The 113,375-nt window shown below is 41.8% G+C and overlaps 6 protein-coding genes and 1 long non-coding RNA gene across 20 annotated transcripts; 5 read left to right on the top strand and 2 right to left on the bottom strand.

The window, feature by feature from the left end:
- The first annotated feature begins 6,627 nt into the window (after positions 1-6,627).
- LOC115054386 (lathosterol oxidase) lies at positions 6,628-9,886 on the top strand. 5 transcript variants are annotated; one of them, XM_029519610.1, is made up of 6 exons: positions 6,648-6,968; positions 7,411-7,628; positions 8,274-8,406; positions 8,481-8,581; positions 9,013-9,479; positions 9,634-9,886. In XM_029519610.1, exons 2-5 carry the CDS (start codon positions 7,419-7,421, stop codon positions 9,475-9,477), a joined length of 909 nt encoding a protein of 302 aa, XP_029375470.1. In that variant the 5' UTR covers positions 6,648-6,968; positions 7,411-7,418; the 3' UTR covers positions 9,478-9,479; positions 9,634-9,886. The 5 variants fall into 5 exon arrangements, with proteins under 5 accessions (XP_029375469.1, XP_029375470.1, XP_029375466.1 ...); XM_029519607.1 differs by having other exon boundaries at positions 6,676-6,779; positions 6,858-6,968; positions 9,013-9,886; XM_029519609.1 differs by having other exon boundaries at positions 6,628-6,664; positions 9,013-9,886.
- Positions 9,887-10,217: 331 nt separating this feature from the next.
- Positions 10,218-12,950, bottom strand: plekhb1 (pleckstrin homology domain containing B1). The gene is made up of 6 exons (XM_029520082.1): positions 12,914-12,950; positions 12,018-12,170; positions 11,445-11,547; positions 11,324-11,363; positions 11,141-11,231; positions 10,218-10,351 (listed from the first exon to the last, which is right to left on the bottom strand). Exons 1-6 carry the CDS (start codon positions 12,948-12,950, stop codon positions 10,218-10,220), a joined length of 558 nt encoding a protein of 185 aa, XP_029375942.1.
- Positions 12,951-19,157: 6,207 nt separating this feature from the next.
- On the top strand, positions 19,158-29,569 carry LOC115054110 (tubulin-specific chaperone cofactor E-like protein). Its single transcript, XM_029519135.1, has 9 exons — positions 19,158-19,262; positions 20,222-20,293; positions 22,436-22,584; positions 22,669-22,808; positions 23,579-23,760; positions 24,015-24,271; positions 24,357-24,483; positions 24,608-24,724; positions 27,900-29,569. Exons 3-9 carry the CDS (start codon positions 22,446-22,448, stop codon positions 28,243-28,245), a joined length of 1,308 nt encoding a protein of 435 aa, XP_029374995.1. The 5' UTR covers positions 19,158-19,262; positions 20,222-20,293; positions 22,436-22,445; the 3' UTR covers positions 28,246-29,569.
- Positions 28,981-52,628, top strand: tecta (tectorin alpha). Of its 5 annotated transcripts, none has more exons than XM_029519132.1 (26): positions 28,981-29,114; positions 31,142-31,189; positions 34,488-34,630; positions 36,883-36,947; positions 37,050-37,189; positions 37,332-37,619; positions 38,369-38,506; positions 38,602-38,767; positions 38,871-39,283; positions 39,579-40,149; positions 40,242-40,852; positions 40,935-41,505; positions 42,141-42,769; positions 43,462-44,119; positions 44,912-45,111; positions 45,684-46,064; positions 47,286-47,572; positions 47,935-48,215; positions 48,355-48,465; positions 48,927-49,129; positions 49,501-49,664; positions 49,789-50,037; positions 50,798-50,960; positions 51,051-51,135; positions 51,285-51,404; positions 51,802-52,628. In XM_029519132.1, exons 4-26 carry the CDS (start codon positions 36,884-36,886, stop codon positions 51,903-51,905), a joined length of 6,597 nt encoding a protein of 2,198 aa, XP_029374992.1. In that variant the 5' UTR covers positions 28,981-29,114; positions 31,142-31,189; positions 34,488-34,630; position 36,883; the 3' UTR covers positions 51,906-52,628. The 5 variants fall into 5 exon arrangements, 4 of the variants coding, with proteins under 4 accessions (XP_029374992.1, XP_029374991.1, XP_029374993.1 ...); XM_029519131.1 differs by having other exon boundaries at positions 34,485-34,630; XM_029519133.1 differs by lacking the exons at positions 28,981-29,114; positions 31,142-31,189; positions 34,488-34,630 and having other exon boundaries at positions 36,830-36,947.
- Positions 52,629-58,306: 5,678 nt separating this feature from the next.
- On the bottom strand, positions 58,307-68,458 carry LOC115054671 (uncharacterized). Its single transcript, XR_003841616.1, has 4 exons — positions 68,421-68,458; positions 60,784-60,929; positions 59,159-59,686; positions 58,307-59,061 (listed from the first exon to the last, which is right to left on the bottom strand). It is a non-coding gene; the product is annotated as an uncharacterized LOC115054671 (long non-coding RNA).
- LOC115054670 (ubiquitin carboxyl-terminal hydrolase 2-like) lies at positions 58,958-66,666 on the top strand. Of its 3 annotated transcripts, none has more exons than XM_029519988.1 (12): positions 58,958-59,287; positions 62,826-62,873; positions 62,980-63,103; positions 63,713-63,824; positions 63,931-64,041; positions 64,216-64,280; positions 64,374-64,477; positions 64,591-64,671; positions 64,774-64,852; positions 65,375-65,482; positions 65,567-65,687; positions 65,974-66,666. In XM_029519988.1, exons 1-12 carry the CDS (start codon positions 59,135-59,137, stop codon positions 66,077-66,079), a joined length of 1,212 nt encoding a protein of 403 aa, XP_029375848.1. In that variant the 5' UTR covers positions 58,958-59,134; the 3' UTR covers positions 66,080-66,666. The 3 variants fall into 3 exon arrangements, with proteins under 3 accessions (XP_029375848.1, XP_029375849.1, XP_029375847.1); XM_029519989.1 differs by having other exon boundaries at positions 62,823-62,873; positions 64,594-64,671; XM_029519987.1 differs by having other exon boundaries at positions 62,823-62,873.
- An 8,673-nt stretch (positions 68,459-77,131) lies between the features above and the next one.
- Positions 77,132-112,674, top strand: LOC115054140 (smoothelin-like protein 2). 4 transcript variants are annotated; one of them, XM_029519183.1, is made up of 16 exons: positions 77,132-77,498; positions 83,222-83,308; positions 86,812-87,031; positions 93,617-93,712; positions 108,460-108,520; positions 108,595-108,741; positions 108,949-109,074; positions 109,372-109,524; positions 109,967-110,170; positions 110,314-110,463; positions 110,608-110,670; positions 110,770-110,827; positions 110,911-111,036; positions 111,138-111,252; positions 111,717-111,868; positions 112,050-112,674. In XM_029519183.1, exons 1-16 carry the CDS (start codon positions 77,377-77,379, stop codon positions 112,174-112,176), a joined length of 2,007 nt encoding a protein of 668 aa, XP_029375043.1. In that variant the 5' UTR covers positions 77,132-77,376; the 3' UTR covers positions 112,177-112,674. The 4 variants fall into 4 exon arrangements, with proteins under 4 accessions (XP_029375043.1, XP_029375047.1, XP_029375044.1 ...); XM_029519187.1 differs by lacking the exon at positions 108,949-109,074; XM_029519184.1 differs by lacking the exons at positions 77,132-77,498; positions 83,222-83,308; positions 86,812-87,031; positions 93,617-93,712 and adding exons at positions 104,541-104,677; positions 104,760-105,611.
- Positions 112,675-113,375: the final 701 nt, after the last annotated feature.

Here is a 113,375-nt window from a genome sequence, read left to right as displayed (position 1 = left end):
GGGCTGAGAGGATCCCTCGTTATGCACATACCAGCTATTTTCATCAACTCCGCTCTGTGTTTGTATAATTTCTCCCTAAAAGAGCTGAAGCTCAGGAGGTCAACTTTTAGCATTTCTTTCCCGCGGAGAAGTAACTTTATTTAATGTTTATTCTGTCAATCGAAGCTCAACGTAAATCCCTTGCTTGCCTTTATTTTGGATGCATTTAAATCAAATTCTTGAAGTGGAAGGAAAAAGAAAAAGGATAAGAGTGAGATGTTGATCACTGAGGTCGGGCGATGATGCCTGATGCGTGCAGAGAAGATCTGCTCAGATGGTTGTACAGTCTGGATTTGGGACACAGCTAATGAGTCCACGTCCTCATCAGCAGATGCTCTGAAGCACAGTGAGAGATCCTTTCAGCTAAAGTCTAATGGAAGCTCACCAGCCTCGCCTTTTTATGGCACTTGATCCGATTAAAACCTTCGTACTACAGACCTATCCTTTGAATAAAATCCACAGGACCTTGATCTTTGATGATACTCTGACTTTGTATCACCTGAAATGATGAGTAGAGGGCTAGGGGGTTTGTATGGAAACATTGTTCTCTCAGGTCCTTTTTAATTTCAAATTGTTTGCCCATCCAAAAAGCAATAAAAGGCCTCACAAAATGAAAGGACAAAAGGGTTTGGGGTTTGTTCTGTTTTTTTTTTTTTTCTTTAATTGAAAATAACAGCCAACATGTTTTGGCCATGGACTGGCCTTCAGCGTTTGGGATGCACTGAACAAAGGTGAACCAAACAGCTAAAGAGCTTGAGAGAACCAACTCCAGAAAAAATAAAATAAAATAAAATAAAAAATGTTCTTTTACCACTCTGTGAGGAAGAATTACATCAGACTGTATCTGTCATGATGAGCAGGATCTACAAACAGATAGCTTCAAAGCGATGGAGGTGCCACCTGTGTCATGAATGAACTTTAATCATCAGAGTGGAATGGGTGGAGCATGTTGTGCCCAGAAGGCAATTTGCATTTTAATATGGTTTAAGTTGTTTGATTTAACAGCGTGTGGATATTTTGACTGGCCGAATCTCATCACGGCAAATAATGGCTCACCGCCTGAGTTTGCTAACTGATGGTTGTCCTCAAAAAATCTTCAAACATCGCTGACGAGGGTGAGTAGCAAGAAACTGTAAAAAAAGTAAAATCAAAAATTGCAGGGGCCCATGAGAGACATTTTCTTAACAATTCCTTTTGTTGTGAAACTGTTCTTATTTCCTCGCATGACACTGAAATGCAGAAAATCACAAACCATTCAGAGTTTCTGAAAAGGGAGCGAGGCAGCGTCCATCTCAATCGTCAGTCACCTAGCAACAGTGATCGCACAACTTGAACTGCTTGAATACCAAGCATATTGTGTTCTTGACTTCTCATGTCGAAAGCATCACCCCCAAGTTTTCATTCGAAGGCAGCATTAGTCACGTTGAAAACACGTTTCATGAAGCGATACTGACAAAAAGAATATCCTCGGCATACTGCGTCGCTGCCTGTTGGAAAATTAACACTCCCACTCTTTTTATTAAAAGATGGGAAAAAAAAAAGAAGGAAAAAAATTGGGCTTGTTCATGGACATTTGCCTTTTAACACAAAGTTTTACATTTAGTCATTTTAGAAGTTTCAAGGAAAAAAAAAATTCTTGCCAGTAATTGAAAGATATTTTTCATCATTAAGTATCTTTCTGTGTGTGCGTAACTGCTGCTGATAGTCTGTTCAAAGAGAGCGGGGGCCTGGACTCCTAATGGGAGGCAGGAAAAGGCTCAGACACAGAACATGAAGTGAGTCCAAGTTTTGGTTGTGAAGTCAAGTCCTAAACTTTGTGTTTCAAGTCGTAATAAATTCATTATGGCTTCTGTAGTTAGTGTATTTAAAAAATGGACTTTGACTTGGTGGTTCAAAAGTGAGGCCAATGCTGAAGAGCGTTAAACCTGAATGAATGTAATGACCATCAGGAATAAGGAAAAATAAAGAAAAAAATGAACTTTATTTCAACTCTTCTTCAGTGCAACGTGATTTAATTTAAAAATTATTATTATTATTATTATTATATTTGCTTTAATATTTTTTTATTACAGAGTGTGGCTATGATGTGATTGACAGACTGAACTACACATTGTCTGACAATCAGGATAGAGTGAATCAGACCTAACCCTGACTCCGACTTCAATGGTAAATATTGTTTCTTAACTTAACTTAAATTACAAACTCATTTCTTCAAAAAGGCAAATCAGTGGGGGCGTTATGATGGACGTGTCAGTTTGTATAGCGTATTTAAAGGCTTTTATTTATTATTTTAATTTAACTTTAGAAAGTTTAACATCAAATCCAAGTGAAGCTGTCTGGAGGTTGCTCACTCAAAAGAAGCTAAAGCACCTCTGAGTATCGACTCACCATTCAGCAGATGGACAGTGAAGTGTGGACTCTGTGTAGAGGCGGAAACAACACATTTCTCTTTTTTGTTGTTCTGCTGAGTTCAAAGATTTATAGTCACTTGTATTTTTTTTTTTTTTTTTCTTCTTCCTCTCCCCACAAGCTCGAGATCACGTTGATGTTATCACACTCCTTCCGGCTGCACTCAGGTCTGTCCAGTCTGGCTGCAGGTACAATTTCATTCACAGTGGAGTCGGTACAAATGCTGTTAATGAGGTTAATAGCTCACCAATGACTGATGCAGATTTGTCGTTTTGCTGTTGTTGCTGGGTGTAGTTGCTGAGTCAGGGGAACTTCTATTCACAAAACTTGGATATAAGTGACCGGGTTAAATATTAGTAAGGCTTGGCCACATGACGGGCTGCATCTGTATTTTCACTCTGTGATCAAGCCATTTCCAGCCAGGTTTGTTAATGTAACCAAATCAAAGTTGTCGTATCTTATATGATATAAGGTAACCTGAACAGCACATGAGGCAGCATGAAAAGGGCCTTGAGTTTGTGCATTTATCACATAAATCCGTTCAGTGGTGGAGGAATATTATGTTTGCAGAATTCATACAACATAATCTGCATTTCAGAATTAATTCTCATTTCATGAAATTTTATGAGACTGTGTTATTTATGAGCAGATGCAGCCTCAGCCCCGAACAGACTAAACAGCAGCAGCTGTGGCCCGCACCATTCAAATCCAAAGAGGAGGTGAAGTGCTTTTTATGGCTGGTTGGCTGGTTTATATGCAAGTTACTCAGATCCGACCCATCTTTTGACAGGGAGGACCGAAATCCTGCCCAGTTTCATCAATGAATACAAGATTATGTATCATCCTGTTTACAAGCCTTCCAATTTTATCCACTGAAACCTGAACCATGTCTGTGTGTGTGTGTGTGTGTGTGTGTCGGCCTGGATCATATACTCAGTGGTGCTGCTGAGAAACTGTGGCTCTAATGCATCAGTATGAAATATGTGGATGTCAGTTAGCCTTTACTGTAGCAGCCAGGTGTGCACACCTAAAAAAAAAAAAGAAACAAAACTAATACATTTTGTGTGTTGTGTTCAGAAACATGCCATCAATTTTGGCCAGTTGTGATAACGTTGCTCATTCTTACTCACCTCCACCCAACGATAATCAAATCAAATATATTAGATAATCAAACGCATCACAGGTTTAAAAGTTGAGCAGTCGCTGCGGCAAGTTTCTTCAGTTTTTTGATTACATTTCCCAAAGTGTCACATCCGCCGTTGTTGCCAACCGAGGAAATGATGAGCAGCAGGTTATCTGAGGCTCAGCGTGAGGGTTGTCTCTATATAGATACCCTGATTGGTTCATGTGTGTCTGCAAACAGAGGTTGGTGTCTTCAGAGCCTGTGAGGCAGCTCCTACTCTGCGAGTCAAGTTTTCACAAGCAAATCTCTGCGGGAAGAAAAAAAAAAAAAAGGAAAAAAGTTTTCTTTTTTACTTTTACCTACAGGATATTTAACAAGTTTGATATTTAGTTTGTGGATGTAAACATATTCTTCGTGTCGTAGCTCAGGCTGGCAACACCGACTGTAAAATAAATGCATCCAGTCACATCGAGTTTCATCGCTGACTGTTTCGCTTCGTATACATAAGTCCTGTAATATGCATTAATGTGCTTTGTTTGGGAGCATTATAACTGTTCTGCATTAGTTTGACAGCTTACAAAAGATTTCTTTCATTTTACGGTTGTGTTTGCACAGATAACAATTTTATAGCAAAGTGCTTTCTGCGTTTACAATCACTGGATCCCTCTTTAACTTGACACATTAGGAAGCCAAATGTTAGACATATGCTTGAACAGAGTGAGTGGTATTTATGATGTGATTTACGATAAGGCGGCCTATCAGCTTTTGTATCAGTAAACACCAAGTGTAGCCATCTGCTGCCCCTCCCCACCCCCCCACAGCATCGGGAGCAGAGCAGTGGAGGAGAGTGTGATGCTAAAAGGGCAGCAGCTGTGCTGTACGTCATACCAATGGAGGGGAAGTGTACAGCCAGCTGAAACATCTCAAAGTACTGTAGACGTCAGGGTATCCGTGTGCCGTGGTCATCGAAACATCCTCAAAAGTTAGGAAGATGGTTCTGTCTTGATTTTTGTTTTTGACATGAAAGTTTTAAAGTTTTAGGCTCAGCAAAGAGACACGTTGGATACGCTGACCTCAGAAAGTTTTTTAAGACAAATCTTAACAAACCAAAAGAGCAGCCACCAAAACCATTGCCAAGACTTTTTTTTTTTTTTTCATTTTTTTATTATTTTTTAATTCCACCCCTTTTTCTTCTTCTTTGTTTTGTGGACCGTGTAAATTCTCCAAACTCGATGACATCAGTGTGGTGCAGCGCTAACTAACCTGGGTTTTTGTTTTACTGGTGCTGGCATTTCAGTTTTTAAATTAAACACGTTAGCGGTTAGCATATGCTACGTTACCTCGGTGTCCCGCATTCGACTCCGAACCAGGACCTGTGCAGCATGTTATCCCTCTCTGCCTGCTTCCTGTTGGCTTCTCTGCCGCTTACTGAACTCTCTAAAAAAAAAAAAAAAGATGCCCACAATGATTCAATTCTTCTCAATTGACCTTTTGGATACTCGAAAGAAATAAATAACGTTGACCGTATAAGGAAGAAAAACTGTTTGAACACTGCTGAATACTTACATCATTGTCTATTATGACTTTTTCTTATTCTAGTCTTTGTAATTCAACATAAGCAACATCAATTAAGTGATTTTCACCACCTGAATGTTGAACACAGAACTGCTCCAGCGCTTCAAGCTTCTGAAACGAGACCAAAATGGCTCCTGACAATTCCCAATCTCTTAATTAGGACTTCACTTTTGAAAGTGAACAGAAGACCATGATTTATTATTCCTATTATTATTATTGTTGTTAGTTCTGAGTGCTTCAAGATCATCGCTTTTTGTGGCAATTTAAGAGCTTTAGATGGAAAAGAAGATTCATTTCAAATGTTTGTCCGTCCCTGGTGGTAATGTCAACATCACAATGAAAAATGATCAGAAAGAAAATGGGCTACGGCTTCCATTCAAACATAACGAATAATAATAATAATAATAATAATACTCATAATAATAATAAAGACACAACTGAAGATAAACAGGAGCTATTATTTGAACGATACACAATTAACCTCCTGCAGAAAAGCCCGATCATTTTAAAGTCAGGTCATTTAGTGACTTATGAAATGCACTGCAGAGATCAGCTGGGAGAAAGGAGAGTGTATATGTCCTCTTAAAGACGAGGAAAAACCAATATACTCTCAGGATGAGGTAACTTGTGCCGAGTTACCTCATCAAATCAACCTTCAAACCACTTTTACTGCACGAAGGGCTGTAACTTCCCTGTGGCCCAATATAGGAACTTATCGTGTGTCTAATGCTGTATTTATGTCAGTCATATCCTGCGGTTTCACTCCTAATATACACATATATTCCCAAAGTGCTTATAGGCCAGCGTATTATGGCTGAGTCCTTTTCCTTGTTGTACCTCAAAGCAATGGTGACCCCCTCTGGCCGGAAGTCAGTTTTACAGCATAATACTTCCACTGCAGAGTTGGAAAATAAAATATTCACTTCGGATTACTGGCAAAAAGAAAAAGAAGAAAGTTGTTTATGTCCTATGAAGTTGCAACCTAAAGATGATCATAAGAGTTCTTAATTTCATTTAAAAGTTTTTTACATTGTTGATTTAGTTTTTAATGTGTAAGTAGAATATCCAGGCAAATGTTTGCAATAATAAATCATGATTCAGTTCAATTATATCACATTATTTATAATATGATTATTAAAAAAAAAAAAAAAAAACAATGTTTAAAGATGCCAAATTGAAAAGTGGTTAAAATTTAGATAGTATTTTAATAGTTTTTGGTAAAAGACAGTGCAGATGTTCAGTCTGTTATGGAGACCTCCATCATATTTTTAAGATCCAGATGTGGCAGGACCTTTAAGTGCAGTAACGCCGTTTCTGTAACGCCATGATCAGATCCGCCAATTGGCCAATCAGACATCACGACAGAGCTGCCGTGATGAGGCTCTGCGCGCTCATTGGACGCCGTTAGTTGTGACGCAACAGGCTGCTCGTCGCCGATTGGCTGCGGGCTCTACCTTTTAGTTTAGCGCACGTCCCCCTCTCAGCTGTCGCTCCGGAAAAAGCCGCAACATCCACAAGGTACAGACCTCTGTGAGGACAGAAACACAACTTTGTGTTGATTGTGATCGTGTCGTGTTGTGCTCTCCTGACTCGTGTTTGTCTTCGACGGCAATTTGACATTTTCGGGCTGAAGGTCGGTCGGGTAGTGACGTAAACGTTCCCCATGTCGGTTGTTTGTTTTTTGTTTTAATTCATGATTTTAACAGCACAGCAGCTGAGAAAGGACACACAAAACTGAGGCTGCACAAAACCTCCCAGTTACTGTGTAACACTGAGGAAGCTGTCACAGTTTTTGTTGCTTGAACTTTGGATCAAGAAGTAGGTCAGTGTGAGTGTGTCTGTTTAATCACACAGTGTTTATTGTCACTCCTCATTATTTCAGTGACTGAAGGTTTTTTATTTTTTCATCTTAATTTATAATGAATAAAGTGAGACACAGATCTATAAAGCTAATTCGGCTGACAGTCGTCATCTAAAAATAAAAAGTTACATGAATCATTTCTAACAAAGTATGGCAATCACAGCAGTCACTAACTAATATTGTGGAAAACAACTTTTAAATGTTGAAGACTAATGAAGATGTGTACTTGTTAGTCCCAATTTTAAAAGACCATTCAAGACTCAAAGTCGTCTTTTCTGACAGCACAGCTGATGACATGATTTATCTGCTTCAACTATTAATAATTAATCCATCCAATAGTTGTGTGTCTTACTGCGTTTTTAACTGTTTGTACATTTTGCAAATGCGGTTCTCCACTTTACAGGTTCCACCATGGATCTTGTGCTGAATGTTGCCGACTTTTACGTCCTCACCCCGTACGTGTACCCGGCGTCGTGGCCCGAGGATTGGGCGCTGCGACAGATCATCAGCCTGCTGGTGGTGACCAACCTCGGGGCCGCAGTCCTGTACCTGGGCTTGGGGGCCATCAGCTACTTCTTCATCTTCGACCACAAGCTGATGAAACACCCGCACTTCTTGGAGGTAAAAAACCCAGAGTCCCGTTAATATTCGTGTTGGCACCACTGCATGCTATCCATTTGTCATTTTATTGGAATACCTGGAATGCCCAGCGGGAGTCCTTCAACTGTATCTGTGAATTCTGGATTCGGTGGATTTCATAAATGGGAATAACTGCTCATAATATCATGCGGTCTTTCCCTGAAAGCATTTGGTATTTCGTGTTTTCTCCTCTGCACAAAAAGCAAAGGTGTGTGAAGATTTGGGAACGAGGGCTTACACAGAGAGTCGAATTAGGACATTGTCGGACTCTTCAAAAAGCACCTTGGCCGGAGCGTGCTGTGACTGCAAGTGACCTCATTCGGACTGAAAAAAGCTGCACAGAAATTAGCAATAAAAATGTTTTGTAGAAGAGATATTTTTCCGCCAGTGTCGCTCAGACAGGATTTGATTCCACAGCACAATGTCACAACAGGAAACGTTCACTACAGATAAATATAACCACTCAAATATCAGTTTGTAATTATCACAGTGGAGTGCAATGTCCACACAACTATCAAGATTAAGCTCATTATCTCATGAGGTTTTACTGTCTGGATACAAGGGGAGTTAATTTGAACTTTTTTAGAATGTTTCTTTCTGTTTGTTTTGTCGTTTCAAATCTGTCAGAATCAGGTTCAGAGAGAGATCAAATATGCGATGACTTCTCTTCCCTGGATCAGCATCCCCACGGTGGCTTTGTTTTTCGCCGAAGTCCGAGGATACAGCAAACTGTACGACAGCGTCAGTGACTCTCCGCTGGGTGAGTTCGAGGCCTGTTTCTGTAAACCTTCTTTGCCAAGTTCTCGTTGGTGACTGGGCGATGTTTCCCTTCAGGATGGCCCGGACTCCTCCTGAGCATGATCTCCTTCCTGTTTTTCACCGACATGTGTATCTACTGGATTCATCGCTTCCTGCATCATAAGCTCATTTATAAGGTGAGCAAAGCAGCCATTTTAGTTTTCACTCAATTGGCCTGGTTTGAGTTTTAACATATCTAGGTTTTCATTTCTGTCCAAATACATGTGAAATAAGATTAAGATATTGACCCCAGACGACTCTCCCCTCTCATTTAGTTTTGATGACATTGGCTTTATCTTCTCAGATGAAGCTGGAAAATAATTAATCCATTTACGAAAATCGACCATTTAAACAGCTAAGAATGAATTCTCATCAAGTGCAAGCTAATAAAATAACGTTGTATCTCCAATGAGCTGTTGTCTCTGGTTCACTAAGTTTAAATCTAAATTAGTGACTGTCATTTGGCCAGTGGAAATTGATAATCACCTTAAGCGCCATTTGGCATTTTGAAGTCAAGGATTAAAATAAAAAAATAAAAAATTTCTCTTTTCTCTCTCATTCTCAAAAGCTGTTTCACAAACCACACCACTTATGGAAGATCCCCACTCCCTTTGCCAGCCACGCCTTCCATCCAGTAGACGGCTTCATGCAGGGACTGCCATACCACATCTACCCCTTCCTCTTCCCGCTCCACAAGGTGCTGTACTTGGCCCTCTACGTTTTCGTCAACATCTGGACAATCTCCATCCACGATGGCGACTACCGCGTCCCCAGCGGCCTGACAAGCGTTATCAATGGCTCGGCCCACCACACCGACCATCACCTCTTCTTCGACTTCAATTACGGCCAGTACTTCACGCTGTGGGACCGCCTGGGGGGCTCCTACCGGCACCCGTCGGCTCTGATGGGGAAAGGTCCCCACGATCTGATCCGCAAGCTTCAAGCAGAGGGGAAGCTGGGAGATGACGAAGTGAAGGCTAAAACGGAAGTGAATGGACATGCTCACAGAGGAGTCACATGTAAAGAGGAGTAACGGTAGGGGAAGTAACAATAATTTGTGTGAGTGCACTTGCCAAACAAACCTTTGAGATATTGAGATCTTGGATAATGTGCCCGTAAGATGGCTGCATATAGACTGACGTCATTAGAGGCTAGCTTTGGGACACAACCTTTTCTGATTTACCAACAGGCGAAGACAGATTGAGAGCCAGCGATCTTGAATTAATGGAGGAGAAATGACACACACAAGTGTTTGGCACAAAAAACTTTTTACGGAGCAGTACGTCAATCTTGAGGAGCAGCAAAAGGACAGCGACTTTACGACAAACGATAGACTTTAATTTTAGCAGCTGTAACAAAAATCTCTTTCAAAATGGGTATGTATGGTTGTATGCAACACTTCACATCACGCTAATTATATTCTAATAAAACAATTTATTCTCTGCTAATGGCTTCACATTTTGTTAAGCCAGCAAAGTGTAAAATTCAGTCAGCAGATAAAAGATGGTGAAAACGTAAAACTGACTTCCTTGTTTTTCGAAAGGTTCACAAGTAGATTGAGTGAACTGTATCCTCTTCAGCAGCAGGTTCATAGGCAGCCACAAGAGGGAAAAAAAAACATCTGAACCACATAAAGAGCTGTTTGATACAGCAGCTATGATTCGAAAACAGATTATATAAAGGATGACATGAAAGCCTGTTGTTGTGCGGTTGTGCGTCCATGGGGACAGACGGGCAGCGTGCGACATTGTCGTGTCAGTGACGGAGATCACGTCAGCAGAAGAAGAAGGGCATCCACAGGAAGGATCGCATGGCTGCACCTGCTGCCATGCCTGCCAGTATTCCCAGTGCTAGATTTTCCGCCACTGCATCAAACGGGTCCCGCTGAACAACCACCTGGTGGACGCCTTGGAGGAGAGACATGGGAGAGGAGGAGGGGCAGGGGGGGGGCACACGTTTAATGTTTGTGTTTGAGCTGTTGGCTGAGTAGAGAGTTCTGGCACGACTAAAGATGTAAAAAAAAAAAGAAAGGCCGAGCTGATTGTCGGAGCAACGTTTCAGTTCATGGCCTTCCTCTGGGTTGTTGCCTGATCCTTGTTTTGAAAAGAATATGAGGGAGGAGCTCAGGGCTGTCGGTTTTTAATCACACGCAGCAGGAAACAGATGCTCACAGACTCAGGTGTGACAATCTTATTTACCCTGATGTGGCATATGAAACAAAGATGTATCTCTTTTTTTTTTAATCATAGTTTTTATGCACATTACTATTATCTTTGGTTGTATCATGACTTGGGGAGCAGCACTGTGGAGAAGTAAACATTGCAGTCGAAGTCACTCAGCTGAAGCAAACGTGTTGGCTGCCTATAAACCTGCAGTACATGCTGCCTAGGAAAGGTCCAGTTCATCCGTGGATTATATTCACAGTGTCTGGATCTCTGTTTCTTCACCTTGCCGTACTCTGATTAACTCTAAAACCTCGGAGGAAGACGGCTGTGGTTTTTAAGCTCATCAATAGTTAAAGACTTCTTCCACTGCTGGCAACAGCCTTACGCATGTAGACAGCGCTGTGATGGACTTTTTAACACGCCTCCTTAGTCCCTTCACTTGTTTGTATCTATACTAACAATTATGATAATGCAAAAGTCAACATCAACAAGATGGAATCAGGTCATGTCAAAGCCCTCAGTGTTTCATACCTGGTCCTGCTCCCGGGGTGATGTAGACTGTGTGGTATCTGTTGATGGGGACGGCCTGGTAGGAGTCATCATAGGGGTCATATGTGAACACCTACAGAACGAGAGGGCAGCGTTGTGTTAAGCAGTGGAAACGGGAAATGCCGTCATGTCTCAGCGCCCTCACAGAGATCACGGATCACTCACCGGGTTTCTCCTGGTCTCCAGCAGAGTCAGTTTCCAGGCTCTGCAAAAAGAAACACACAGAAGTGAGGAGCTGAACTGGAGGGGACGCACGTGTGAAGAAAGGCGAAGAGGGAGCACTCACATCGATTCGTCCTGATTGTTGGCACACAGGTTGACCGTCGCTCCGTCTCTGAGCTGAACCACGACCAGATTCTCCCTGGGGTTGCTCTCCGGTGGAGTCACATCTGCAGCCAAATCAAAGGAGCTGTCGTCATTCTCGCTTCAGTCAAGTCCCTTTGACCTGAACAGTAACCAGGACTGACAGCTTGGAGGTAAATGAGGAATTTTGCACAATATATAATTCTAAAAACAGAATGCTGGCTCAATAAAATAATAATAAAAGACTGTTTATGCATTCTGATCCGCAGGATAAAGACAGAATTTAAGATAAAAAAGCTCATGATCAAATTCAGAGCAAACAATACTGATTTGATGTTTATATGAATATTCTGAATATCATGAATTTTTAGCAGTGTATTTTTATGATAAGTGAGTTATTCAGGATACAATCAACTTTGCAATCATCACAATTAATTGAGAATTATAATCTCGACATGCTGTCATAGGATGATGGAATAGCATTTGCACTTTAATCATTTATTTACTTTATTTTTCCCACTACAACAGCTTCATATCCGCGAGCTGCAAGCCGTACCTCCGCACTCCAGGCCGGACCGCACATCTACACATGCAGTCTTGAGGCTGACGCGGTGCTCCAGCTCCCGCCGGGAATCGGTCTTGTAGAAGCAAAGGCTCCCGTCTATCCAAAGGTCACACCAGTTCAACTTCCAGCGTTTTAGGATGGCAGCTATGAAAGAGAGAGAAGGATTGACTGAGTAATTGTTGAGTTAGTAATGTAAGACCTTTACTAAACAAATCTTCGTATACTGGAAAAACATGTAAGTTAAACCAAGAAGCTTGATGTGTAACATGTTTATATTGTTAGGTTACATCTCATCGGTTCATTTTTTCCCCTTTTTGTGTGCATGTGCCGTGTTTTTCCTGCAGTTACATCCCCATTGCCTAATGTTGCTAAGCCACTCGAAGAAGACGCAGCCAGGGACAGTTAATGAGATTAGAAATGGCAAAGGTTAGTTTCACAACAGGTGCACTTTGTGGAAAATGCTCCAATACACCAGTTTGAAAAATACATTTCTGTCGTTTAAACACTCCCAGATTCAAAATAAAGCTAATCGTGATTTTCTTTTCCAGTAAACAGATCTGTTTTAGCCTCAGAATTATCAGAATATGCCGCTCTTTGATGGCCTGTTTTGGCACTGACTATAAAAACAGTGTCACCGGTTCAAATCCTGTCAGAGTTACGTCTTACTCCAACTTTCTTATATTTACAATGAAGCATATGAAGTTCAGAAACACTGTGAAATATCAGCTACTTCGTTCCCAGAGCTTGGGCTGTTGCCTGCTAATGCTTATTTTCTTTATAGAACATATTACAAAACAACCTCGAGGACAAGAAGGAGAATTAGTGACGAATAGTTTGAGTGAATAAGTTTCAGTGAAAACAAAATGAAAAATCCTGCATCCACTCACTCTGCCTCCACAGCCAGCCTGACCTCAGGAGTGCCATTTTTATCTGCTGCTGTTCTGATGATGATGATTATTATAATCCAGTAGAAGCAAAGAGAGGGATTTATGTTCTGCTGTTTACAAAAAAACGCCACAGCTTCTGGTTTTGGCCTCTTCTGCTACTGCTCACATTCCCTCTGTCCGGCAGACAGTGAGGGACTGGTAGATTATTCTGGGTCTGTCCAGGACAGAGGCTGACTCACAGGATCAGTCTGGATTACTGTAGGAGAGTGTTTGGCCACGCCCTCTTCTTCTCTCCTCTCGCCTGCTTTCTGGACAGATTTTTCTTTTTGTTTCTTCCTGATCCTCAAGCCAGGAGTTTGTTTATACGATCGAATTCTTTCAATTGATGCTCTTGAGCTGAACTCGTTTGAGTCTGGTCCCTTTCCCCATGTGTGCACATCTCTAGTATACTTAAACAAGTTAATCCCAGCTCTGAAATAACAACAGGAGGATTAGCCTCATTGTTACAGAATCCCTGGGTCAATTATGAGTGGATTCTCAGGATTTTTGTGATACATCGATGGCATCAGTTCCTTTTTTTTTTTTTAGCCTCATAGAAAACACTGAGTTACTTGATTATGTTTGTGATTCTCATTTGAGAAACCAGTGTTTTGTTATTCTTGTTGTCAAATGTATTTTTGTGACTCCTCCGCTATTTTGTTTATTTATTTTTTTTTATTACCATGAATCCAGCCAATTTGTAGGCAGTGGCACTTTTATTGGGAGACAAATGCACCAGCTTGGCCTCCCTGTTGTGTATCTGCGGAGGGGTCTTTCAGGAGAAATTGGTTTTGTTTTCAGGACTCACTCAGTTCACTCGCTCTTGTAGTTAAAAACACCTGAGCCAGTTCCTGGCAGCGCAGAGCCACCTCACCTCTTCATGTAATAGAAGCTGTTTGCATACCTGCCAACACTTGTGTTTTGAAATGCAGGAGGTGTTTGTTTTTTTTGTTTTTTTTTTTTTTCTGGGTGTAGAGATAATTTTTTTTCCAGGTTGGAAGTTTGAAGTAAATGAATAGATGATGCACATAATGAATACAACTACATTCCTAAAAGATTTTCATGACATTTCAATTTAAATGTATAACATGAATTAATATTAACTTTACTCATTAAGTAAACATTACAAAAACATAGAAGTTCATGGAACTCCAGTTGAATTGGAGTAAATTAAACTATAACGAACAAATTCCACAGTTTAATGAAATGTCTGCGTGTGCTCATGAATTTGAATCGAATTGTGTTTCCACGTCAGCCGAACAGATGGTTTGAAATGCAGGTCTCTGTGTGGAGCTTCTGTTTTATACACAATCTGGCAACTTGGGTAACATCAGACAAACATACAAATGTATGGATCCATGGAGGATGATAATTTAAAACGCAGGTGAAGGCCACATAAATTACAGGAGTTTCCTGGGAGAAAAAACAAAACGGGAGGTCGTTCGGAAGAAACCTTGAAATACACGAGAAACTCGAGGGGAAAAAACAGGAGCGTTGGCAGCTATGCATTTGTGATCTCCATCAATAATCTTCTCTCAGAGACTCTCAAACAGATTCGGAAAGCATTTAATTTAGCAGAAACTCACGGACCAGACCTGACAGCCTCACATTTAATACTTAAATACGTTCTGCTTTCCTCCATTCAGTTCTCTGCAGTGTGCTATTCATGATACATAAGCTCCTGCTGTTGGTGATCACATATGTGTTGGTATTCTATTTTTAAAAAAATATGCTTTACTTACATTTTTCTAAACGTAAAATGTATACTTATTTTTCTTATTCTTATTTATTTTCTTATTTTTAGCATCCAAGTTTATATGCAGTCTACGATTTCAACAGGTTCTTAATAATAGAACCTTAAAAAAAAAAAGAGGCACACCACACACGCTTTATTTATTTACCTCACTATTCTCTCTGAATCGTTTCTGGACATTAGTCCCTTGGTTGAGATGCTGGGCTGTGTTATTCGAGCTACTGGTGGAGCATAAGCTGCTGCATGGTGGGGCGCTGTTTTGGCACTTCAGACAGACACATCTGCGAGAACTTCTGACAATCTGAACAGAGCGCAAGAAAGGAACTTTCATCCATTAGAGAGTTTGTTGTCATAAGGATAAGATTTGTCTGTTAATAAGGTTAGATTGATTGCATTGTGTCAACAAGTTACCAGTCCAATAATACATTAATTGTAGCTTCCTCTTGATATCCACATATTTTCTTCAGAAAAAACTCCTGGAAATCCAATGTCTCTGGACTGTGTAATTGAATTCTGACACCTGACTAGCCAGGAAGAGTAAACAGAGTCTGGTGAACCATAAAATCGCTGGGATATCAAATATATCCCATTGATAATAATATATAGACACACTGAATAGATATGAAGGGCTGCTTCCTTCACTCAAACTAAGTGCGGGCGCATTGCGTACTCTGGGAAAGCTCACTGCCGATGAGAAGTTTGTTGCGGAGAAACCTTTGGGTGTCAAATGATGCACGTCCATCGAGTATCCCGTACAGCACGGCTCCCAGCTGCCACACTGTGGTGGGACCAGCCCTGTAGGGAGTGTGCATGTACCACTCTGGAGGGGCAAACGTGACGGTACCTGAAATATATAGACGGCATTATTTAGGTTTGCCAAGTGTTCAGTTCTAGAGATCGGTGAGATCACAGACGCTGAACATAGACGCTGAGAATAGGCAGCCACAGTTGATGTCAGTCAAACAAACACGTGGGACATCGAGTCCTGTTCGGACATTAATGTTTTCAAGTTTGATGTCCTGGTGGAAGACTTGCTGTGGCGTGAAGCTCGATGGCTGCTTCCACCAGTTGACGCATTATGATCTGACACAGAAAGACAAAAATAAAAGAAGGATACAGATTGGGAGGCATCAATCTGTAAAACTGGTCTTTGCATCCATCCAGTAGACTCCCAGCAGCTAACCTTGGCCTTGTGCTCCTGCAGTGAGCCTCCCTTTTCCTTCAGGTACTGTCTGAAGTCCACACAGGGCGTTGGTCTCTCCAGAACCAGGATCAGCTCCTGGTCCAAATCGTACCAGTCCAGCAGGTGTACGGCTGTCCACCTGTGGCTCTCACTATGAGGACCACCTCTACAGGGACGTAATTCACCCGCCCATTAATCCTCTGAAGTGGAAGTGGGAAACAAATGGTCAAGACTTTTCCTGCACAAGCTGATCAACAGAAATCAGATCATTTCCAAAGACAGTAACGAGTTGTAGTAGTTGTAGTAGTAGTAGTTTGCGCTTCACAAGTTCTTGGGGGATATGTTTGATCGCCACCTTCAAGACAGAAATACGAGCAACTTTTGTCGGAAAATCTGCACATTTTCCTGTGTGCGTGTGTGTGTTTGAAAGATTGTCCATATGTTTCTTACAAGTAACCCATCCGTCATCCAGAAGCCAGTGGACACTGAACCAAAGCCTCCTTCACCAAGTAGCTCCAGCTCCTCATATTTGGCTTCAAACTCAACTACATATGGACAATTTGGGATTATTCCATAATTTAATAATAAAATGTAACCCTACACCTTTCCCTGAAGTAAGCCTTTTGAGGTGGATGGTTTTTTTCATACCACAGCATTTGATGGATTAAGCCATTCATGGTCACTGAGCTGACTTGTCACTCACGCTGAACAAAAACTTTTCTTGGATTAGATTATCAACTCACTGATGCTCCCTCCTGATGCCGTGACATTGCATCCCCTGTTGTCCTGTGAGGGAGAAGGTGCAATCGTATTTGACCTTTGACCTTCTGCTGAGCTATGGCTGGTGACCCTGTGCCTCTCCGCAGGTCCTTCTTTTTCACAGCAGCGCTTCCTCTTCCTTGTCTTTCTTAAGGCCTTGTCCTTGGAGGCATTAATACTTTCTGCAGAGCTGTCAGCTATACAATTTTGGAAAAAGAACAAAAAAAAAAAAACTTGCTGAGTGTGCGATGTGCGGTTAGTAATGATGAAAAATTAAAATGGTCTGTCTGAGCAGAGGCCTTATTCACAGAAGGCACGTTGTAGTTGGTGTAAATCGTTTAAAACAAAATCAGTGGTGGCTGAAATCGATGTAGCTGTTTCAGTTTCAGATTCCTGATATCGAGCTCAGTACCTCACTGTCACACTGTTGTGACATGCTGGAACTTGCTGTCATAACGTTATTAATGCTTTACCTACCTGTCCCAACACTGGCTTGAAATATTAATAAAAAAAAATGGCACTGTATCAGAAATCTCAGATTTGTAGTCGATACCCAGAAAAATAGAAACCAAAAGCTAATCCTTAAGACAAAACTGTCATAAAGCCTCACTCAGTGAAATATTGTTGCTTCTGTTGGGACAGAAACTGATGAAACTCGTTGAACACTTTGAAGGTGTTGGATCTACGTGGTAACTTCCCCTCTCCCGTGAAATGTTTTCTCCAACTATCACAGCAGAGATTTGGACTACAGGTATTCATCTGGGATGACAGCAACATGTCGGATTTAGAGTTTGATTTGCTGATGATATGACTTATTTAGACTGTGTACGAGACAACGTGGTGTTCAGGGAAACTCTTCTATAAAATAAAAATGACTGACTCAGTCATATATTTTATCAACATATGATGCCCTTTGTTCGTCTCAGGAAGAAGTGTGCGGATCTGGACAGGCCCAGTAAATCTGTTTTGTCAGTATATCCACCTCGGTGTCTGGCAGAGGCCGGAGAACGACCGATGATCTTTGTTAGTGTGAGCCTCAGTGTGTCTGAGTGAGTTACAGTATTGTGTTCTGTCCAGAATGTGGTGACAACACAAACATGTTCAGAAGACTTGACGGGGTTCAAAACTAAACACCATCAAAATGTGTACAATTACTCGTAGTACATTTACCCAAATACTGACAACCCATCGTGAGAAATCTTTAAATTAATATTTGTATGCTTCTGCTGGACTGCACTGCAAAGTGAAAAAAAAAGAAATTACTTAATAAATACTTCTTACTTGGTTATATTTATATAGCAGTAGTTAGACTTAAAATTCAGACCACCACGAACCTAAAAAATGTGGATGTCGGTAGAATTTGCCAAGTCTGGAGTCAAGACGTGCTTCACATTTATTTTACATATAACATAAAACACAAAACACACACATGACTGCCATCTGGTGGCAGCACTGGGAAGACCCGTTTTCCTCCTTGGATAGAATTCCCCTCTTATTTCTGCTGCATTTCATTCACTGTTGGACATATGAAATAGCAAAGTTACAATTAGACCAATTCCACACAAACACGTCTTCCTGCGAGTCTTAAAACATCGTCTTCCCTTTTCACCAAAAAGTGAAACCATATATCTAATGATTTATATGGAATAACCTTAAAATTGAATGGCTTCACTTGTATATTAAATAGATGGTTGTCATTGCTAATATAAGATTAGTTGAAAACTTGCTTTTTTATTTTATTAAGTTTATGTTTTACATGCCAACAAATTGAAACATTTGCATTTTTTTTATTTCACAAATAAATAAATAAGATATAAAATAAGCAAAAGCCTTGCTTAGTTTAATGCACATATAAGGCTTTAGACTTATTTTTGCAAGGCTGCTACAGTTGAACATGGGCTGGTATGACAAATAGCTCATGGTAGCTAATATAATGCCAGCCTAAGATAGATATTGTTGCATAACTTACATTATTATCGCTATCATTATTCTGTCACTGTGACCTGGGACAATAAACGTCCAGTCCCATAATTTGGCTTCACAGCTCCAGCAGCCGTAGTTATAATAATAACACATTTTAATGAATGTGTCACCATTTGTTTCAAGCTAACACAATGAAGAAGCAGGCAACAGTAACAAAGCATCACTTTGTTCGTTTTTTATTATATCTTTTGTGTCACTTTTATAGATTTCTTTTTCTTTCTTCTATGCATCTTTTTATTGACGTGATTTCATTTATTCTGCAGGATGTTGCTGTTTTTATCGGCTTTCCTCCTGAAAAGCGACTTTGAGGACTGTTAAATTAATTATTATTATAACTTGCATTGTAAAAATAGTTCTGGCTTCATTTGGACATTACGTTTCTCCATTATTTATATCTTCATTTTCAACTAACTGACTCTGCATCTGCCATGATTATTAACTACTTTCTGTGTGATTAAAAAAAAAAGGGAAAAAAAAAATTAAAAACAAACCTGACTACACGTTTAAAAAACGTCACTTCCGGTGGAGTGGGCGTGTCTTAAACTGTCATCTTCAGCAGAATAAGAAAAAAACAAACAGAGGAAAAAAAAAATAAAAAAACAACAACACAACAAAAGCGGGTTCCGGTTGTGGTGAGTGCAAACTGTTTTACAAAATACAACAAAAATACAACGTTAGTGTTTGTCTGAGGTGAGACGGGACGATGATCCGGGTTTTTTTTTTAAGATCCTTTTCCCGACGTTTGAAGGTAAAAGTTCACCAACACCAAGCGGACATCTTTAACATGTTGCACACCTTTTTGTTTCATTTTGATTTTATTTATTCCTGAGAATTGGCGGTGACAATGCTGTTTAAATTTTTTTGGCAGGGACAAATAAAAATAGGCTGCGAGGCCTCGGTGATAAACAGACGTGCCGTCCTCCCGGAGGGTTCGACCAAATCCGCATTGAAAAATCGATTTATTTAAAGCATATCTTCTTTATTTGCCAAAAGCATGCAGCTGTACGGTGAAGATTTTGAGCTTTTCTGGATCCCCGTAGCCTCTACTTGAATTCGGCATCGTTATAATAATTCATACTATTTTTATTTTGTAAAAAACCGTCTCTTTTTCCTAGCTGTGTTTGGCGTTTGTCGGCCGGAGGATGTAAACAAACATTTTCCATTTTACCAATAAGAAAGAGAAATAAGATGATCGACGAATGGAAGCAACGCTGAAGAAGACACTAGTCAAATAATTGTTGTGCATGAAAAAAAATGCATTAATATGTATAGATATATAAGAGATATCAGTGGTGAAATTAAAAGTAAAGGTAACATTATATGGGCAGGTTTTGAAATAGATGTAAATTGTGTGACGTGTTTAGAAGAGCTTTTTGAAAGAGGTGCTGTTGGGCTGGACTGAAAGCTGCTACCATATTGTGAGTTGTTGTCTTCAACAGGAACACACCTGTCACTCCTTTTTCCTTCGTCAGCCTCTTTGCTTCCATTCATACACACAAGAAAAAGCTATTAAAAAAAAAAATGACACAAGCTTAAGTCAGTCTGAATTCAGATTAAATTCTGCCTCATCATCTGTATTTTCTCTCATCAGGGGAGGGGACACATGATGTGATGTGATGTGCTGCTGAAAAAGGCCCCTCCTTTGGTCTCTGTCACATCAGAGGTAAGTAACAGACGATCTGTGTAACGAGAAACTGTCTTTGACAGGAACATCAGAAAGAGTTTAACATGATCACATCCCATTTGTCTGAAACTGATAGCACTGATCAGGGCTGTGAGTCCAGAGCACCTGGGTGTCGTGTGTGTGTGTGAACAGGTAATCAGTGTCCTGATATATGTCTCGATATAAACCCCAAAATCATACGACCTCAAACATCATCAGCTCAAGCCGTCCTCCTGTATTCATACATTTATGTAACTTGCATTAAAGCAAGAAAAAAAGTTGGCGTTGGTACATAGATTTTTGTTGGGATATCTTTGTTTTTGTGTATTTACTGTATCTAATTAAGTGTTCAATCATTTTGGGTGTCACAAACTTTCCAGAGCACATATTTAAACCCCAAAATCCCAAATATATTATTGTCACAATGATACAGAATAGATAAGAACATAGATCAGAAGGAAAACTACAAATCCAGAAATCAATCGGTCGAATATTTTCAAGTTTGGTTGGAGGAGATTGGTTGATCACTAAAAGCTGGCATGATTAATTTTGTAATCATTTTGCTGACTGATTTTTTTCTGCACAACAGAAAATGAGTTTGAGCAAGAACGGGGGGCCCGGCCTCACCAACGTGAATTTGTGTCAGTTGTGCACCTGCTGTGTTCGGCGCTGCTTTGCCTCTCACGTTTCTGCCGCTGTGTCCCGTGGGGTGGGTGATACTGATGATGATGATGATGATGATGATTTGGGGGCGGGGGGCTATTTTTAGGCACTTTTATTTAACACATGGGCAGAAAAGAGCCAAAGCACCGAGGAAATCGTTGGAAGTGGATGACAGTAGTCTGGGCCTGCCATGGGCTTAAACAGTACACACACACTGAAGCCTGCATGTGAAATCACAGTCTGCTTTTCCTAATCAGTTGTTTTTACTCTGTCTCAGTTTTATATCTCTTCATTTGTTCAGCTGCAGAAGAGGCTCATTTCTCCTGCTGCCTTGGTTTCATTAGTGTAGAAATGTGCTCCTGCTGCTGCCTAAAATCGGTTTTAGTGGTAGTAGTTTATGGCACTCATCTGGATAAATGATTTTATTCTTCTGAATATGAAGTATTTTCCAGTTGAACCAGCGAACAGAGGGTTGGGGAAAGATAGCTTTACACTGGCTAATGGAGAAAGAGGGAGATAGGGAATAGGGAGAGCCAGCAAAGACAAGCATCAGATAGGATTGAAAGCACATCCAGAGATAGAGCTGCGTCTCTGCACCGTCTGATTTAATGTTTCATTTAAGTAACTGGCCTCCACAAACAGAATCTAAGTCTGTCGTTGTGACAGAGCAGTAAATCTTCGAACTGTATAAACAGACAGATTTAGTTTACTGAATGATTTCTGATTTATTGAAGGGTCAATCTGCTAATATAATTGTTCTCTGAAAAGCTTTATTCTTCTCTAACCCATGTGGCCAACGTTTTTCGGAGTTGAGTCTCCCGTGTTGTTTCTATTTCTCTTATATCTAATATATGAGTGAGCCACGCCACTGCGCTGGATAATTCTGTCCTTCTCCACCATACTGAGGTTTATTTTTGGCACAATCTCACGTGTCGCTGTAAATACACACTCGTGTATCCAATTCCCTGCTAAAAATAGTCCTCAAAAGATAAATTACTTCCTGCTAGAGCTATGCTTACTATTGTAGAGTCAAAGAATATATTCATTATATATTCCTGATGAGTATTCAAAGCTTTGTGTCTTGTCAGATATGCATGGAGAGAAAACCAATCACTTTTTAGTCTGATTATTGGATTTGTCAACAACGGCAGCAATATGCAGTCTATGACGTCGGGAACTTTATTATTTTGTTTTTTAAACGTGTCATTTGATAACGTTGAACATTGAACAGTCTTTTCCACCCAAGCCTTCTGACGGACTCAATTGTAGAGAAGTAACTGTGGACCAAAGAGATAAGTCAACCCAGAAGCAGTCAGCAGCAAAAAATGAACAGGAAACACAGTCAATTCTTAAAAAGTTATTCAAATTCCTTCACTAAAAACAGGAAATGAGGAAAAAGAGGACGGTTAAAAGGTGGATGTGTCGTTTCCAAAGTGAAAAAAACAGAGCAACTGTCTCAAAATTTTGTCTCTTGGTTAGGGCTTCAACCATGGAGTCATCCTCTGACGAAGAGGAGGTCCGCACCTTCGTCCAAGTCATCAGTGAGAAGTACAACCCGGAGAATTTCCCCTACGGCCAAGGTCTGGGAGTCGTGATTCTGCCCAGCCCTCCAGGATCCCCCGTCAAAGGTGAGAGACGTTGATATCCAAAAATGTCCGACATATCAAACAGGATAAACACTGATCTGACGTCAGGGTCTCTGTTCCCTGCAGACCGCCTCTTCATGCCCAGTGTGCTGGTTCTGAATTACTGTGGAATCAGTAAAGCTGGCGATAAGTCTGACATCGCAGCTTTCTGTGCCCACGTGGTGGAGCTGGACCTGTCCTACAATCGGCTGAATGACTGGGGAGAGGTGAGTCTTTCGCGCTTTCAGTGGAGACGTTATCATTTTAAAATATGTGTATTTCAAGACCACGTCAGAGATCCTGATTCCTTTTTCAGATCATTTTCTCATCAGCTGATGAGACGGTGTGTGTCTTGTGACTCTCCTTTGCAAGTGGGAGAGACGAGACAAGTAAGGCCACGTGATGTTTAATTGCCAACACGTGTCAGAGGAATAAACTGGTGCAGTGTCTGGTATCTGTAGCTGCTGCTGCTGCTGCAGTGCCTTTCAGTAGCAGGACTATCGCTCAGGCTGTTTTTGTGCTTCAAAGAAAATGGCCTTTAATAACATTAACGACGCTCTGACGCATCGAAGTGCCTCAGTAGACAACGCCAGTGAATCAGCACACACAATATCAGGGCCTGGGAAATTGATCACAGCCGGCAGTAATGTTACCCATTCCACGTGTGCTGCTTTATTCTTATAAAAGACTTTAATGATAATGTCTCCACAGTAGATATTCTGACTTTTTACCAATGGCGTTAATGATGGTTTTCTTCTCCCAGTATCCCAGTAAGCTGTGACAGCATGGCAGGTCCAGATAAACTGAAGCTGAAAACCAATTGGATTTGAAATTTTATTCATTTTACTGTTTATAAGCAATTTGACTCCTGTGATGTCAAATTGTGCTGATGTGAATAGAATCCGTTTTCTTTTTAATGGCCCCAGTGGTACAGTAACTAATTGTCTCTCTAAGGTTTCCTATCTGTTTTGTATTTTTTCTTAATGTGGGTTGCCAGATCTGCACCATTGTGTCCAGCATCCCCCACCTGGACTTCCTCAATCTGAGCATGAACCCTCTGAGCGGCGTGGAGCTGGAGCCCAGCATGGCTGAGATTTTCTCCAGGGTCCGACGACTCGTCCTCATTAACACGCACGTCAGCTGGGACACCGTGCACACGCTCACACGACATACGCCGGAGTGAGTGTCAAAACATCCCTTTGCTGATGAACTGGTCAATCCCACAAACACTGTGACAGCCCTGATGGCTTGCCAAGCGGAGGGTGTCCCATTAAGGCTAATCTTAAACACAGCGGCCCAAGTTGGCTGCATGCTTAAACACCCAAACTCATATTTCCCTGCAGTGCAAGTGCTTCACAGTATCTGAAAAAAGTTGGGTCATACTAACTGGACACTTCAAACCTTTGACCAACTGGCTGCCCTTCACCTTCCAGGCTGGAGGAGCTCTTCCTTTGCCTGAATGACTACAACGCTGTGACAGAATCCCAGACGCCCTGCCCGTCCCTGCGCCTGCTGCAGATCACGGACAACCAGCTTCAGCAGTGGGCCGAAGTGAGGAAGTTTGGGGTGATTTACCCGTGTCTGAGCACACTGGTCCTGGCCAATAACAGCGTGGACTCTGTGGGAGACTCTCAGGAAACGCTGCAGCGCCTCTTCCCCAACCTGCGCAGCATCAACCTCAACAACTCAGGTCTGGCACAGGTCCGATGTTCGGTGCATGGGGGTGAACAAATATTCACTGTAGCCTTAAAACTCTCTGATGTTCTGTTATATAGGGCTTAGTACATGGGACGACATTGAAAGGCTCAATTTCTTCCCTAAGCTGGAGGAAGTCAAAGCAATGGGGATTCCTTTACTGCAGCCTTACAGCACCCAGGAGAGACGCAGCCTTCTATTAGCACAGTGAGTCTAAAGTTACACACACGTTAACTTATCTCAGCAGAGCGTGTTAACTAATTTACAGTCTATTCATCATAAATTCGAATATAAGTATGCATAAAGTTTGGAACGCCGCTCCCGCCTGCAGGCTGCCATCTGCTGTGGTGCTGAATGGGAGCGTAGTGTCTCAGGGGGAGAGAGAGGATGCTGAGAGGTTCTTCATCAGGTACTACCAGGACCGCCCAGAACAGGAGCTTCCAGAGAGGTACTCACACTCAGTCACCTCAATTTGATATGTTTTTAACCAGGTTTAAAGGCTCAGCTGTTATGTTTTTTTCCAGTGTGTTCAGAGATTTTGGTTACACAACTTTCCCTCCAGCCCCACCTTCATTTTTCATTGACACACAAACCAATTTGGTTCATTTTTAAGCGTCGGCAGTTCTGCCCGTGTTCTACGAACGCAAAACTCAAATTTCTCAACTGGTAACTGATATTTTTGCCAATCTACAATTATTAATTAACCCGGGGTGTCGGCAGCAGAGAGGAAGTGACTGACAGGACAATGGAGGAGGATTTGGCATCAAGGTGAAAAGCAGAAGCACTTAATTGGTGATGTTAAGAATTTAAAGCCAATTCAAAAAAATGAGCCTGATAACATGAATGTCTGATGAAGGTGATGGCATCGAGAAGAAACACTTCAACAGACATTGAGTCAAATAATCCAGTGTAATCTGTGCTTGCATTGTTGTCTTCAGTTTATTACCCCTTGTATTTATCTAAATGTATTTATTTAGTTTATAAATAGTTTTTCTATGACTTGATTATTAAAAGTGAAATATTTATTAAATTGTCAGCATCACATGTCACAAGTTCCTCAAGTATACTTTACCAACCAACAGTCCAGAACCCGAAGATATTCAGTTTTCACTCTTTGATTTGGAGAAAGTGTTTGCCTGTTAAACAAAATAATCAAATGTTTTACCAGTAAATTAATCCATCAGTACTTCTACCACAAGTTTCAGTGTCTCAAATCCATGAAATATTACAAAAATCATCCAAATCTTTAGCACCAGGTGTCAACATTTGCTTCCACTTACCTGGCTTGGTCTATGTGAACACCTGTAAAGCTGTAATAATAGAAACAACCAGCCCTTTGTCTGTGTATGATTTGTTTTTTTTGGGGTGTGGAGGGGGGGCGCTGCACTTGTCAGGGGCCGATAGCCGTTCAGAAAATTGCCCACGATCTTCACCGACTGCATTCCACTTAACCTGTTGGGGAGGGATTTGTGAAGGAAGGTGTAGTCCCTGACTTGGGGAAACTAACCTTTGGGAGACAATGCCACCAGTCTCTCCCTGCTCAATGAGCCCTTTGTGTTGGGAATTCTCTGATTGGAAAGCTGATACATGAGGTTGCAGGTTGATCTTTTTTCATTCTGATTTTTTTTTTTTTTTTTGTTAATATATACACCAACTCTGACAGTATCAAACCTTGAGTTGAGAAATTGATTTGCTTTCTGAGGTCATGTGAGGCTTGAATATGGTGGAGACAACTCCTGTCAGAGATTCCCGGGTGTCATGTCATGTCATGTCACTGCAACGATCTGCAGGATTTCAGTTAATTTCCCCGCTCTCCATATTCAACCACATGTTGAAGGTCTTGGTTCGGAGCCAGTTTGTCAGGGTAGGTTCGAGGTTAGGGATCACCATGGCTGCTTGTGGGTGTTACAGGGGTGTCGGACACGCTCGGTCAGCACTGAACACACCGCTATCCGCTTTCCTTTTTCGGACTCGGGCTGCAGACCTGCTACCTCGAGAGATCAGAGCGCTGTGGGGAAGGTCACAGCTTCTCAGGTGAACACATCTGACTCTGGCTCACAACTGAAAAACCTATACCAGACTGATGGATGGCCGATACACCTCAACAGAGAGGATGAACAGAGAGTTGTGGAGAATCTGGGAAAAGGGTAGGAGGTTGTGGGACCGGGAAAGAGAAAAATAATGAACAATATGTGTTGGCTGAACAGGAAGGATTAGTTGCAAGGAAAGAGTGAAAGAGACGACTGGCTTGAAGAAATCTGAGTCAGTGTGTTTGGTGTAATAAGTAGAGAAGGACAGAAAAGGGACTGGGCCTGGAAATGGGGATTTTGGGGTTCAATCTACTTTTTAAGCAGGCCGTCTTTCATCTGGAGTCACTAGATGAGCTGGTAAAAGTCATTTAAGATCTTGGACTGAATAGTTTCGTAATTAGCTCCGAAATGTGTCAATTGTGTTGCCGCTTCATTGTCCATTATCGAAGAATGCTGGAAAAGGCAGCTGGAATGCTGGCTTGTTATCGCAGACAGCATTACTTGCCCCATTATACCCTGGTTACCACCTTAAATGAAGCCTTTTAACTAAATGGCCTTTCCTAGAATGGCACTTTGTGCACTGTGGCCCCAGAGGAGAATTCCCAGGGTGGACTGCAGATTTTGGCCGGAAACTCTGGCCAGGGGACTGGCTTTGTGGAGGAGTTTTGGGGAGGGAAGGGAAATTGCTTTGATTGGCCCAGCTGTTAGAGTAGCCCTGAAAGTGAAGGCCTTTTCCCCTGGATTTTATTTAATCGTTCCGAGGTCCTTATCTAAAAAAACTCGTTCCCTCGAGGTGCCTGAGAGCTTTCTCACGGCGAGGAAGAGGCAGAGGCGGCGGCTTTTTTTTTTTTTTTTTTTTCTCTTGAGCACACACAAGGTACATTTACATCCCACCTGTCCGTGTGCTTACTTTAATTTACTTGGAAAAAAGGACAACCTGAACAGAAATGTCAGAAATTTGAGGTGGGAAAGCTGAAGCTATCCAAAAAAAAGGTTTTTAGCTGAATTTAGCTGAAAGTTTCATCCACAACTGGTCGATGGTCTGTGTAACTGTCAGTGATATTACGATGAGGGCTACTGAGCCTGATGCTCATAAAAGGGGTCACTATCTCTGGACGTTTCACAGTTAACTGTTCAAATCAAAATCTGCACATTTGCATCATTTTTATGTGAAAATTTAAACAAAATTGCCCCCAAATTTTGGGACGTAACACTTATTCCCTGTGTATAAAAATGGCAGCTTGTGGTTTTATGGGTGGTTTCACTCACGATTAGTTTTTTGACATTGATCCATTGTTGATGTGTTGCCAGAAGTTGGTGGGAACAGGCTTTAGTGTGCCATATGCCTTTTGCCATTATGATGATACCAAATCTGGCAACCCCAATGTTAGCATAAGACTCCTGGAAGTCTCCGGGGCAGTGTGTGTCTGGGGTTTTATTTGCTATCAGGTTGTACCCCCAGATTATGAGCCAAATTAGCTGTTTCTAACCTTCTTCTTGTCGTCGTCCCTTCAAAGTTTAATGTAATTATTATCAAGAGGACAAAATAACAAAAGTCCTAAATGATCTGACATGAGCCCTGGACTTTCCCAGGTACCACACACTCGTGTCCAAGTACGGTCAGCTGGCCCCGCTCGCGGAAGTGGACCTGAGCCCCCGCTGCACCACGGTGGACGTTCGCTGGGGGGAGAGGGTGGTGGCCGTCAGCCTCCGCCTGGAGCAGACGGTGGGCGACCTGAAGAAGCACCTCAAAGCCCTCCTCCAGCTTCCCAACAACGGCGTCAGGCTGTTCTACATCAACCGGGAGATGTGCTCGGTCTTGGGACCGGAGGAGTTGAAGTGCGGATGCCGGGCCCTCCACTCCTACAGCATCAGAGATGGGGATGAGATTCTGGTAGTGCCCAAAGTCAAAGGCCGCTGCAGCTCCTCACATCTATGAGTCCGTCCTCTAAAGACTAGGACTTAAAGGCTTTTTGATAAGGACGCTTACTGGATACCGAGCTTTGACCTAACTCTTTAAGATCAAAAAGAAGGGTTATATTTTCAGCCTTGAATGTAAAGATCTTTTCTGTCCACCGTATTGAACAAATTTATATGATAGTACACAATAGTGTATTTGCACACAGATGATCCATGTTCACAGAGTTAGTTACTTTGTAACTTGATTGCAATTTACATCTTTTTATGCTTTAAGTGGCTTGAGCTGCGAAAATAATTCATACATCTCATTGATGAAAAATGTTATGCAAATCCGAATGGGGCGGAAGGCATTTTCTGAAAGAAAAGACAGCTGCCATAATTATAATTGAACGCACAAATTGCACATTGGTTTCTAAAGCTAAACCCTGAGTATAATTGGTGTCTGATTGGGATTGAAGGGAATTGTTTATGGCTGTGGTTGAAAGAGGATTCCTGTCTAATCTTCCCCTTAAAAGCGAACACGGTCGGTAAACAACAAAGCTAATCTCAGTTCACTAAATGCCAAGATATCACAGGACCTTTCAACTTGCAGATGCTGGTATTGCCAAGAATTAGTGAATAGGGAAGAGTTTACATTAGCATTTTTACATTTTCATGATCATGACTGACTTTAAGAAGCTCTAATTTTCTAACTTTTGCTCCAGCAGAATCGATTTTCTAATGAGAATCGCTGTGTTCTTCCTGAGCAGTCGACTTCTCATGACTTTGGTTAAATATCCTGGGATAACCCCCGAGCTGGTGCACAAATACCGTGTGTTTGGGATACCACGGAGCACATGGCTGCTGCCCAGTCAAGGCGTCCTGGCAGAAAGACGAGACAAGTCTGAGGTGAGCTCGGGTCTGGGACGGAGAAAAGAAAGGAGTGGCGATGCTCATGTTACTGCTGGTTTTCTGTCCGTCCGGCCCATGAATGGAGCGGCTCTCTCTCCCTGCAGAGGCAGCTGAGAAACGCTGAAGGGCCCGGTCTGCTTGGTAACCGCACACCAGCCGCCGTGTCACGGACACGGCTGCTGCATTTAGCCCAGAATGGGCTCACCCATCAGGCCCGAAGCCCCTCACCCACTCTCACAAAAAACCTGACACTGCTGGTGATGTGAGGTCGTGAACTTTAGCATTGGCTCACACTGGCCAGACTTCCAAAGCAGAAATTTACCTTAATCTCATCTCTAATCTAACAAAAGCAGAATATTCTTCAGAGAGATATTTAATCTACCAAAAAAAAAAAACCCAATAAAATAAAAGGTACAATCTAGATAGAAAAATTATGCAAACGTTGTGCAATATAATCCAGCTACAAACAAGGGCAAGTCATAATCTATTATTACAAAAGAAATCACTATTAAATTTACATTTATGCAAGTTTGAGAGCATTAAGCTCTTTTTTTTTTTTTTTTTGGATTTAGATGAATATGGGACACAAGTTTACACGCCAGCGGAGAAATATGAAAAATATTCCCTACTCTCTCTCTCTCGACCAAGTAATTTCAAATAACCAGAAAAAGACCCGAAGGGTTTTTTCAATAATGCTGTAGCTCCAGCCTCTGCACTGATCGGGGCAGATCGAAGGCTCTAAATGAAAAATGAACAAACTCTGTGTGTTTTGCTCGATGCAACATCTTAACAGGAGCATCACGACTCCAACATCAACTGCCTTTGTTCACAAACAGTGACCCAAGCCGTTCTTCGTCTTCTTTCCTTCAAAGGAAGCAAATGACTTTTAGCTTTGTGATAAGAAATCCTTCTGGAAATGTGCTGAGGTGCTGTCCTGATCGCTCCTCTTTTTGTGTAGTAGATGACTGGAGATCTAATGTTTGATTTTATTTTTTTTGCTTCTTCGTTTTTTGTCTCAACTCTGTTGCATTATATTATATTATGACAAAATGGATACATGAGAAGTAACAGAATGAGCATTTTGTGGTTGGTTTGCATGTTCAGATATTTCTTGATGTGTGATTTCAAAATTTGTGCGTGATGTGTGATTTCAGGGAAACAAGGTCGCTTATGGGCATTTGTAATTTTGACATTTTAAAAAAATATGTCACACTCATCTTCATTCTGCAATAATACCAAATACAAAGATTATGGATTTAAAAAGAAAAAACTATATAATAGTTGCTAATCTGTAATGCAGTTTGCCTTGTGCTTTTAGGTATATGGTGTTTAATTTATATCACGTTGTAGTTTCTTGTGCGTATGTTGACATTTGCATTTGTAAAGTCTTGTTTTTGCTTTCTTGAGCTCTTGATGCCATTTCTACACCTGTACTGTATAATGGTGCTTTCACTTCACTTAAAGAAATAAATTATAATTATTCCACCTCATTACAATGTAATATATATATATATTGTTGTTGTTTTGATCAGGCTGACAACAGGAATATCGATTCAATCCAATAGATTGGATTCTCTTTCCTTTTACTTTTTTTTTTTTTTTTTTACCGCTCTTGCTCCTGCTTGGTCCTATTTGCATTACCAGCGGTCAGCATTGCCTTTTTCACAGACTGTTTGATCTTAAACGTTAAATGATGTTCTATGCTAATTTCATGGCTTTAGCTGGAAGCAGGAAACATAATTTTCCGAGGTTGACATAATTTGTGCGTGTGGAGTAATGCACAACAATGGGCTCATCAAAGGAGCAATTCTACATAGATGAAGTTTATAATACTTGTGGCTTTCACCAGTCTGTTTTCCACAACTGCCCTGATGTAGGATGTGTTAAGGAAGGGGTGCAGCTGATGGAGTTCAGGTACAGCTTTCCGACATGCATCGACTGCTGACTGAGTTGTGCACACAGTTTAAAGCTTTGCATCTGTGTAGATGTTCACAAAAGCACATTTACACTTTCATCTTTCACAGTGTCTTGCGATGGACCTGAACTGGGACGACTTCTGCCTTCTTGCCCTGGTAAGAGTGCATTTACTCAAAGTGGTGCATTGGTGAAGTGTCTTGTTGCTGGATTTTGTGGCCCGTGGTTGTCAGGATTTGATTCTTTTTCTGGACAAATTTACTTGTCATTACTGTTCAAAAAATATGTTCTATTCATAATTGTCAAAGAAAAGACATGTAAATCACCGATTTGTTACACAAACTTTGCAAACATTGCTAAAATTGCTTGCGCTAACTTCCTCTGACTGTGTCAAAGCCCTGATTGAAAGGGAAGGTATGAAGTCAGACAACTCGTGTTACAGGGCAGAATGTACATGTGAGCGGCATCCACAGCTCTGTTTCACAAACTGAATGTTTGGCTGTGAAGAAAATGGGATTCTGCAGATCTTCTCACTTTCTGGCAGTCGAGTTGCATCGGGTCCATTCCATGTGTCAGGCGGTGTTTCGTTTCTGGGGCATTCCCTCTATTTCCCCCGACTCTTCTTTCTCCTCCAGCAGCGTTACTCTGATCTTGTGTGGGATTTCTGTGCCACCCGCCCCCCAACACACCTTCACTTCACACCATGCTGACCTCTACCTTTGCTTCCCTCCTTCTGGTTTTCTTCGGTATCTTTTGGTCTGCTCACCCCGCAGCATTTAGTGCCACCATGTATTTGATGCTTTAGGTTTTTCGTGGAATTTTGTTGTCAAATATTAAATGGACTGACAGAGGATCAATTCCCACCCCGAAAACAGGGCAATGTTTTAACTTAATCCAGTGAAATATATCGACCTCTGTCAGACACTTTTGGACAGACTGTTGTAATCCTGAATAATCCTGAGGATTTTGTTGATCCTCAGACTTTTCTTCTACCACAATGAGGTTGATATTTTGAAGGAAATGCAGCACAATTTCTTTGGTGTTCCACCAACTTTCCTGCTTGTGCCTCCAGCAAATGGGCATTATTTGATTTGGAATGACATAACTCAAACAATAGGGTTTACAATTTACAACTGCAACACGTATAATTGGAGGGCTATTAGACAATCGACACTCATGAAAAACTCATTGTATGAAGTTGTTGTTAGATGTTAGCTAATTCAAAGTCAGACCGGAGATGGAAGACGGGTGCAGTTGCATTGTATCGATCTCGGATACCACCCTCTTGGGTAAAAAGGACCTGGCTGTGCTGTTGGTCCATTGATCTGACCCTGATTTGCCCCATTGCTTTATGAAATGGGACTGAGGGCGGGGGGGCTGAGCGGGGCCTTTTGTGTGCTGAGGTGAAGGAGTCACTGGGGTAAGAAGGTTTGGGTTACTGGAAGGAGGGTCGCCATTGTCAGTGGAAAGGAAGGAAAAGAGGGGCAGGGCAGAGCTAACCGTTGGGCATGAGGGTTGAATTAGAGTGGCCCTCTCTACGGATTAGGTGACTACCAAAGAGCTCAACGGGTATCCAGTCCAGGACCTTCTTTGTGAAGGTCAGGCTTGATGGATTTCTCCAGAACTTGTGATGGTGGATACTTTGAGCCTGTTCCCACACAGTACCGCCCTTCTGCTTGGAAACCTTTGATCCAAGTTTTTTGGTTCCCGTAAACAGATTTAAAATGTCTTGATTGGTTCTAATTGGAACTTCTTGATATAAAATGTTTTTGGATATTGCATTCTTTTAGTGCACGGTTCCAGATCTCCCCCATTTACAGGTCATCCAATCATCAGATGGACGATTTGATATTGTACTGAATTGCAAATGAATGGGTAAAAAAAACAAAACACAAAAAACGAATACTAAATATTAATTTACTTTTTGGTACATTTTGCTACACATTAAAGAATCGCTTGATGTATTATTGACATTGATCAGAACCGCCCCAAGTTCAGAGAAGGTTATCATATCCGATAATGTTTCATTCATTTGAGAGTGTGAGAACTGGGGTGTATCAGCCGCATCTTTTTATACTCCCCACTTCCAAAAACACAACCCGCAGACCAGGAGGATCCCACCTGGCCAGAAGGTCACCTCTAACTGTCGGTTTTCCTGTCCTTCTTTGTGCAACGCTCTCGTTAAGAGTATGTGACCATTTACACAACAAGGCGTGGGAGGTATAAAAGACGCCTCCACAGAGAGCCTTGGTGCTGCTTAATGGGAACCCGGGCCCTGCCCTCAGTCCTGGAGCCTTTCACACGTCTTGCTCCCTGCCTCTCCAATTACTTCCACTGTCCTACAGCAACAAAGACCCAACTGACTGCCCGTTCCTTCCCAGACTCTATCAGTGTGGATCCACCTGAGATTTCCCTTCGCTATCTCTCCACCATCTATGGAAATTAAGTGTCTTGTGTAACCTTGTAAATGAGGTTGGACCTAATTAAAAAAAAAAGGAGGTACACAGTCTCCAAAGTGACTCATGTTAATTCTGTAACTCTACCTACCACAAAGCAAGGTTTTAGACTGTGTGGGTGTTTCTTTTAGGGTTTTTTTTTTTTTTTTTTTTTTGGTCCATAAGTGCCCCAGAGTGAGACTGCACCATTTTGGTGAGTTTGTGCTCAGATGCCCTGAGCTTTTAATGTACTGAGTTCACGCAGTACATTAAAAGCTCAATAGAGGCCTAATCCAAAGGGCAGCGTGTAGGTGGACCTCATTTTATACCCGCCAAGTCACAAATGAATTTGAATGGGGAGAAATTGAGACCAAATGAAACATTACTAAGACGTGAATAAGAATAACTTCTTGGTAATTAAATGTATTCCCCCTCGCCCAAAAAAAAAAGGATATAAAAGGCTCAGTGTTTCCACCGAAGACATTTTATCATCATTTGGCTCACTGCAGGTGTTAATGACAGATCCAGCTCAATAGACTCAGCAGACTCTTTGTACAAAGCATTCCTCTTCTCGTCTCTTTGGGCTTTTTTCCTGTTCCCTCCATCTTTTCCAGTTCTCTGACCTTCTCTCTCTCTCTCTCTCTCTCTCCGTCTTACATGTTGCTGGTTTAACTCCCCTTCTTCCTCAGATTCCTATGCCGTCCCTCCCCTCGCCTTCCCTCTCCTCCCCACCTACCCCCCTTGCCCAGACACTGATCTCAGATTAAGTCGAACACTATCCCAGCTAAAGTTTGCACCTGCTTCCTGAGGCAAAGCTCATTCCACAGCTTCCACGGGAGCTTTTCACTCTAGATGTTTTTCTAAGGACTCCCCTGTTCCAAACACTCAATACAAAACTCTGGATTGTTGTTTCCACTTCTGGTAATCTTGTGGCTTGCTGGAATTGGAACAATTCAAAGGTTTTTTATCTGGAAATCTAACTCCTGCACAAACCCTCTTTTTCTTTTCATCACTTCAGCAGTTATCACCTCCGCTGCCTGTTTTTGCTCCATCCATCACTGTCACCCCCTCTCTGTGGATGGTCCTCCACTGGATGGGACTTTGCTGTGAGGAGGTTGCCAGGTTAGACTATTAAGGTGCTAGATGTCCGTCTTTTGAAGGCAGGTGAGTATACCACTTCTATTTCCTCCCTTATAAGATTTCACACTTTCACAGTGTGGCACCAAGTAACCTGAACTTTCGTCTGAAACATTTTTTTCAATTGCTAAAAACACGGACTTTCCTCTATGTGCAATTCTTCAACTTATTTATTTTTTTAAATTATGTAAATCTCCAAAAGTATTAAGTTTTTTTTGTTTGTTTGTTTTTTTAATCTAGCCGTTTTATGTGTTAAATTGAGCTATTCGTTGTAGTTTGTTTAAGCATGAATATTAAGCATGAGCAGCTAAACCCAACAGTGTTACATCACTATCCAGTATTTGACAAGAGGAAAAATAACAACAATTATTTTGTTTCTTGCCTTTAATCATCCTGAGACATCTAATGTTTATATCAGAACCAATTGTGAAATCTGAACCCCACTAATGTGATATTTCCTTTAACTGGTATTAGAATTAAGCCGGAATTAATACTATTCCATTGTTATTATAAGAGTTTTACTTCAGGTCAGTTATAAATCCAACACAACTTCACAATTTTTAAGCCTCAAATAAAAAATAAAAAAAAAATCAGGAATAAAATAAATTTTATCGAGTGAGTGACTGAACCTGAACTGAACCAGCTGTTACAGATCAGTGCACGACTCCGAAGATAACCACGTCTGCGTCATTTTTGATGTTCCAGAGAGCTTTATCTTAATTGCCTGCTAAAAGGCATCAAGTTAATGCCTGTCAGACGAGGTGGTGAGCTACATGAGTCAAAAGAGCAATTGTGTTAATCTTTTGGTTGACAGTGCATGATGAGGGGTCGATGACATTACAGCAGACCTCTCTCAGCAGTGTCCACTAACTTTGGCTCACCTGAACACAATTTCACGTCAAACTGAATATAATTCACACGTCAACAGAAATGAGACATTAGCAAGAATAATCTAATCAATGTGACATACCTTATATACTGCAGTTTGTTTTTTTTTTTGAATGACTGGTTAATATTTTGAACAAAGATTGTGTGTCGATCTGCCACACTTTGATGATTACACTTTAGCTCCAAGCCTGTTGTTTGTCGAATTACTCTCAACTCACCGGGTCCACTTAATATCTTTTTTAGACCTCTCAGTGCCGTTGAATCCAACTTCAGCTCAACGGACTTACCACTTATTCTTATTTCAAAGGGGTTTCTATTACCATTGTGGTTTATCTGTACATAGAGACTGGAGCAACACACAATGACAACAATACTCAAAAAATAAAGAAAACAAGCTTTGATTTTTACACAGCAAATGTTATATTTTGATCCAAGAAACTACAAGCGTTTATATAATAAGTGTGAAAAACTCCAAAGGTATCAGTACACTAGGCCAGCTAATCCCTTGAGAGATTTTAACTGAACATTATTCTCTTGCAACATTTTTCTTTTAAACAATCTGACCCAGATTTGAAACCTTGGCAGCTAATTCATCACCCAAAAATATTTCAGCTAAATTTGGGATAAGCCAAACGTCGTAGTACAACAGTGGGTGTGATACTGATTGGAACAATAACAGATGACACCGCAGATTGAGAAAGGCTGTACATCTAAAAAGCTCTTAAGGGTTCTGGCAACCAAGTTTGAAAGCTTGATCCTATTTCATGAAATAATCAAATAGAAACTTTTAGGAAGTTGCCGTACGGTGACTGAAAAAATTCTGCCAACTTGGCTGTATAGTCTGCTATGCCGATGGGAGTCATGCCAAAGCAGGGACTGAACAACCCCAAAGGGCCACTGCAAGGACCTTGGCAATTCAAGCCTGCTCACTTAAAGCCATTAGTGCCCCGGTGTTTACGCTCCTTTCCCTTTAGCCAACAGGGCATGGATGGTTCCCAAACAGAAGTGGTAATGAGGTCCTAAGCAGCCTCTCCGCTGCAGACACAGAAACTCTGGAGCAGAGTGGGCCGGTTTGGTCGATCTGCAGGGAGCGAAGCCACAGACAGGCCTGTAGTTCACTGTTGCAGGGTCACATGGGACCGTAAGGAAAATGTGATCCTGACACATTGTTCTGGCACGCATAATGGGGCCTTTTCAGGGCTCCTCGAGGGAGACCTGGGAGCCTGATCTTAAAGAAGAAACATGGCGTTGCTGTGATGGCTCCCCCTCCTCTCTACTTCTGTCCAGTAGCCTTGTTTATGAGAAGCTGTCCTATGACTCATGTTATCCTGGGTTGCCATTCGCCAAACGTTAGTTTAACATGATCTGTTTGTTTGTTTGTTTGTTTGTAGAATGGTCAGGCCAGGCTGTCCAGTCATTCTGCTTCACCTGTTCAGTATCTTTGCCCGGGCAGGAGGTACGCTACAAATGCTGATAGACCCCAATATGAAGTCATACCATAAAGTCATTCTGTCCCATAAAGACATCTGCTATGACTCATGAATTATTCTCGTTTCAGCAAGCGCTCAGGATATCCTGTATCCCTACGGACCCAGCCACAGGGATCTAGAGACCCCCAAGATGGATGATGGGAGTTCTCCTGAAATTACTTTGCTCATTCCCTTTATTTTCTTCAATGTTCCTTATCGTTCCATCTACGTAAGCCTTAAACACACTCTTATGATAGGACATCAGGAGGCTCTGATCCATCAGCCTTAAAATTTTTTATTGCTTATAGCTCATAGCTTATAAATCTATAGTTTACAATGCTAAAACAAAAGCCTGTCTTTTCTGTCCACAGGTCAACAACAATGGTGTGATCTCCTTCAACGTGCAGGTTAGCCAGTTCACACCGGAAGCTTTTCCTCTGAGCGACAGCAGATCGTTTATTGCTCCACTCTGGGCAGATGTGCACAACGGCATCCGTGGAGACGTCTACTACCGAGAGTCCACCGAGCCAGAATTACTGGAGAGGGCGACGCAAGATGTCCGGAAGTACTTCAAAAGCACCCCCACCTTCACCGCCGCCTGGGTCTTCATCGCAACATGGCACCAAGTCACCTTCTATGGAGGAAGCCAGACAACCCCAGTAAAGTCACATAAATATCTTGGGAAAGAATTGGGACATTTAAAAAGGTTTTCAGTGTTTAAAACTAAAAGGAAAAGCCAATATTTTGTTTCAGTGGAAGGGACAAGGAAAATATTCTTCACTCTTGAGGGAACAGTTTAATGTAATTAAGAATGAGAGAGTTGAGATAATTTTTATCTCTGTGTGTGTCATGAAAAGATTTTGTACCAATCCGAGCAGGGGCGAAAACTGCTGGCCTGGCCCTTCCAATTCCAGATTGCTGAACAGAAACCTGTGAAACATCAAAGCACACATTGTCTTTAGTTCCTGTATCTAAATAATTCATATAATACATAATGAATTGTTTCACTGGGAACAATATGCACAGCACTTTCTAGTCTTTTTGCTTTGCTAGGCTAAACGCAGCCTGAACTGACGGTACCTCTATGCAAGACCAGTGAGCATTCATTCTGTTATCAGCCCATCAAGAGTATTTAGTTGTCAAATTACATAAAAGCATCTTATGGAATCTTTATATGAATGTTATACGAATGCTTTTCAGTGTCAGGCAGGCCAGTGAAATACTGTGGGAGTCGATGTGAAGACACTTAAACATCTTTTGTGTTAGAGACACAAAATTGATGCCAATAATATTTCAGAAAAACGTTTCAACGTTGCTCAGTTGTGAATATTTCCTATCTTTTCTTTTTCTTATGACATCTGCAAGAGACCATCTTTATCTCATTTCTTTTTTTTTGGTATGATTAAAGGTGAACACATTCCAGACTATCCTAATATCAGATGGTGTCACATCCTTCACAATGTTCAACTATGGAGAGATCACATGGAGCACCGGGACAGCCAGTGGTGGAGATCCTTTAACGGGGCTGGGTGGGACAACAGCTCAGGTATTCTCCCAGTGGCCCTGAGATGATTTTATGAGTGAGAATGATAATAATGATGTGCGATAATCGTTGGACCTCATGTGGCTCTGCCTTTTCAGGCAGGATTTAACGGTGGAGACATCGGTCACTTCTTCAACCTGCCCGGATCGCGGTCAAACGAGGTAGTGAACATTGAACAGTCGACCAATGTGAATATTCCTGGCCGCTGGTTCTTCCGTGTAGACACCGAACTGATCGATCCTGCCAACGGCTGCAGCTACAATGGCGAGTTCAAATGTTAAACTTCTTAAAATCAGCAAGCATGAGGTCAGTCTGTGAAACTTGGGATTGAAATGACTCTTATCTGTCTTTTCTACATCCTCCTCAGGGCGCTTTTACAGGCGAGGTGAGATATTCTGGCTGTCTGACCAGTGCTCCCAGCGCTGCCGCTGCCTCGACATCGACAACAAGGTCCAGTGCCAGGAATCTCCATGTGGGCAGCTGGAGACCTGCGAGCAGCAGGAAGGAGCCTTTTACTGCCAGCCGACCCGCACCAGCACCTGCGTCGTATTTGGCGACCCCCATTACCACACCTTTGATGGCTTCCTCTATCACTTCCAGGGCACCTGCTCGTACCTGCTGGCTCGGCCCTGCTGGGAGGTCACCGGCCTGCCCTACTTCAGTGTGGAGGCCAAAAATGAAAACCGCGGGGTCGCCTCTGTTTCCTGGCTGAGAGATGTCACAGTGGATGTGTACGGTCACAGGGTGTTGCTACCCAAAGGAAGTTTAGGAACTGTGCAGGTGAGAACGTGCAAGTCAGGGCTCAGCGCAGTATTTGGTTAGTGTGTGTTTATTGTTTGTGCTTTCAAAATCCTGTGATCATCTTAGAGGAGAGGTTTGGATAGTAAACAGATCACTGATTATATCAATGATGCATCTCCTGGGTTTCTTTGTAATGTCCAAATACAAGCCGATCGTTAAAGTGAGAGTTTAAAAAAAAAAAAAAAAAAAAAAGACGAAGAAGGTGTCGACAGTATATATAGAAAAACTGTGTATACAGGTTTCTGTGATCATCCTTTCTCTTTTGTCTCTCAAGGTGGATGGTTTGACAAAGACCTTACCAGTCCAGCTCGAGCTTGGTGCTGTCAGGGTGTATCAGTCTGGTGTTGCCGTTGCTTTGGAAACCGACTTTGGACTCCTGGTAACTTACGATGGCCAGCACTATGCATCCATCTCCCTACCCAGCTCCTACTTCAACAATACTTGCGGCCTTTGTGGTAACTATAACGACGACCCAGCCGATGACCCCGTGCTCCCCGACGGTTCTCTGGCAGAAAGTGTGGTAGAGTTGGGGGGCAGCTGGCGAGCGGAGGACACGGACTGGCGGTGCACTGATGGCTGTGCCCAGAACTGCAGCGTATGTGACCCTCTTTCAGAAGCCTTCTACTTTCGCCCAGATTACTGCGGGCTCATCAACAAAACTGACGGGCCTTTTAGAGACTGCAGAGCTGTAGTGGACCCAACAGCCTTCGTGTATAGCTGTGTGTATGACATGTGCAGCAACAGGGATAACATCACCACACTCTGCCAGGCCATACAGGCCTATGCTCTGGCCTGTCAGGCCCTGGGTGTCACGATACGACCCTGGAGAACACGCACCTTCTGTGGTGAGATTCAGTTTCATGTGTTCACACGCATCTGTTATCCTGCAATTATTTGTGTCACTTGACATTATTCCTTCTTTCCTATTGGCTCTAAGCTTTATCATGTCCAGAGTACAGCCAGTACCAAGTGTGTACAAGTGCCTGCCCAGCCTCCTGCTCAGACCTCACCGCTCCCCTGTATTGTGCCCACCCCTGCACTGAGGGCTGCCAGTGTGACCCCGGTTATGTTCTCAGTGGCAGCCGCTGCGTACAACATGAGGACTGTGGCTGCGAGCACAATGGCCTCTATTACCCCCTCAATTACACTTTCTGGGCAAGCTCCAGTGGTGAAGAAGGTGAATGTACCTTCCGCTGCTCCTGCGGACCTGCAGGGGAAGTCTCCTGCTTCAACGAGTCCTGTAAGGAGGGGGAGGTGTGTGTGGCGGAGGTGGGCCTCCTGGGTTGCTACCCTCGGAGGGAGGGAATGTGCTCGATCACCCAGAACTCGGTGACGTCCTCCTTTGATGGCACCTTCCTGCTGTTCCCAGATGACAGCTCCTACCACCTGCTGAAGCTGTGCAGTGGAGCGCCAGCTAATCTTTCGTCAGTGGAAGTAAAGATAGGCAGACGGCTGGTCAACAAAGGCCCTGATTGGAAAAGACCTGTGGTCGTAAAAGTGTCCAACACTGAAGCTCAGATGGGAGGGACAGATTTTGACACAGTAAAGGTTAGTATTATCTTTGCAAAGCTTTCTTTTCTATTATCAGCCGTTGAATCTCGTTGGTTACGACTCCCTTTTTGTATTCCAGGTGAATGGTGAACAAGTGGCGCTTCCATATGTCCATCCAACAGAGACAATGATGATCTACCGAGTGCCGGGTAACGCCACAGTGGTGGAGTCCCGGGGCCTGATTCGCGTCCACTACGCACGGCAGGGGTTCCTCAACATCTCCCTCTCCACCCTCTTCTACAATCTTACTTGCGGCCTATGCGGTGTCTTCAATAGCAATGCCACCGACGACCTTCGCCTCCCTAACGGACGCCTGGCAGAGTCTACGGAGCAGTTCACAGAAGGCTGGCGTGCCATTGCAGATGACCTCACCTGTAATGGCGACTGTGATGACTTGTATCGCATGTGCACAGATTTACGTCTCTACCAGAGTCCCTGGATGTGTGGCAACATCAATGACCCGGGGAATAGTTCCTTTCTAGCCTGTCATGCCGTGGTAAACCCCTCGCCATTCTTCAGGAACTGCTTATATAACATGTGTGTAAAGGAAGGGAACCGTTCGGCCCTGTGTTCCTCACTGCAGGCGTACGCCAGCGCCTGTCAGGATGCTCAAGTGGGCCTTACGTCCTGGAGGAGTGCCACCAACTGCCGTGAGTACCTGTCACAAAGACTTTGAATGTCTGGCATGTGAGATGATACTCCCAGTAAAAGATATATGAAAATACCTCATCTTGGTAACAAACGAGCTAGTCTACAAAAATCTTTATTTCCATCAATGAAAATAAATCTACAAACTATCAATATTGTTTGAATTTGATAGAAACTACGAAGTTTAGCCAGAATCTCCCAACTTCCTGCTGCTCTCTTTTTTTTTTTTTTTTTTCTTGTCGCACCTTTTGGGCTTATATTTGTCTTTTCAGTGATCTTTATTTCAACTTTGTTTCAACGTTTCAAATAGCTGTGAACGTTTCAACAAACATACACAGCTAGCATTAAACGAAACATTCTCAGATACAGCTGGACAAAAACAATGATAATAATAACAGGAAAATATCGAGTGCATGAATGGGAAACAGAGTTTTGGATATTGCTCTCGGCTTGTTTGAGATTCAGACATCAGGTCCAGGTGACATCCAGTCCAACTTTGGCTGCTAACAAGGACGAAATTAAAAACCTCTCAAAGCCATCATTCACTGCTTCAGGGGACAGAGCTGATGATCAAAACAAAGCTCGATCATGCTGCTAACATGGTTTGGTCTTTGTCTCACTCTCCCTTCTGTCTCAGCTCTTCCCTGTCCAGAGAACAGTCATTTTGATGAGTGCACCAGCGCCTGCCCTCTGACCTGCGCCAGCTTGGATGAGCCCGAGGAGCCCTGTCCTCTGCCATGCCAGGAAGGGTGTCAGTGTGAGGAGGGCTTCGCGCAGCGTGATGGCCTGTGTGTGGCGCGCAGCGACTGTGGCTGCATGAGCCAGGGGCGCCAGCTGGCCACCAATCAGACTTTCTGGACGGACTGGGAGTGCCGGGAGCGCTGCTACTGCAACGGCTCCGACAACAGCGTATACTGTCAGCTGACACCCTGTCACCCCGAGGAGTACTGCCAGGAGACCGACGGCCTGTATTTCTGCCAGCCGCGCACAGAGGCCCTGTGTGTGGCCGCTGGTTATGGACACTTCCTGCCTTTCGGTGATGTACCATTTGAGCTGCAGAGCTCCTGCACCCTCAGGATGGCCACCACCACCTGCGGGAGAGAGAACGGAGACCGTGCAGCCATCGCTGGAACTTTTCCTCAATTCAAACTGGCAGTTCGTAACGAGGAAAGAGACACAGGCCAGGCAATTTGGGTGAGGGGCTTTGTACTGGAGGTCTATGAATACGAGATTGAAGTCTCTCGAACCTACAAAAACACTGTTACGGTAAGTGCATGAACTGTTCCTCCGCAAACAAGGTTAACTTAATGGAGGAGAACCGAGTGAAACGTTTTATTACTTTGGTGTTGAGCTCTATGAGTTTGTACAATTTGGTGCAGATCCAGATAATAACCTGGATGTGACAGATGTGAGAGTAAATGTGGCAGAAGTAGAGTAAATGCTCTACTGAGTGTCATTCTAGCTAAGATATATAATTTAAGAGAGTTTCTTTTCTTTCTTTCTTTTTTTTTTTTTTTTACATGACCTGTGAAGGTCAAAGTTGTAGTTTTGGTTTTTGTTTTTTATGTGAGGACATTTCTAATCAAGCTGATAGGATAACCAGGCGGAGGGTAAAATTCCTCTTTGATTGGCTTAAGGTGGATTGAATTTCAATGGGCATCTTTTATCAGGCTGGAATTGGCTCAGACAAAACGCTGACCCTGAGTGACATTTGGAGCGTGTTCACAAACTGCCGAAGAGATCTGAGCGGGAACAGAAATGACACACACACACACACACATTTTTTCTCAATCTTAGGGAGTCTTTTTCTCTTGCTATCAATTCAATTATATGAGGAATAATTTTCCTGTTATCCAGTGGTGCTCTGGGTTTTCCCCCCATAGTTTGAAAATGTGCAGGGGATTTTAAGGTAAATCTGTGAAACTGGAGCCCGTTTTATTGATTCTGTCTTCACTCAGGTGAATAAGGAGCGTTTGTACCTTCCACTGAAGCTGGGCCCATCTAAGGTCAACATCTTCACCTTGGGCATGCAGCTCATTCTGGAGACAGACTTTGGCCTGAAGGTGGCCTTTGACTGGAGCACGCTCCTCCTGCTGACTTTGCCCCGCGACCTCTACAACGCCTCCTGCGGCCTTTGCCAGGGCATGCCCTTATCCCCCCCCACCCTCACCACCGCTGACTGGGGCATGGCCTGGGCAGAGAGGGACACCTTCTGCCAGGTGGGTTGTGGAGACTCCTGCCCACGCTGCGGCCTGGCAGAGAAAACCGTGCAAATGGAAGCTCCTCTCATGCTGGTCGACGGCACCATGAATGTGGACGGCGACAACGGGGTGAACGAGGTCAGCACAGGCATACGCTTCCACCTCGGAGATGGGCTGTACGTGTTTGTGGAGCCCGAGGCGGTGAGGCTGTGCGGCTTGATTGTGGATCGAGGGGGCGTGTTTGCACGCTGCCACAGCAAGGTGGCACCAGCCTTCTTTTATCAAAGCTGCCTGCAGGACACCTGCTTGGACCAGGGAGCCCAGGACACAATCTGTAACTGGCTGCAGATCTACGCCAGCACCTGTCAGACCCAAGGAGTGCCGGTTACCGGCTGGAGGAGCGACACACCATGTGGTGAGTCCAGCCTCACAGTAGCTGCGTGTGCAGTGGACCTCCTTGGTTTGTATACGTTTGTGGTACTTACACGTTTGGATAGTTTTTGTCTATCCGTCCTTTATAATACATTACAGGTGAATTAGACACCTTATTGCTTCTCACACTGATTGGATGACCTCAGTTACTGTGAATCATCTGCAGAACAGCCGATCAGCAGTTTTTGTGGAGGGCTGTTTCATTGAAGAGCTAATGACAGTAAAAAGTGGGGATAATTCACAGTTAGACGTTTGTCTGGCAAAATATGATGAGCTGAATCTTTCAATGTGATTAAGTTTATATATATATATTATTTATTTAATCAGAAAGTCACATTGAGATCCAGACCAGATTGTCAAGCGACTAAAGGACAAAGACGTATAAATATGAGAAATGTTTAGTTTATATGTACAATCATATATATATATATATTAATATAAATACTGGGTATATATTTAAATCAGGATGGATGAAATGACAAAAATGTGATAATTAGTCAGCTTTAGAGGGTGGTTGTGTTTTTTTGGGGTTTTTTTTCCCACAAATGGGAGAATGAGTCCACTGTCGCTGCTGTGGAGCTGCACGAGCTCGAAATGTGGACAAATGAGTGTCCCTTCAAATATTGTCCACAAATATTTCCCCTTGAAAAATCAACACTTGTTAACACTGGAACATTTCCTGTTAGTGTGTGTGTGTGTGTGTGTGTGCGTGCATGCATGCACTGTGCTCAGTGTAATCATTAGCTAATGTCTTTGCCAACCTGTCTTCTCCCAGTCCAGAGCTGCCCCCCCAACAGCCATTACTCCAGCTGCATGTCGGTCTGCCCGCCCCAGTGCGCTCCTGCCCGGGGCCAGAGGGACTGCGGCCAGGACTGCGTGGAGGGCTGCCAGTGCGACCAGGGATATGTGCTCAACGGCAAGACCTGCATCCTGCCTCAAAACTGTGGCTGCTACACCGACGGCAAGTACTATGAGGTCAGTGTGGCATCCGGTGCTACGTGGAAATTTATTTTTTTTTTTTCCATCTGCCCATCAGATTCATTGCTGCTGGAGTCACTCCCATATGTGCCAGGTCACAAAGTTAATTAACAACAGGTCAAGTTTCTTTCAGTTTTAAGTGAGCTGGGCACATTTTGCACAAATATGATGTTTGACTGAGTTTTAACAAGGCTCTAATTTAACTAATTAAATAAAATATAGAATGTGTATGGAAGAAGAAATATTGTTTTCAGATTTTAGTCTCTACAGATGGCCCTTGATGCTAACGTCACATTTTTCAAAGTTGTATTTGCATAAAGGAATATTTTATTCATTGTAGTTGTCAGCTGCAACTAATGACTTTTTCCTGTTATAGATAAGTTTTTGTTGTTGTTGTTGTTTTTGGCTCTTCTAATAAATCAATTCATCATTCAGGCTGGAGAATGTCAGGAAAATTAGCCATCACAGTTTCATCTGTAGTTTGGTTTCCCTCCTCCTTATATACACAGTAAAAATCCTGTTCTGTCAGTCTACTAATCGGTTCAATTAATAAACGGCAACCTTTGTAGCCCAAACAGCTGTTTTGGAACAGCGACTGCACCAAACGCTGCCAGTGCATCGGACGAAACCTGATCCAGTGCGACCCAAGGCGCTGTAAGGCAGAGGAGGAGTGCACCCTGCGCCACGGGGTGAGGGGCTGCTTCGCCCGGCGGTCCCAGCACTGCGTGGCATCGGGCGGCGGCGTCTTCAGGACCTTCGACGGGGCGTCGCTGAGGCTCCCGGCCTCTTGCTCGTTTGTCTTGTCCACCAACTGCCACAAGCTTCCCGACCTCTCTTTCCAGCTCATCGCAAACTTTGACAAGTGGAGCACGCCCAACCTCACCACCATCTCTCACGTCTACCTGTACATCAACGAGGAGAACATCCTCATCTCTGGCAGCACGGTCAAGGTGAGTCCAAGCACGGGACCATAGCGGGAACAACTGGTGATCACTGGCATTGTTCCTTTTATATATTCAGTTGCAATAACAGCTTAAATCGTCTGAAATATTAAAGCTTCACAAGTCAATATTTTATATCAGTGATGAGTCGCTGAATTACATGTAATTCAAAGAGTCATTGCTCCGGACGGCCTGGCTTTCGTCTTTTCAGTTCCCCTCAGCTCTAAAGAGCCACAGAGCATCTCTCAGTTCATTGTTTCGGGTTTATCTCCTGCTGTTGTTTCAATATTGTTGTTTGCTCCCGTTAACTCCAGGCTGCTCTTATCAAAAAGCTGGATTTAACAGATAAGGGGATGCTATATTATTTTCTTCTTGCACACATCACCCCTCCTGCTTTGATAGGCCCATGATTGCTATTTGGAGATCTATTATTTGACTTTCCTCTGGCTTTCTGCCGTCCGCCATCAAAGACGCCTTTATCAGACCTCTCCCCGAGAAACCAAACAAAGTGACCCACTTGAAATCTCCCTTTTCTTACTTGAAAGAGTTCTCCCTGTCCAACTTACCAATTACCATTGCACTAATAGTCTGTTAGATATCCTCCAGTTCTGGCTTTAGACCACATCATTCTACTGAACGCCCACACAGAGGTAGTTAATGCCCCGCTGAGTGCCTCTAACTGCGGCTGCCAGTGAGTCTTAATCCTGTTTGATCTGAATGAGCCTTTGACTGAAACATTTTTTTTAAAGATCTCAGTGTTGCATCGAAGTGGCTGGGGTCAAATTCACCAGAGTACCAAAGTGTAATTACAGTTTAGATTGCCACAATCTTGGCTGGCGGCTGTCCCATTTCTTTTCTGTCATGTGCTCAGGGTCATCTTGTGAGATTAACTGAGCTCAGTTTATGCAAATCTGCCTCTTGATTCGAGATCTAATGGGAGAGGAGGAGCTTTCTGCTCCCCAAAATGGCCTCAAACATTCTTCTTCTGATTATCACACATCTTAGGCTTTAAAAGGTCTGAAGAAAAGGCAATAAATATAGTTTTTGCTATTATTATTATTACTGTCTTTACAACAGCTCTCAGAGGTATATAACACTAATTCTGTTCTCATTTCACAAATTTTTGGGTGAGATCTGAGAAAGTATGAATTTAATACATAAAGATGTGTTGATGTTGGTCATCGAAGAAAAGTGATTGACATGAATTCAAAACAAATTGTGTCTTTCCAGGTCAACGGCACTCCGGTATCTGTGCCGTTTCTGACGGGGCTGATGACACGTCTGTCTACATCCGAAGGTTTCATCGTCATCGACACGCCCCTGGACATCCAGGTCCGATACAACCGCTTCAACACGCTCAGCATCACCATGGGCCAGCGGCTTCAGAACAAGGTGTGCGGCCTTTGTGGGAATTTCAACGGAGACCCCAGCGACGACTACATCACCTCAAGAGGCAAGCCAGCTGTCAGCGCCCTGGAGCTGGCCCAGAGCTGGAAGACCAACGGTATGCAGAACAGGTAGGTCTGAACACAGGCACAAAAATTTAACAGACTTTCAGACGATTGGCAGCTAGTGAGGAAATACTGGTGGTGGTGAGCCTGGAGAAGTTGCGATTTGGATTCATGCCTCTGTTCATCAGATGTGAATTCATCCGTCCGGTTGAACATTTGGGGAACGTTTCTGGATTTCTTTGCATTGATGAGTTTGACTTGACCATTTATGGTTGAACAGGCACAAAACCTGCAGGAACAGTCCACCAATTGAAGTTTTTAGTTCTAGTTCTTATTGACACGAGTTCAGGCATGCTGCCAGCGCCAAGCAGCACAAACAGTGCCTGCAGACTGAAGGTGGCGGGTTGACGTCCCTCTTTTCCTTCTAGCTGCGATGAGACCCAGTACGTGGCGCTGGCGCAGTCTTGTGACAACACAGCAGTGCTGACGCTGCAAGGCGAGGACGCCTGTCAGAAGCTGACCCAGCTGAAGGGCTTCTTCCAGCCGTGCCACGGCCTGCTGGACCCGAGGCCTTTCTATCAGTCGTGCTACCTGGACGGCTGCTACAATCACCGGAAGGCTCAGGTCTGCGGCTCGCTGGCTGCCTACGCCGAGGCCTGCCGCTCCTTGGGCACCCTCACCACCAAGTGGATCACACAAGAGAACTGCTGTAAGGGCACCGCGAGACGCTCAGCGTTTTTTTTTTGTTTTGTGTTTTTCTTCGCCTGCTCTCTCGGCATACTGTGCATGCGTGTTGGATGGAGCCTTGTGCGAGTGACAGTTAACATTGTGTGTGGACCTGTCTTTAGCAGAATGGATCTACGACCCCTGTGCAGGAGAGATCTGCACAAACTTCACCTGCGAGCTGGAGAACGGAGGTGACCTGTGCGGCTGTCCTGAATTACCCACCAGCACCGGAGGTGAGCACGTCATGACACCGACGTGATGCCGTCCACATTCAGCGGCTGTCCCGTCTCCTCTGACATGATCATGTTTTGAATCGTTGAATAGAATCACACTGATGCAGGAATAATTGTTTTTAAAATACTTTTGAAATTTTAAATCATAACAATAATTGCAGATACTACTGAGAGCTGAAGAAATCTGATCACCATGTTCTGATGTCTACCTTTTTTTTACACAGATATGTGACATAAAAAACATTTTTCTTCAGGAGTATGATGTGGTATGAAGACTTATGTAGTATAATATGTATAAACATCTTTTCTCAACAGATGCAAGTCGTCACAACACAACCAAATGCAAACACTAATTTAATCTGTGGAAATAATTTTTGACTAAACAGATCGGCAGCTTTGTTATCACAGTATAAACGTGAGGAATAATGTTGTGAACCTGCACGGATGTTGGCCTGTGGCAGGTGACGATGACATCATCCAGGCGGAGGTGACCTGTAAACATGCACAGATGGAGGTTTCCATCTCCAAGTGTAAGCTCTTCCAGCTGGGCTTCGAACGCGAGGACGTCCGAATCAACGACGAGCACTGCGCCGGCATCGAAGGGGAGGACTTCATCTCCTTCCAGATCAACAACACCAAAGGGCACTGCGGTTCCATCGTCCAGGTCAGTGAGCTGACGTCTGATTCCTGGACCACTTTTGTCTACATTCAACCCCTCCCTCTGCTTTATGCTAAGCTAGGCTAATTTGTTCCAGACTCCAGCTCTGGAGTCGATGCACAGAAATGAGAATGATATTGATCGTTTCATCTGAGCGGCGAAGCAAATATGCATTTCCTAGAATGTCAATGTAACTTGGAGGCACCTTTGTAGAGTGAATACCACACTTTGTCTGTCTCATTGTCACTGTCTGAATGATAAAACAAAAAAAACCAACTGTACTGTGAAATTCGAGTTATGCAAGTGATGTGTGGACTTAGTGTTTATTATTCAAGCAGTTGGTGTGTGTAATAAACATCCCGTCATCCTCCTGACAGTCCAACGGCACACACATCATGTACAAAAACACCGTCTGGATCGAGAGTGTGAACAACACCGGTAACATCATCACCAGGGACCGGACCATCAACGTGGAGTTTTCCTGCGCCTACGAACTGGACCTGAAGATCTCACTGGAGACCGTCCTCAAACCCATGCTCAGGTCAGACAGGCTGGCTTCAGAGAAAACAAAAAGTCACAGCCAGGACAGCTGACGGCCCCTCTAAACACTTTTTTTTTTTTGTTGTTGTTGTTCTTCCTCTTCTTCTCTTCTCCCCGTGCTCTAGTGTGATTAACCTCACCTTACCGACCCAGGAAGGAAACTTCATCACCAAGATGGCTCTGTATAAGAACTCTTCCTACCGGCATCCGTACAGGGAGGGGGAGGTGGTGCTCAGCACGAGGGACATCCTGTTCGTGGGCGTCTTCGTGGAGGGGGCAGATGAAAATCAGCTGATCCTCATTGTGAATATGTGCTGGGCCACGCCGTCCCGCTACAGCAGCGACAGGCTCCGCTACATCATCATAGAGCGGGGGTAGGTGGGGGCGGAGTTTCAGCTACCACACGTTTATCACACAAAGCAGCACGCACACAATTTCTACGGCTCCATTTTAACGTAAGTTCAAATATCAAATATATTGGATTTTTCGATGATTTACATAACAGATCAGATGCAGTTCCTCCAGTTTTTGCCTGTTAAATCACCTCACCAATTTACTTCTAATCAAAAATATTACCTACCAACACTGGCCAGTCGATTAACAGGCTGATCCGCTGCTTTGTTTGCACACTGCAAGAACCTACACCATAAAACAAGCTGACAGACTCGTCAGCTTTATCTTAAATTCACTCAAAACTTTACGTAATTGAGCAGCAAATGGGAATTTCATTCACCTCGTTATTTTGTGCCATAATTTACAGAATGTGTCCGATAACTTTGAGGTAAAGATCGCTGAAACACAAAGCGCTGGACTGTGGAAATGAAGATGGGATGTCTCGGTCAATTTTAATGCCCCACTCTGGGGAATCCATCTTTAGGTGCTGGAAACATTTATGGTGCACATTCAGGCAAAACTGGAGATCACTGGAGCCAAAAATTGCCTTTATCCCGTCATCTAACAGTTAAACACTACAACCCACCGGCAGTGGCGAAATACAACGATTCAGCAGCTTTGAAACTTCTTTATAGCTTGTTTTTTTTGTTTGTTTTTTAAATCATATGCAGCCAAGCCTGATGGATGTAGTGTAGCTTCACAGCACGAACATGTGTCTCTTTGGCGTCCGGCTCTCACCAGGTGTCCGAACATTAAGGACAACACCATCGGCATGGCGGAGAACGGAGTGTCCCTCACCTGTCGCTTCCACGTCACCGTCTTCAAGTTCATCGGGGACTACGACGAGGTCCACCTCCACTGTGACGTCTCCCTGTGCGACTCAGACACGAACGCCTGCAAAGTGGTGAGCGACTCGAAAAAAGACGCCGTTTGAAATCAGAGTCCCAATAAAACAAATGTGTGCTCTGTTAACGGGCTTCTGTTGTGCGTCCAGAACTGCCCGCACAAGAGGAGGATGTATTCAGACAACAGCGAGCACAAAGAGCACATCCTGTCCGTGGGGCCCATCAGACGTAGAGGTAAGGATGGTCTCGCTGAGAGACAAAGATCAGGGGCGATGCTGCCAGACTTCACTGTGGAAGTCTGTTCTCATCTGTTCCAGGACTTTTTAAAGCTATAGAGTCACCTTCTTCAGAACTTTAGTGACTCTTATGTCGCGTCCTCTCAGAGTCCGACTGGTGTGAGGACAACAACGGAGGCTGTGAGCAGATCTGCACCAGCAGGGGAACTGGTCCGGTCTGCAGCTGTGTGACTGGGATGCTGCAACGAGACGGGAAAAGCTGCCGGAGTAAGAACCACACAAACACACGCACACACACAGGTTCATGGACAGGGGAATCAGTTTTATCGTCTATAAATCAGGTTTAAATAATTCAGAGCAGTGTTGGAAACATATCCTAGCAGGTTTCATCTTCACCAAATTTACCAGCTACAGTGAACGCACCTGCAAAAATAGTGAATCGATGACTAATATAATGATTATGAATAAAACACAATATGTTTTCTTAAATAAAGCCAGTAAATCACTTTGAATTTGAGCTTTAGAGAGTTTTACAACAACATTAATAAAGTGGTAAAATGGTATTAGCACAAAAATTAGCACCTCAGACAGTTTGGCCAAAAAACATCCACAATAAATCTAAATGCATCAAACTCTGAAGTAGCTTCCTCTCTTCTTTTCCCAGCTGTGAGCTCCAGCTGTCGGGTTGCACCTCTGGCTCCTCTGCTGATTGCCGGGGCTGCCATCTCCATGTTCCTGCCTCGTTTTCAGGCTCCTCTCATTTCCTAACGAAGGCAACAGACAGAACTGATCACACACGTAAAAGACTTGAACGTGCACAGATGTAAAAGCAGTGATTAGCCGTTAGATCGGAAAAAAATTTAGACGAGAGTACGTACCCGCTTTTTGAAACATGTGGATGGTCGTCATGCTGAAACTCATGAGTTCCTCCTCTCCACTTTACATTGTTGGACTCTCCAGCTCCATTTCCTCCATTATTTGCAGAGACACACTCACACCTCATCGTATATTGTCAGTCAGTAAAAGCCGCTGTGTGTAGACTTTGATCGTAACATCCTCCAGTTGGTCTAGTGGTTCGATGTTCTCAGATGACGCCAAAGAAAATGTTCTAATCTTCAGTGTAAGTGGAGTTAAATGTACATTTTAACGTGAAGTAACTAAAACCATGTGGTTCTAATGAAATAAAAATGAGAAAGGGGCTGTGAACCTGGGACGGTGATGTGCAGGAGAAGCTTTGGATGGCTGTCGATTCCCCCCCCCCGCTCTCTTTCTGTACTTTCCTCACATTTTCTTTCTGAGAGAACGACCTAAGACATAAGAGGCTGTGATGTCATTGCACTACTCGGACAGTATCAACATAAATTTATGACGGCACTCCCTCAGAAAGTCAGATTTAAATATTGCAACAGTAACTACAAAAAAAAAACTTTAAATCTAAGAAATGCATGAATGTGCATGCATATCCAGCAATAGTTAATTCCCCGTTACAGACGTGCTGCACATCGGTTAAAATATGTTTGGAGAGCAGTGGAATGGGCAGCTTGGATGTCAAATGAATGAAGTGAGTATTTATGTGTGAGGAAAGCGCCGTGTGAAATAAATTATCTTCTATTTTCAAGTCTGGTTTTGTCATCACAGGTTGTGTCCTCAAAATCTTAACTTCTGTCCTAATTTGTAATCATGGTGTGTAGTTTTGAGTGACTGTGAACGTCAGTATGCCTTCTAGGATGGATGTGTGAGCACAACACAGTCAGCAGAGCGTATTGGCTTCGACGAGTCTGGCCCCAATCATCAGCTCTCTATTTGGCACTTTATTTGTTATAAATATTGTTTCTTACTTAAACCTTCAGTGTTCTTTACTGAAGCCAGATGAGATTCTCAGAGTAGCTTTAGCTAATACAGACCAGCCGTGTTTTGCTATCTTCTATGTACAAATGTACAGTCCTCATCGATTTGGTGGTTTATGCTGTGACTGTTTTTAATAATCCATATCTGTTTATGTATGTGTGTGTGTGTGTGTGTGTGTGTTAAAAAACATGACACGAGAGCGACGTCATCCTCTTCTAAATAAATGAAGTGTTCAAAGTCAGCGTGAGTCCAGCCTATTTGATGAGCCGCACGTAGCCACGCCCACTCACAGCTAAAAGAGACGACAGCTATTTTAATTGTCCTCTAATTAAAAAGATTACACCTTCAGTCACATCCAAAACTGAGCCCATTCTTGATGAATTGTCTGACAGGACGGGAATGAAGCAATAACGTTTTCATGATGTCTTTCCACCGTACAGCCTGAGGCGTGCTGGACCTTCTGGGTATTTATGTGTGCTGTCGTCATGCCTCAATCATATGTGACATCTGAGAACTGCCTTGAAGGGTTTGGGCCTCAGCGTAAACTATGTGTTAATGCGTGTGTGTGTGTGCAAATACACAGCTCTGCAGTGAGCTACACACACCTCTATTAAATTCTGAAGGCAGCTGTGAGCAGTGTTGAACTGTTTCCGCGGTGCAGGGAGGTCCACGACGAGAATAGTTTTGGTGGCAAGAATTCTACTTGCGCAGAATAAATAGTTCATCATTTTCATTTTCTCAGATTAAAATATCATGAAAATATGTTTGGTAAAAAACGTACAGAAAAACAGTATAATATCAACAATCGAGGAATGGAAAGAAAATGTTCCAAGAAATGATATGATTTTTTTTTTTTTTATCACAGCTTTGCTTTCAGTAATAATTTTAGCAGAAGCAGCAGCCGCTATAAACTATTTTCACTGTCAGAATGCATTTTTAAATTCAGTAAACGTTATTGTTCTTCACATTTCAATGAAAACTGATGATGACCTAAATAAATAAAATCATCCATCGTCAAATGTTTCCTGAGAGGCAAAATTCAGGGTAAGAATATGCCAGATATCCCTTTTTACTGCTTATAACCCCCAAATACAGTGAGCACAGTGACGCTAAAGACCACTCGGCTGGTAAATCAAATTTTTTGATTGTTCAGTGGAAACTGAGGGGATTAAAACAAAAAACTCCCAGATTCCCCTCCACGATCTGGTGGAAGATTGCATCCTTGACAAACAGCATGGTAACAGCTAAGCTCGGTAAAAAAGAGGATGCAGTTTCATCCACTCCCCGCTAGGAAATGAGATTTTCATGTTCTGGTATGAGGAGATTAGGTTGAATGGCCCTCAAAGAAGCTTTTATTGCGATCCTATCTCATCCGAGACAGTTAGAGATTGTGAAACTTCTTCTCTTTTCATCCATTTATTGCTTTCAGTGCACTGCTGTCTAAACACGCTCGGCCCAAAGCGGCTGCAGAGGAGTGGCTGACCCAGTGAACACCCAGAGTGAACCCTTCCACTGATAAGACTGTAGTCGAGCCAGACATTTAACGTTGAAGCTTTCAGTGAGGTTTGATTTGCATTCAGCTGCTGGCTTTTAATGCAGCAGACAGCTCGAGCTGTTTCAGGCCCGCCCGGTCAGCTGCGGGTCAGTCGGGTCTCCGGTTGTCTAAGAGCCCGTCAGGTCTGTTGTGTTGATGAACAAGTGTTCATGTGAGAGGCTGCCTCTTGTCCTCGTTTGCCTCCCTTTGTGATGTTGGACCTGTTGTGTATCTATGGTTATATAAGTGTGTATGTGTGTGTGTTTATGGGTGTGTGTTTACAAGTGGATGTGGATGATGACTTTTTGTGTATCATTTTGTCATTGTGTACAAAATGTATCCGCCTTATACATACAAAATGTATGTATAAGGCAAGTATCTTTTTTTTTTTTTGAGCAAACCTCATTTCGATTTCAAAGTAAAATCTAAATCATAAGGTGCTTTATCTTAAAGCACTTTACTGGGTGACATGTGGGGCTTTAGTTAATTATAGAGTAAAAACGCAACACCTCCCACAAAGAGCGACAGTGTGGAGGAAAAACTCCCTTTAAACAGGAAGAAAGTAGAAATACCAGCTGCAAGGTTGATATTGGACAGTTCTGCTCTCCAGATTCTGATGAATACTGATACACACTTTCCAAAGAAAACATTTGTAGACCTTCTTGATATGGAGAAAGACAAAAAGAGAGTGCAGGACATCCTGAGACCGAGCACCCCCCCATGACAGGACGTTCAGTTCTTTCTGTAGAAAAATACTAAATATCCACCAAAGCATGCTGTTCCTTACTACTACAACAATAGAACGAACTATTAAAGCTCACAGAGACGGTAACTTTCACCAGCTCCTCCGCTCGGACCTAAAAAGCTGTTTTTGTGCTTCTGGACGTGTTTGATTGTGCGTGACTCACTCTCCCTTCATAAAGGGCAACTTAGAGAGCTGTAAGGTTTAGGTAGCCATGGAGTTCATAGAAAGGGAGGTTTCCTCAAACATGAGTAAACATGAAGGTATTCCCTCTCATGCGTTAATGTCTAAAGGATGTGGCTTGAGTGTTTGCATGTGTTTGAGTGAAGGGATTGGCTCGGCTTTCGTTGCGAGGTGTGTGCTTTAAAGTTCACTGCAATTATTCTGGGAGAGGGCTTTCACAATGATTTACTCTCACACTGAAAACTGCATGCCTCAGATATTCATTTCAGTTGTATGCATGTCCTCTGTCGTGTTGCATAATGTACAGAGGTGATTATTAACAGCAGCTCTTATCATTCTGCGCTCAGAACATGGTGGTTACCTCAATCATATCGCTCTGATTCCCCCACAACCATAAAGTCCATAAACTTTGAATGGCACTTTATAAATATCAGTTAGTAAAGATTAAAAGAAGTTTGACTGCAGGCTGGATTAGAACAAAAGGCCACGCAGATCATTAAAAAAAAAAATCTAACTTTTTAACTCTCGTGTGTGTACTGCTGAGACTCGGTTCATCCTCAGGGAAACTTGAATGTGTTTATTTCTCAGGCCTGTCCAGGTTAAAGACCAGTCAACTGTTCTTGTTTGGTAAATCTTTATGTTGTTTTTGTGGGTTATGTTGTAGGTGGCCCACTAGTCTGGAGTTCGATCCCCAACTCCTCCAGTCTGCGCATCAGAATGTCCCAGATACTGAAGGCCCAAATCATCCTCAATGTGACTGCGTGAATGTGTCTTTTATTGTAAAATATTCAGAGTGGTTGACAAGAACAGACTAAGTGAAAATCCTCCAGCCACTATATCGCCAAATAAAAAAACTTAAGTTAACCTTGAGGCTTCATGAAGATGAAATCCAGCCACTAGCTGACCAACGGTGTCACCAGGACAGAAGAAAATCCTAACCTTAAAATCTTCAGCAAACTCCTCCTGACACAATAAACCTGCAATCTGACCCCATTAAAGCACCAGCTATGTCTGGAATTTGGCGAGTCCTCATTCTTCTTCTGCAGGTTAGTTAATGCAGTTCATAGAAACTGACTGCCTGGCTCACCGGTCCTGTTTGAGGTGTTCCCCCACTTAAATGTAAAATATTTTCATTATGTGATAGCTTGGTATGAAAGTAATTATGGTATAATTAATTACGTAACAGGTGGTAGCGGTCATGAAGCTAGCTGCTAATGGTCACAACCTCCAGAGGACAGATTGACATTCGTTATATCAAGTTTTCCGAATACATTCATTTTGATTTGATAATGTTGCAGCTGAGACTCTTTAGTGAACTCTTCAGCTTTAGATTTGTGTGTCATAAAAACACTATTGCGCTTCCCTCCATTCGGAGCTCTTCACTGAATTAAAACCTGACTCATCAGCTCCGTGTGCTCTGTTACATGAGCACTCTGGACTTTGCTCAGTATTTTCTTTTTTTAGAACAATCTCTCTCTGTTACAGCAATAAGATGCAAGAGAATATACTGTAGAAGGTTGAAGGACCCTTAAAGGTTTACGAGGCAGCTATCAAGCGTCTTATCAGACCCAGAGCTGATTTCATACCAAGTGAGAGCTGGAGGCTAAAAATCTTAGTCAAGGTCAGCAAATCTCTCTGCAGATGAGAGCTTTTATTTTCTGCCAACACTAGAGGCTACCTTAAATTAAACATCTGTACATTTGGAGTTTGATTTATTTCCAGAAGAATAACTTCTAGTGAAAAATTTCTTCTTGTTTTTTTTTTTTTTGTTTGTTTGTTTTTTTTAAACTTCAGCAGGTGCAACGATTAGATTCCTGTATGCTGCTCCCAACATCGTCTGGTCAGTGAAATGAGAGCGCTGTTAACTGCGACACACTAATTTCTGCCCTTTTTAGGACAATTTCTTCACAGATCAGTGTATCTTCAACACACTGCAATGGCTACGCTCACACAGTCCTTCAGCTAAAGTGCTTCCCATGCTGTTTCTCCATTCTCAGTACTGATACGCTGACTGAAGTGGGGAATGAACCCAAAGGCCTGCACTTGTGTCCTTGGTACCAAACCGTAGAGCTCTTTCCATTATAGTTCTCTTTCAACAACTGAATTGGTTATATTCAATTTTAAGTAGTCCAATCTGAAGACAGTATAGTGTTTACTATAACGTCGTGCTGCAGTGGTGATTGTGCCGAGGAAAATGAACAACAAGCAAGTTTCTTCGTTGCCTATTTTGTGCATGTAATTTCTGAATGAACCCAGAAACTGCCAATCTGTGCTCAATAGCTCAGTGCGGTGGAAATGAAGCAGCTGTGCGTTAGAGGGCGTATCAAAATATACAAAAAATTAGAAATGATATATTAATTTATAGTTTAATGTTGCAGCTGGTGGAGGTGGCGTTCGTTTCAACAATCTAATATTCATCTAATATTCTCTCTCTCTCTCTCTCTCTCCCTCTCTCTCTCTCTCTCTATATATATATATATATATATATATATATATATATATGCATTAATAATTTGAATCGGCAAATAAATAAAGTGAACAAATAAATGAAGTGTCTAACCCTAACCCTAAAAGAACAATATTTCTCTCTTAAAGGTACAAAGTAGACATTTATAGAATATAAAACTGGATTGCTGAAGTAAAGCACAGTAAATGTATTTTATTACACATAATGACTAACTACTGACACCATCCTTTATCTCCTTTACTGGTGTTTAAAGACCCATAACTCTGATATTTTATATTCCAAAAGACCTAAATTACACTTAAGTGGCCTGTAAATCTTTTGCTTAGTTCCTCCAGTTTAGCCAACCATGAAATCCTTTTGAAAATCAAATAGTAATGCAGAAAAACGCACCACACTTATTTCTCATATTTAATTTGGTTTACAGATGAAGAGCTCACAAAAATAAAAGAAAGAAAGCACAGAGATCGCGTGAATTTAGTTTACGATTAAACCTTATGTTCTGAACCATTTAGCCTCAGGCCATCTGTTCGTGTGCTTTAAACCACAGATGTTTTCATTTTTTTATTTCATAATATTTTCAAATGTTTGGGGCCAGAAGAGGTCAAATCAAAAAGCTGAATAGAAAGCAAAAACTGGAGAGTAGTTTTTTTTTATTATTATTATTATTTGAAAAATGATCCAAATTTGGTGTTTTCTTATTTTCGTCTTTATCCATTAATGAGCTCACTGTCCCTCAGGTTCATCATGTGACCCTTCGAAGGGTCTCAAACCTCAGGTTTGAAACCGCTGAACTAACCCACCTAAATCCATTTAAAGTGGTCAAAAGTAGCAGTTCACATCTAATAATCTGATCTAATAAAAAGAATGAGAATTAGAATATATGATATAATATAATTTTTTGGCCTCTTGAATGCACCAAGAGCGGAGTAGTGACAGTTCCAATGTTTCTCAGGGCACCTAAAGGCATCACCTCTCCTCGGGGTGGGAGGGGGCGTTCACGTCGCGCAGTAAAACTCCGCCACACGCTGCTTGTGTGTTAGTGTTGAACACAGGCAGGTTGTGTGCACTCACCGGACGGTCGACACCGACGATCCGCAGACACACACTGCCGGATCTCACACCGTCCAGCCTGCATCGCTTCACACGCCGACTGTCGGAGGCGGAGGAAAAAAAAAAACAACAACAATTACAACAAAAACAACAACAACAACAACAACAACAACATGCCGTCTCTGCGTCACTCCTACACGGTGACGGCGCTGGAGGAGTCCGCCGCCTTCCCCCTGGACAAGCACGACCTGCGGCGCAAGAACCCGTCCCTGTCCCGGTCCATGCTGGTGTCCACTTTCATGGGACTGATCATCAACCAGGCCAAGGTGAGTCCGGTCCGCCTCTGCCCCTGAAGGCACCACGGATGATGAGGAGCTCTCCATCCTGGGAGGCACTTCTTCAACTTTCTTTGTGCAGTGAAGTAACACAGACGCGTTTTAGGGCACCTGGACTGCCCAGAAGTGAGTTTGACTTTAAGGCTGATTTGTTTGGATGGTTTTACACGTTTTGAGGAGAAATCGTCAGAGAAATCTGCTTCATGCTTGAAGTCTTGTTTGTTAACGAGGACGTTAAAAGTGGTGTGTTGTTTTTTTTTTGTTGTTGTTGTTTTTTTTTATTGGCAGCTCATTTTCAAATTCATGTGAGCGTTGGGATGAAGATATTTCCAAGCAAATGTCACATCCCTGCAACTGATGATTCATATCCACTGAGGTATCGTGGTGATCCTGCAGGAGAGAGAAAATACAGAGTCCTTTAAAATGCTGTGTGAATGCAAACCCCCCCCCCCTCAAAAAAAAAAGGACACAAAGAAGGAACTTTACAGTCTCTGCCTCGTACTGTGGAGGTCATTTGACCTTTAGTGGAGAACTGCTGGGCTGGAGGGCAACAGGAGGAGGAGGTGGTGGTGGATGGAGGGAGAGAGAGGGGGGGGGGGGGGGGGGGGGGTGAGGAGAGGCGGGGTGAGAATAGCAGCAGTCTGTGTTAGAGCAACAAATACAGTGTGACATTTGTTGCGTAATGGGAAAGGAGCTGGGCTGATAAGGAATGCGTCCAGACTGTCACCTTCCTTATCAGCTGCTCTGTACATTCTGTCCGTGCTCAGATCTGCCTGCACTGAACTCCATGTGAGTCCGGAGGTGGGCTTGATGGACGTCCGGGGCCGCTGTCGGTGACGTTGGTCAACACTAATGGGCTGATGAGCTCTGGTGTGAAAACCTCCCTTTAAGGGGTGAACTACTTTGGCCTAAACTCGACCCTGAGAGTCAAACCCCAGTCACTAAAACTATATGGCTAACCATCACCTGTTAATCTGCCACTGCCTCTCAGTGTTAAATTACTCTTTAAAATGTCAAAATTAGGAAAAAAAAAATTCCCAAAGCCCAAAAACATTCAGTTTACTATCACACAAGACAAATGGAGGCAACAAATCTCAAACAGCTGAGAAGCTGAAGGCAAATTTTGGGTTATTTTTTGTGGAAAAATTAAGCAATAGTTATAGTTAAACAAGGTGAACCCCATAAAGTCACTGCTGGTGTATTTTAAAGATTTTTCATCTTTTTTTTTTCTTTTTTTTTTAAGTACAGTTTCAGAGAAGTTCCTTTCCTGGAGTTTGGTATTTTGGCCGTTCCCCCTGTTAATGTGGCAGAGATCTGTTTATGCTGTTTCCAAGGGCGGGGCGTAGCTGGCACCATGTGCTGCCTCTTTCATCACGTTATACAGCTTTGACCAGGCACGCAAAGCCGGGTAAGGACATCGCGTCCTCCTCTCCGGCTCTCGCTCTCAAGTGAAGTCATGCTGGCGTTGTTCAGGACACACAGATTACCTGATCCACGCATCACTTCCCCGCTTTTTGGACGGGTCTCTTAAATCACAGGCTGGCCACTGAGCGTGCCGAAGGGCCCCGCTGGTCAGTATTCACCGGAGCAGTGCGGCAGATTGGGACTCGGACCATATGGTCACCTTCAAATGCTGCAGAGAAGAAGGGAAAAATAATATTTTGGGTCAAGCTGGCTGCAGGCTGTTAGTTAGCTTATATTGTCACAGATCTATTTTCAGGACCGGAAAAGCTTTCTGGAACGGCATGATAAACAACACGCTCAGGCTCCAAATGCCTTTTGTGAAGTGCAGGCTAGTGGTTATCACTCATTCTGTTCAGCTCTGGGCTGCACATACCGCCATCTTTAATCACTGTGACATAAAATGAATCTGCAAATTAAAAGGAGAGTAAGTGGAAACAACAGTGAAACCTAACTGTGGAGCTTCACTGGCAGCTCAGATTACACTTCGCGTTCGTACATTTGTGTAGCCATGCCCTCATTTATGCTTCTGTCAGGGACTTTCTGCTTTGATGCTCCTCGGCCGTCAGCAGAGGCGTCGGCGCGTGACGGCACCGAGTCATAACGTTACACAGTTACTATGTTACCCGTTCGGGCCGAGCCTTACGGGTCACAGGTCAAGAGGTCAGATGTTTGTATCATTCAGACACGTTGAGGCCATGCAGGTGCATGTGCAACTTCAGCTATTTCACTGTTATGTGATCAAGGACAGTCATATTTAGGTCAAAGGCTTTAAATGGACTTCCAACTCCCATTAAAAAGTCAGCGCAATAAAATATCTGTAATACAGATAAGGAGTCAGGTTGTTCTCACAGAAAATTCTTGTGTGTTGAAGCTGTGTGAAGAGAAATGAATGTCTGTTTTAATACATGTTTCTGACTTATCTTTACACAGTCAGAAAGGACAAAAGACGTCTTGTTTTGTTTTTCACCAACCAAGATACAGAGAGCTGTAGTCGTCTGGATCTCTAGCTTGGAGCAGATATGAAGAGGCCTGATTTGCTCGTCTAAAATGACGTTAAAGCAGCTCATGATTCACTGATCTGACGGTCACCTCTGGAGATTAAAACCAAAACTAACTGATGTAATTTTAAACTTTCTTACATTTTGGTAACAAAAGGCATTTGACTGTCAGCTAGTGTGAGCCACAAATACCAATTACACAATTTCTGAGTTTAAGTGTGCCTGTATATTGTGTTAGAGTGTGACGAGAGCAGGACGCGGAGGGAAACGTTGGCTGCTTGCGATTGCTGTTGAATTTCACGGCAATACAAACATCAGAAGTCCAAATCTAACAGTGATGCCATCAGTTGTTTCAGTGTGTTGCATCAGTCTGATTAACATTTCAGTGTTACCAGATAAATCTAAAACCAAAGTAGCTGATCCCTGAGTCGTGCGGTGATGTGAGCCTTCATCGCACGCCGAGACGTGTCATGGCGTTTGGTCAAAGCATGTGAAGCTGAGAAACCGCAGCACGGTGGAACTGACATCAATGTGACCGCTGTGTGAATTGAATTAATGCCTCGACGGGCTGCTGTCGCAGGCTTCGTCTGACGTGATGATACAACTGTGACAGAAGACTGTCAGCTTGATGCTCTGTCACCTTCACTCCCCACTTTGACCCATTCTTTGCCTACATTGACTGACACATTTGCTGCTAGATGAGATTGTTTTTTTTTTTTGTTGTTGTTTTTTTCTTTTCCTGAGTCAGTCCCATTTTGGGTTAAACATCCTGACCCACCCATTTGTACTTTTGCAGGTTGTTTCAGCTAAGAAGGGTAAAAAAAAAAAAAAAAAAAAAAAAAGGTTCCAGTGTAAAAGCCGTTGAAATAGATAACTCTGAACAATGAGCTTGAGGTTTTATCATCCACACACACTCCGCTGAATAGTGCTGTCTTTTTATTGTTGAACAAATGGCCTGTGCTGTCTGCGGTTTTGTCACGTGCTGTATAATACCTTTCTGTTAAAACTATCGTTCCTCAACACACTTTGGATTTATCGACAATCTCATTTTCTTTTGCTTTAAGCAGAACAAAAGTCCTCAAGGCCTGGTGGGACTGAGGAACCTTGGCAACACGGTGAGTACTTTTACATCCCTTAAGATAGGCGTCACGTCATGCTGCCCTTTGACCCATCAGCTGAGCCTGGATCTTCCTTTAATTCATTTGTGTTTGTGATTTGCAGTGCTTCATGAACTCCATCCTACAATGTCTGAGTAACACTCCAGAGCTGAGGGACTACTGCCTGAGGAACATCCACCGCTCAGACCTCAACAGCACATGCCAGACCAACGTCGCTCTCATGGAAGGTGGGCCAAGACTCAGGGCTCGTAGGCCACGTCTTATCAATGTCGTGAGCAGCGTGAATTGCTTTATGGCTCAGCAGTATGCCAGATAGTTTCAATTTATATGTATTTTATACTCCCTTGGATTAAAATCATAAAACTGCATGAAGATCAGATAGCTCTGTGTCATGAGATCATGTCGCACTCCATGGCCAGGGCTCCATAAAGACACAATAAATATTTCCCCAATGTTAAGTGCGATGCAATGTCGCTATAATTCTCCCGAAAGGTTGCCTTTCCTAGTTTTATTGTTCAGTTGTAGTTTAATTTAGTTTTTTTTTATCCATTTATGTGACAATCTCAGACAGTCCCCTTAGGGTGAGTTTTCTTCTCATAATTCCTTAAAATTAAGCAGAAATGGAATTTGTTTGCCCCACAGCTCGATTTCTATCCTGAACTGAATTTGTAGCTGAATGCTTTGGGTTTGATCCTCTTATGAAACTTTCCAAGTCACCTTCCCCAAACAGAACTTTTTGAATTTTGCAGTGTGGGTTTTTGGTGAAGGACGGTGTGTGAGCAACAAAAACGTATTTGTTCATGGCCATGTTCTCTTTCCTTCGCCTCCTTTCTCAGAGTTTGCCAAGCTGACTCAAAGCCTGTGGACTTCTGTGAACAACGAGGCCATCAGCCCCTCCGACTTCAGGAACCAGATCCAGAGATACGCTCCCAAATTCATGGGCTGCAAGTAAGGCGCCCCCCCCCCCCACCCATATTCCTGACTGTAAACCTTTTCATGTACACCCACCTAAAGAAGGTGAGAAATAAATAACTCCCCTCCTGTTTCTCTGCAGTCAGCAGGACGCCCAGGAGTTTCTGCGCTCCTTATTGGACGGTCTCCATAACGAAGTGAACAGGGTGACCGTCCGCCCTAAGGTGTCAGCCGAGGACTTCGACCACCTCTCGTAAGTCAGCACCCCGGCCACTTCTCACCAATGCCTCCAATAAGTCACTCATAACCTCCCATGTCAGCTGCATGCCCAGTTGGGCAGAAGTGATTTTTGTTTTACGAGTGTTTCTCAACTTTTTATGTCACCGATCAATGAGGTGAAGTAATGTGAAGTTATGTTTGTTCACAGCGATGATGAAAAAGGCAGGAGGATGTGGAACATGTACTTGGAGAGAGAGGACAGCAAAGTAGTGGGTAAGTATTTTCTAGCAGCTATAACTGCAAAATTACAATAACTCACTTTTGATCATTGGAACAGAAACTAATTGTGCCTGTTTCTGCCTGTAGATCTATTCGTTGGTCAGCTGAAAAGCTCTCTGACCTGCACCGCCTGTGGCTTCCGCTCCACTGTGTTCGAACCATTCTGGGACCTTTCAGTACCTATTGCAAAGGTCAGCAGACTCGCATACACTTGCCAAAGATTTTTTCACATACAGGCTCAGACGTGAATATTAAATACATGTCTCGGGAGTTTGAGTTTTATTGACTGGATGTGTCTCCACAGAAGAGCTCAGGTGAAGTGACTCTCAAAGACTGTATGAAACTCTTCACAAAAGAAGACGTGCTGGACGGAGATGAGAGGCCGGTAAGAAGCTTCATTCCTTTTGGAAATATGGCGTACATATTACAAAGTGACAGCATCTGACTTTTTCTTTTTGTTTCCCCCGCTCCCTCTCTCCCTCTTCAGACATGCAACAGATGCAAAGCCAAAAGGAAATGCACCAAAAGATTTAGCATCCAGAAGTTTCCTCAGATCCTCGTGCTTCGTATCTTTTTTGTCAAAACCTTACACCATTTTGTGATATAACATGTTGGCATACTGTCCATAACATGCTCAGCAACAAAATACTGACAACGCAGAGAAGTTGGGAGTTAGCGTAGTGGAGCTGTTGTTGAGTTGGTGGAGACCAAAAACAGAGTTAAAACAAGGCCAGACGTTGGACTTCTAGATGTCCAGAAGCACTTCAAATGAGTTCTCATGTTTCTGTTGCTGTATTAGCAGTTGTTTGCTAATTGATTTTATATGCTGTGTTGTTGGCTTGCTATGCAGACAAAAGGTCAAGAAATGCAGCTCTAAGTATGAAAAAGGAGTATTTCATGTGAAAGTCAATATTAAACTTCATGAGCAGATCATGTTAACCTAACATACAATCAATATAATTTAAGTTTACAGTATAATTCACTGTTTGGAACAGAAGTACATTTAAAATACAGCTGTTGAGTGCGTTAGAAGATCAGTTGTGTTATTTTGAATGGGGCTCTGTTCCTTGACTCACGGTTCCTCTCAGACCTGAAGCGTTTCTCAGACTCTAACAACCGAGCCAGCAAGCTCTCCACTTACGTCAACTTCCCTCTCAAAGAGCTGGACCTGCGGGACTTTGCCTCAGAGAGCAGCGGTGAGTATCTGCAGAGGACGACACTTTGTGCGCTTTCCAATGTCAGTTTGACTTGATGACTGACTGTGCTGCCTCTCCCTGCAGAGCGCGCCGTGTATAACCTGTACGCCGTGTCCAACCACACTGGAAACGCTTTGGGAGGACACTACACAGCTTACTGCAGGAACCCGGCGCTGGGAGAGTGGTACAGCTACAACGACTCCAGGTATCAACCCACATCATATAGTTATCAAAAGTTATCTTTGTAGAAAGGCCATGCAGGTTATTTCAGAAATATTGTGCGATATTTACCTGTTGCCAAGACACTGACATCACTCTATTTGTGTAAAGGTGTGCCAGCCTGATAAAATTATGATCATACTGAGTGTGTGCACATCTTTACTGGCTTTTTTTTGCTGGCTGTTTGGGTGGGGAGGTCATTTTGTGGCTATAATCAAAGGAGTATGTAAGAGGTTGAGTGTTTAAAGAAAACTACACTGTGCTCTCTACAGGGTGAGCCCGATGTCCTCCAGCCAGGTTCGCAGCAACAACGCATATGTCCTCTTCTACGAGTTGGCAACACCCTCAAACAGCAAATATCAGACATGTCGGCTGTAGCCGCTGTGGAGGAGAAACGAGCTGCACGATACTGGGCTTATGAGGAGAGAGCTCCACCTGTTGGAGACAGCTGTGCCATTACAAAAAACTGGACAATGGAACATGAAGATATGTGGCCAAAGAAAGAAAAGCCCCTAACCTTCATCTCTTTTTTTTTTTTTTTTGAGACAAACAAGGTGAATGTGAAGCTGCTTGGCACTTCAGCCTTGGAAGGTTGAGGCCTCAGATTGGCTGGAAGTGAACTGACAGAAGAAAAATTCAAAAATATACTTTTGAATATGGACTATTAACCTTAAGGACATTACAGAGACTCAAAAAATGTCCCATGACCTGCGTGGAAGACATAATTTATTCTATTTAAGATGACACAATTAATTTAAGTTGCACACTGTGCCGTTTAACAAAGGTTTTCCTCTTGTGAAGATATGCCAGCACGAGGGGACCTTTTATGTGAAAGCACATATTATTTTTGTACAGTATTTATGGGCAGCACAGTGAATGTAACTGTATCGTGGAAAATATCCAGATGTACCAAAGCAGTGTAAATATATATCAGTAATACTTCTTCCAAGAATAAAGTTGCTGAATTTAAACTAATGTCTGTTCTGTCACTTTCATTATTAAAATTCTGTGTCAACGTTATGTTTTTATTCTTATTGTACTCTTATATATTCAGTCAAATGAAGCCTAAGTTTCTATTTGAATTACTGATATTAGGGTTTAATATTAGATGTTCACGTTAGAAACAGGGCTCATTTATTCTTCACCAGTCTGTGATGACACCTTCTAACAGAAATGTTTAAAAAAAAAAAAAAAAACAACAACACCATTTTAACCCAGTAATGGGACAGAGGGAAGAGCTGAATTTAGGATATCAGGTGCACTTTTATGAATCCGGTAGGGGACTCCATTTGGCCCTGGGGTCGAAGAGGCCTTCGCACACCTGACTACCTCCTCAACATCCATTTCCTGACCTAAGTCCCCTAATGGTGGCATGTCAGCTGGAAGCCTCACTACTCTATTCTGCTCAGAATCTGAATATGTATTTCTCGGATACTCTTCTGCTTCTATCTTTGTTGCTTTAAGCTGTCCTCCCTTTTCCTGGTTAAACAATCCTTTAACAAACTTGAATGGGTCCCTGTAAAGAACTGTCCCTCTCTTCCACTGCTTTCTTAATTGTCTTCTTTCTTTAACTAATTTCTTCATTTCTCTTTGCCATCTAGACTTAGCTACCTGTTCTCTTTCAACCCTCTTTCTATCTATCTCCCAAATCTTTCGCCACCATAGGAGTAAATTATGTCTCCCATCTTCTCTAATCTATCAAATGCGTTTCCTCCTAGTCTGCTCAGAAGTCCCTGTTGACTGTCTCCCATTCTTTGCTACCATTTGCCCTAGGCCATTTAACTCTTTCTGCTCCATATTTCTCTCTCTGACTGGCTTATTCACCTCAGTATCAGCTGCATCCCTCCTCCACCTCTGTGGCTGTGTTGTTGATATCCTTCGAACTGCGGTTTTCTACCTGTCGCTGGATTTCATCCAACTTACTCAATTGACTTCTTAAAAATTTCCGATCAATGCGGCTCGTAGTCTTATCCGTTCCAGCGTCTGTTACCCTGTAGTCTGCCTGTGAGTCATCTTCCACCCCTGCTCTCGCTGGTTGTGACAAGGTTGCTAAACCTTGCCACTGCTACCATGGATTGCTAGCCCACGGCAGCACCTTTGGGGTCTTGGCCTCCTGTCAGCTGTCACGTGGTCTTTCCCTTGTTGTCAGCTGCTCTATTCACAGCAGTCACTAGCTATGCTAGTCTCAAATTTAGAGTAAACACAAGAAACTTGTGCCACAAAAAAAAAAAAAATAAATAAAAAAAAAAAGGACCAGACTCAGTGATTAGCTCCCTAAAACTAACAAACTTCAAACTGTCACTGCTCCCAAACAACAAACTTTCGCCCTGCCCTATGTGCCCCACAGATAATATCTAACTAGGCCAGTGAGCAGTGACAGCTAACATGTCTTTGGGGTCATCAGGTGGGAACCTCCTTTCACCGGTGCTTTGTCTAGTTAGGCCCACAACACTGGCGTCCCAGAGTCCCTAATGCCAGCCATCACCACTCCTCACACAAAGACAACTATCTCAAACAACACTACCATCAACTACTCTGACCTCTCACCAACTGCACCAGTGAAAGCGAGGTGGGGATACAGACCCTGGTTTGGGTAGAGGGCATGAAGGTACAGAGGGTGCAGAAGGTGAAGGACAAGCTACACTAGCAGATTCAGCAAACAAACTCACCTGAACAGTCCTACAATCAAACCAAATCAAACCAATACAGGCCAACTCACCCGGCCTAACCGCATGGTCGCAGCAGCTCAAACAGGCCACACCCTTAAATACACTTCCTCTTCCTGGATTTCTTCCTCTGCTCCTCCCTAGCGTCTGTCTATCTTAAGAGCTCCCCCTGCTGGGGTTAGTTACTCATCTGACGTTTCCTTGACTATTTTCTTCACACTCTGTCCCCTTCCTCCTAAGTCCCTCAACAAAGCAACAACAGAAAACATAACATCTGACAAACATTTAAAACCCATGTCTGTCTTCATATCTCCTGATATCTCTACTTTGTGCTTGATTTCAACCAACTTTCTGAGAAAGAGTCCCACATTTTTTTCATTTGTTAAATGTTTCTTTCTAAACTTTTTTCCAGCGATCACTAAGGTGAGTTAAAGAGTCAATCCATAAAATCAAACCAGTCACCTGAAATAGACTAAAATCTCTGTAAAGCTGTTGGTAGGCAGGTTAGTGGGCAGATAAGCGCAGACAGATACAAAGAAATTGTTCATTTGCATTCTGTCTGACAGCTATTAGCAGGAGGGCATGCAGGCTGCATTAAATAACAAGCAGAGGTCAGACTATTTACTCTGTGTGCTCTTAACTTCCAGGCTGAATGAGCAGATTATGGCCAGATTGGATTTATGTCAGCAGCACCTCTGACCCACATAAAACAAGGCCATTTGACAGAGATGCACCACTAGAGGGAGCTGTGTGCCATCATGAAGGTGTTGTGTTGCCATGTTAAGGCTCTCCAGTCCAGAAGCAGCTGACCTGCTGGGACACTTTCACTCTACTGAAACTGATATAAATTGTTGGATTATCATACGAACTTTCTCCCATTATGCATAATCGTTTTTTTAAAGAGAGATCAGAAAGGAGTTTCCACCACAAAAGAAAATATGTCAGCTCTTCAACAAAGTTAATATCCATGTGTGTCTAACCCAGAACTAAAGATTAACCGTGAACACCTGCCCCCATGTTTCTTCTCTTTGCCGTTTTTTCCAAATTCATACTCATCCTTCAGAAAGTGAGCTGGTTAACGCCTAAGAGAAAAGACTGTGTGTGTGTGTGTGTGAGATAAGGTTTCTGGGGCCGAGACAGATGATCTGCTTGTGACAAGGCCAGATTGTGAGGAGAAACGATAAAGTTGTCGGAGCGGAGTGTTGTTGCAGCTGTAACACTAACTGAGCTTCTCCCACGATAGAGTTCAGATGTCCTGCAGTCAGTTGGAGTAAAGCCACCTCAGCCTGGTACAGGACGCTGGCCAGCGAGTGAGCTTTACACGCTTTAAACGATTCAACGATTGTTTGTGAAACCTTTTTAACCTTTTAACCTTTTAATTTTTGTGGAGCTGTTGGCCCTCACCTTCAATGTACCAATTTCCAGGTTTAATAAAAGTTAGCTGGATAATTTCACCAATGTGACCTCATTGACCTCATTAACATTAAAAGTGACCGTGAAAGTTTAAATTGAACTTAGATAACACTGTTAAATGTTGTAAAAAGTTCTTATTTCTGGACACAGGCGACAAAGATAAGTCTATAATCACAGTTACAGTGCCTTGTGAGTCAAAGCCTGATATATATTTCTAACTGAATAAAGAATAAAAGACATCTAATTCTTATCTTGGCAAACCAGCAAAGAAAGATAGGACTCTCCCCTTCCCCCCATCATAGACACACATGTCCACACATATGCACACACTCCTTCTGGCTCTCATGCACACCATATGGGCCGATCGTGCAGCTCAGGGTATTAACACTAATTTGCCTGCCTGTAAGACTTGCTGGTTTCGGTGTTCTTACCATCGTATTGACACTTCCATAGCAAATGACCGTATCATAAAACGCTGATGGTTTCCTGCAGGTTAAAGTCCACTTTAATGTGCAGCCTCTGACATAACAGCGGCTTGGCCCGATGGTGACCTCATTTGTAGGAATACTGGCATGAATGGTATTATTATTAGCAGTAGTGGAGGTTGGTGGAATGATGTTTGTAAAATAATGTTTCTAGCAGACACTCTCAGAACTTGGAAGAATTTTGGACAGTTGCACTAATTTAATTACGATCCAGTGACCAAGGTCAGCAGTTAAGCACAAGACTTATTCATGTGGACAAAGCATGACACTAGTTGTTAATCCCAGTGCTGATAAGTTAATCATTAGCCTACGTTGGCTACTTTTGTGTTGTCTGCTATGTATTTGTTGCAGTTTGTTACCTAGTCGTTGTATAGCTCCCGTACAATTTGCTTCAATGTGATGATTTATTTGCAGCCATTCGCTGCAAGTGTTTGTAATCCTTACATTTTATACCACCTAACACCAGCGAGGATTAAATTTTCTATTTACAAATTTTTCTATCTTCCTATCATTTAAATTACAGCTTTAAAACCATCAATATACATAAACATATATAAAGTCAGTTAGTTTATCAGCCTACATTTGGTGTTGTAGTCCTCTACAACAATGAAGGTCAATGTTTTATGATGTCCTGTAGTTTTACATCCTTCTTGTATTTGTCAGCTACCAAGCTTATCAGCTCAAGGTGATACAAAGATTGAAACTGAATTGAATGAAGTTACATATTGACTACTTCTCCGCTACTGGCAGGATTTTAAAACAAAAGCGTCTTCAAAATGGAGCTTTTCAGCTATTTAGTTACCAAAAACAGAGTGAAACTGCAGATCGGTTTGTCCCTGAGATGTTAAAATGACCATATAATCCTGTTTCTAATTGTCATGACGTATGTACACACATGACAGAGTAACTTCTTGGCAATCATAAAATGAACAAACAATCTAGGATTACCGGGAAGTAGTTCAGCAGGTCTAAAAAGTAAATTAAAGACTAGAAAAGGAGACAGCTATTTATTATATTTCCAAATAGATTTCAAAGCCATTTCAATATATAAATACAAAATGCAGATCAAAGGCCCAGTTTATAAAAATATATTTTTTTATTTTTATTTATTTTTTCATTTTCATAATATATTCAATGACTCAATCAATATCCATCAATAGCTTAGAAATTACTTATTTGAAAAACCTTGCAAAGTTTTTTTTAAGAGAGTCAAGAAAGCTTTTGTATTTTCATCCAGTGACACAACAGTTCACAAGTCCCAACACACATAATAAATCTGCATTAACATATAATAACGACACTAAATGTGGCATTATGAGAATGAGTTGTTCTCATAATGTCACACTGCCTCAATTCCTTTGCCAGGGAATGCGTCAAACTAGAAATACATGACAATTAATATAAAAAAATAACATATAAAAGGCTTTTCTTAATTAACTTATGATTATGTCCAGTCCTAAAACCAGTGAAAGGAAAAAGCTAATTAATCAAATTTACTCTTTATGTCTTCCTCTTGGCTCATTATATCATCTTCTAGTAAACAGAATTTAATGAGCCTCTCAGACAATATGTCCTTTTCAATGTCCAGTTAACAGGGCCGGTGGTTTAGGATGGACCAGTGAGGTCCTCTCAGAGTCTCCCGGTGTACTTCAGTAGGCCAAAGACGCCACCACCTGAAAAAAGACAAATACAATTCAGTGTTCACTGTCTTAAGTTTGAAGAAATTCTCCAAGCTGCAACTGTTTTTGTTTGTTTTTGTTTTTCATATTTACTGTCTGAGAAGTCAGTGTGTTGATGGTGATTGCTTAGCTATGATTTATGAAGATTGTTAATATTGGAAGCCCATTACCATCAGGATATCTTTTCTATTTCTTTGGTGAGAACAGGCTTCCACAGTTTGGAAACATTTTAGTATTTCGTCCGATCTTTCTTACAAACTACCCCAGTGGCTGTGCAGTTCTTGACAGGCTGATTTGATTAGAGAGATTTGCATTTACGTTCAAAAACAACAAGGAGAGCAGGTGCCCTGGAAGCATTTCTAGTCCTGATGGTGCCAAAAATCAAATCCTTTGTTTTTCTTAAGTTATTCAGTAGCTGAGCTTCGGTGTTTTACTCACCAAGTGCACCCACGCCAGCTATAGAGCCAATGGTGATACCAGCTATAGCTCCGGCTGAAAGGGCCGCTGAACCATCACCCGCAGACACCGTGGTGGGGCCTGTGTCAGCGCTGGGTGCTGCAGTTGGGCCGGTTCCTGGTGTTGCAGTTATGTTGGTACCTGGTGTTGTAGTTGTGTTGGTACCTGGTGTTGCAGTTATGTTGGTAACTTGTGTTGTAGTTATGTTGGTAGCTAGTGTAGTTATGTTGGTAGCTAGTGTAGTTATGGTGGTAGCTGGTGTAGTTATGGTGGTAGCTGTTGTAGTATTGTTGGTAGCTGTTGCTACTGTGTCGCCAAAAGCAAAAAGATGAAAAAAAAAAAAAGAAAAAAGTTTGAAAAAAAAAAAAAAGTCAATAAAATGGTCCACATATATTTAAATTCAATTTTCAAACACTGAAATCTACTTTCTAAAAATGTAGGCAGCAGCTGTTCATAAGGACTGACCCTCATCTCGACTTTTTTGTCGACAGATTTCTAGTGCTGGTTCTGGTCATTTTAAGAACATCTGTGAAATGTCAAATCAAATAAGTAAAGCTGTCGGTGAAATATGATGTAAGCGTGGGGTTTAGGTTTTTTATTGCTTCAGCAAATGAAAAGTTCTGCATGGCTTTTCATGCTTTATTAAGCATTTCATTTGCACAAACAGGAAGTTCTCTTTCATAAAAGTGGCTTTAAAACTGAGTTACAGATTAGAAATGTTCCCTCTGCTAATAACCTCAGCATATTTTTTTGTTTTCATTTCCTCATCTCGCTTTATTGTTGATAAAAAATATTGACTTATTGAACCATTTCTTCAAATCCAAGCTAAAAACCAAGAAAACTTTAAGTCTTTCGTTAATAACTTTTTCTTCAGGAACAGGATTTTTTATCAACAAACCACCAGCATTTATGACTTCACTGTTTTTAAAAAGGAAACCTGGCAACAAATCTCTTCTTAAAATGACCTTCACGTGTAATGATTTATTAATTAGTTACCGCTTTGTTTAGGGAACCTGTGTAGAAAGTGATATGAGGATTAATATAATTAATAGTAACGTGGATGTTCTTACCTGTGCCAAGAAGGCAAAGAGTCAATACATTGAGCATCAGCTGCATTGTGCTGGAGTAACAAATCGGAGCCACAGAAACAAGGAATCAGTTAGTGTCTTAAAGTTGCTTTTTGAGTCGCGACTTGAGCTGAAAAGCAAAAACAGAAATGGTCAGAATTCAATTCTGTGAATGCATGTGCAAATTTATTTGGCTCCTCTTTGAGCCTGAGACAAAAAAGGAAATATGTTATTGGTCTGAGAACCACAAATGTAAACTCATTTGTCCATTGTTTTAGTCCCTTTAGTGAATAAAGTTTTCTCAGGCCCAAATTTATCAAAAGGAATTAATGATATGTTGAAAATATATCACACAAATCATATATCATCATATGTTTCTGACAAATAAAAGAAACTGCATGTAATTCAGCTCATCTTCTATGTATGTAATAAGAAGACAATTTAAGTTAACAAAGCCAAATATGCTTGGATATATATATATATATATATATATATATTGATCTTCAAAGGTTTATGAAGAAATCCATAGTTTTTCTGTAAAAAAATCAAATGAGAAAAGCTCCATCACTCACCTGAGAGGATGAGAGGTGAGGTGATCACTTGCGTCTTCTTCTGAGAAACTGGAGGAAACTGTCTGATTCACCTGCTTTTATTACTTTGTTATCACACCACCCCTTTCATTTCGAAACCCTCCCATTTGCATGTACACAGTTCAGTCAAGAAGACAAGTCAAGTATTGATTTCATCAGTTTATGAACATTGAAAACAGGGCTATATTTGTTTTTTTATGGCGCAGTTACTGATTCCGTTGGTAGGTACATTTCCTCTCTCCTCATACCAAAACCAGAAGACAAACAGAGGGTCAGAAAAAGGCTATGAAGACCCAGAAGTACAGTTTAGTTTATGAAAAGTGAATTGTTGGCCATATGACTGAAATAACAAAATATGTACGTATGTCATCCATGCATCATCAGAAGTGCAGGTCCTATTTTTACCTACAAAAGTGCCATGTGGGAGCAAAATAAACCAAAAACTAACAAATACCTTTGTGTAGATCCTGTGAAAAATATAGTTTAAAGCTACAGCTGCGATGCCGAGACCAACTAAAAGAGAAATTCTCTCCAGATTAGAGTCCTTAGCAACACTGTCTCCATAGGTACCTTTTACATATAGACTTTACATTGAAAAAACAGATGATCCGTTTTTATACGACTAATTCTAATAAATTAAAATAAATAATAATCAATGAACAAACTTGACCTTTCTTGGCCCCAAACACATAGATACTTTATCATTATTCATTTACTGATTTGTTCTTCTCACACTTTCCAGTTTGCGGGAAATGTTGGAGCCAATCCCAGCTCACATTGAGCGAGGGCGGGGTCAGCCTCGACAGGTCGCCATCACAGGGCCGACAAATAGATTCAGCCAAGATAACCCAGCAGACACACATACAATAAATGGACAAAGAGTTCATGCTTTTTCTTAACAGAGCACATATGACGTGCAGTGAGGGCGTCTTCCTTTGGATAAATTCCACTCAGAAATGATGACCTTGCACCTCTCCCAATAAAAGTGTCAGGATTAATATTTGTCCAGTTGTAAAAACACCTTCCTCAAATATATGACAGCCAATAATTTGACATGAGGCTGTCACTTCACTGAAACTCTCAAGGAGAAGCGTAAAAGATGGATGTCCATGGATAAAAGGCAAAGTTATGTTGAGGATCGCTGTTGACTGTTTTGCTCGTATTTTGTCCTGCACATCCTGATTACAGCCCTGTAGATCACTTCTTTATTAATATTGTTTCTATTGTACAGACCTTTTTTTCTGACTCAGCTAATATTTTTTAGGTCCAGCACCTGTGACAGCCTCTTGTGGTGCATGTGCTTTTGTCCTGCCAGTGAAATTACTTTTCACCATAACGGACTGAGAAACCAGCACTGGCTAGGCTGTCGACTGATTTCTAGCATGAAAAAGAATCCTCTACTCTGCTCTATCAACCCTGGAGTGAGGTTATCAGACCCAACTAAGAAGAGCCCAGTGTCTCTGCACTTTGGCCATCCTGAGCTAAATAAGACCTGAAACTTTGGGATCTATTTTATGAAGAGAATTATTCTTCTAGCTGCTCTCTGGTTATCCCATTCTAATCAGCTGAAGAAGATACAGGTGTACAGACTTCGCAATAAGATTGTAAAATCTCATTGTTGTTTCTGCCCCCCGTTTTTAGTCCCAGATGATTCTCAGCCTATGTGCATCTTTTTTTTTATGGGTATGTTAATATTTACATGAATAGATGATGACGAAGTAGGATCAAAAGTACTGAATCAACAATGCAATCAACAACACACCCTTAAGACCTATAAAAGTGGCAACAATCGTTTACTGGTAAAAGAAACTTAGCGAATTGGCAGTAAAAGTTTTCAGGAGGCTTTCTATAGTTTTTAACTTTTTAATATCTTTTTTTCAATGTTTGATCCCTGGATCTTTCTCTCAGCTAGAAAAAACGAACAAATACAACACAACACGACACAATGTTCCTTATTCTAGTCACAATTAACGGGACCCAAAGTGAAAAAAAAAAAAAAAAGCACTTACACCTTTGATGAATGAAGGTCACACCTTTAAATTTTAATCAGCCTAAGCTTTTAAAAAGGTAAGAGGGAGCACTGACCCAGCATTAGCATCTTTAACCAATCTGTAGAAATGCACCAGTTTCAAGCCCTGCTGTAATTTTTCAGAGGAACCAAAAATAACTGTGCTTTTGTGATAGTTATGATGGCAATAAAGAAACACAGCTACTTTTTTTATGAGAGTGCATTGCCTCTACACGGATTTTGGCACTACTAAAGTCAGTTAAAGCTTACCTGAGCCAACAGATTGTTTGGTTCTGATACTGAATTTGTTATCTGTGACTCATGGAGATTTTAAGAGCTTTCTAACTTTAGACCTGAAAACTGGACTTTGATCCATGACTAACTTAAAAATGTATGTGTTTTAACGTAACAGTTCAATTGTCCAATTCTGAGCACTTGGATTGGGATGAGAACATGCTCATTGTTCGAGTATACATACGTAGTATGTAATACATAAACAGCTAACTTGGTCATTAAAAGAAAACTATCTGACTTCACAAAGGTTAGGACATATAATGTGATTGATTCTAGGATAATTTCACACATAGATGTCTGTACTCTAGAATGAAAACATGTATGCATGTATATTAAAATCACAAAAAAAAAAAAAAAAATCAGAATCAGAAATAGTTTTATTACCAGGTGTGTGTGTAAACATACTCGGAATTTGACTCTGGTGTTTCAATCGTGCACATGAAAAAGTAAATATATATAGTGGAACATGATATAAAAGTCACATAAATTGTTGTTTGGATCGCATTGGCCTTTATTTGTGTGTGTATTGTGTTGACTTTTTTTTTTTTTTTTTTACATTTTAATCTAAATTGATTTAAAAATGAATGAATTACATTTGACTTTCAAAAATAAAAGCCTCCAATCGACCCTCCCCGCTTCCGGTTTTATCAGATTAACCGCAAGCTTTTATTGTGGCGGTCCCCGCCGGATGTGCCGTGTGGTGTAATGGCGTCCAGCTCGACTCGCCCTCCGCTGCTGCTGCTGCTGCTGCTGCTGCTGCTGAGAGTGTGTGTGTGTATGTGTGTGTGTGTGAGAGTGAGTGAGTGAGTGAGTGTGTGTGAATGTGTGTGCGTGTGCGTGTTTGGATGGTGGACCGTTCCCGGTGAAACGCACCGAAGCCCCGGCCGCACCGGGAATGCCCCAGCGCCGAGCCAGGGACCGGTAGACGCGGAGGACCCGCCGGGGCAGAGAGAGAGGCAGAGTGTCCGGTCTCCAGGCTGCTTCTCCGGGGGAAGGAGAGGAAAAAATACAGGCAGGATGTTGCAAGTTTTAGCTTGTGGCGCCGTAGTTTTCCCCGGTCTGTTCTTCGCCTTCAGGAGGATCCTGCCGTGTGTGTTCAGACACTGGAGCGATGCCGACGTGGTTCTGGTCAGCGAGAGGTAAAGTGGATTAAATTATCTTTTATATAACGTTATTTTATTTATTTATTTTTTTTAACCCTGCTAAAAAAAACAAAAAAACAAAAAAACAAAACGCAAACAGGCGGCCGTTTTATAGCATTTTAAGCTAGTTTTGTGCCATGGCATTTCTGCTCATTCGGATGTTTGTTGTTGTTGTTGTTGTTGTTGTTGTGTTTATCATAATTAATCCCAAGATGATTGTTTTCATTTGTTTCTTTTCCTCTATTTAATATGTCACGTATGTTATCGTTGTGTTTTTCTGTACGAAACCCAGAAAAACGCGCTTCACAAGGTAGATTTGCAAAACTATGGGTGCCCGTGAGAAACTAGTGATGCCATTAAGGGAAAAATACAATTAAAGTAATACAATAATAATGAAAAATGCTACAGCGTAGCTGGAAATTTAAACCTGTTTCAATAAGTGTAGTCTGAGATTTACTTGTTTTACATGTTTTCTTGATTCTCAACCTCTAAATAGTATGATAACCTTTCATCCACCAAAGAGACTCAATAGAGGAAGTGACATTTTTTTGTGTTAGAGGTTAAATAATCAAGCCGGATGTGTGTCTTTCTTTTGTTTGGATGTATAAAATGTGTCAAAACTTTCAAAAGCTGAATTCATATGCAGCTTCTATGGTAACTTTATATCTTCAGGGTATTGAGCTGTGAAGTAGTAATAATTAATTTAGTGTGTGTGTATATGTGTATGTGTGTGTGTATGGGGGTCATTGTGACTTGCTCACATGTGCACAGCTCAGTTCAATGCTCATTTGTACGCTGTCACTCTTGCTAATCCTCCTCTGAGCTCCGGTTCAAGCCGACTGCTGAGTTAGCTATGCACTGGAAAACACTGCCGCCTACTCCTGAGCAAACGTTCTCTACTAATTTACTAATGCTCATCAAACGGAAAATGTTGTTCTTACAGGCGTCTCTCCCTCAGGGGATGTCACACTGCTTGTTCTCCAACACCAAACCAGCCTCTAACATCTACTGTTAGCTGTGGATCATGCTAGCGTGCAGTTTCACAAGGAGATTTCCAATATCTAATTTGTCACTGTCTGATTTTTACTTTCTCGCCAAAATAAACTAGTGGTATAGATGTCTATGCTGGCTTCCTTGAGGAAATAAATGTGGGACGATGTGGGTTAGGGTTTTGTATGAGCCTAGTTAAATGTATGTGAAAGCCTGTAACTAACGGTTTACTAACTGTATGTTAGTTCAGTTCAGCTCGGCCTCTGGCTGATGTCAGATTTCAACTCAAACTGGAGTTCTTGCTTTTTAGATAAAGTCAAAAAGTGTTCTCTTTATGTCAGTTTCCCTCTGTTGTTAGGGTGTATCATCTGTAGTGATTTGCATTAATTCATTTACTTGTGAATTCCTTTTACTAGTCATTTTAATCAATTAGTATAGTCATAAAACAAGAAGAGACTTCCATCATCCTAAACTGTCGTGTTAGCCAAATATTAGCATACTTTTGTTTGGGGACTTTGGTCTTAATCAGCTCAGGCTGAACAAACCAGTTTGTTTGGAAAAGAGAGAAATTGACAGTAAGTGCCAGCAGTGGTAAACATGACATGATATTCAGGAAGTGGCTGAAACAGCAGAATATAATTACCCACCCCCCCAAAAAAAAAGAAAAAAGAAAGAAAAAAACACAGAGATGGGTGGTTAACATAATGACCTTTATATAGTAGCTTGTGCAACTTTAGTCTATCGACTTCAGAGAGGATTATAATGCTTAACATCACCAACACACTCTAACCTTAAGAGGCTCATGGCCAGTCACTTGATACCCTTTCAATTTCATACAGCAGCAGTGCTTTTAATGCATTTCTGAAAGTGCAGACAGCAAACATAGTTTTACTGTACGATGAGCCTCAAATGACCGTGTTTTCATTTCATTTTTCATATTCATTAGCAACATGCTACTTTACATCTGGAGAGTATGATTTTTAGGCCGCAGCATCTCCGCTGCGCACAACATTCATGCATAGTGAGATGTTTCCCTTTAGTTGAAAAAATGTGGCCATTTTATGACTTTTTTGAAAGGATTTTAAAATTACTAAAACTGCATCTATGTAATTTCTTCCTTTGTCTGTTTTCAAAGAGGTTTAAAGGGTCAGTTCCCATTTAATCAGTATATTGGTAACCACAGAAGAAAGATCATTGTTGGGAGATTGCCTGATTGATTAACTCTTCATTCATTACTGTCAAACTGGTTAAAGAACATTGCATCTATTTGTTGGACCAGTTTTCCCTTGAAATGCACTTTATCCAGGTTGCCTTTTTTTTTTTTTTTTGCCTCTGCTGTCACTTTTTCTCTTGCTATGCTGCAGCACAAGTACAGATAAAGTAGCCCATTTACTGGCAAAGCAAAAAATAAATAAATAAATAAATAAATAAATAAATACCACTGCTGAATGTCAGACACTGCTTGTGACAGACCATGAAGGAGCAAGTGGTCTGTGTTTAAGGAAACCGTCAGTGGGAAGCATTGGTTGTAGTGAAAGGGAAGCTGAGGCCATCCACAGGCCTGACGCAGCAGGAAAGAAAAGACAACATTGCCGAACAAGGCAGCGAGGCTTTCTTCCCTTTTTCCCCTCTGCATGCTCCTCAACCCGCCAACCTTTCACCATCAGAGAGAGAGAGAGAGAGAAGGGGGGGCTTATTGGCGGACACACAATGAATGGGCTGTGTAAAATCTGGGTCTTGTGACAGAGTATGTGACCATACAGCCCTAGCAGGCGAGGTGTGGGGGTAAAATGTGTGTGTATGTATGTGTTTGGGGAAAGGGGTGAGAGAGGCCAGTTTGCATTTTCCAGCTTGGGCCCTGTGGTTTTCTAGTTGCCGGTGACGTGGCCATGTGGTCCGTTGCCTTGCCGATGCGGGTGTCATGGCCACATTCCCATGGACATTGGAGTGAGGTGATGGCAGGTTCAAGCAGGAAACTCCACAAACATGTTCTTTGTTTGTAACACTTGCCATTAGCGGCACACTATAACTCGTTAAAAGAGAAAGAAAGTGGCCTTTATTAGCCTTGTAAAATTTGTCACTCTTTACAACAGAACTTGAAGCCTACAGCCTTGCTTTTGCCACGAGGATTCGCTGGCCCCCTTTGGTTTTTCATTGTAACTGAGGCTTGATCCAGGACCTTAGTCCGTCTGGGTCCAGGAAATGCTAAACTACTAAACTTGGCAATTAATGCTGATCTATTTCTATTCAGGTTTATTTTTGCTGCACATAATCATAATAGACATTATTTCAAGGCACAGGGTTCAGCTAAGGTCTAGACCTTTGTTATAGAGAGAAACTCAACAGTTTTTTCAATGACGCTGCTTGTGAACTGTTTGTTCAGATCAGGTCTAATTATCAAATGGTCTGTTTGGAGTAATGTTCGACCATCTTACCTCAGGCCGCTCTCTGATCTGGCCTCTGCTTTTTAAAGCTAATCTGTGCACATCATACTTGTGTGATTTTCTTTGCTGGTCAATTTTGGAATAGGCTCAAAATTTTTGATTTATGTGGCTTTTAGCTTCCACTGTAATGTGCAATAAAAAAAAAATCACTGGGCTTACAAACCACGTACAGGCAGTGTTGCCATTTTTAGATTATTACAGTGATGGAGAATAAATGTATAAATGCTCATAAAATAATTGACCGTAATATTTTGCACTATCAATGTGCTTATTAAATATTTTACATAATAAATTATCATGTCGAGATTGAGCAACTAAAAGCAAGATTATGTGGTATCAAAAATTGAAAGGATTGACCTGTGCCCTGGAAATAAGGCCAAATCTGACCATTGTGGTTGGCCTGATGTTGGTATTAAAGGAAATGCTCTAGAATTCAAAGAAATGTATAATTTTGTGTTACTGATTATCTTTGTTTGACTTGGAAGAGTTTAGTTCGGACTACCAAAGAATAAAATGGTGGATATTTATCAAGATTGAAGACATGATTATTTTTTTGGGTGGTAAACTCATAGTTTACCATTAATAGTCCTCAGCCCAGGTTTGTACAGTACTGCCCTGATATACTCCTTTAATCCACCTGGCCTGCAGATCACAGGAAAATGTTTTAACAGGAAATTAGCTTTCTTTGTAGCCAACATAATCCTTCATCTCTCCCTCATGAGCATGAGATGAGTAATTGTCCCACCAGATACAATTCACTAAGTAACCTGTGCTAGTTTCCAGTTATTGCTGCAGGTGATAGTGAAAGTCAGAGGAGTTGAAACATACAGTTTCAAAGTTGTACTGAAACACTGTTGTGTGTTAAGGGGTTAACTGTCTATTATGGCTGCAGCAAGTGTAGGGGGAATAAATTACATGTTTTCTGATTTCAAAGCAGCTTACTGTCAGTGCAGCCAAATTGGAGAAGAGCCAGGGAGAGAGCTTGTCAGAGCAAAAGCAGCCATTCATAGTTTGGAGAAATTGATGACATAATCCAGTTTCCTGTTTTATAATGAACGAAAAAGAAAAAGGAATAAATAAAACCTCTGTTGGACCGTTAAGAAGCACACTCACTGAGTTTAAATGCAGTAACATTTTCTATTTTAAATATAGGTTGTACAACTCGATTATAAACTTGTTATTGACCAACTCTAAAGTTCGTAACTTGTGCAAACACTCTTAAGATAGATGTGTGAATGTTATGTATGTCTCACATAGTGACACTTCAAATAGAGTTCTACCAACTTCTCCTATGTCACAGATCTGTTTATAGACGAGGAAAGCCGAGGCCAAGCACTGCTAATCCCAGGATGTTACACTGAACTTGTAGATCGAAGCTCACCTGAAGGGACTCTTTCCTCAAACTTCACCTTGATTCATCAAGTCATCCCAGTCAACAGACAGCCACATAAAAATCCTCCCTTTTATTAAATTACAACACAAGTGCTTTATTTGAAATCATTTAATACAATATATAAATGTTTTACCTCAAATTGTTCTGTCCTGGAGTTACCCCGCAACCAAATATTTCCCACTTATAAATGGTGATAACAAGTGCCATAAAAATATTCTTTTAATTGCAATATGGCCAACTGCAATTTATAGCATGATGGTTAAATATGTCAAAAGTGGAACATGATTTTGTTGTGCATTAAAAATAAAAATAATTTGATTAGTTTATTTTTATTTTCATTAATGCAAAAATAACAATTTATGCTGAAATGTAATACATATTGTGCAAGATTAAGGAACCATTCAGCAGCCTGTTTCTTGAGGTTTTTCATATTTCATATAGCTCTATAAAAGCAATGGGAAGTCCTCTCCAAAATATAGAGATTAAAAGGATAGACCATAGAAAAAAACATGGACTCAAACAGGTTTCTGAAGGGCAGTTTTGAAATGTCTTTGTCATCTGACTAGTTCCCTCAACTTTGCCTAGAGCGAAACAGACAAACTGAAACCACGGCATGGGTGCGTACCGTTTTGTGGCAAATGTACACTCCCTCACCTGCTAATGAACACCACACGCCCTCAGTTATGCAAAATTTTAAGCTTTAATAAGTGTTGTATTAATTTCAAAACCATAAAAAACAAAACAAAACTGTATAATCAAACGAGAAAGCTGAAGTGGTGGACTGATAGATTGACTGTTGATAAACCATCAGCCAATACCTGTCAATGTATTGGCTCATTTGCTTTACACAACCTGTCTCTCTCCACCTTTTTATGTGTCTGTCTCTTTCTCAGACTGGTGTCCTCCATCCATGCCATCATGGCAACGACAGCTGGAGTCATCATTGTGTCATCATGCCTGGGCAACGTCATTGACAACAGGTTAGATGCAATGCCATCAACTACTTTTGTGGAACTGCAGTTTCTAATGTAACTCACCTATACACAATTTCCACATATGCCATTAGCTTCAGCTGTACCTGCTGAAGGGCAAAAAGTGTGGTCCTCAAAATCAAAGGGGCGAGTTTATTAATATTGCACATTTCATACACAAAGGCAATTCACTGTGCTTTACTTAATTACAGAGAAAAGTAAGAACAGTGACATGCATAAACTCAATTAAGAGTATGCCGCTAAGAGAAGTACAGTGCTGGTTTTAAAAATGTCGACATTTGTTGCTGATTTAACCTCCACGGCAGTTTATTCCACTTGTTTTCAGCATAAAAGCTAAATGCTGCTTGTCCATGTTTTTTGAGTAGACCTGAGTCCATGGATCTAAGAGGCCTGCTTGATTTATATTCTCTAAACATACCAAAGATGTATTCTGGTCCCAAACCGTTCTGTGATTTGTAAACTAGCAGAAGGGTTTTAAAATCTATTCTGTCACTGTCTGGGAGCCGGTGTAAAGATTAGAAAATTGGTGTAATGTTCTCTGATCTCTTTGTTCTGGTTAAAACTCAAGCAGAAACATTCTAATGAGTTGCAGCTGTTTAATGCTCCTTTTGGGGAGTCCAGACAGAAGACCATTACAGTAATTGAGTCTCCTGGAAATTAACACATGGTCTTTTTGGGTGACAAAACCTTTAATTCTGTTGATATGTTTGAGTTGGTAAAAAGCTCTGTTCAAGACTTTGACGCAGCTGTTAAAAGTCAGATCTGAGTCAATTAACACACCAAAGTTGCCAGTTGTGGACTAATTGAGACTCAACATATTTACTAATGCTGACCCGCTTCTCGTAGTTGCCAAACAGAATAATCACAGTTTTATACTTTTTAATTGAATTAAATTCTTGCTAATCCATTTGTTTGTGACAGACAGTGACGCAGTGAGTTAATTGGCTGCAGTTGTCTGATGACAGAGACGTGGAGTTGTGTGTCATCTGTATAACTGTTATAATCAATATTAAAGTTATGTAGCATATACAGATAGAACAGAAGGGGTCCAAGAACTGACATGGGGGATTCCACAAGTCATAGCCACTCATTCAGATTCATAGCTGCCAATTGTAACACAATAACTCCGGCCTTCTAAATAAGATCTGAACCTATTAAGGACCACTCCAGAAAGGCCAACCCAATTTTCAAATCTGTGCAGCAGGATGCTGTGATCTACAGTGTCAAATGCATCACTGAGATCCAGTAAAACTAGGACTAACACGTGACTGGAATCACTGTTCAGCCTGATAGAATTTAACACTTTGACCAGTGCTGTTTCAGTGTGACGGTGAGGTCGGAAGCCTGGTTGAATTTTATCAAGATTACTGCTTTTGTTTAGAAAATTGGTTTTCTTCTCTGACTCAGTTTCAATAGACTATGCAACCATAACCTCAAATTAACACATTCAATCACATCAACCTGAACAAGGGAAATATTGAAAGTTATGCGCTCACCGTTTTCCATTACATATGTTTATCACTGTGTGTGTCATGCCGAAACATGCACCAGTGTTCTACAGGATAAAGGCCCCACTAGGAAGGAAACAGGGTTTATTTATGTGCATATTGTAGGATGTTCATGGTTATTTGTTGCCCCACACATCCAGGAAGGAAAAACACCACCCTCCTCTGTCTGTATTGGAAAACTCCAGTGTTGTCTGTTTATAACAGAGAGTGCACTAGTGGAGTGCATTTTTGATTTAAAAATAAATAAATAAATAAATAAAAAAAACCTTTTATTTTTTTGAGTCCACCAACTTTCCTTATTTAAATAGCTGCTTTCATCCAACCCCCCCTTACCCCAACCACAGGGTCAGCCAACTGGCAGCAAGTTAGTATTAGCATAGCCGTAGCCCTCCAATGCAGTTTAGGAGAGTGTGACAGGCTAATGTTAACCCATTAATCCTACAGAGTCAGCATCTAGACCCAGGCAGGCCCAGTTTCAGGTTGCTAATCTCTGCCACCGCTCCCCTGCACCCACAAGCCTTAAATCCTCCACATCACTGCTCAGTTCTGTTGTCCTGTGACGTGCACACGGCCTGGAGCTTATCAGACACATGCTTTGCAGTCGGACTATGAATACTCTAATACTCCATCTAATACTCAAGCTGTCACCTCATTTAGCTCACATCGCCTCGCTTGTCGTAACTTTCACTGTGGAAAAAACAGCAAAGGGAACAGCAAAAGTGACCACAACCCAAAGTCACAAAATAATTACTGAAATAAAATGAACAGAAGTCCAACATTCAGATATCCTGCTAATTTTACGTAAAGAGATTGAGCTAATAGCTGCACACACACACACACACACACTGATCCAGTGTCTCCAGCATAATCAACTGTAATTATCCTGAAACAATGAGAGAGAGAGAGAGAGAGAGAGAGAGAGACTTGCTAGCTTCTGCCAATGACAATATTTATCTTGTTTTCCCATTGACATAGTGACTTAAAATAACTAACTGCAGTATTAAATTTATTGTTAAATTTCATTTGCCCCACCAGTTTTACATGTTTAACCACATGCAACCATTGCTTGCAAAACAGGCGTGGGCATACTCAAACTCAGCTGACTGTAACTGAACACTTCTAATTGTGTTGAAGTGCAGATAACTGATCAATCAGCTGACATGTCACTTAGTTTAATGTCTCCTCAGAAATCCTGCAAAAATATCACTGCTCGGCACCTATTTACTAACGTTCCACAGAACAAACAAACCGAGACATGCTGTATGCTATAAAATAAAATCCAAAACAGCTAGCAAGGCAGAATGAATAGATAGCTACAAAGAAAAGCAAAAGAACTGTTTGATGAGATTGAAGGTGCAGCATAGAGTGTTTGTATATCGAGAGGGGTGTTTCTTTGTGAGCTTCCAAATCCTTTAGCACAGAGAGTGCATCCGCTACTGAGTTGAGTCATGTTGCTTTCATTCCTCCCTGAGCTGTTTGTTGTTCCTTCCCGATCCTAATCTCCATCCGCTGACCTTAAGAACCCAGCCAGAGGTCAGAGGTCAGTAGCTCAGCTCTGCCCTGCAGCTTTACTCCATTCTGTCCACATAATTAACCATCAGTGTAATTGGCGCTCATTAGCGTGCTGCAGCCAACCAAGCTTTTAATGACACCGTACTTACATAAACCTTCGTTCTGGCCTGGCAAGCTTATGTCAGAGAGAAAACAGGGAAAACATGTAGGTTAAATTAATGTTTGTGTGGACCTACTTGCACAAAGTGAATGTTAATGTAATGGTGATATTTACCTTATGTATGTACCTTACGCAGCCTCATGCATGAAATGCTAGATTTGGTTTTATTTAGAGGATTCATCAGAGATCATCGTCCTCATAAATTTACATTTTCACGTCAGATTCAAATGTCTCTGTGCAATCGTTGGTTTTCTGACCTACATTTGAAGAAAATAAATGTACTGCCATGTATTTTGTTTTTTCTTCTTGAGGCACTGGCTGGCCACCTACTTTGTCATCTGGTACGGTGTTCCCTACATGACGTATGACCTCTTCGCCATGTACCTCAGCCATTACCACCGCTTCCGCGTCAAAGGGCACGAGGAATACAAGCAGCACTCGCTGAGGACCGTCAACTCCTTCGTCCGCAAGGAGTTCCTGTTGGTCCTGCATCACATCGCCCTCCTCACAATCCTGCTGCCTGTAACACTGGTGAGTGACATCAGAGATGGAAGCTCAATGAAAGCGATTTGTCACTAGCTCACTCACCCGGTTGCTGGCAGGAATTACTATGATGCAAACCAGCAGGCTTACAGATCTCAATCTTCATCCAAAATTTGTGGGATTAGCTGTTTACTGCAACTGTCATGGATCTCATGAGGCCACTCGGGGACACCACTCCACAAAGGTTAGGTGTTATTTTAATAGCTGTGGCTGATGCTAGGTTATGTTGTCAGGTCAATTAATGAGTGAAGCAATTTACGTAAAAATGATTCACTGATTAACCATTTACAAAATCTGCCCATAAATATTCTTTAATGATTTAGCATGTTGGACTGATGGTTGAGACAAACAAGGATATAAGCCACCATTTCCTTATGTCAGATATTACAAATAAGTGATTGGAAAACTTAGCAGGTGTACATGTGTGAGCTAAAAGTCTCATGAACATGCTGTTCACATCATGGAACATTGTGTTTATTTTAGTAATCAACATGCAGAGTTGGGGCTTGCTTGTCCTAAATAAAATGTCCCAATGTGTTGTTTGGGCACTGTCCACTGCCAGTAATGCATCATTAGTGTTTGCTGTAATGTTATCCATTGTTTTTAAATCAATCCTTGCTTTAAGCTGCATTATCTCCTCATTATTATTTAAGTGGCAACAGAAAATAGATTCATTCGTCATGGATTATCCATCAAGTCATTTTCAATTGTCTGGGAAACAGAATTAAATGAATGTTATACTTCAGAAAATGGTTGGAAAGTAACGTCAAATACACAAAACATTAAGTGCATTCATACGTTAATCCATCTTGTCCACAATACGTCATGATATTGTGTATATAAGCTACGTCAAGGTTACTATACACAAACCATGTAATCTCAGCAATACTGAATACATATGATTTAAAGCTGCTTGTAGCTCATACACTCTGCTAATCAGCGTGTATTGTTGTGTGCTGACATCAAATGTTCTATCAAAAAATCTCTTCTCAACTGAATCAGTATGTGGAAATTACAGGGGTGGGTTATTGACACCTCGGGGCAGAATAAACATGGCAAGTTGGGTATGAAATAAAGATGTTACACATTTTCTTTCCCAATTTCAGTCCTTAAACTTGTGCATCAGCTGAGAGTATTAATCGGATGTCTATACTGTCTGCTGAAGCTGTGTAGATGGGACTGCCATTTGTAAATCATACATGACTTATCTAGAATGTCTTTTTTACAAGCTAAAAATAAGCCCCTTGCTGTTGGGCCACACAGCTGTCGGTAGATTGCTAACCAGATATTTATTTTTTGTTCTCTGTCAAACAGTCCTCCCACACCTTTGGACCACAGGAGGGGAGGTGTTTTACTTTTCTATAACACCCCAGCCTTAATGCACTCGGTCATTACAGAGTTAAAATGATACTCATGAGCCATTACAAGTTTTATGGTCCAGATCGTTGTACTTGAAAACTGAACTCTTGGTCAGACTCTAACCACAGCCACTTCGCTGATTTACTTCGTGGTCTATGAGAGGAAATTGTGCAGTCCAACTCCATCAACTCAAAGCCATTACAAGTGTAAGGCTCAGAGCAATAAATAGGAGGAGAGAATAGTAACGTATTGATTAATTTCTTTGAACAAATGGTTTTGTACTGTTTTCTTTTGTCCATGTATTGTTGAACTTTGTAAAAGAAGCAGTGAAAATGATTTTTACATGTTCTCCTTAATTAATTTGAAATTGATTGGAATAGATGAACATAATATGTTTTGAACAGTACTTTTCAAAAAAGGTATTAAGAGCTGTACATAAGAACAAAACGAAGCAATAAAAGCCAGAGAAGAAATTAGTGAGCCAAGCAGAGGAGCGATTATAAACACGTGTGTTAAAGCAATAAAATTAATAAGGCAAATCCGCAAAAGGGAATAAACAAACCACAAGTAGAACAAGAAGATAAAGACATGAATATGAAGAATTAAAGGTAATGTCTTAAACTGTGGCAGCAAGGCATCACACCTGAGCTCCTCAGGCAGGATGTCAAGGTGTTCCAAAGTCGCCTTTGGTTCTAGCAGAGTGTTTGGGAAAGTATGTAAAAGGTGAACTGCGGTGCTTGAAGACTTTAAGTGCAGGTGTGACCTTGAAATTGGAGACCCACTGAACTGTTAAACCTGAGCATAAACTGTAAAGTGAGTGTCCGTAAAAAGACACAAGGAAGTATGTGCAGGGCTCCTCATTCTGATTAATGACTTACTATGATGTCCCACATACATATTAAATAGTCAGTATTTCATCTCCTGATATTTTATTAATTTCCACAAGACACAGCAACTGTCCTTTCCAAGTGGTATCCCAGGTTAGGATGCCAGGTGCAGTGGAAACCTGGCCTTTTGTTTGCAATGGCAATGTGAGATCACATTACCCTACATTATTCAGCTCCAGCTGCAGTCATCCTCTCTTTTCTCTAAACCCACCACTGCTCCCTCCCTCCCTCACTCCTCTTGTTCTCCTCATTCATCAGCTTTATGCCACTCCAGCTTGGCCAAGCTAATACATGAGCCGGCAGACACGTCCAGCAAGCTGTTAAGGGACAGTGACCTGCAGGAGGGAGAGAGAGAGAGCGAGAGGCCCAACCTTTGGGAAGGGATGACGTCGATTAGTAGATTACTGTTAACAGCTGGCTTTATTCATAGGAGATATTTGGGCATGTCATCGTAGGGCGTGTTATTCATAAAGTGAGCCTGGCTCATTGCTAATGATATGACTTCCATCTGCACTTCTTCTGCTTTACAAAAGTCAATATTACTGCTGTAAAGAAAGCTTGTTTATCTCAGCAGAAAAAGGCAGATTAGTGATAATAATGCAGTAGGTTCAGTGCAATGCTGACTGTATTGAGCAGATCAGGACTTAGTAACTGTGACAGATGAAATGTAGATGATCTACATGACATATAGTTTTGTTTTGTTTTTTAAATCAGTTTCATTGCAACCCTCTTGGCATCAAGCATGAGTGGAATTTCTTGAGCAATTTATCAAATTCTAATAGAAATCACATTATGGCCAAGAGCAATATCTAAGTCTCAGCAGCTGCATTTTCTTTTGATAAAGGTGTTCAACAACACTGTTGTGCATTGTTTTGTACTAAAAGAATTATTATGCCGCAGGGATGCTCATCTACAGCTCATATTCTCCAGAATTTAAGGAATACATTGGTTGGTATATCAAAAATTATGCGATCAATTCAATGTATTTTCTGTAAAAAAAAAAAATAAAGACATAATAATAATAATAATAATATCACAATATCTGCAAACAGATTTATTTTTTTTTTTTTTATTGGGCATATGTTGAATTTTTGTTGGAATTGAAAACCATGTTGACATCAAAGCCCAACTGGCTAACTTTTATCGTGATGTTTAGTAGATGCTAACAAGCGAATGTTTATATTTTTACGTCAAGATTAACTAAACACAAAACACTGGATTTTGGTTATTTCCAACACAATTTAAAACCAAGAAAACATCAACATCAGCCGTCATCAGTAATCTTCATCAAATTAACGTTAAGTTTTACCCCCTGACATTGAAATGTACATTCAAAATCCACTGTTATAAGTTACATTCATGCAGTGAGTCTTGTTGGGCCAACGGCTCCATGTTTCCTTTTTTTAGTTTTGATAAGAGGGAGTGCTGATGTTGGGTATTTTCCCCTGCAAGGCCAGAAACCCACTTACTTTTAGATAAAGATGAGGAGCTCATAGTAGAGCTGCTGACGTAAACCAGTGACGATTGAGATTGTAGATATTGTGGCAATCTTGTGTAGATATGGGCAAGTACAGCCAGGAGAGTAAACGGGGCAGAGCCATACGATAAGATAATCCTTTATTAGTCCCTCAGTGGGGAAATTTAAATAACACCCAAAGGGACAGCTGAAGTGGGAATACTGCAGGAAACACCAGAGGACGCTGGTGGAAATATCGGGGTGTGGCTGGCAGGAATCAGGACCTGCTTGTTATATTTTACTTCAATAAATCTTAAACAGGTTGCTAATAACATCTAGTCCAGGTTGATGTTTTGGGGTTTTTGTTTTTTTTTTCTTTTTTTCTTTACAGGTGGACGGTGGCTCCGATGCGCTGATGTCACCTTTTTTAGCCAATTACTAACCTTGACTGTCATTAGTTTTTGTAAATCCATCTCATTTGCACATGTACTGTTGAAAACTCAAATAAATCCTTGATCGAGTGATAAAATTACTACACATGCAACTATAAATACGCTCAGTGGCTGCAGGAAGATTGGAAGTTCGCACCAGAGCAATGTAGTGCAGCTACAAATTGTTCCTCACGGAGCATCTCAAAGAGAGATGTAACACACATAGCTGGTGGGGCGGGCGGGGTAGCCAGGTAGTTTGTTAGGTGTGGTGTAATGTTCTCTTCTGTGGTCTCAAGTCATGCTTTCATGGGCAGATGGCAAAGCCACGTCTGGAGCCGCTCATGCTTTATTCATCATCAGCACGCAGCAGGCCAGGCAACCAGACCGTGCTTGCCTTTTTATTTGGAGTCTCTTTATCCATCTAGACTGACTCACCTATTCTAAGATGGCCTCTCTAACCACACAGCGCTGTGCCACTGGTCAATATTTGAAAGCTTCATTCATTACTTATGTACAGGACATCACTCCTTGTTCCAGCCCGGCCCACCACTCCGTGACTGTGTTGGTTTTGTTTTTTGTTTTTTCGCCATCTTGATGTTGGGGCATAGAGAGACATCTGCCTTGATAGTTGTGTCATAGAGATTATTTTCATGTATCATCTAAAGTACTCAAGAGTGTCTTAATCTGTTTTTAAATTTAATCGACCTAAATATGATTTGCCATTGAAACATGTTCACTGTCTCAGCGAGTGCTGATGTGTGGTTGCAGTACGAAACCGCTGAAGTGGATGATGGTAAATTTTAGTGCTTTAATCTTTGCTAAAGAGATGACTCAGTAAACTTTTCATTATGTTAAAAATACATACAGCTCACACAAAGAGTCTCCAATTCCGAGGGCAAAGTCAAAGTATTTGTTGAATCATGTTGTGTCTCGCTCGTGTTCAGATTCTACTCAGCTCATAAAGTTTGGAAATATGTCATGACCACATGAGGTATTTTGTCTTTTACTTGAGGTCACTCACTGGTTATCATGACATGTTATGTGGACCAATTAAAAAGCTCCTGCAGACTATAAAGGTTGTTTCTCCACCATAAACATTCCTGAGTCTGTGTTTATTATGGGATCAATAAATTGTAACAATAGTAATAAATATTTTGGGTATCTGTGCTTTTCCGTCATTTTTTCAAGTAAAAAACATGAAACATCAAACTATAAATTAGGATGTCATTAAAATTTCCTCAGCGTGGTGTTTGTGAGGGAAACAGTTTGGTACTAAATCTGCTAAAAACCTGAATCCAGCCTTAGGCCCCCCAGAGTCCCACTTTTTAGGCTGTGTAGGCGCACCCAGCCCCTGAAGATGGGGATGGAGGATCTTGGTCTGTGCCCACGATCACCCACTACTCCTTATCTAGTCTACTATCAAGGGAGTTTGTCTGTGTCAGCAGTTTTGTAGTGCTCTGTGAATTATTTTACATATCTGGAGGACTGGTAGTATCCCACAACCCAACATGGAAAGTGGCACAAAGCTGACGGTGCAGAGAGTATTACCTAAGTTGTGTTTTTCTCTCTCTGGGGCCAATCCATCTGCCTGGTTTAAACAACCCTAGTTTTTTCTTCTGTGATTTTTTTTTTCTTTGTACCACTTTGTATCTTTTTTTGTGTGTCTCAAATTGGCTTCACACAAGAGCTTGTGAATCAAATCAGCCTTGGGTTTAAATGGAGGAAATGGTTTCAAAACAATTTACCATACTGTGTATAAAAGCAGATATAAACTTGCCTATGTACATCCTTTCTGAAGGTCATTGGGAGGTGACGCTGCTGGTTGTTAGAAGAAATGTTTGTCTGGAAATTTACTGCAAAATGGCCCTGCTGTTTTTCTAATGAGGTCATGGTCTCAGACTCTAGCTTGAAGTCTCTTTCAATATAATATGATGTTTATTTGTTAAAATGTTCCATTTAGGTTAAATTAGACAACAAAGCAGGGGATATATTAGGGTGTGCTTACCCCCAGATTGATTGTACCAAATTAAAATACAGAGCACGTCAGATCCAAATACAGTGGTTTCTGATTTCATAAACAAAGATTGCAATGGAACACATTACAACTCCAAGGCTTTTAAATGGCCATTCACAACCCATGTAATGGTGCGCTGTGAGGTGCCATCCTGAATAATGAATGTATATGAGAAAATATTAGAGGAAATTACAAATGCTGTTGATGAAATATTTAGATTTTTGTTCCTCCATTGAAAACCATTTTAATAAGTCATCTTAATCAGAATCAACCCTCAGAAACACATCGCTCCGTGTCTGTTGATGCCTCTTTTGCTGTTCCCGGCCCAAATTGTGTTGGACGTTTTCCTTGAATGTCAGCTGTGTTTGTTTCCATGGTTCTGTTTGTTTGTTCACCCTGTGTGTGCTCTGTTTCTCTGTTTCCCAGTTCTTCAGAAAGGACCAGGGGGATTTCTTCATCGGCTGCCTGTTTCTGACAGAGCTCAGCACGCCCTTTGTCTCCTTGGGGAAGATACTTATTCAGGTGAGATAACACTCACATGTGCATTCACATCACACACATCTGTCATATTTGCTCTGCCTCCTCGTTTAAAAACCTCCAAACTGCATGCTCTCTGAATTTGTTAACATTTTAAGATCAAAACAACAAAAGTGACATCGTTATGGTTAGAGTCAGACAGGTTGGCTAACATTTAGCCAGTTGGCTCAATCATTGACCAGACAAGGAGTGATTTTTCTCTTATCATAGCTTAGCAACCACTACGAGGCTTGGCTGGCCTTTTGGGCTTTGACTCTTTCCACATGTCAAAACCATTGTTAAGATATGATCGTAAAACATTTGAGCGTAAAACATTTTTTCTTTCTGCGATAAGAGAAGGATGATGCAATGAAACAATGATCATCAAATGAGCATCATTGACTGTGTTACTTTATGGGATACAAGTTACACAAAAAATATGTTGATTGGTTCTCACCTTAAAGGGTTGAAACACTCGTGTTACCTTGTTTATCCAGCTGCAATTTGATCGTTCATCTTTACTTATACTTTGTGACACTGAGAGCCGTGATGTTTCTTCTTCAGTATCAAGTGTGCAGCCATCAAGTACAGATTGAAGATGGTTACAAGCTGCATTTTCTTTTGACTGATTCAGCTAGCATCGGCTTAATTAGCAAGCTAGCTAAAGCTTGTTTCTTGTGAGTCGCCAGGACAAGCTGCTTTTGTGCTACTAAGTCTCAAACCATGGAGCAAATAATTTTGAGTGACGAATCAGCCTCTGTTATATCGCTGTGAGCTGCGATGTGAGAGAAGTTACCTTGCCCAGTGTAGCAACAATAACTAAGGAGTCAGTTTAACTATTGAGGCACCTGAACCCTCCAAGTGAACCCGATTGATCATTAGTTGAAGTGCACATTGTATATTCATTATTATATGTCCACACTCTAAAACAGTGAAGGAACAGTTACTTGCTTTGGTGTTGTGTCATTTTGTCTGCTGTGTGTGGTTAAAAACATCTCAAAATAGGAGACAATGCCAGAAGACTCTGCTAAGCTGTGTGAGTGCTTCTTCTAATTTATTTATCTACTACTTCTGCCACTACTAATACAAACGATTTAACTTAATGGCTTGAATCAATTAGAATGATAGATAATCAAACTAATCTGAAAAGGTCACTTCAGGTTTGGAGTGATGCTTTTGTCATGTAAACAATTTAGAAACCAATCAATTCAATCAATGTTCGTGTATAAATGGTGTGACCTTCAGTGTTATTACGCTTTGCCTGCTCACAAAAATGTATAAATTCATCTTTGTTGTGTTACGCTTTGTACTCAGGTGATCAGCAGTGCCCTGCATCATCAAAAACCTGACTATCTGCATTTCATCTGGGATGTAGGTTGTCCCTGTACCATAAATAATTAAAGTGCATGGCTCACCCCAGGAAAAAAAAAACAAAACCCCAAACCATCGGTTGGTAGCATGCAGCTGAAAAGCAGCATTCACCCTCCCTGGCTCTTAACCCATCCACTGGAATAAATGCCTTCATTAGTTCCATCCATACATCTTATTTGTGCGTCTTATACTTAGACAAGCACATGTGTTGTATAATCAAAGGCAGTTTGTCTTAGCAAAGCAGGAATCTAAGAATAGAGGCCTTACAGTGAAGTCACTGGACCGTGTGCTTTCAGATCTTTGCTGACATCTGGTGTCAGCAAAGATAAAAGAGCAAAGCAAAGCTCCACCGCTGTCCTTTGTCTTTAAAAACGCTGCCCTCCTTCAGCTCCATCAGCACATACAGAAAGTCTGCAGGATTTTTTAATGCTCTCGACAGCAGCGTTGATTCCTATTGATCAGTGCTACGTAGACCAGGATCCTCCCAAGTCGTTTTCTTCAGAGTCAATGATGATCCTTCTGATGAGTGGTCAACATTTTGAAGCACAGAAATTCTTATTTTCAGTTCATTATCTGAATATATGTAATCAAATGAATATGAAATCGGGGAAAATATTAACTGGTAAAGTACATGTAAGAGCTATATAAAAGTTATATCTTCAGGTTGTACTTTGACTCAAATTTTATTAACTTATACAAAACTTGTAGCATCTTAATTTGCAATTGTTAGCAAAAACACAAATGTGGTGCTTTGTGTGCACAGGAGATGAAGATGAAGCTAAGCAGGGAAGTCAAACTCTTTGACTTTGAGTTTCTTGACGTTTGCTCTTCTCTACTCTGGATTTTATAATCAAAATATCAAACCAAAGTCAAAGGGACTCAGCAGTGAGGATGTCTCTATTGTCTGTAATGTGATTTATTTCTGAGTGAAACTCACTGACAGGGATGGATCTATCAGGTGAAGTCGTGGTGGCTGAGTGAGTGTTTGTAATAAAAACTCAGCCTCTGAGTGAATGAACTAAAGCACATGCATAGCATTATATTATGGTGAGGGTGACGGTCTCCTCAGATCATAACATTTCACAGGAGGTGAAGGGAAAAAGGATTTTGGTAAATATTCAGAAATGATATTTTCAACAGTGTTTGGCAGAAACAAACAGAACAGTCAGGATTAGCGCTTGGATAACATTTTATTTCTTTCCTCTCCTCATCCCATCGGCCCCCTCCCTCTTAATTTCTTTCTCCCCCACCAGCTCAGCCTCCAGGACTGCTGGCTGCACAAGGCCAATGGCGGCATGGTACTGTTCACCTTCTTCATGTGCCGCATCGCCCTCTTCCCCTACATGTACTGGATATACGGCCGCCACTACGGCATCCCGCTCTATAGCGTGCCCTTCCACCTGCCGCTGTCCGCCAACCTCGGCAACTCGTGCATCTTGGCGCCACAGGTCTACTGGTTCGTCCTGCTTTGCCGAAAAGGATACCGCATGTACAAGCGTAGCCGCGGGCACAACGTGGCGTCCCCCGTGGATGCCGTCACTGACAATTCCAAGGACGATTGACACCCAGTTCACGATCGCTCGCTCAAACCACACACTCAGCTACTAACGCAACTACTTCTGCAAAGGCACTAGTTTGACTTAACACATCTCAAACCCCACCATTGTACTGTAGTACACCAGGACTGCCTGCTCTCGTCCCACAGCTCCTGGGCATTTTCTGCACACTTTAATTCCTCTGTTAGAAATCTGCTGCCTACCTGGACCTCTCTGCCGATCTAATTCTACTACTGAAGTTTGCTGATTTTTTTTTTTTTTTTTTTTTTTAATTGTCTGTCTGTTTTTTGGGTGAGCGGTGGGGGGGGAGTTGACTTCAGCTTGGATCTCGTTGAAGTGCTACCCCGCGTCTGAAGAAAGGTCATGTTTGCTTCATGGAAAGCAAACGGTGGAGTAAAAGCACCAGAAACTGAAGATGAGCTTCCAAGGACAGACACAATCTTATCTCTTACTCCTACTGTGTTTACAGCTGCTGCTGATTTTGGATGGTCTGTTACCTTGTGTGTGAGTGCGAGTGAGTGTTGGTGCGAGTGAGTGGCTGTTATAAAAGGTTGTATTTATTTTTATGGGTTTTCTGTAACGCTGCGTTCCCTCTCTCATCCATTCACTGATCAGACCGTCAAGAGTGATTAGTACGTAGCAGTGGGTGTGAATTCAGGCAGTATTAGCAGGATAGGAAGTCCACATTTGAGAATACAAAAAAAATGCTACCCACTAATGTGACGACATGATAAAATTCAGACTTTCCAGCCCTGCTTTTTGTGTGTGTGTGTGTGTGTGTGTGTGTGTGTGTGTGTGTGCGCGTGTGTGTGCGTGCGTGCGTGCGTGTGCGCGTGCACGTGCATGTTTCCCAAACAGCAGTCCTCGCAGCATCAGTTTACAACAACCCCACATTCCCGGCTGTAACGTCCAGCACAGGTTTACGGTCACTGCTTGTTTCCAGTAGCCATCTCACACTCCATCAAAGGTGGAGACATTGAGTTTTGGTGACGTCCTCCACCAAACAAGATGTGTCGCAGTATATTCTGTATTTGGACTCGCCTAAACTGAAGTACAAAGATCGGGGTTAACACTCTGCTGTGTTAATCTGTATGTGAGAAGGTGTTCACCCATTTCTGCCGTGCAGACGGTAACGCGAGGTCTCTTGCCACTGAGAGATTCTGTGTTTGAATCTTCGGTCTTTGTTCAGATGACACAGGAGCGGTGCTGCTCCCATAGAAACGCTGACGCAGGGAATCTTGGAACGGCAGAGTCTTTGGCTAAAGATTTGTTTTCTCCCATCAAAAGTCAGTGAGACCACAAAGGGTGGGGGTGATGGGGACACCGAAATGCTTAATGTCGGATGAACTCAGGGCCAAGGTCAGAGCAATAAGGCGAGCAGTGACTCACCAGGTCAAACTAATGCAGAGGAGGGACATTTCTGAGCTATTAAGCCACAGAAGCTGAGGACAAGGAGTGAGGAAGGATTGATCGTGGATCTGCTCTGTAACATCCAGTAACTCTTTAGTTTCCCTGACGCACGCAGAGGGCTGTAAATACTTCATGTTTTCATTCAATTTACTACACCATCTCATTTAGAAAAAATGTAAACCCCAGATATCACTACAAACCTGATAGGATAATTTAGATCATGCAAAGCGATTGTTTTTGGTTGATTTCCCATTTTTCATAAAACCATCCACTTCATATCCAATAAGGACTTGAAGATGTGTTCAGAAGAATTCTGCAGGTTTTATTTGGTACAGCATCTACACCCTGGAGTGAATTATCTCCTTGGATCATTCAAACTTTATACTGAACAAACTGATTGCATTAATGGCCTTTGTTTTTACGTCCAGCCAGTTTTAATCTATGCAAAAGAGGCTGCAGTGCATCTACACAAGACTAACATCAAGCCATATCTAACTGATCCACTCTGATCCTCACTATGTTTTGGGACCCTACATTTATTTGTTTTTTTTTCCACCTCTTCTTGGAGTCAGCACCGCAAATGTTGCTTTTTTCTTATTTTTTATTTAATTTTTTGGGTGGTTGCACTTTGATGAACTGCTGTTTGGATCCTGATGTGATAAGGCTGTCACTTGTTCAGCAAGTCTTGTTTGCACACATCCTTCTGTTGTGTTATCCTTACAGGGGCGGGGGGTGTTTTAGCACATCTCACATGAAAATGTAAACACAACGTGACCCCCCACCCCCCAGTGGACGCGGCTAACAATATGCATTCATACATGGTTTTTGTTTCAAACCCAAAATATTTCCCCACACTGTCACCTCAGATGGTTTTGTGTCATAAATTGTTGGTTTCCACCTTCAGAGTGTGTCAAAGGACAGTTGTTGGACCACAGCAGTTGCCAGCAATGACGTGCTGCGACATACAAAACAAGGGGTGTGTTTTCAAGTTTAACTTGAGCTTGTGAATTGCTGATGAGGTCAAAGTGACTGTCGAAGCCGTTGACTTGGTCGGATTCGGACCACAAGAAACCAAACGTTTACCTTCCGATCAGATCTTCAACTTCTCATGAAAAACTCTCCAGCCTCTTTTGAGTCTCCAATTTGATTTGCATTGCGGGTTCCGTAGTGTTAACGTGCAGTTTCTGGCTCCCCCCTCCATGACGGACACACTTTCAGCCACGTCTTATGGGAACAGCACGTGAAGGAAAGGGTGATGAGTCCTCCTGTAAGCAGACAGACGGTCTGTTTGCTGACCAGCAGCATGAGGATGAGGGAGTGAGGAGAGACGAGCTGCTGAATGATGGGCCTGTTTGTCTGCTTTGGCCGCAGCCCAGGAGAGTGCAGGGCTGTTTTTGTCTGTGATTGACTAGGCTACTGTTACTGGAAACGTCCCACGCTCTTTGTTCTGCCTTCAGCACTTCTGCCTGCAGCAGTTCTGCCTTTTTTTTTTTAATTTTTTTTATTCCATTCACTTGAAGTCTGCACTGAAACTGCAGTCAAAACCAGAAGCTGTCTTCTAAACTCATCTATCGTGTTTTGTCATTAAAATCTGCAGCCCATTTCTTTTTAGTGCCTGTCACCTATCACCTGTTCCCTCCGGCCATATTGCTCCGATCCTCCCTCCTCCTGAACACATTGCAGTCTCTCGGCTGACGTGCTCTGCAGACGTAGGTAGTTGCTGAGCGGGAGCAGAGCAGAGGGGGCCCTGCCTGCGCTCTGCTGCCATCTGTCGTCAGCATTATCTGCTCGTCCGCCCAGCAGCTCACAGGCAGGTCCGTGCCTCTCCTTCAGTCTGATCTTTGTTTACAGCTTCTCTGAAAACGCTTTGTTCTCATGCTCTGGGCTTTAGACTCCTGGATGATATTCAGGATTATTTTCAGTTTCAGTTGAATTGTGTTATCTTGGGTGGAAAGACCTTTTCATGACACAAAACTTTCTGAGCACTGCAGGAAATGACCCCTATTTGCTTAGTAAGTAGGCTTAGCTTTGAAATCATGGAATAGATATAGAAAATATGACATTCCACAATTTTTCAGTTCAGCTTTCCTATAAATAATCATGAAAATAATTTTATTTAAGAAGTTCATCCTCTCTTTTTAAACAAACTCACAACCAAACTTGCTTACTTGTAACAGCAAGTCACAAATTCAAATAAAATTTCTATATTTTAAACTTTATTCTCAAATGGACTGATGATGTATTTACTGGCCAACACCTGATTTTTAATACAATTTTGAAACATGCATGCAGTGAATTGATCCAACCGGACACAAACCCAAAATTCCCTCCGCTGGCATGACTGCGATGTTTCGTAGCCGCCACTTCAGTTGCTGGGAGTCTGGGTCACTGCCACATAAAATCCTGTTGCACATCAAGAGCATCTGATCCTCAATCAGAGTACACATATCTTCTTTGTCACTCAACAGATTCTTAACATAGAAAGTCTTAAGTTCAACCACTTTGCTCAGGGTTTGATGAAGTTTGATAAAGTCGTTGACGTGAGTGTTTTAGAGATTTATTGTAAGATGATGAACTGTGAGACAGACGATAAAGATGATGGCATCTAGAATGACGCGCTGCTTCTGGACTGTGTGTATTTTAAAGCTTTTTCTTTTTTCCTTCATAGATTTTTCTCCTATTTATGCTTTCTGACATGGCTTGTGATACTTCAACTCCCTCGGGTTGGAAAACCAAAGACTGTCAGGCACTTTAGCTGATCGTAGCGACCGTAGTGATTCATGACGAGAGAGCCATTCTATTTTCAGTAGTTCAGACACGATCTAGATGCTTTCTTACCTGCATCAACTGCAATAAGACCCCAGAGAGTGAACTAAGTGGTGACCTTCCTCTGAGGATGGCGTGGAGCCTACAGACTAATCAGCTGTTTAGTTGAGTCTCCATTAATATGCAGCCTCTACATTTAATAGTGATGATCCGGGGGGGCAGGAACGTTTTAAAATGACCCTAACCCTCTTCTTTGTAAAATGAGAGGATGTAATTCAATCACGTGCCACCTGTTGAATGAGAACATGGACGCCACAGTTGACTAGTGCTGCTTCACCATGCTAACACTGTTTAGCATGTGCCTGATACACTATGTTCAGCTGTAGGTGGACTTCAGCGAGTAGCACTAATCATTGGATTTGGTAGCAAGCATCAAGTTGACCCTTAGCATATGTTAACTCTAAACCAGTACCTCATCACAGAGTATGTAAGTTGATAAAAAAGCCCAATGCTAACATGTTAAAATAAAGTGGTAGTTAAAATTACTTGGAGCTGACTTGTGTTTCTTGTAAAATTTTCCCTGTTAAATCTGTATTTTTTGACCTGCTGTTTTATGATCATGTTTTAAAATATTCAACATAAAATGGTAAAATCTTTAAATCTGGTGAAAATGATGAATTTCTTAGCTCTCATTTAGGTTTTTGACAGATGTTGGATGTTGATCTTTGGGGGAAAATGCACAGTAAAGAACCTCTATGAAAGCAGGAGTGATGTATAAACATGGCACGGTCTGATTTGAAGCTGTAGCCAATGATGCTACTGTGTTAAAATGTAAAACTCTATTTTAAAGTGCAAAATTATAATTTAATCAGTTTTTATCATACATTTTAAAAGCGTGTGAGACTTGGCTCCTTCTCATCTGAGGGTAGATCCTGTATTTCTTTAGGAGGTGATGCAAATCCCAGAATTATCAATAACCATGGAAACAGCAGCGTCTAATTTCCCATCATTTAAAGGGGCGTGTCCAAAAAGATGTGACACGAATGCACATTTCTGAGATGTGAATGGTATTATTTTTTTTTTTTTGCTTGTTTGCTGCTGTATATTATCACATATCCCTGCAGGGTTGTTGGTCCCTCTTCTTTGGGCATAAATGGAACATAGAATAATTTTAAAAAGCAAAAACAAAAGGGGGGTCTAATGCTGCCGTTCGAAAAGGTCTTAAGCTGGTATCAGACGACGTGATATTGCAGCCTCTGAAACCAAAGTAAGACCCAAACAGTCCCCCGAGCGCAGCATTAAGGCCGATGGAGTGCACGAAAGCTGTTGCTGGGACTGATTTTGATCTGTGGACAGTGAACCAAATTTGGTCTCCAGTGCCTTGTGAAAAATCTATTCATGATACCCACGAAATCTCAAGTGTGAAAGAGCTAAGCTGGCAGGGAGTGTTTACAGGTTGTGGCTGTATTTATCATGTCTATCTTCATCGTCTTGTCCTTGAGAACTGTTTTGGTGTTCAAAACAAAGAAAAGTCTGGTTTGTTTGTTTGATTTAAAAAAAATAATAATCATATTTTAACCGGTTGAAAACAGATTGCTATGAATTTACTGCTAGAACCAGAATAAAATGTCATTTAATTCTGTCGATATTAAAGCCTTTACATTCATATTTGTTGTCTTTCATATTTTTTAGTGTTTGAATCTATGTTTTCCAAATATCCGGTAGTCTTGTTTTTTCTACATGAATGCGCGTCATTTTAGGATGAAACCCTTTAAAGTTTAGACGTGCTGTCTTGAATTTGTTTGCTGTGTGTCTGTCGTTTTTAGGCTCTTCCATCTGTCAGTTTGATGGATGTTACGATTAGGAAATTTGAATTTTAACATTGACCTGCTGTTCATATTAGTCACCTTCTTTCTGCGTGTAACTGACTTAAATGCAGCACCTTCACAACCTTTAACACTTCCTGCCCCACATTATTTTTGATAGTGTTCTAATTTTTCATACATATACATTAGATTTGATGCATCTGTCCTTTTTTAGTAGCGTGACCTTTTCGTTTTTGAAGAAACAAAAAAAAAAAAGAAAGACTGGATTGTTTTTCTTTTTTTTGTCCTTCTGAAATAACACAAACTATCAATGTAAGAGGAAAGTTATGTACTGTAGCTGCAACGTGTGAATTCAGAGCACCCCTTTAAAATCAATAAATTTGATTTGATAGACTGTTTCGAACAAGTCTGTTTTTTTTTATGTTTGCATATTGTCAGTTTTGACAGACGACACGTTTCAGTTGTAATGTGAGGGGATGTTCACAGGAGCTCTGGCTGGGCTGTTCGGGTTTTACAGGAGGAGGTGAAGAGTTTTCAACAGTTTCCTGCTCTGATGAGATTTGGAAATTTATCGGGGAACAGATAAAAACATCCTGGACCGCAATCACACATCTGCAGGGGTCTCACTGAGTATTAGAATCGTTTGAATATTGATCATTTTACTGCTTATTATCTGCTCTGATTTATTCCAAAAGTAGTTACTTTCAAGGAATAATGTGACATCTGTAATCTCTCTGAGAAGTTAAAGTTACATTCATGGTATAAAATAACAGAGCCTGAGACCAGCTAATAAAAGAAATGTACATTTTCTTCTGGAATGATTTGTAGCTATTTTTATTTATTTATTTACTTTTTTTAATCTTTTGTGTTGTCTTGTTTGTACAGTGTGTATTTGCGGTTACTGCACCTGTTGAGCTTCACTCAGATGTAATGTGAAGCTTTGACCACTCGGAGGCAGCACTGGGCTGTAAAGTGACCTGTGAGAGTCCTTCCACAGACAAATTTAATGGACGAGGGTGTTGAACTGATCATTAATAAGTTAACATTTCAGGGAATTGTAACATTTGAACTTGACACAGCTAAAGCCAATATGGTAAAACATACAGAGTGATAATTCATCTGCAAAATTATAATTTGATTGAGAAATACAGATTATTAAATAACACTTAAATGTATTCACATCAACTTACAGCTGTATCATTGTATGATAGAGACTGTGTAAGTGTGTAAAAATACTCATAAAAGTAAATTAATTAGACAATTCAATATTTAGAGCTAATACAATGTTAAAACTAGGAGAATATCACTTTGCATGTATTTAAAAGAAATGGACAAAGATGAATGAAGATGAAAGATGAGACATAGGAAAGACCAAAAAAGTGGAGACTAGATACAGTTAAATAAATCAAGAAATAGTAAAAAATAAATAAATAAAATAAAAGTGAATTAAGAAAAATGTATTATTGTGTCAATGATCTAACCATTTTGGGACTTTAAATTGCTACACATGCCTCACAGAAATTAGAAAATCCAAAATGCTAATTAAAAAAAATTTATTCTTTATTTTATTTAAAAATTTCAATCCCAAAAAGTAGAAAGTAGAAAACGTAGCTTTTCCCTGTTGGACCTTTTTACAGTGTGAAGCTGCTGTTGCTTTGACTGTTTAGTTGTGACTGATCTGATATTACTAATCTTATTTAAATTCGTCCCGGGAGGCTCTTCACATCAAATTGACGCCCAGTCTGCTCATCATGCAAAGATCAGTCATCAGACTGATTTATCAGCGACAAAGAGAGAAAAACTATTTGAGTTATTCTGGCTCCTCCTCTCTATTTTTACGCCCCTTTTGAGTCCCAAAATACAGAGGCGAACCTGTTGCTCCCAAGCATGGGAGACACAGATTGCTCAGACAGCGCACCGAGCAGGGGGGCAGCAGGGCAAACGTCTAGGAAACACATAGTAAATGCCTGACCAAAGGGAGCGTGTGCCATTTCCACCGGATTCCTTGGAAAGGTTGGTTTGAACCTGATCTGCCCGTTGCGGTATGTAATCTCTTTTCCCAAGATGACATTGTGTGCGAGTTCTCCATGACTTATAAATAAACACTGCTCTTGCTTTGACCAGATGAGAGGAGAGAGTAAGAGAACACACACGTTGAGAGAAGTCCTCCATGGAGCTTGATGGCACTTCGGTGAGCTGCCGCTGCCGAGGAATGATGCCACCCCTGCTGTCCTTTAAAAACCATTTGCATCTTCAACTCGTCTGGGAAGCTCACATGGGACAACACAGATATCACTGAAGTATTTCGACAAGGAAGTTAAGCGTAGGGACTGTAAGATTATTTGAAAGAACTCAAACAGGCGGTGAAGCAAAGAAGGAAGTGAGGAGGTGAAAGACAAGACAAGGAGAAACGTTTCTGAGCTCCGAGCCTGCCGACCACTCCGTCAGCGGTTTGACTTGACTCTCGTGGTCGCTGAAGAAGCCATGGCTGCAGCTACAGGTGGCGTTCAGGAGGGACCGGTGAGTGAGGCCCTCGCTCAGTTTGAGGCCACCTTGCAAGCGGCGGTGAGGGAGGTACATGTGGACGTAAGCGCCTTCAAGCAGCGCATAGAGCAGAGGATCGAGGAGCTCTGCATCTCCAACGGACCTTTGGCCAAGGTGGTGACCAGGCTGCAGGAGGAGAACCTGCAGCTCAGGGCGAAGCTGGAGGCCCTCAGCCTTCTGGTGGAGAGCCTCGTTGGGGCGGCGAAGAACGCTGAGGAAAGCATAGAGAACGGACACACGCAGATACAGTCCAAGACCCAGGAGGACAAGAGGACTTCGCTCAGTTGTGGAAGATCAGAGGACTTCCTGTCAAGTCAGTCCGCGTCCACAATCTCAGAAGCATCTGGAGGATCGAGCCACGCCGCTGCCACTGCTTCCGGAAACACCCTATCACGTCCTCCATGGAGAGCCAAGAGACATGCAGAGGTTAACGTGAGTATCCTTTAAACTTCTCCACATACAATCTGCAGAATGAAGGATGCACAGGGTTGGTAAAACTGAACAACCAGCAGTGAGTCTGGTTTTTACCTTCTCCCTCCCACATGGCAGATTTGATGCTTATCGGATACCATCAGGTGACAATCCATCACAAAACTTGTGTGACACATAATACACATACCTCAGTCACATCGCATTATTGAATTTACCAGGAACGTATCTTTGTTACATTAACGCTGTGGCCCCCATGAACCGAGCGTGCCTTTTCAAACACGGCCAGGGTGACCGTGCACTTTCAAGCCGAGGGACCTGAGCGGCGACGTCATTATGTAACTCTGAGGTCCGTGCATTTTTACGCATGAGCGTTTGGCTGGTAGCGAGCACACCTGACCCCATCACATCATCGCTGTTAGCTTTGCACGTCGAGTCCCCGTCAGCTGCCTCGGACAATGTGCAAATACCCCGTGTGATCCTTCCAAATGTCACTATAGCTCACTGCATCATCCATCTAGAAAACATCCCATCCACAGGAACTGTGCGTACGTGTGTGTGTGTGTGTGTGTGCACATAAAAGAGTAAGCCTTCAGAAGATCACACTGACCTTATCTGATCAATACCAACTTCTGGGGGATCAGGATCAGAGTCTGAATTTGTGGAGGGGCCTCGCAGACCAGAATCTGAGGGCTGTGTGGTATGTTTGCCTCATTTATCTGTAACATCTGACATCACAGGTTAGTCTGGGGAGCAGCAGGGCCTCATAGGCTCCACATCACAGTAACATAAGCTGCAGAACAGCAATATTAAAATGGATTATAATTAACCCAGCACCAATGTACATCCATACATACATGAGTTTAAAAACTGAACCCCCCACCCCCCCCTTTTATAAGACCAGGTCCTCCAAAGGGCAGGAGTATTTTTGGGTCTGTGATTCAGGACTGAGCTGCAGCTCTTCAAGGCCTCTGCCCCTCCTCCTCAACCAACTTCAGCTTTCTGCCTCACGTTACAAACACAACGTACAAAGATGCAAATATCATTTCCTGGTTTTTCACCTTTAGAAAGGCGCTTAAGGGCTCACGCCTGGACTGGCAGAAACAAAAAAGGTGACAGTACATCTCGACTCCATGTTCTTCAAGCGGCGTTTTTTTAGTTTGTTTGTTTGTTTTTATTTAATTTGATTTAACACAGAAGACGGGTATATAAATAAATTTCTGTCCCCCAAATCGCTCAGGAATCTTTCTTCCCAGGCCAATCCACCTCTCAAATCTCCCCAATGGAAAGTTGACTTATGCCTCCATCCCTGTCAATAATACCCCAAGAGGGACGGCCAGCTGTCCTCGTAACGCACACCCCGCTCACATTCCTCCCCACTGAAATCACCTGGTCTTTTCCCACCCGTCAGCTGCCCACTCTGACGTATACCCCCCCAAAACCTTCACCAGTTAATAGGTCCACCATCGTTTTCAAATTTCACTTCATCCGTCTTAATTATTTTTGAGATCTGTTGAGTTCATCTATTTTCCCACAGCTATCAATAGAAGACCTAAATCCATCATTCGCTGGCCACATCAGACATTTCTCACACTATTTATAGGCATTAATGTGTGAAAACGAACATTACACCATAAATGTTGAAGAACTGTGTGGCGTTCCCCCATTTGAACAAAATGCTGGCATCATGTTTCCACCAAGCTAAAGCTGATTGTAATGCGAGCAAAAAGTTACCGTTAAGTGAATATTACGGGATTTTTAAATGTGAAAATACTGCTTAAATGTTACACATACAATAATAAGAGTGTTTTTATCAAGTGTTTTTAATACATATAATCACTGACTACAACGTAAATCTAATAAGGTTTTCAAATCTGAAAAAACAACTTCCACTGTGACCTTAACCATCAGGAGCTTTTCTCCAAAAGTTCTGTCCTTTCTGAAATAATGTACATGGCCGAGTTTGTGTGTTTGTCTGCATGTTTCTAAGGAGTCTGAGTGGTATGGGGGCAAACCCATCTGGGGTTGAAGGGATTAAAGGGGTCAGACTGCGATATCCTACAGCAGCTCCTGTGGAGCCCACAGATCTCTGTGGCGTTAATCCCCCCCTGGCGATGAGTTGACGGACTGGTTGCAATGACTTTATTGTGAGGCTGCCAGAGCACTGCATGTCTCTGGAAAGCAAAATGTTGAGAGGCTGGGGTGGGGTTGGTGGGGTAAGAGAGGGGGCAAACACAGGCCAGGGCATGGGGCTGATATACTCAGAGGCTCTGTTTTGAACTCAGGTTCAGGCCAACACTCTGATTTCCAAAGCATCCATTCGGTGCTAAATCGGGACGTAAGAGGAGCAGAGCGGAAACTCTTCCAAAGAGGCTGATTGCAGAATCTAAAATAGGCTCTCAGTTGGAACATGAGTTTGTTGGCCACAGCTGACATTAAATGAAAAGCTGTCAGCTGTTGACAGCTGAGGATCACATATGGAGAGAAGGTAGTACACAAACACACACACTCAGGGATTTAACATAAATAACAATCATGTTATTTCTAGCTCTGCCTGGAAAACAAAGAACTCTCTTTCTTCTTCTGAGCACAAAAAAAAAAAAAAACAACCAGCCAAAATATGAGCAATGTTGTGAAGTCAAATATAATGGAGAGAAATAAAAATTAGTGTTCAAATTATAAGAGATCAAGTATCTCCTTCCTCATTGGAGAATCCTCATCCTTATCCTCATCATATCAGTCCTCCATTAACTTGTTCTATTGTTTCACTGCTACGAGCTGACCGCTCCAGTTTCTGATGTCCAGGTTTTGGCCTTTGGAAAACCTTTGGATTTCTCCTTGTCTTCATCAGGGCACTGATGCAAGAGGAGATAAAAATGTTGGCTCGGTCCTGCAGGAGAATGGAAAGCAAGGTGAGCGGATCATCTGAAAATGTTCACTCAGGTGAACCGACGAGCTGATCTCAACTTTGGTTACGTCTCCTCAGAAAGTTCATCGGTGGACTGTGACGGAGCCCGGACTGCTGAAGCATGTCAGTCCCACCAGCCTCTCACCGCCATCACGAAGCCGAGCCCAGAGCCCTCAGTCATAACTAATCCACCACAGTCCGCTGTGGAAACCCCCAGGATGCCTGGTCAGGAACAAGCTACTGTGAATTAAAGAAGTGTATTCACATATATTTATGTTAAAATCTCATTATATAGAGGTCAAATGATTGCACACTGATAGATGTGTGAACAGCTGTTTGCACATGAAATGATTTTTACTGTGAGTTGAACATTATTTGTTGAGAAATCTATGCTGCCCGTTTGAAGAAATTCATTCCACATTTCTCCCCCAGACCAGAAAGAATCGAGTCTTCTCACCAAACCCCGTTTTCCGCTCACTGCGATGATGAAAACCAGCTCTGAAGCTCCGTCTGCTCCTCCTGCTTCAGTCAAAGCAGTGGAGTCTTCTGCTAAATCTGGTGTGTGGAAACCTCTATTATCTCTGCTGTGTAGTAAAACTATCTGATTCCACTGAAGCATACGAATCTGGTTTCCCCTTCTAAACAAATTCAACAAATTCAACAAATTTTTTTAGATGTGTCTTTGGAAAAATTTACCACGTCAGCAATCTGCGATGTCCATAATCTTCTAATAAGATTAGTCTATAAGTGTAAATAAAAAATGCTCCAAGAACAACCATTTACTTGTGAATTTTTTTGTTTTTAAGTCGCTCCCCCCTCCGTGCTTCCTTCAGCTGTCGGTGCTCTGTTTTCTAGATGCTGACGAACCTCAGCCTCATCTTCCTGTCACTGCCATGACAACCAAAGCCCCCCCTGAGGTTCCGCCCGCCTCCAAACCTGCTCAGCCTCCAGCGTTGGCGCCCAAAGCAGCCGAGGCTCCAAAAGGGGAAGCTGCTCCTTTTATGAGAGGTCAGCCAGTGTTTCCTTTACGTTGCGTTTCAGGAAAAAACTAAAATAAATAAATAAAACCACAAATAAGGCGAAGGAAAAAGAGAGACTGTCAGAGTTGAGCAGATGTTTGATAGACAAATCATAATTTATTTGATGTATGTTACAAACTTATACCTTCACATATCTGGATGTATATTTTGAATGATCACATATTGCCTCATCACTGAAGCTGTCACTTTAGGATTTTTACTCTTTTTGTGCAGGGCCGCAATTTAAAAAAGAATTTATTAAAAACAACAACAACTGAGATTTACATCATTTCAACACAAAATGACACCAACCTCATTCATTTTAAATGTGTAAGCACCTACATTTTCACGTCAGTCATATAATTCAGGCTCTGCGTTATTTCACTGCAATTGTTTCTAGATATTCTTATAATCTATCTCCACTCGTGTAGGTCCGTCTGGATCGAAGGAGCTGAGGTCCCAGGTTCCCGAGGAGCCGTCAGAGTCTGGATCTCAGGCTTTGCCCCATCTTCCCCTCACAGCTGTAACCAAAAGCAGCTCAGAGAATAAATCTGATGTGAGTCCTCTTTCTGCAATGAATCCTTCAATGCCGGACTCCCCGACAATAAAGCGAGGAGAATATCCATTTAGACGTGGTGAGTTTTTCCATGTTTCTCCGGTCTGGCTTTCACAAAATATGTAAAAGGATGATCAAATACAGTGTGAAAATAACTCGTCTCCTCTGAGTGAAAAGTGCAGGGAAATGGACTTTTGTGTGCTTTATTTCTCTTTTCATTAGACACCAGTGAACATAAGCCACACTTGCCTCTCTCTGCCACAGCCAAACCCAACGCAGAGTCTCCATCTTTGGCCGCATCTGCTCAGCCTTCAAGTATTTCAGCATCACATGACCCGACAGTCAAACCTGGGGAATATCCCTTTAAGCGGGGTGCGTTCAACCAGTGCTGCAAAGATCTGATTCTAGAATAAAATCAATTTATAGAATTTCAATACAGATATCCGTGTTTTCTGTTTTCCTCTCGTCTCCTAATTGATGCTTGTTTTTTTTTTTTGTCTCAAATTGTTAACTCAGTTCCAGTTCTGAAGTCACCGAGTCCTAGTTTGAAGAGAAGTGTGAGCTTTCCTCAGTCTGCAGGTGAAACATTCATTTAACACCCAGAAACATTAACTTTACACATCCGCAAGCAAAGTCTGTGTTTTTTATTTTCGTCGTTTCGTTTTTGTCTAACTGCAGAAAAATTACTTCCCTCCAAATCAATCATAAAATCTGGTTTCTCACCTAACTTGGACAAGTAAGTCATGAGGGTGAATCCTGTTTTAGACTAAATGAGCCCACTGTTTAATACCATTTGACTGATGCCGTGTTACTCCACAGAAAAGTGAACAAGCCAGCGGGACTTGAGTTTAAGCAGGATTTGATGAAATCGCAGACACTTCCACGCTCCAACGGAGCTCAGGCCAAACGGGCTCTCTTTGAAAGGATGAACTCAGAGCCGACCAAGTGAGTGCACTTACGGTGTTTTCCATTTCACCTCCAGCCATATCTCCAGTGCTACAGCTGAAGGATGTTTTGTGGAACTGAGCTGTTTTTATCTTGACCAGGCCAAAGGACTCCAGGCCAAAGCTGAAGCGCTCTCAGAGTTTTGGTGTGTCCAGTGCCAGCGGTATAAAACAGATTCTGCTGGAGTGGTGTCGCTCTAAAACCATTGGCTATCAGGTCAGCGTTATATTACACATGTATTACAATGTGTGTTCCCCGACATCAGATCCAGAAGAAAGAGGCACACACGCACAAGCAGGTCACTGTTTTCCTCTAAATGAGACCATCAGTTCAAAGAGGAACATCAGAATAATTGAAAGTAGAGACTGAGAATGTGAGCTCATTATTTAGGTAATGCTTTTGATCATGTCACACACACTTCCTGTAGATGTTCAAATGTTCACGTTCATTCATGTTAGCTGCCCTTTTTAGACCAGAAACTTGAACCGCGGCTTATCTTTGAGCCTGAAGTGCTCAAAAAGATCCTGAGGAGTCACCTTGTGATAACTTAGGCAGCCCGGAAGTGCTTTGGGAACTTGAAATTCTCCCACCTGAATAACACGCTGAAAACAAAGGGCACGAATGCGTCACCGTGCCGTTTCACCCGCCAACTGTGACGCCCCTCGTCATCTTTTTCCCAGAACATAGACATTCAGAACTTCTCATCCAGTTGGAGCGACGGGATGGCGTTCTGCGCTCTGGTTCACTCTTTCTTCCCTTTGGAGTTTGATTACAACACGCTGGCCCCTGCAAACCGCAAACACAACCTACAGCTGGCTTTCACCACTGCAGAGTAAGCAGTCAAGATTAGACTGAGTGAGGAGTGATGTCTGTGAATAATAGAGTCGAGTCTTTCTTTGGAAATAGATGATTCTACCTGTAAATCAGCGTTTCTTTATTTCATTTGAAATAGCTAAATCTGTAATAGTACTTTCTATTTTTTTTACTGCTGTCATGTTCTTTTTCTGTCTCAGGGAGCAGGCTGACTGTCTCCGCCTGATTGAGGTGGACGACATGTTGGAGATGGGGGACAAGCCAGATCCCATGTGTGTGTTCACGTACGTCCAGTCCCTGTACAACCACCTGAAGAAGTTTGAATAACTCTGTATCAGAGTAGGCCACAAAATCTAGGCTGTTTTAACCACAGTGTGTTGTGAACACTTGTGAATGGGCTGAATCAACGTGGAGCCCAAAACCAGACAAACAAACTAACCAACAGGAAACCACACTCAAACAATGACGGTAAAGTTTGAGGAAATTTTTTCTCTGCTGAATCACATTTGATCAGTTTTATACTGTATATGTGTGTGTTCACCAGTTTCCCCCGTTTACTCGAGCGTTTATAGTGGACTGCTCATTCTTAAAATGCAGCGGCTTATGACAGCTTGTGTGATTCGAGTGTTGCCGTAGCGTTGCTATATTTAGGGCTTTTGTGCATTTCTCACATTAGTGACAAAATCATAATAAAAGGAAGCAGATTAGATAAATTATGATAATTTTTGACAACTGCTATTAATTGATCAGCACTGGGGAACGTGAGTGATGTTAGAAATCAGACAGAGTTAAAGCCTTTTGACTCTTGTAATGTGGCAAAATAAAGCTATTTTCTAATATTTACATCTTTTTATTATTTATAGCATTCATCTCAGCAGAGACAAATACACATGAACAATGTGCATGAAGGAGTGTCATGTTTTTCAGCGGGACTAGATATAAACTTCAGTAGCCAAACTCGACTCAGTTAGACACTCAGACAAATTTATTCCTGTTGGCCGCTGCCAGGTATGGTGGCACTTGGTATGACACTACCAGGGATTTCAGGTAATTGTACACTATAAACGTTTACACTATGGCACAATTAAATTTAAGAACAACAAAACATAGCTCTCAGTTGTCATCACGTCACTGAAGTGCCAAACAAAAGCTACGTGATGACAGCTGAAGCAGCTCCACCTGCCAAGGATGACCATGAGACGCGGTCCAAAGCTATGAAAATACTCGTAAGTAACTCCTTCAGTTGGTATTATTTCTGTCAAGGTCAAAAATTACTTTTCATCTTCATTACTGAGTGATTTTGGAATCTGTAGGAGATTTCTCTCTTTCTGTAGATTCCACAAATTTGACAATGATCAGTTTGTCAATCAATGCAAAATATTTTTGGCAACAATACTTCTTCAAGCAAATATGCAAAATATGCTGATAAAACAAGATAAAAACAAGACATTTAAAAACGTGGCCTTGGTCTTAAATTGATATGTTTTCACAGTTTTATTGCAAAATGTTGGTCTCTTAATTGAGAA

The sequence above is a fragment of the Echeneis naucrates genome, chromosome 14 (genome assembly GCF_900963305.1).
Source record: "Echeneis naucrates chromosome 14, fEcheNa1.1, whole genome shotgun sequence".
NCBI classification, from domain to species: Eukaryota; Metazoa; Chordata; class Actinopteri; order Carangiformes; family Echeneidae; genus Echeneis; species Echeneis naucrates.
This window is presented reverse-complemented; position numbering and strand designations above follow the sequence as displayed.

What these genes read in the sequence shown, in the direction of transcription:
- LOC115054386 (XM_029519609.1), top strand. Translation starts at nt 7,419, where the DNA reads ATGGATCTTGTGCTGAATGTTGCCGACTTTTACGTCCTCACCCCGTAC. An exon ending in AACACCCGCACTTCTTGGAG is followed by an intron (nt 7,629 to 8,273) that starts GTAAAAAACCCA and finishes CAAATCTGTCAG; the next exon opens with AATCAGGTTCAGAGAGAGAT. An exon ending in ATCATAAGCTCATTTATAAG is followed by an intron (nt 8,582 to 9,012) that starts GTGAGCAAAGCA and finishes CATTCTCAAAAG; the next exon opens with CTGTTTCACAAACCACACCA.
- plekhb1 (XM_029520082.1), bottom strand. Translation starts at nt 12,950, where the DNA reads ATGGCACTCCTGAGGTCAGGCTGGCTGTGGAGGCAGA. An exon ending in AGGCTGGCTGTGGAGGCAGA is followed by an intron (nt 12,171 to 12,913) that starts GTGAGTGGATGC and finishes TCTCTTTCATAG; the next exon opens with CTGCCATCCTAAAACGCTGG. An exon ending in AACAATCAGGACGAATCGAT is followed by an intron (nt 11,364 to 11,444) that starts GTGAGTGCTCCC and finishes TTCTTTTTGCAG; the next exon opens with AGCCTGGAAACTGACTCTGC.
- LOC115054110 (XM_029519135.1), top strand. Translation starts at nt 22,446, where the DNA reads ATGGAGTCATCCTCTGACGAAGAGGAGGTCCGCACCTTCGTCCAAGTC. An exon ending in GGCTGAATGACTGGGGAGAG is followed by an intron (nt 22,809 to 23,578) that starts GTGAGTCTTTCG and finishes GTGGGTTGCCAG; the next exon opens with ATCTGCACCATTGTGTCCAG. An exon ending in CTCACACGACATACGCCGGA is followed by an intron (nt 23,761 to 24,014) that starts GTGAGTGTCAAA and finishes TTCACCTTCCAG; the next exon opens with GCTGGAGGAGCTCTTCCTTT.
- tecta (XM_029519132.1), top strand. Translation starts at nt 36,884, where the DNA reads ATGGTCAGGCCAGGCTGTCCAGTCATTCTGCTTCACCTGTTCAGTATC. An exon ending in TGGGTGGGACAACAGCTCAG is followed by an intron (nt 38,507 to 38,601) that starts GTATTCTCCCAG and finishes CTGCCTTTTCAG; the next exon opens with GCAGGATTTAACGGTGGAGA. An exon ending in TCTCTGGCAGCACGGTCAAG is followed by an intron (nt 46,065 to 47,285) that starts GTGAGTCCAAGC and finishes GTGTCTTTCCAG; the next exon opens with GTCAACGGCACTCCGGTATC.
- LOC115054670 (XM_029519987.1), top strand. Translation starts at nt 59,135, where the DNA reads ATGCCGTCTCTGCGTCACTCCTACACGGTGACGGCGCTGGAGGAGTCC. An exon ending in CAACGTCGCTCTCATGGAAG is followed by an intron (nt 63,104 to 63,712) that starts GTGGGCCAAGAC and finishes CTCCTTTCTCAG; the next exon opens with AGTTTGCCAAGCTGACTCAA. An exon ending in TTTCAGTACCTATTGCAAAG is followed by an intron (nt 64,478 to 64,590) that starts GTCAGCAGACTC and finishes GTGTCTCCACAG; the next exon opens with AAGAGCTCAGGTGAAGTGAC.
- LOC115054140 (XM_029519183.1), top strand. Translation starts at nt 77,377, where the DNA reads ATGTTGCAAGTTTTAGCTTGTGGCGCCGTAGTTTTCCCCGGTCTGTTC. An exon ending in AGAATATCCATTTAGACGTG is followed by an intron (nt 110,171 to 110,313) that starts GTGAGTTTTTCC and finishes TCTTTTCATTAG; the next exon opens with ACACCAGTGAACATAAGCCA. An exon ending in GAGCTTTCCTCAGTCTGCAG is followed by an intron (nt 110,671 to 110,769) that starts GTGAAACATTCA and finishes GTCTAACTGCAG; the next exon opens with AAAAATTACTTCCCTCCAAA.